Raw genomic sequence first — 127,134 nt, forward strand, 5'->3', positions numbered from 1 at the left:
GTCAAGAGGTTTGTTAGCAGACATTCCCACCCTTTTTTTTCCTTCATTGTATTTTTCTCTGATGGTGGTTGAAAAAATTTTGTGTATTTATTTGGCCATTTAATAAATTTAGGTTTGCCAGTGTATCCTTTCAACTAGAATTTTTCTCATTGATTTCACACTGAATCTTTCTTCCTTTCTTTTCAGAGCTCTGGTTGGAGTTGGAAGGTGAAAGAAAATGAATTCTTTTTCCAATATACCTGCCAAGAACTTAACCCTTGCAGTCAATATGACCAAGACTTTGTCCTCACCAGTTACACATGGATTTAATTCCACTAATGACCCACCTTCAATGTCAATAACAAGGCTTTTTCCAGCCTTACTAGAATGCTTTGGCATAGTCCTTTGTGGCTACATAGCAGGAAGGGCCAATGTTATAACATCAACACAAGCGAAAGGACTGGGAAATTTTGTCTCCAGATTTGCACTTCCAGCTTTACTATTCAAAAACATGGTTGTACTTAATTTTTCTAATGTGGATTGGTCTTTTCTATGTAGTATCTTAATTGCCAAAGCTTCTGTATTTTTCGTTGTATGTGTATTAACATTATTGGTTGCCAGTCCCGATAGTCGATTTAGCAAAGCTGGACTATTTCCTATTTTTGCTACACAAAGTAATGACTTTGCATTGGGATATCCTATAGGTAAGTTTTTTTTATTTTTTAAGTTTTAAAAAATTTCAGGTGTTTTAGGAGATAATAATGATTTATACCTTATTCTTGTATCTAAGAAATCTTTTGTGTTTTTTCTTAAATATATCTTAAATTAGTTGGATTATATATTTTTTCAGAATTTGAGGCACCTTCAAACATCTACTTAAATGGTCGTATCCAAATAAACTTTGAGTCCTCTTTCTAACAGTATTCTTTTTCTTCTTCACAGTCACATATGAAAGAAGTTTAATTTCCAGAAGAGATCAGATTTTGATTTAAATTATGTAAAAAGCATAGGCATACACCTGTTTAAAAACAGTCATTATTAAGTGTTAGCAGTGGAAATTTATGAGGGACTTTTTCCCTTCCTTATTTTTCTTACCATTTAGAGTGTATGTTACTTTACATCAATGCCTGTTATTGAATTTGTTATTCAAAATATCAGTGTACTTTTGTTGAAGTTAATTTCTTGTTTAAGAACAAAATGATCTGGGTGTGTTTTTTTTGTTTTTTTTTTAACCTTTCCAACTTTTCCTTCTTTAAATTTCCAGCTCTTTAAACAGCCTAATTTTATGTTTCCATGTGTATGTTTCCTAATGAAATAGTAAACATACCAACTGGGAATGTTTAGATATCTTAGAAACATATTCTGTTTTCCAAACTGCCACCAAGAAAATATGTACTTAATAACTAGTCTTTAATATTCTTTATGTTAAAGTTTATGTTGTGCTTTGATCATTTATCATAATGTAGGGATCTGAATATTATGAATATAGTCATTCATTTTTTCCTTCATTCATTGATAGGAGGGTGTTAGCACCAATGACTATGCTAGCTGCTGGGAATACCCTTGTGAACAAAGTTCTTGTACACATTGAATTTACATTTTAATGGGAAAATAAAAATAATATCAGGTAATTACAAGGACCATAAAAATAAAGTAGTGTTATTTTATAAGGAGCTGCTATTTGAGATGGGAGGTAGGGTCAGTGAGGCCTCTCTGGTGAGAAACTAAATGAAACTTAATGAAATGAACAATTGAAATTTGCCATTAACTTTCAAATTTCTTACTTTTTAACTATCCCCCCTCCAGAAAAGTTATTTCACTTCTGGCACTGAAAGGATTCTGGAGGACTATACTATTTATCATTTTCCTCCATCTCACACTCACCAGAAATAGAGATTTACCTAAGAAATTAAATCAATCTGAGTAAAGCCAGAGATTATGAAAGAGAAAAAACTAGGCTGTTAGATAACTGAGCTGTAAATAGTCAAAAACGAGATAGGTGTTCCTTGAAGGTTAATGAATTTTAAAATCAAGGCTGAACCAAGCATTTAAATAAAGACATTGGAAATAAAAGAGGAGGAAGTTAATGTGCTGTCCATCCCTTCAGGAGCATTAATAAGGTATGTTTGTCAAGGTATTTATGGTGTAAGGAAGGACTTTAGAAATGGCTAAGTATCATAGTGTTACATAATAAATAGTGCTATATCTTAATTTAGACATGAACCATAAGTTTCATGCCGTCATAGAGCAGTAACCCCATAATTAAATAGAAGTAATATTTGTAACTTTCTAAGAGTACTTATATACTTATCTCATTTGCGGTAGGGCAGATGTTATTATCCTCATTTTCAAATAAGGAGGCAGACTTACAGAGATTTAATTGTCTTACCCCAGGTCACACAGCTAACAGGTGACTAGATTTAAATCCTGGGTGTTCTTCTATGCCACACAGTTACATAACATCTGCATCAAATCATTAGAAGGCCCAACTAGCCCTTGTAATACATTATTTTCAGATAGAATCAAAGTTTTTCTTTATCTTTACATTATTCAAAATAATTTATAAAATGAGTAGCAGTTTTAATTTTCATATTAAGGCAGAATCTCCAGACAAAAAATATAGTCAACCATTTTCATTGCTGCTTCTCTCGTGTCCCATACTAAATCAGTGAATCCAGAAGTAATCATGTTTCCATCAGTGTGCGAGCCCAATTTCCCTGATGATTATACTTGCATATTTTGAATTGTAATTTTTGTTTTATTTTGTTGTTGCTGTTTTTAAGTCACAATATAAAAGCTCTTATAACATTAGGTTGTAGACAATAACTTTCCTAGAAATCAACAGTACAGACAGTAAATGTTTTCTCATATATCTGCAGATTGGAAGATGTGGTACAGAACTGTAGGGCCATGTATTTGCTCTGATGAGATTATTTATTATCTCTGTTCATGCCCAGCTGCCTTGTGGCCATGCTTAGGGTGAACAGAGAAAACTGTCTCTAGAGAGAAGACCATTCTTTTGTTTGTTGGGACGGCTCCCAAGAATTCCCACTCTCTTGTTCACAGATAAGCATCACAGCTTAAAGGAAATGTCCTTTTTAAGATTGCATTTGATCTGCAACATTGGTCCAATTTACAGGTTACTCAGAAGAAGAGGGATAAGTTAATGATTAAAGACAAAGGAGAGTCATGTTTCCTTTTTCTCTATGACAATTACAAAGGTCTATAAAACTGCATCAAAATGATTTATCTGTACTCAAGTGACAGAATACTACATTGCATTATTGCAGACTAAAAAAGGAAGCTTGCTATTTTAAGAGAAAATTCTTTTCAAAGGTACTTTAAGAAATCTGAATATGAGAAGAAACCAGGAATCTACTGGGGTGAAATGTTGATCTCAGCAAATCAGAATGGTTCCCTGCCTCTGTCATTAAAAGATACTAATGGGGCATAGTTAAGTCCTATAATTTATTCTTCAAACAATGCTGATAGCATAAGCACCCCGACTAATCATAATTATGCTCTAGTGCTTGAGCTGTAAACAGAAAGGAAATGAAGCATTTAACTATAAGCCATTAAATAATAGAATGATCTTGTCTGGGTCTTTGTGTTATTTGCTAGGGACTGAAAACCTGCAGGAATCAAAATGGGAGGCCCAGTGGGTGGCTAATTTTGTCTCTTAGTTCTTCAAGGCTATATAATAATTCCTCATAGTGGGATTCTCCCCTCCCCCAAGAGCCTTATTTTTAAGTATTAATTAGCACTTAATAGTTGATATAATGATTATAAATCTAATTTGTTAACGTGGGTCACTGAATTTCATTTTTTTCAGATTTGAAAAACTATTCAGATTGGTAATGAATAGAGCTGCCTATTTATAGAGGAAGATGAAATGTTAAGTCATTATGTAAAGGAATGGCAGAATGGACTGAAATTCCCATATTGAACCGTATTCTAGTAATTTAACAGGGATTTATTCCCAGTTTTTGCTTTCCCACTAGACTGTATTTCTTCTGCCTTCGTATACCTGTTCAACTGACTTAAAATATCCCAATAGTAACCTGCTTTATAAATATTCAGAATATGAAAAAAGAAAAACATTGGATATAAAAAGAAATGGGTTCATGGATAACAATTAGGTATAAATTGCTATGTTACAAAATACATTTATAGTCTGTCTGAAACCTTTGACATTCACTGATATGTTAATTCCATTCAGTAAGTATCTTCAGATTTGCTCAGCACTCTGCTGGGACTGGGGATTATAAAATGATGCTTTCAAGGAATTCAGAATTTGTTGAGGTGGCACTGATATGAAACAAGGTACCAGAGCCATCCAGGGAAGGGGATATCCATGATATAGACTGAAGACTTGGTGGAAGAAATGTTGCCTGAGACAGGCCTTAAATAGTAGGCAAGATTTGGGTAAGAAAGAAGAGACTTCAAGATGTTGGGGGATATTGATCAGCATATAGAACTAGTAATTATGAACCTGGTGTTTATCCAGTATAACAATGATATAGATTGGCTGATGGAGGATTTGCACTAAGGTATAGTGAAAGATAAGCTGGATAAATAAGGAACCAACTGTGCCGACTGGACAATGAATGTCAAAAGAAAGATTTTATATATGGTCTTGTGGGTGGGGAGAGCTGTGGGGAAATCTTAATTTTTGAAATTTAAGATTTACGTTACGTTGTCAATAGCAAATAAAATGGATGAAGGGGATGGTCAAGAAAAGCCAGAGGAATATAGGTTGGTAAACAGTAGGTAACTCAATTTTGAGATTTTCTTTTTCGATGTGGATCATTTTTAAAGACTTTGTTCAATTTGTTACAGTATTGCTTCAGCTTTATGTTTTGTTTTTTAGCCAGGAGGCATGTGGGATCTTGGCTCCCTGACCAGGAGTTGAACCCACACTCCCTGCATTGGAAGGTGAAGTCTTAACCACTGGACTTCCATGGAAGTCCAGTTTTGAGATTTTTAACCAGTGGGAGTAGTAGAAATCAAGATTCCATGTAGGAATCAAATACAAAAGATAATGCAAAAGAAGAAAGTATTTGGTGATTGGCTAGACCTAGATTATAGACTGTGCTCATACTTGCTTTGAACTTTTAAAACAACCTGAAGTCCATTATATGATGGTGATTAAGTGCTACTGTACCAGGAAAGTACATTTCTGTGTTTTTTTTTTTTTTAAGCATTAACTTAAGGGACCTTGTGTGCTTTTACATTCTCAAAGGAAAGCCCTTATGAATTTTATTTTGGCTACTTGGGGAAATTCTTAAGCTCAGATCGAAAACACAAGCCTTTTCTAAAATATACTCTATTTTAAAAATTGGGGTGGGGTGGGGTGGGAAGGTTTCTCTTTGAGTTAGACTATCTAATCAAAACTATAGCTAACTAAAAATAGTTATCAGAAGTACTGCTTTTATTTTTTTTTAAAACTTAAAAGGTGAAACTTTAGAAACATGAAGGAAAACCGCTGAGTTATAGAGCTAGTATATCTAATTTGGAAATCAGTGGAAAGAATTTGTGAAATTTTAGGTAATCAAATGTGTTTTGTTTAAACACTGCATTTCAGAGATATTAGAGACCTCTGTATGTGCTTCACTGAGAAAAGGAATTGAATCTTATAAAAAGTAGGTTTTAGCTAATGAGAACAGGATCTTCTAAAGGTTATATAATCCAGTTACATAACTAATGGGACATGTACTTGACATTAACTGAACTTACGTATCCTGAGTAAGTAAGCAAATATATTTTCCTACCTTGTCACTTTATCTTAATGTAAATTGAGAAGCCTAATCTTTTACATGTTTTCACATGATGCCTCTCTTATGAAGCAAGTGATTGTGAGTAATTGTGGCTGTTCTCTTTTTTATCTCTCTCAACTTGAAAATCATTTATGAATCAACCTTTTTATATATTAGGTTGAATAATTTCAGAACTCATTGCCAAAAATGTGCCTGGAGATCAGTTTGCTAGCTGCAAGGCTTTAAGTTGTGCTGATCAAGCCAAGACCAGGCCACCAACCCTCACATGAATCAAGGAGACTCATCTTATACAGTGGTTAGATTCTAAAGTCATCATGTACAATTGAACCCCTGAGAAATCCCTCAAATCACCCACAAAATACAGCACACATATTCCATGTATATTGTACCATTTTTCTTAAGTCTAAAAGCCAGATTCTTTCTCAAGTGTTGTTCTTCAGTGAATAAGTAATTAGTTTGTACTTGAGGACATGCTGTATGAAAAAGGAAATTGAAGCTTTTGTTTTCCTAAGAAAGCGCAGTTGAATTTGCATTAGTTAAATGTACATTGACATGACTTTACTGTATCCCCCTTTGAAACGTTTCTTGGGTCCACTTGACCATCTATAATTCTTCAGCACCTTCACTGGGCTTCCTTCCTGAAGGTGTTCACTCCTCTCCAGTGTAGGCTGTTCATTTCCTCACCACCTTCATACCACATGCGCAGTGGGTAGGCAGGACTGGCATCCTCAGCCACTGTGTAGACATTATTCTCTGCTCTTCAGTACACACTGCTTCTTTGAGGTCCCTGCTGCCTGCTAGACCACTCATCCTCATGTTGTCACTCCTCATTCACTGAATATCTGGCTCTCTGTCATCATCTCTACTCCCAGGTTTTGCCATTATCTGGTTTGACATTAGTATCCATGTGAGCTACCCACCAAGTTCTCTGCTCTCTCAGTTCCTTGACCTTCTCACCTTCAATGATGTTTTCCTCTACTCCATTTTAGCCGCCAACTCCCCTAGCCACATCCTGGACCTAGCCGTCGGGGAAACACTAAATTCAGTAGTTCACTATCCGACTTGCTGTGATCTCCTAAATTTCCAAGTACACCTACTTGCGGATTTCACAGGAACCTCCAGTCTCTGGCCCCTCTGCTTTTTATCTGTTAGCCATGTCCTGTCTTCACTGCTTTTCCTGTATAGCTTGGACTCCATCACATCAGTCCTCATTTTTCAGTCCGTTTTCTCTTCCTCTCCTCCATTTCTCCATTTGTCTCCTCTGTCCTCTGATTTCTGCCTCATCACTTCAATGAAACTTCCCTCTGAAGAGAACCAACAACCACCTTGGTGCTATGACTACTTAAACATTTGGTTAGTAGATTTTAACTTTAAATTGTTTTAAGACCTGTACAATTCTGCCCCTTTCTTGAGACTAGTCTTAGTCTCTACATAGTAAAAATTAGTGAATTTAACTAAAAATTTTTAAAAGTTGATTATCGTCTTATAAACTATGTCATTTAATATAGTGTATTTTTCTTCCTTTTCAGCTTTACTAAAATATATTTTTCCAAAACTAAGCTAACGAAGTCATTCTACACTATTTAGGTTAATGTACAATATGTTATAATTAAACAAGGAATATATTATATACATAATTTATTAATATATTTCTGTGGTCATCATTTTTAAATCAATTTTAATTTGTATTTTGCAGTTGAAGCTTTATATCAAACAACATACCCAGAATATCTCCAGTACATTTACTTAGTGGCACCAATATCTCTGATGATGTTAAACCCTATAGGATTTATCTTCTGTGAAATTCAGAAATGGAAAGACACTCAGAATGCTTCTCAAAACAAAGTGAAAATTTTGGGCCTTGGACTTTTGCGTGTGTTACAGAACCCAATCGTATTTATGGTCTTCATTGGCATTGCCTTCAATTTTATTCTTGATCAAAAGGTGCCTGAATATATGGAAAATTTTCTTGATGGACTCGCAAATTCTTTTTCTGGATCAGCTCTATTTTATCTTGGTCTTACAATGGTAGGAAAAATAAAGAAACTAAAGAAGTCAGCATTTGTTGTACTGATTCTTCTCATCACAGCTAAACTGTAAGTTTCACTTATTTACTTGGGGATTATACTCTGTGAAAGCCTTACTTTATTTAGCCAATTTGTTGGGATTGTCTCCTTTAAATAGTTAGATAGTAGTAATCCCTCCTAATTGAATGGTTTTAAAGGAAAATGTGAGATTGGTGATTGTGGAAAGTCATTTCCATGCAGGTTGTTTTTTCCATTTTACTGTTAAAGGATAAAGACTATGGTTTCCCTTCAGCTTTTATGTAATTTTACCTAATACCTTCCAAGGTCCTATTTGATCATAGTTTTAAGGGAATTTTGCAGGATTTCTGAGTATTCTAAATCTATTAAAATCCTATTGGCTATGAAAGTGAAGTCACTCAGCCATATCTGACTCTTTGTGACCCCATGGACTGTAGCCTACCAGGTTCCTCTATCCACAGGATTTTCCAGGCAAGAGTACTGGAGTGGGTTGCCATTTCCTTCTCCAGAGCAGATGATGAAAAGACCAAATAGCTGAACACAGGGATCAGAACACAGGGATCTGGCTATGAGGAAAGCAATAATTTTGAACTAAAACTTTATTTCATGAAACTAGGGGAAATATTCTAAAATTCTGAAGATGGTTAAATTTTCTAAATATGGTTGTCAGTAGTGTTGATTATTATCAACCATCTGATCCTAACCTGCAAATGAAAAGTTCTTAGTTCCTTAGTTAATAGTTCTTCAGCCTCTTTAGCTCTTTAGCCATGGAGTTATACTTCCTGGTGTAGGTGACATAATTTTACTATGAGATGATCCCAAGGCACTTGGGGCATATTTAACTATTGAATTTAGCTCCTCTGGAGACAAATTCATGAGAACTGTGCAATATGAAATAGTATCTATATTTTAAATATAATAACAATGAATATAAATTCTGAAGATTATTTATAGTGGTTTTATGCTCTTGGAAATAAAGTAATATTTAGTTTTGCCACAATAGTAAATACAGTTCTGACAATGACAGTGATTACCAGCCATTACTTATAAATATTTAAATGTTCTCATTATATATTTTTTTCTGGTTCTATGATTCCTATTACATAATTTCTTCTTCTTTTAATTATAAAAATACATAAAAGTGGTTCTTGACTCCATCCGAGAGCATCTCTGTAGGTGCTGCTGTGACAATATTAACCTTGGTTTTGTTCTTTTTAAAGGAAAGCTCCTTTAATTCACTACTTTTGATATGCTCTTTCTATGAAATCCTGGAGGATTTGTTTCATAATTGACTCTTCACCAGATTTGAATTTAACTAGCTTCTGCTCTACCTCAGTTATTACAGTTTCCTTTGCTGAACCGTTTTTCCTTACAAAGATAAAAAATTAATTGTAAGACACCTATTTCTCTACTGCCTTTTAGAATCTACTTAGTAGCATTGTTATTACCTGAACCATTTAAAACCCTGATCATAATAAGAGTCAGCTGTTTTTTTCCCCCAAAAAAATGTTTAGTAATTTTCTTTTAAACAAGTTTGCTCAGATTGTGAGTCTTTTTTTTTTAACATTGCAATGAACTAATATGGAAAGCAAGTACCAGCAGTATAATTGCAACGTTTTACAAATTTTCTGCAAGAAAATTATTCATAGAACACAAAAAAATCTGAGTTTCTTTTCCTCCTAATTCCTGCTGTTTAAAGAATATTGTTTTACTTTAAGTAGCTCCAAGTTGAATATTTGATTCTTTCAATAAAATGATACCTTCTGGGCAGAAGAAGAATAACCTAATGCCAAATTCACTAGAGCAATTTATTACTTGGGGACCAGCATGCTTTGATATCAAACAATGATGCATTTCTTGTTTCTTCAGCCTGGTGCTGCCACTTCTGTGCAGAGAAATGGTGGAACTCTTGGACAAGGACGACAGTGTAGTAAACCACACAAGTTTGTCAAATTACGCGTTTTTGTATGGTGTCTTTCCTGTAGCACCAGGAGTGGCTATCTTTGCAACACAGTTCAATATGGAAGTAGAGATTGTATGTATATATTACTTGCTAAGTTTGATTGTTTGGTTAGTAGAAAAATGAATTTTTGAAACACAGAAATCTACATTCTTGTATGAGAATTTGATATCTGGAAACTGCCTCATTGTAAATAAAGAGGCATCATGTAACAATAGAGTTATTTAATCTGGGATCTTTATTCAGCCATGAATTTTTTCATTCATCTTTTTAGTTTCAAGTATTTTAATGCTATAATTATAGTTAAGCCTGAAGGTTATTTATAGAAGGGCAATTTTTGAAGTTTGAGGGAGAAAAATCTGTTTTATTCATTGATAATCCAGCCACCAGATGCAAAAAACCACATAATCAACTGCAATAAATGGTTAAACTGGTTAACACTAACTAGTGTCCAAGCACACTGGATGTGTTATCCACAGCATTAGAGTGGATGTTTTTGAAAACAACATGAAGGAACTAGATTGTTCACTGAAGTTCCATTAGTTCCATCATTTAATTGGTAGAATGTTTGCATGGTCATTTTTCTCTTTTTGAAATTGCTTTTATTGCCCTATAGTTTATCAAATAGTATGGAAAGAAACTGGTCATCAGTTTAAGTAGATCATGTGATTTACTTTCCAGAACCTAGAAGATAAGCATCAGCTGTGGGATTTCTAGCATTTGTTTATATGCAGATATAAATTGAGCATGGATTAAAACTGGAGCCAAAGGAACTTAACTGTGTTTCTCTAAGAACGCTCAGAAAAGGGGAATATGCTATTAGATAACATGCTGAATTCTATGATGTCTTTTTACTGACTCATGCTTTTATTTTAGAATGCCTTGGTGTGCTGTGGCTAAAGTTTATGTGAATTGTTTGAGTCTGTGACTCTTCCTCAGTTTGATTTCATTCTGGCAGATAACCTCAGGGATGGTAATAAGCACGTTTGTGTCTGCACCGATCATGTACGTTTCTGCCTGGTTACTGACTTTTCCTACCATGGACCCTAAGCCATTGGCATATGCCATCCAGAATGTTAGTTTTGATATAAGTATTATCAGCCTGGTCTCCTTGGTAAGTATGATTCAGTATAAAAGTGAATGAAAATCACAGAATGAATCTGAAAATAGCTTGGTAATAGAAAGTTAGGGAATAAAAACCTAATTTCTTGTACAATAGAGAAAACTGAAGCCTGTCCATAAAATGTAACATCAGCCTTCTGAGTTTTGCCTGTCCATTTGAGAGGTAAAATTGTATAACAGACAAGGCATGAGATTTAGTCAGACTTGGATTTGACTCCCGGTCCTGTCACAAACTGGGGTTTCCTGGGTGGCTCAGTGGTAAAGACCCACCTGCCAATGCAGAAGACAGAAGAGACACGAGTTCGATCCCTGGGTCGGGAAGATCCCCTGGTGGAGGGCATGGCAACCCACTCCAGTATTCCTGCCTGGAGAATGCCCATGGACAGAGGAGCCTGGTGGGCTACAGTCCATAGGGTCACACAGAGTCAGAGACTATTGAAGTAACTTAGCATGCTGCATGCACCTATCACAAACTAGCTGTATTTCTCTGTGGAGTAACCTTAACTGCGCTAAGGTTAAGTTTTATCATCTATAAAATAGAGATAATAATTTCACCTATTTCCATGGTTTGTTTTAAGGATTACATGAGACAATATATATAAAAAGCATTCTGCAAATGGTGAATCACGATACAGATACTAGCTATTGTAGAACTGTGTTTTTGTCAGGGACCTTTGGGATTAAGACCAAACACCCATTTAATGTTAATGAAACTTTTGAATATATCTAGCCCATATTAAATACTTATACACTTTGCAGCTAGAGTATCTTGTAGATTGAGTGCCTACTGAATTCAGATAGTATTCTGGCTTTAAAGAAAAGACAATATTTGCTGTCAAAGGAGATAAGGATGAATATATACATTGGCAACAAATACATGTGTGATTAATATACTTTTTAAGAAATTTTGCTTCTGTTACATATTCTTAAAATCTATGCCTATTGATAAGAGGGCAGTTTGGTGGAGGAGGGAGAGACAACATAACTTTGATTGACAATGAAGTGAGAAGAAAGAAGGAAATCAAATAGCATATTTTAGGTAACTATTATGTATCCTTCTAAATGTAAAGAATGCAGGAAAATTCATCTTAAGGAGGGTGACATGTATTGTTGGAAGTAAGATAGCCTGGAATTTAGATACCTCATGAGCCAATATGGTGGAATCGAAAAGGGAAAATTTACAGTAGTGCATTATAACTGCATCTCCCACGCATCTCTTTTTCTGAATAGTTGGCTGTGAACCTATGTCCCACCCCAGCCACCAAAGGTAGGGAAAGTTGGAACATGGCCCTGGTCAAGGCATTCTTCCCATGCTTTTTATTTTACTTTGGATATTAGTTTACCTTAATACCCTTTTGGAAACTAAGGTTAAAATAAGTAAAATATTGCAGTTCCTTTTCGAACCAGGATAAAAGAATTCTTTAAAGAGTCTAATAAGTAACTAGTAATTAAAAATAAAAATTAGTAATTAATAAGTAGTTACTAAGAAACCTGAATAACTTTTGAAACTCTGTCTTTAAGATCTGGTCTTTGGCTATTCTTCTTTTGAGCAAGAAATATAAACAGCTTCCTCATATGCTTACAACTAATTTACTCATCGCTCAGGTTAGTAAACCTACAAATAATTAAAGCTATGTTTTTTTCATTGATTATATGCGAAGAGCGGACTCATTGGAAAAGACCCTGATGCTGGGAAGGATTGAGGGCAGGAGGAGAAGGGGACAACAGAGGATGAGATGGCTGGATGGCATCACCGGCTCGATGGACATGGGTTTGGGTGGACTCCAGGAGTTGGTGAAGGACAGGGAGGCCTAGCATGCTGCGGTTCATGGGGCTGCAAAGAGTTGGACACAACTGAGCAACTGAACTGATATTTCTGTAGAGGAGAAAATTTCTTCATTGGGTTTTTCCAGTTATAAAATCAAAGTGTTTTTTACCAAATGCAATCAGTTGTTGCAGTTTGATTATAATTAATTTATTCCTAATTTATTAAATATTGGATTGGATCTTGCACTATATAAAGTTGGCCCTCCATATCCATAGGTTTCACATGCTCAGATTCAACCAATCACAGATTGAAAATATTCAGAAAAAAAATTTCCAGAAAGTTCCAAAAAAGCAAAACTTGAATTTACCATATGCCAACTATTTACATAGCATTAACATTGTATTTGGTATTATAAGTAATCTGTAGATGATTTAAAGTATACAGAAACTCATGGAACTCAAACAGGGGCTATGAAACAACCTAGAGAGGTGGGATGGGGAGGGAGTTGGGAGGGAGGTTCAAGAGGGAGGGGACATATGTATACCTATGGCTGATTCATGTTGATATTTGGCAGAAAACAACAAAATTCTATAAAGCAATTATCCTTCAATTAAAAAAATATTTTTTTAAGTATACAGGAAGATGTACATAGGTTGTATGCAAATACTGTAGAATTTTGTATAAGGAACTTGAGTATCCTTATCTGTCAGGGGATAAGGAGGGGTCCTAGAACCAATCCTCCGTGGATACTAAAAGACAAATGACAGTTGGTGATAACTTTGCATTTTTTATAGAAGTAATTGAATTATTAAAAATTGACCTTTCTTATTACTTTTCTAGCTAAATCTTTGCATGTCTCAAATTATACTGGAAAGAAGTTTAAGCATTTTCTATGTAAACCTTTACTAGATATAAGCTTAGGATTTAGAATGTTGTCATTATCTGTTTCAATTAAATATGTACATTGTTAAAGGTGCTGTATAAAAAGGTTTTTAATCATAAAACTTACTGTTTTAGTATAACTAAGATGCAATAGTTAATTGCTCAGCATAATTTTAAATGAATAATTATAGTTGCTATGAATAAAACACATAAGTATGAGTCATGTGAGTATGACTGATTTCATTTTTTTTAATCATTTTTTTCTTCAGTCTATCGTCTGTGCTGGAATGATGATATGGAATTTTGTTAAAGAGAAAAATTTTGTTGGACAAATTCTGGTGTTTGTCTTATTGTACAGCTCCCTCTATAGCACCTACCTGTGGACAGGTAAGTTGGATCATGAAGAGAAATTCAGGGTCCCCCTCCCCTTCATCGCTTGAGGTTCCAGCTTCTAGTGATCTATTTTAAGTCTAGCAGTACAGGATGAGGGAATCTGCTCAGGCAGTTGTACTCACTAACTAGGCAGTCTGCAAAGCTGAGTTCTGTTTCCTGATCACTCCGTTTCTACCTGGGCTCAGATGGTTTCCAGTCGCATGTCCTTGTCCTCAGGGCCTTGGGTTCTAGGCCACAGTCAGCAGAGCTCCCCTTTGAGCCATCGTGGGTGCAAGCACTGGAAGCAGGCAGGGAGAGAAGGAATGGGCAGAGGGGGATGAGGATGTGAGCTGTGTACCAGAGTGCACTTAGAGCCCAGCTGAACTGAATGAACAATAATTATCATTCTGCCCTAAGCAAATAACTTGACTTGCGGTCTCAGTTCCTTATGTGTAAGCACCTTACAGGGTTATTTTAAGAACTAAATTAAATATGGATGTTTATGCCTGGTGCTTGGTAGGCGCTCAACAAATTTAACTGTATTATTAAGTAGAGGGAAGAGCAGTAATATAAGAACAAGAAAAACAAGTGATTAAAAGGATATGGAAATAGAAGAATAGTCAGTAAGAAAAAACTATTTTTCCTTTCAACTGGCTCCAAAAAGGATATTCAGAATATTTTAGCACATTGCTCATTTGAAGGAAAACATTAATTGGGGTGCACGCATTCTGGTATGTTTGTGAATAGTTAGTCAGTCTGGCTGATTTGTAGTCATACCACAAATGCAAACCTGTAAAATGGCACATAAAAGGAAATTGTAGAATTGTTGCACTAGTTATAGCCACTGTTAGGAGGCAGGTGTCGGGAAGTGGCTGGTGGGAATAGGCCTTTGATTTCATGCCTTCAGGATCAAAAGCAGGACCCATCTAAGTCAACAGCTTTTTTAAGTGAAGCAACAATGCGGTGAGGAATTACAAAATGAATTCAGTGCAAAGAGGAGATTTGTACTTTTTTAAAGGCAAGTACACCTTGCATGGTATAAGAGTTTTCATGAGCTGTCAAATTAAAAGAGCCTAGAGATTATTTCCAAATACAGAAGAAACAACTTGATCTCTAATACTTAGGTTTATTAAGGTTAAATTTTTCATGAGAATAAGAGAGCAGTAAAGAGCTCAGTTTATCAAAAAGCCCCAAGTTTCTCTAAAATCCTCTTCAAGCATGAAGAGGATTCTTCTCCAAAGAAGCTGTTCTGAATTTCTTGACCCTAATGAAGGTGCCCTTTAACCTTAAGATTATTATAACAGAATTTTGGATCTAAAAGGTCATTTAAAATCATTTTGTTCAGCCATTTTCAGTTTTACTCATTTGCAAACCACCCTCATTAATTTTGCCATATTTGCATACCACTTGTCCTTTCTTTCCCTCTTAAAATTAACTTATTTTTTTAACTTTAATATTACAAATTTAGCCTTATCTTGGTAAAATCCCAGGTTTTATGTGCTAGTTAAAATTTTTTCAAGCATGTGTTAAACACATAATTATTAAAAAAAAAAAATAGTTCATCTTTGTGCCACCTATAGTCGTCTTGCTTTTGGGAACACCAGTCTAGTTGAAACCTTTCATTTTGCAAATGAGGAAAATAAGGCCCGAAGAGTTTAGCTGATTCAGGCAAGAGCTCTCACGGCTTCATCAGTGAGACATCCAGGCCTAGCCCGAGCCTTTTTTTCATTTGTCAATATTTTCACAAGGCAGGAATAAAATGATAAACATTAGAATTTTCAAGAGTCCCTTCACTATTGTAACACAGTTGGCACTCCTTTGATTGGTTGCTTGTTTCCATGGCACCTTAAACCTGAAACAATAGAGAGTGCAAATGCATTGGGAGGAGCACTGGTATGATAGGATCTCTTGAACTTGAGAACTGAGTGGGTCCCGTATAAAGAAAAACAATTCTCAAGGAGCTCAGTGTTGATTTGTATTATTGCTAGCACAGTGTTACTTAATCTGTATAATCTTAAATCTAGGTATAAATTCCTTGTTGTTCGGTTGCTAAGTCGTGTCTGACTCTGTTACCCCATGAACGCCAGACTTCCCTGTCCTTCACTATCTCCCAGAGTTTGCTCAAACTCATGTCCATTGAGTCAGTGATGCCATCCAACCATTTTATCCTCTGTCACCCCCTTCTCCTCCTGCCCTCAATCTTTCCCAACATCAGGGTGTTTTCCATTGAGTCAGCTCTTTGCATCAGCTGGTTGGACATTATATACAGCTAATATACAATTTTAAAACCAAAGCAGATTCATTAGATTTAAACAAAAATACAAGCTCAGTAAGTGTTGGAGCAGACTCTTGAGAGTCCCTTGGACTGCAAGGAGATCCAACCAGTCCATCCTAACGGAGATCACTCCTGGGTGTTCTTTGGAAGGAACAATGCTAAAGCTGAAACTCCAGTACTTTGGCCACCTCATGCGAAGAGTTGACTCATGGGAAAAGACTCTGATGCTGGAAGGGATTGGGGGCAGGAGGAGAAGGGGACGACAGAGGATGAGATGGCTGGATGGCATCACCGACTCGATGGACATGAGTTTGAGTGAACTCTGGGAGTTGGTGATGGACAGGGAGGCCTGGCGTGCTGCAATTCATGGGGTCGCAAAGAGTCAGACACGACTGAGTGACTGAACTGAACTGAAGTAGTTAGCAACATTAATTGACATGACAAAGGATCTTATTTTGCTGATCTGAATCACAGCTTGAACTCACTTCTCTGATAGGGTTTTTTGGTTGTTTGTTTGGGTTTTTTTTGGCCTACCTTTACTTCGATGTGTGGGTTTATGACCTGGTTATCTCACTGCTTTTCCCTCTTTAGACTACCATAGAACGTTAATTTGAACTGTGTTGTGGTATCATTTGGCCTTCACTTGGCTCAAACTTAATATAAAACCAGATGTAAACCCTGAAATAATAAGAGTGTGCTTCGGTTATAAGATGGTCACCACTGCAAATAAACCAAAAAGACAACATTTCTCATAGAAATTCCCAGATCCCTATGGGTCAACAGACGAGTTTTAGGAACACTGAACAGAGCTGAAGGACGTAACCCTCTGTCAGAAGACTGGGTTTCTAGTCTTGCTCTGCCCTCTGCTGGCTGTGTGGCTTGGGCAAACCCTTGTTTACACAGCTATAATTGAAGGCATTAATTTAAGACAGTGGTCCCTTCCAACCCTAAAGTTCTAAGCTTCTATAGCTGTGTAAAATTTATTAAATAAGATGTTACTTCTAAATAATTGGGTATAGAGTATAAGGAAAGCTCATGAAATATTTTTAAAACATCTGTCCAAATGTTTAAAACATTTGTTTCTGTTTTAAGTTTATATTAAGGCCCATCATTTAGACTTGGTCAGTTTTCCAAAAACAAACTTTTGTGAGAATTGCCTATACTTTCTTAGCAACAGCAGAAAGGGGGTGTTATTATTTTTAGAATTGTTCTGTATCCAGTTAAAATTTTTTTCCTTTTTTTCCACAAATATACTTCGATTCCAAACACATGAGTCAAAAGAACAAAATGATTTGGGCTTTTTGAAAAAATCCTCATGTATAAAACAAGAAGATTTTAGTAAAGAAGCAGTATAGGAGGGAAAACAAATGATTTTGAATTAAGAAAACTTGCTTCAAAATATTGGGAAAAGCATTTATTTAGAAGGAGTAAATTCTAGGGCAAGAACTACAGACTATTATTGAAATAAGCTTGGTTAAAGTTCCATGAAGTTTGATCAACATCGAGAATAATCACCTATCTTTTAATCTCTATTTCTTATTCTTAGGCCTTCTAGCAATTTCTTTGTTTCTTTTGAAAAAGAGAGAAAGGGTACAAATTCCTGTTGGAATCATCATCATATCTGGCTGGGGGTAAGTTGGTAGCTTTCTGTTTGCTTACCTGTGCCCACACACAGTGACTATTCATTCTCTCTCTCTCTCTTTTTCTCTCTAAACTCTCATTATTATAGGATTCCTGCTCTCCTTGTTGGTGTTCTTTTGATAACTGGAAAACATAATGGAGAAAGCATTGACTCAGCCTTCTTTTATGGAAAAGAGCAGGTGAGAAGAGTTTATTGACAGTTCTGTTCTTGAGAATGTCTCTTTTTAGCTGCTTAACGTGTTTTGCTATACTTACATTGAAATTAATTTTGAAAATTTGTTCCAACTTATTGCTTATCACACTCGTGATCCTATGTTACTTTGTTAACTTACACCTCAAAATATGATAAATATTTTTAGATGTCTATAAAAAAGAAAATGAAATTAAAAAAAACAAAAAAAATGATTTTACATACCTAAGCCTGTTTGGGGGCTTCACTGGTGGCTCAGATAGTAAAGAATCTCCCTGCAATGCAGGAGACCCAGCTTCGATCCCTGGGTCAGAAAGATTCCCCTGGAGTAGGGAATGGTAACCCACTCCAGTATTCTTGCCTGGAGAATTCCATTTGAACCTAGTGGGCTACAGTCAGACTCAAAGAATCAGACACGACTGAGCAACTAACACATATGTCTTTTTTACCTGAAGATTATAAGTATTAGCTGCAATTACTTACCTTTAGTATTATCACCATATACAGTCTCTAGTTAAAGTACACTTGAGCTATGTATTAAAGCAAACAAAAACTCTGATGTGAAGAAAAAGTCTATAAGTGCGCAGACAGTAAAGAATCTCCGTGTAGTGCGGGAGACCCAGGTTTGATCCCTAGGTCTGGAAAATCCCCTGGAGAAGAGAATGGCTACCCACTCTAGTATTCTTGCTGGAAGAATTTCACAGACAGAGGAGCCTGGCAGGCTACAGTTCGTGGGATCATAAAGAGTCGAACACAATTGAGCAACTATCACTTTCACTTACTTTAGATTACTTGTAGCGTAAACCAAGGACATGATACATAATGAAAAGAACATCTAGACATCGCAGTTGATTAGAGACAGACCCTAATTTCTCTGTAAGTACTTCACATCCCTTCCATACTCTTCCTCTTTTTAAGAACCACTGTTATAGAGCATTTATAGCTATTGAGATAATGCATTTTCCACCAAAAAAGTGCCCTTAAGTCATCTACTAAGATTATCAAGCTGGGATGGTGAAAAGTGGCCTAATGTCTCTCTGCAACGTTGACAGATGATCATCACGGCAGTTACCCTGTTCTGCAGCATCGTGATAGCTGGCATATCACTCATGTGTATGAACCGCACCTCCCAAGCAGGACGCTATGAAGGTTTTGACCAGTCTCAGGACCGCAAAGCAGCGGAGCCGGCGAACACTGCTTTCGAGGACAGTCCAGCGCCAGTAAATGAACCTGAATCTTTTGCGAGTTCTGTCCCAGAAACAAGTATGATCCTTAAATATAAAGAAACTTTTATATGCCTATATAGCATGTACTCTAAATGTTTTAAGGGAACTTCCTTGAATTATCTTCAATATCACAGGTATTTGTAAAATGGGGAACTTGAATCATAGTCAATAATAGAAAGAGCTTACAAGTTCATTTATTAGATTCTTGTTTATAAATCTTTTATGAGGATAATCTTTTGTGAGAATAAGTCTAATCCTCAGACTTCTTTAGGCCTGAGAGTTTAGAGAAGAGAAACAACTGCGGGAAGGCTCTTTCTAGGAAACTAAACATCTATGTTTGTTAACTTAACAACAGTGCATCAAGCAAGCACCATCAATAAAATGAACTAAAGAGGCTTAATTGAAGCAGGGTTAACGGTAGAAGTTAGGAGTTGACAAACTGCAGTCTGCCACCTGTTTATGGCCCCGAACCTAAGAATAGCTTTTATATTTTTAAAAGGTTGAAGAAAAAATTTTAAAAGACAATTATTTTATGACACTTGAAAGTTATATGAAATTTAAATTTGTGTCCATCACATGTTATTGAAACACAGACGTGCTCATTTACTTTTGTATTGTCTGTGGATTCTTTCCTGCTATATTGGCAGAATTGAGACATTCAACAGACACCCAGTGGACTGCAAAGCCTAAAATGTTTATTTATAGTGAACCTATATCCCTATGTGAAAGTATGACCCTAATCAGTGATTTTTTAATGTGTTAACAGTTGTTATGGGGTTTGCCTCAATTCCCTGGTGGCTCAGACGATAAAGCATCTGCCTGCAATGTGGGAGATCCGGGTTCAATTCCTGGGTCAGGAAGATCCCCTGGAGAAGGAAATGGCAACCCACTCCAGTATTCTTGCCTGGAAAATCCCATGGACGGAGGAGCCTGATAGGTTACACAGTCCATGGGGTCGCAGAGTCAGACACGACTGAGCGAGTTCACTTTCACTTTCTTTCTTTGCCTCAATTCATGAGGAGAATTCAGCAAGAGTTTGCATTTTGGATTCATTGGTGCATGCAGAGATTTCATAGACATCGACCGTTGTGCTGGGAAGTGTAAACGATGGCTTCTATTTTGTGTAGAGAGTTTGTAGAGTAGAGAGATGCCTCATCTTAAAACTATTAGTTGTAAATAGCGATAAGTAGAGAAGAAAGAGAAAAGGTTTAAAAATCATTTTAACTGTCTTAAAAGGAAGAAGATCCCACAAATCTCACTGCTTATATTGCCTGCCTGCCTCCCTCCCGTCCTTCATCATCCCAAACTGGAAGGAGATAGGATGGAGGGTAGAAACAGGGATATGAACCAGTCTGCCTAGGTTCAAGTCTGACTCTAGAACTTTATTATTTGGTCTTAGGCAAGTTTCCTGTGCCTTGGTTTCTATATCTGATGCTGATAACACCTGCTACACAGGACTGTGGGGTCCCACTACATAGGGCTGTATTTGGGCAACTAGTGATTTACATTAACCCTGCTTCAATCAGGCCTCCTTTAGTTCATTTTATTGGTGGTGGTCACTAATTTCTTTGTTAGTTCCTTTGTGATTATAGCATCAGAATTTCATTCTCTTGAGTCCTCTTGACTATTCTCCCTTTGAAAATGGAAATTTAAGGATTATGTGTATTGTGTTCACTAAAATTTTAAAAGCCACTTTTCTGACATCTAGACCACTTTTCTGACATCTAGACTACTTTTCTGATCATGCCCAGCATCCTTTCCTTCCTTGCCTTCTTTGTGGACTCTTAACATTTATCCTATAAATCAGTCTACTGTATGTTTTCAGATAGGTTGTAAAGACCATTCACCACTCTCTAAGTCTTCTTCTCCTGCGAGTGTTTTAGAAGTGTCCACCAAAGTCCTGCGAACGTGTGCAGAGAGTCCTAAACTAAGTGTCTTAAGCCCAGAGACTTTTGCTGCTGTCTTTACTGTCCTTTAAAAATAGCAAATAAACAGTATCATAGATATTCTTTAAACCCTGTCATCATCATCTCCAGCAGGATAACTAGCTGGGACCTTTTGTATGAATAAATAGAGAATCAGAAGACAGTCATAGAAAACCTGTAATGTTTATACTTCTCCTCTTACCTCACTGCTTTATAATTGCTTTTTAAATTATCAGTATAACCCACTAGACTATAAATGCTGTGACTGACTTGCCCACTATTGTAGTCTCAGCACCTAGCATGTATCAGGTCTCCTATATTTGTTAGATGAATGGATAGATGGATGGGTTGATAAGATATGATGTGATTTCTGAAGCTGCCTGAAAACTGCTAAGGCAAAGTTCTTGTTTCTTTGCCTATTTACCCATGTTCCTAGGAAAAAGGTTTTTAAACCTGTCTGGTTATTTTCCTTCCCTACAGTCTGCTCTTTTCTGCTTTGCTAATAGTATTAATACACAGCACATTAGATGTCCAGCCTGACCTCCCCAAATCTCAGTAATCCAAAATAGTTCACTCCCCTCTGCCCCTCGCCACACATTTGTCAGAGACACATGACTTGCTTATAAGTGTGGAATTATAATTGAAAGGAAAATTAACCTACTTTAATATGAGATCAAAGGTTCAGTTAATGAAAGAGAAGGCCATATCATCTCTCTTATATGTGGAATCTTTGGGGGGAAAAAAGGCTCATAGATACCGAGAACAAGGTTGATAGTTGCCAGAGGTAGGGCGTAGAGCATAGGAGAAATGGGTGAAGGAGGTCAAAGGGTAGAATGAAAAGATAATAAATAAGCATGATGTATTATTGAGCAACAAACAAAACACACACACAAATAAGAAGGCTCATATTTGAAGGGAAAAACTGCTATATATGTGTGTTCCCTACACATATGTCCTTGGAATGGGCTGGCTTTTTATCTGTTTTCTTAACAGTTTATCTTAGTGGATTTGAGCCTTCAAGTTTCTGAAGATAACGGGCAGAGTCAGATGATTTCTGTGTTTTCTTTTCAATTTTTCTGTGGCATCATTATCTTAAATTTAGAAAGACAGTTGTAATAGTTTTATTATAAATCATAGTTTTTATACTTTGAAATCTTTTTTTAATTTTTAATGACAGTACTGAAAAATTAGAGCATATTATCAATGAACATTTCAGCCTATGAATTATGCCTTTTTAGTATGTTAAGTTCTAATACAGTTTATCACTGAAGTTATTCTATTATAATCCGTATCAAGGAGCACCGTGTCCATGTATGAGTGTGATGTTTTAAAGGACACTTTGCAGTTCTCTGAATATACAGAGTAAAATTACATCTCTATAGCAGGTGTCTCAGTGTGACTTCTGTAAACCTATCTACCTAAAAACCAGCAAGAGAGTTTCAGCAGTATATATCTAAAAATAAAAAAGAATACAATTGCTTTTACTGCATCATCTAAACTGGTAGAAGACATGTTCTTGAAAGAAGTGAGTTTTGAGCTAAACTTAGAAGAGAAAAGGGTTTGGATGAATTCTGTGTCAAACTAGAATTCATCCAAGGAGTAGTGAAATCAAAGCTGTATTTTAGGAAAGTAGTCAAATTCTTATTTCCCAAAACACACTGGAAACTAATAGCATAGCATGGGTAAAAACATTTTCCTTAAAAAAAATTTTAATTAATTATGGGAATTCCCTGGTGTTCCAAAAAAGATACCAGCTGGAGAACAAACAAAAATATTTTCTTTGTCTTATACAAAGAAGAGGCATATGTAAAGGGGCTGATCTTTTGTCTGACACTCCTTAAATGTTAATTTCTATATAAGCACATTTAAATACTTTTTGATAGCTACCCATACATTGAGGCTGTATGGAAACTCTCTGTGTGTATATAAATGAATTTGGGGATTTGTTGGTTTTTTTGAGGGGGTGTTTTGTTTTATTTGGCATCTCTTTACATTGTCCATTTTTTTGTGATTGGACTCTCCTGTAACAACCTATATTTTATCTATATAGGTTGCTGCTCCTGCTCTATGGGAAACGGTGAATTATGCTGCCCATCCACGGAGCCAGTAGCAGATATAACCACCAGTGGGTCGGTGACTCCTTCATTTGAGAAAAGTAAGTGCCTCTCGGCTATGAGGATGAGCCTAAGGAACAAAAGATTTTTTAATCTTATGCCTTAAAAGAACTCTACATAGATTTTCTATAGAAGCTACACTGTTTGAAAATATTCTCATAAGATGGAAGAAAGTGCAAATAATACAATAATTGTGCACAGATAGGGTATTCATTATTTTTTTTTAATTTGCATGGAAATTCTCCAGTAAATTTAACCTGAGTAGTAATTCCAAGGAGTTTGCCCTAAGGATCATTATTTTCTCTTTGGCATCTCATTTTAGAAGCTGAGACTTTTCCCCACTCCATTCCCCGAGGGCCAGGACTAATTAGTCAGTGGTTAATTACATTTTGAATCCATATGCTTTAAAATATGCCCTTTCTTATAAAATAATAAAAATCTTTAAAAATAATAACCTTTTGACATATAGACTAACAGACTGAATCACATTTATGGTCTGAATTTCAAATTATTTAAAACAACTGAATATATGTAAATTGCAATGTACCTTCAGTCAATTATGCCTGTTTTTAAAAATCAGAGAGAGAAACCCCAAAAAGTCCTCTTTATGATGGAGCATGTCAGCTGTTTTGCTGCCAAATGTTTTTATATTTTAAAAATGTTGTGAATATTATAAGAAATGATGCATGCTAATCACTTAGCACAGTGAGTAATGTACAAACCAAATGTTTATTAAACATGGAAGCAGGGACTTCCCTGGTGACCTAGTGGTTAGAATTCTGGCCATTCACTATGGTGGCCCAGGCTCAAGCCCTGGTCAGGGAAGATCCTACAAGCTGTGCAGTGTGGCCAAAATAAATAAATAACAAATTAAAAATAAGCATAGTAGCAGCAGCAAATGTTGTAGTTATTGTTTGGGCAGATATTGGGCCTTCACTTACATTCAGCAGGAAACCTCTCTTGGTATCCAGTTACAGTTGTTTCAAGTCATTTGTGTGCTCCTTTTCTAAAGCCAATATTCCTTTACATCAGAATTCCCAAGGCTTTACTCCTTACTTTTTCCTTCCTACACAATATACCTAATAGTAAAGTCCACTGACAAATTCAACATGTGATTTGATTCATCATCCCCAGGTGGAGTTTTTTTTTTTGCCCCCAGAATCCCATTACAATTTGCTTATGTCATTTCTCCACTAATATGCTGATTCCTAAAAAAAACTTTTTAACATAGGAGCTTCTTAGATTTTCTGATCATATTTTATGAAAACAAATATTGTAATATGTAAAAATGCAGATAAAAGTAAAATGGATTTCATGCATTTTTATAATATTTGTATGTGATATTTTAAGACCAAGTTTATTATATACACGGCTAGAATTTTTCAACATCAAGATATACACAAATAATTGTTATAAAACAGGATCATACTACATAAACAGTTCCGCAGCCTGCTTTCTTTTTGCTGTTAACCTTTTTTGTGTGTGAAGTTTCATCCATGTGGTTAGCTCTTACGTCATACCGTGTTTAATGCTTGTGTGTGTTCTTTTCTAAAAAGAGGCTTTAGGAAATACAGTTTTTGTAAGCTTGAAGGTAAGAGCTGTAAAATTGTGTTTTTTAAGCCCTGACTTTTTGTAATAAGACTGTCTGTTAGACTAGCATCTCTTTTGTAAAAATGTTTTCTCCTACTTTTGATGCCATTGATATAGTGGAGCTGAGGTAAGAGAATAAAGGTTTCTTATGAAAGGCTTCTCACTTCTCTTTTCGGCCAAAGAAAAGTCATGCTTATGATTTGGACTTGCTTCCATATGCAAACAGAACAAAGTGTATAATATTTTTTTATTTGGTTCCTTAAAGGTCTTTTCTAAGCAAATTCTAAACTCTTTAATGAAAGGCAAGTGGTAAATTTGCTTTGCTGTTAGCCAATATAGGATATTCATACCAAGAGGTAGATTTATATAACAGGAGAAACTTGTTATTAAATTAGCCTTAAAAATTTGTGTGCGCATGTGTGTGTGTATAACACTGTTGAATAATGTAGAAGGGAACTATTCCATATATTTGTGTTTTTTTGGATAAAAACACTCTACAAGTAGAACTATCCTAAAACAACATGAAGGAGCCTTCTTTAGATTTCATCTAAAATAATATACTGATTCTGAACTGAGAATGTGCATATGTAGTGGTTTGCTTAGGAAGTCATTATGAATTTAAAATGCATTCAAATAAAAAGCTCTGATTACAAATTGTTGTGCTTACTGTTTTATAGAGGAACATTGTGTGAGTCGCTGTAACTCCCAGAGCTGCATATTAGCCCAGGAAGAGGAGCAGTATCTACACAGTGGAGACCAGCAACTGACTCGACATGTGTTGCTGTGTTTACTTCTCATTATTGGCCTGTTTGCTGTAAATGTTTCTTCTGATTTTGTTTGGGAGCCATTTCTTTAAATGTTTGACAAAGGTTTTTTCCAGGCATCTGGGAGAAACTTCGTTGCTCCTTCCCAGGGGAGTCGCAGCACTAGCATCTCCTAATCGTGAGCTAATGTTTTGGGAGGAAGAAGAATGAGTAATTCACATTACTCTGTTGCTTAAGTGCTTCAGTAACTCATTTTGCTTTGAATACTTACTCATCCTATGCTCTGAACCTAGAATTTGGGGTAAAACCAGTTATGTCTGTGATGTATACAGGGCTACTTCGTCCTAAGTTATTCCTTGACTGTCTTCAGTAGATAAATGTCTACATGGTCTCTCGGAAGACAGTCCTCAGATAAATAAACTTTTAAAAATAATTTTACATGATGAAAACAATACAAGCACTTCATACAATGGATACCATAAAGAAAAGAGGAAAAATATCCATCATACTACTACCTTCTCTTTTTTAATATAGTTTTCATGGTTCTAATAACACATACAGATTTATGTCCTGCTTTGCGACTTATGTCAAGCATTTTCATGTTGCTGCAAAAGTGTTCTAATTTTTACTTTAAATAGCTCCTTAATAAACTATAGAGGATATGTATTACAATTCACTCAATCATTTTCTTATGGATTGTTCCTAGTTTTTTAGAATTCACTAATAAACATCTCCATGCAGTATATTTCCTTATCGTAGATTCTCAAAAGTTGGAAAACCTGGATTAAATAGCATAAATATTTTTGTGTCTTTGGATGCATTCTACTAAATTGTTTTCCAAAGGAGTAGTATAGGTTTGTAAACTACTCTCACCAACATTGACTATTATAAATTTTTTACTTGATAATTTTATAAGTGAAATATAGCACTTCACTTTTAAATGTATTTCTTTGATTATCAAAGCATTTTTAAAAATTAGTTCTAAGTCTTCTTTTGTGAATTACTAGTTATTATATAATTCTTTGTGATAGTTCAAGGATAACTAGCCTAGTGATAGGCAATGGACCATATAACCTATGAAGAAATTCTCTTACACTTTTCACACTGCAATGCTTGTTACATAGAATCATATCAGCCAGCACCATTTTAGCTGCTGTTTAAGAACAAAAATCAAAAATTAAGAAATGATGCCAAGAATTGCTGCTTGGTGATGTGATTGTTTTCACTGTGTAAAACTAATTTTAAAATCAGACCTGTCTTAGGCTAGTTGAAGTCCTGATGTATTATGTAAGCTTCTGTATTATGGCTCATGTCTTCTTTCTTCAAATCTGATCAGAATAGATGTTGTTTGAATGACACCTGTCAAGAAGAGAGGTTTAAACCTCTTGTTTGAAAGACAGAGCTTCTGTATTCTCTTGGTGTTTTTCCCTTTAGTCCTTTTTCTTCCTAATTATTAAGTAGATAAATTATCGTACTATGTTCTAGATAGAAATGATCAGCTTGCTTCATTTTAAAGTCCTATTTTCTCCTTCCTTTACAGAATCTTTCCAGTTGTTTATGGTGGCTATTCAACCAAGAGCCTGGGAGACTATATGTTGAGTTACAGTTTTTCTGTGCTGTGTTTAACTTTGGCCAGGTATTTATTTACTGCGAACTTTGAGGAGTTTCTGTTTTCCTGGATGGTTTGATTGGGAGGTGGTGGTACGGATGTTGTTGTTTTCTTCTAAATCAAAAGGGTTTGGTTTGTTTGCCAGCTGCTGGTATGCGTGACAGCTGACAGCTGCTGCCTATCTCCTAGTAGAGATGAATTATTATATTGGTTAAAGTCATCAGAATGCACACTGAGTGTTTCAGTCAGAAATACCAAATAGTTTTGAGATAAAGGATGGTAATTTAAGCAGGGACAAGATGTTCCAAGTTCTTTTTAAACTTCATTGTGGCCTTAATAAGTTACTTTGGGAAAATGACTTTACTTCTCTGAGCCTTTAGTTTAGTCACTTATTTAAATGCACAACATTTCATTTATATTTTGTTTTTTCTTGAACTATAGGTACTTATATCTTTTAAAAAAAATCATGTGGCATATAAATAGAATTTGACCAAGGATAGTAGACACAATTCCCTCAAAGTGTACCATATGCCAAACATTTTAAGCATTTTACATTAATTATTTCATTTAAACATCACAATAATATCTGCGAAGTAGACTTTTACCCCCCAGTTTAAAAATTAGAAATTAAAATTCCATTGAAGATTTAAAAATAAATGAAGGTGTCCTTGGTGGTGAAGTGGTTGAGAATATGCCTGCCATTGTAGGGGACACAGGTTTGATCCCTGGTCCGGGAAGATCCCACATACATCAGGGCAGCTAAGCCCACATGCCCTAGAGCTTGGGCTCTGCAAGAAGAAAAACCACTGCAATGAGAAGCCCTAGAACCACAACTACAGAGTAGCCCCCACTCACCACAATTAGAGAAAGCCTCTGCGTAGCAAAGACCCAGAGCAGCCAAATATAAATAAATAAGTAAATATTTTAAAAAGAATAAACGATATTTTGCATACTGGGAAATTATCTTTATGTGAAGATTAGAAAATTTTATTCCACTTCAATCCCTTGCTTTTTAATTAAAGAATATTAGTCCCCAGATTAAGTATCAGGTTGAAAAAATACAGTACTTGAAATCACTGGGTTTACTTATTAAACCTTAAATAATTGGCCATATGACTTAGTTAACATGTATTAGTATATAACATGTATATTTAGACAGACCAGTGACCTATCCATTTATTACAGTCAGACATGAGCATGCCAAGGACTCCTTGATGTCCACCTCACTTTGTGATACTGTTTACGACCTGAACTATAAAATACTAGGTTGAAAAATCAGTCTTACTCAGTATCTTGCATTCAGAAAGCCCACTCCAAGCTGAGCCATTCCAGGACTGGGACTCACAGAGCTTCACAAATGGAAGCTAATGCCAGGAATGTTGCGTTTGAAATACAGCCCCCACAGCTTATGGCTGAAGTGCTTCAAAGAAGGGAGAGAGATACAAAACCTGCTCCCATTCCATTTTCCTCCTGGGGAGGTGTGGTAGTAAGATCATTCCTTTCTGGTAGTTTATAATATGAAGTCAAGACAGATAGATTCTTCATGTCACTGCATTCTTCATCTCACCCACGCCAACCTGCACGAAGATTCTTAGCCTGCTGTGCCTGACAGATGGCAGTTCCCAGCCTCCCATCTTCCCAGGCAGTCCTGATCGTCTTGCTGTGTGGCTAATATCTGGTGCTAGTTTGCCTCATTATGCCCAAATTCTTCAAACTCTTTCCCTAAGCAGTAGCCAATTTAATTTCACATAAATTTTGTTCAGTTACATTTTAATCAGACACTATAGCACTTGTTAATTCTATTGTCTCTGAAGTTTTAACAGAAAAATAATAAAGAAGTACTTAAGCATAATGGGAGATATTTTATTTTTCTTTTCAGAAAGGGGGCAAAAAGATACATAGCCCTTAAATGTTTTCATTTTTCTCCAGTAAGCTAGCTTGCTAATGTGGTTGCTCAGCACTCGTATCACCCATCATAATTAGCAGGAAAGATGATGGGGAAGAAGCAGCCAAATACCATAAAACCATCCCTCAGTATCCAAGGGGGATTGGCACCAGGACACACCCTTAGTTACCAAAATCCATGGATGCACAAATCCCTTATATAAAATGGCATAGTATTTGCATATAACCTATGTACATCCTCCCGTTTACTTTAAATCATCTCTAAGTTACTTATAACACCTAATACAATGTAATTGCTATGTAAATCGCTCAGTCATGTCTGACTGTAGCCTGCCAGGCTCCTCCAATCGTGGGATTCTCCAGGCAAGAGTACTGGAGTGGGTTGCCGTTTCCTTCTCCAAAATAGCTGTCAGTACACAGCAAATTCAACTTTTGCTCTCTTGAACTTTATGGAACTTTTTCCCCAAATATTTTTGACCCACAGTAGGTTGAATCCATAGATGCAGAATCTGTGGATACAGAGGGTCAACTGTACCTGCCATCAGGCACTGAACTTTGAGTCTGCCTGTGTGTTCTATTTAAAATGTTGCCCTAATCACCAGAGGTTTACTTCCCCAAGCACTAAATTTTTTCATTTCTGTCTTAAACTTTTATTGTAGAGCTCATAAAATAAGAACCTTTTTTTTTCTTCCATAGGGGTTTATTTCCTTTGGCATCTTTGGGTTGGACAAACATTTAATCATCCTACCTTTCAAAAGAAGGTAATTTTAGTTTTGAAATAAAGCTATAACTGTAAAGGTAATGACAAAGCCATTCTATTAAGATACTTATATTTTTAAGCCTTTAGAAACTGCTAGGAGACTACAGAATGGTTAACCTAAGCACCACAGAAAGGTTTTCTGTTGATTCACGTATTTGTTATATATAACTGCACGGAAAATGTCAGCAGAGCTGTCAATAATCCAGTATTATAATTTGCACATTAATAGGAATCGATGAAAACTGACTTGTCTATGCCATTAACTATATAAAATAAAATGAAACTTGAAAATGTATTTGCAAATGGAAATAAGAAGCAGTATGCCCCCAAAGGTCTATATTTGGTTGTCTTTTTCCTTTGACAACAGGATTTTTCTATCACACTGACAATTTATAGAAAACTCAAGTTTTCTTAAGTTTCTTTGAATTCAGGTCAGGAATTTCTTTGTGAAAAATAATGAAGTGGGAACACTTCACTTTGGTGGTAGGAGGAAGTGGGGATGGGGGGAGAATTCTTGTACTTCGTTGTTTGTTTTCAAAGTCAAAATTAGTAGAAACTAGGAGTGCTAGTGGAATTTATCTTATAGGATATATAAAAGTGCCCAGTAAATGGTTCCTGTTCTTTCTTCTCCTTTTTTCCATCATCATTATTGAAATGTAGTTGCTAGGGTTGGTCACAATCCTTTGAAGAAGGAAGAAAGGCGTAATAAGAAAGTCACTGCACTTAGTTATTAGCTTCATAATGTTGATCATTTAAACGAGTCAACAGATCTGCTGTCTGGTTTGGCAAAAGAGAATTGTTCTTTACTCTATATCCCAGTATTTGTCTCTCTGGTACTGATACTGGGTAATTAAAATGCTTGATTGCTGTATATTATTTTTGCATTTTAAAACTACAGAATGTAGACTAAGGAACTTCATTTTTTGGTAGATCCTGAAATAGTTCAAACATGTCTAGAGGGTTTATAAAATGTTCAAGTCTTCTGCCCAAGCCTGCTCTGAACAGGAAACTAAATGCAGGTTAAATATATTTCTGCTTCAGAGACTAGGGATGTCTGGGTGTTGTAAATGACAGCTGTGGTGAATGATAGCTTTGGAACAGCCATATTGACGGGGTGATAAGTAAGAAGGAGCTCTCTCAGGGCTTGCCTTTCCTAAAAAATTTCATCCTAAAATTTTTGGTTTTCAGACTTGAATTCCTATGGAACAGCAAAGAAACAGCAGAAAACAAGGATTCTTCTGTTCCTGAGGAAATAAAAATGACCTGTCAACAATTTATCCATTATCACCGTGACCTCTGTATCCAAAACATTGTGAAGGAAAGAAGGTAAGTACAGGTTCTAGATAATTATATTTTAGAGGATTAATTTTGGTTTGTGATAGGCTAACTAACATGCTTGTAACTAACTTTGTTATTTTTCAATAACACATATACACATAAAAGTTAAAATAGCCACAGGTCAGTTTATAGTTTTAATTTTTACATTTTTAAATGCCATTTAACTTATGATTTCCACATAAAATATGAAAACTTTAGAATGAACCAAAATATAGCAGAATATTAACATTCAGTTCATGCTGGTCATTAATATCTCTCATGAAACTTTGAGATACATTGTATTTAGAAGTGATTTTATATTCCCTATCTCCTAAGGATATGCTAGTAATATGCTATTTCATATTACTAATGATATTATCAAGAAAGCAAAGTGAAATTTCTGTCTTTTAATTAACTCTGCTGCTTATTTTTTCACCTCAAGTCCTAATCCTTAGTCTTTGACATCATATTTATTCTTCTAATCCTCAGGCATGGAGTATACAGCAGGAGAGAATAAACAAATGTTCTAGTACCAATATATTTGGTTGTCGAAAAACAGAAAAAGAACAGAACATGATATAAAGAAGCAAATACTTTTATGTCTGTAACTGAAAAATTGAAAATCTACGAAAATTACCATTCAGGATAATTTATTTACATATATTATGCCACTATATTTCATTATAACCAGAAGGTATCCTGATTCAGCTAGTAGAAAGGGGATTCACTGGGTGGAGACCAACTCTAGAACTCAATCTCTGGGTCTGTCACTTTGTGGGAGATTACTAGCTGTGTGACATTGGGCAAGTTCAATTCTCCAAACCTTAATTCTCCTCTTCTTTAAAATATCTAGCTCTTGGAGGTTGTTTGCATTAGCTAACAAAATCTATGTAATGGGCCTAGCCTAGTTTCTGGGAATGGTAAGCTATGAAGAAAAATTAGTTTCCCACCCTTAAAGGACCAAACACAATGATTTCAAAGTGCGATCTATGGATAGTTTCAACAATTTAAAATTGCTTTTTCAAATTAAGAGAGGGAACTCTGTGTTAGCTCCACCAGGCCCACTCTGACTGCTGACTGTTAGGAAGCATAGCTCTTGCCATTTGCAGGGCTGCCAGGCTGCCTCCACCCCAGATGGTGAACGGGCACAGGCTGGCTCCAGTCCTGCATAGCAGCTGATCTTCTGTCACTCTGCACAGCTTCCTAGACTAGTTGTAGCTGCCTGATCAGCCCATCAGAAGCAACTATGAATCAGTTGGTGTCCAGATTAGAAGGTGTAGGGCTATACATTCAAAATCAACAACCAGGAAGAAGGCTCAGACTTGGGATGTAACATTCAGGCTTTTGTTCAAAGTGATGTTTGTCGTTGCAAAGCATAAATTAAGTTATCCTATTACTAAGTAAAATACTGATGTTACAATAATATTTTATGTACTTGAGAAATTTTTTCATGTGTATTAACTTTTAATTTTTATATGAAATACTAATTTATATTCGTGATTAAATGTTTTAAAATTTTTTGTCACCTGTTTCTCGTTTCATCTTGATTTTCAGCCACTGTTTCCTATTGTCAAGCACTTTAGGTTTTACAGCTTGACTAATGCTTGTGGACAGATTCATGTTGTCTATCACATATTTGTATAAAAATGAACAGAATTCACTTAATTAGTTTTCTTACATTTCTTTTCCCCTTGTTTATTTTTTCATACCTGAGACACCCCTGTATTTATATTAGGAAGACAAATTTTAAATAATTAAGAAGTGGGTTTATAATTAAAAAATTAAAAATATCTGTGGAATCTTATGGAAATTCCTCCAAAAATTAAAAATAGAACTGCCGTATGATCCAGCAATTCCACTTCTGTGTATTTACCCCCCAAAAATTAAAAACACTAATTAGAAAAGGAATGTGCACTCCTTTGTCCACTGCTGTATTATTTACAATAGCCAAGATATTAAAAAAACAACAACAACAAACAAACCTGTGTCCCTCAGTAGAACTGATAAAGAAGACATTGTGTGTGTGTGGGAATATATATAGTGTATACATATATACACAATAGAATATAACCCAGCCACAGAAGAATGAAATCTTGCCATTGTGACAACATGGATGAACAATATGGAGGGCATTATGCAAAGTGAAATAAGTCAGACAGAGAAAGATAAATACTGTTTGATTTCACTTATACGTGGAAACTAAAAAAACAAATGAGCAAACATTACAAAACAACAGAGTCATAGATGCAGACAACAAACAAGTGGCTGCCAGAGGGGAGAAGGGTGAGGGGAAGAAAGAAGTAGGTGAGGGAGATTGAGAAGTACAGACTCCCAGTTGCAAAATAAATGAATCACAGGGATGAAATGTACAGTGTGGGAACAGACTCAACAACTATGAAAAAAATCTTATAGCAAGACAGATGTCACTTATCCTTTCCTTGCTTCATAAGGCAACAAATTCCTATCATATCAATAAGATTATCTTGCTCAGGACATGAAGAAAGGCTATTTGTGGGCACTGTGATAAGCAGAAAATATTAAGGTTTGATTTGAATAACTTAGTAAAAATTGTCACTTCTTAAGAGCTTGCAAAAATATTAATGTTCCTGAAACAATTATGTATTTTAACTGAGTATAACTTATAAAATATGTAATAGGTGTCTACAGAACTCATCTGATCATAAAAGACCATCTACTATAAAAAGAATATTTCTCTGCTGATGCAGTTACATTATCTAAGTCATTATTTTAAATGTTTCTGTTTCACAAGCATTATTGGCATATTTTGTTTTTCTCCAGTAGATCTTTCTAGGGTTAGGTGATTTAACAAAACCCTTTATATTCAGCATAGTTTCATTCCTGTCACCTCTTAACTATCATGCTGTCTTTCCCTGTCTCCTGTTTTTCCTTGCTTGTCTTCCATCATGCAGTTCTGATACCAGATTTACAGAACACATGGGTGAATCATTCCTTTGACATACAGGTGTGGTGCAAAGACTTCTGCCGGGACCTTCTGTGGCTGTGACTTGGTGAACTGGCTCATTGAAGTTGGCCTTGCCTCTGACCGTGGTGAAGCTGTGATATATGGAGATAGACTGGTGCAAGGGGGAGTCATCCAACATATCACCAATGAATATGAATTTCGGGATGAGTACTTGTTTTATAGATTTCTTCAAAAGAGTCCTAAACAGAGTCCTCCCACTATTAATGCAGACATTCCCCAGCAGGAAAGATAGAAAGAAATTGAGCATTCATCCCCATCCCCTAAGACCTAAGTTATCAAGGAGACAAGCTTACACGGAGTCATATTCTAGCCTCAGATCTGTTACTTATTAGCTGTGGGACCTTTGGCAAATCACCATGTTTCTGAGCCTCAGTTGCCTCTTCTGTAAAACTTGACATGTTCCCACTCCATGCTAATATTCTGTGATTTTATGTGTATGTGTAGCACACAGAAAACTGACTTAGAAAAAAGAGAACCAAATCAAAATTTAAAGTTCTGATAATGAATATAGTAATTACTATAATTATATCAACATTTTAAAACATTGTTTCCTCCAACTGTGTGCTGTAATTTCAAAATCAACAACCAATTTACTATTCTTTTACATTGCCAAATTTGGCAGGTGTGCTGCTGCGGGGATATGATCCTTAAATTATGACCACTTTGCACTTATTGATAACATTTCCTAAAAAAAGAAGTTTAATGATTGTAATGAGAGGCCTTCTTCTATTTTTCCCCTTTCCTCGACAAACAGTACTCATTAAAAACTAGAAGCACTTTTTTTTAAGGTTCATCTTCTCTTGCTTTGCTATCCAAAATAGTAATCTGTGCCATTAGGAGGGGAATAAAAACCTCCATAAATATTATTATCTCTAAAATCCATAAACAGAAGTATAGTCTAATCTTTAACTTTTGTACTAAAAATAATAATTTGAGCAGATGCATTTAAATTTGCCAACAAAATTATTGCCATGTGATATGTCATTTCTGGTGTTTGCGCAAAACGTCTCAGAGCAGAAGGATAACCCTATACCTTTCCCCTGCAGTTAAAAAAAAGAGAAACTATGTAATTCAAGTCAAAATTTTAGAATTCTTTACCTAACATCCTACTGTTACATATACAATTTAGTTTTAAATATCCATGTATAAAAATTTATACATTTGAAAATTATTAAATGTTGCCCTCAGATAAGCTTTACCTTCAGTCAATTAAAGAGACATCTATTTGCATGACCTTTGAACCTCTACTTGTTAGGTGTCAGTACTGGTTTAACTTATTGAAAACTGTTTCAAATATTTATTTGTCTCATACTTTTTAGTGTCATATGTAAAGGCCATTTAGAAAATAATTTATAGGGTTAAATCACTGCCCTTTTAATGCAACAAAATGTAACAACAACAACAAAAAAACCCTGCATGGAAGCCTAGGGTATTTAATAAGTAAATTACACATTAATGTGTAGTATTAATCTATACCAATTTTAAGTTTAATAAGGGAATGGGGTTTTCAGCAGAACTGTCTTGCTACATAACTTTTTTTTTTAATGACCACATAATAACTCTCAGAATGCTCAGGAGTAAGCATAATGCCTCATTGCTGTACCAGGAGACTTATAGTTATAGCAATAAAGATACTAATTCATATGCATGCAAGCAACACAAACTCAAGTGGGGAATTTGTTTTGCTTGTGAACAAGTCATATTACACATGTTATTTGCATGAAGGGAATTGGAAGCGTCTTTTTCCATGGAAGCACTGAAAGAAAACCCTGACTCAGAAAGATCTGCAGTTTCAGATAATGGAAGTTTTTAAGAGATGTTTTTAGAATTAAGGATTGGCTAGTTTTATTAAATAAAAATGTTTGTAACTTTTACTTGCTCACTGACAGAGCAAGTTTCTCAATAAAATACCTATTTTAACTTGCATTGCCAGTGTCTTTTCTTTGAGTAATCCAAATAATGCAGAAGCCATCAGAGAGGTCTTTTCTATAGATTCTCAATGTTTCCTTAAGTGGATCTCCTGAGACTGACTATCCTTCATGACCCTATGGGACCTGTGCACATGACCTTGCCCAAGTATGCACTCGGTGAAGTGAAGTCGTTCAGTCATGTCTGACTCTTTGCGACCCCGTAGACTGCAGCCTGCCAGGCTCCTCTGTCCATGGAATTTTCCAGGCAATAGTACTGGAGTGGATTGCCATTTATTCATGAGTCAGTATGACATTAACATCCTCACATATTTCATAATTTTTAATATGTAGGGTCACAGCTGAAAAAATTATCCAATACAATTTTGATTAAAAGCTGCCACTTTTATACTAATCTTCAGCATGATCAGTTGTTCTTTTCTTTGTTATCAATGTGTAATTCCATGCCTAACTTGTGTTTAAATTTCAGTATTTTTTAGAATAAGGTTAAATGCGCTTGGCATTTTAAGAATAATAATTAACGATCAGTAAATTTCTAAAAGCACAAAATGTAAAAGTATTATGTCATATTTGCTATGCAGCAGAATACAGCTTAGTTTTGCCCCATCATACCTCATATCATGTATAATATTAAATTACTTTAGATCACTAAACTAGATGGTCAAGTGATTGAGTTACGGTTGGAAACAGGATCAGAAATATCACCGTTTTTCAGAAAAAGACAGGATGATAAATTTCTCCAATTATTATGATAAAAGCCTAAAATCAATCAAAAAGAGAAAACATTCACTCCATAAAACCTGTTTTAAAGCAAAATTATAAAAGGAACTAGATTTCCAAAATTCTAGGTGGCATAATTATTTCTAGGGTAAATATTTTCATTAAAAATTAATATACAAATTGATGTTTTCATCGAAGATCAAACTAGCTTGCTCTAAAATACTCAGTTTATTAGATTATTCCCTTGCTTTATTATGTAATGGTAAATAATAAACCACATCATTTAAGGACTAACCAAAAAAGTACTTAATTTGAGCTACTATATTTTTTACTCTTAAGAAACCCATGAAATTTAAGAAAACCTTAAATTTTCTAAAATATACCACAAAGCATTACTTACCCACTCAAGGATCAAAGCCCAAATACCATTTCAGATTTATAAAGTCTCCCAAAATGTTTTATAAATTAATTGGCTATTTTATAAACATTAATGTAATAATTCTTATCTTTGTTTGGGGAGTTACTCCTATTTTGATTATGGAAAAAGGGAACAGATTGACATCAACCTTAATAAAAGGCTATCTTATCTTCCAAGTTATACAGATAGATTGTCTAGCTAACATTCTCAACTTTACAAGCAGAGAAGAGGACTGTGTAAATTTTTTCCATCAGTCCTCAAATGTTAATTTAACAGATGTTTATTGAGCATGTACCTTGTGCCAGACATAATGTTGAATACTAAGTACACAACAGTGGGGGAAAATGTGGTTCCTAGCCTCATAAAGCTTCTATTCTGCTGTGAGAGAGAGAGGTGTTAAACATTTAATTACACTTGCAATGAGGCTCTCATGTGGCTCTGAAAGTCTGTATCAAGAGACCCAACCTTGTGTGGGGAAAACTTCCCTAAAGAAGTCATGTTTCAGTAGAACTCTCTTAAAGAGCACATGAAATGAATGATGCAGGCAGAGGGTATAGTCATGATGAGGGAACTGAGCACATTCAAGGAACTGAAAGAGCAGAATAGAAACTTAAAAAAAAAAAAAAACATGACAAAAGCATAAATAAGATAGACAGGAGCAGAATCTTGTTGATAGCTGGTAAGGATTGGGACTTGTCTCAGTGACTGTTTTAAAAGAGTTTTAGATTCAGTAAGAAAATTAACAACTTGATTTCTAAAAATGAGCAGAAGATCTGAACAGATATCTCACCAAAGATGATACAGAGATGGCAAATAAGCATATTAAAAGGTGCTTTGCATCATATGCCATTAGGGAAATACAAATTAAAACAATGAGATACTACTACATACCTATTCAGTTCAGTTCAGTTCAGTGGCTCAGTCGTGTCCGACTCTTTGCAACCCCATGAATCGCAGCACGCCAGGCCTCCCTGTCCATCACCAACTCCGAGGTCACTCAGACTCACCTATTAGAATGGCCCAAATCCAGAACACTGACATCATCAAATGTTGGCAAGGATGTGGAACAATAGGAACTCTTATTCATTGCCAGTAGGAAAGCAAAGTGGTACAGTAATCACTTTAGAAGACAGTTTGGCAGTTTCTTATACAACTAAACATGCTCTTACCATGATATCCAACACTCATGTTCCTGGGTACTTACTCCAATGAGTTGAAAACATGTCTACACAAAAACCTGCACACAGATGTTTATAGCAGCTCTATTTATAATTGCCAAAACATAGAAGCAACCAAGATGCCCTTCAGTAGTGGATGTCAGCAACCAGGATAACCAGACAATGGAATATTATTCCTCACTAAAGAGAAAAGAGCTATCAAGCCATGAAAAGACATAGAGGAAACTTATGTTACTAAGTTATAGAGACAATCTGAAAAGGCTATATACTGTAGAATTTCACTTATATAATACTCTGGAAAAGCCAAAACTGTGGAGACAATAAAAAGTGAGTGGCTGCCAGGGGTTAGAGGAAGAGAGGGATGAATAGGTGAAGCACAGAGGATAGAGCGATGCAACTGTTCTGTATGATAGTATAATTGTAGATACATGTCATTATACATTTGTCCAAACCCACAGGATGTACAATGAGTGAACCCTAATGTAAACTCTGGATTTGGGGTGATAATGATGTGTCAACGAAGGTTCATCAATTATAACAAACGTAGCACTCTGGTGTGACATGTTGATGGTGGAGGGGAGGAATAGGGGTACATGACAACTCTGTACCTTCTGCTCAATTTTGCTTTAAACCAAAACTGCTCTAAAAATAATCTATTTTTTTTTAATTTGGGGGGAAATTCATGATCAGATTTAAAATTTTAATAGGTCATTTTGGCTGCAGTGACCCACATGGCTAAAGATAAAGAGCACAAATGGGTGCAGAAGAACTTAACTGCAGTGGTCCAGATAAGAGCCTGGTGTTAGTCTGGTCTAGCATGGTTTAAAGGAGAAAGTGAAAACATGCAGGCCCTAGAGAGAGAAATAAGACTCACATTTCTGTGCCTCAATAAATCACTGAACTGCTTACCCTTAGATTCCTCATATATTAAAGGAGAGGGGGCACATGGGGTTGGCTAAGGCGCTTCATGATTTAAGAACCTATCCCTGAACTATATGTAAGACAAACCAGAATTAACTGAGTACTTGATACAAGTTTTCTTTTGTAATGGAAGCCCTGTGTTAGACAAAAGCTGTCAGATGATTTTTAAGAGAAAATTTAAAACAATTTCTGAGCACTCTTTAGCAATAATAGTAACCCAGTATTTTACTAACAATCCTAATTGCAATGATGTGTGTGCATGCTAAGTTGCTTCATTCATATCCGACTCTTTGCAACCCTATGGACTGTAGACCTCCAGGCTCATCTGTCCATGGAATACTCCAGGCAAGAATACTGCAGTGGGTAGCCATTCACTCCCTTCTCCAGGGGATCCTCCCAACCCAGGGGTTGAACCCAGGTCTTCCACATTGCAGGCAGATTCTTTACATCTGAGCTAGTGACCAATAAATATGACAGTGTAATCAAATACCTAAAATAGAAATTTCTAGAAACCAATAAATACCATGTCATTTTGAGCTGGATTTTTCTTTTGTTTATATTTGCAACTTTGAGTCTTTCTTGGTAATCTCTGTGTAACTTTAACAAAGTTTTATAATTTGGGGGCAGATACTATTACTCATATATAATGCTCATAATACATTATACATTATAGGATTTCAATGTTTATAATATGCTAATATTTCTATTTCATCACCACTATCCCACTCCTTGGAAGGAAAGTTATGACCAACCTAGACAGCATATTAAAAAGCAGAGATATATTACTTTGTCAACAAAGGTCCGTCTAGTCAAGGCTATGGTTTGTCCAGTGGTCATGTATGGATGTGAGAGCTGGACTATAAAGAGGGCTGAACGCAGAAGAATTGATGCTTTTGAACTGTGGTGTTGGAGAAGACTCTTGCAAGTCCCTTGAACTGCAAGGAGATCCAACCAGTCCATCCTAAGGGAAATTGGTCCTGGGTGTTCATTGGAAGGACTGATGTTAAAGCTGAAACTTCAGTATTTTGGCCACCAGATGCAAAGAGCTGACTCATTTGAAAAGACCCTGATGTTGGGAAAGATTGAAGGCAGGAGGAAAAGGGGACGACAGAGGATGAGATTGTTAGATGGCATCACTGACTCAATGGACATGAGTTTGGGTAAACTCCGGGAGTTGGTGATAGACAGGGAGGCCTGGCATGCTGTGGCTCATGGGGTCGCAAAGAGTCGGACACAACTGAGCCACTAAACTGAACTGAACTGATCCCATTCCTGTTTTCCTTGAATGAACAGAAGTAAAGGATGAGAGATTTGAGACACCAAAACAGTATCTCCTAGGGTCTTGGCTTATTTCATGTCCTGATCTCCCAGAAAAGCTCTAAGTAAGGAGCATGGGTGAAAGAATGCCAGATAATTAGAGCTAAAAGCTCACTGGTCAGCTAAGTCTTAACAAAGACCACATTTGAGTTTAATAAAAAATTTGCATAATTAAAACACTAATAAAACAATGTGTAAATCTAGAAAATTTTGCTAGAGCTGGCTAATACTTGCCTAAAGCACAAAAAATTTATTAGTTGAGACAATATTTTCCATTAAAAAGAAAAATTTGCTTTCTTACTGTAACTGAGAAAATTGAGGACAATATATAATTATAATAAATAAAGGCATACATTATTTTAATGTTTCATGCTTTATGCAGAATTGGACATTTCATTATTGTGATTTTTTTAAAGATATCATGGCTAACAAAATGTATACGTCAATACCTGAAGCAACACCTGACTATCCATGATCTATATGTCTAATTCCAATCTTATTTCCTTTCTCAATATTTCGTCAAAGCTATATATAGTTTTAACAGCCATACTATCACTTGAATGCTATTAAAGAATAGTCAGATCTGCTCAAACTAAGTTTATATTATTTACCAAAGCAATGGATTCTAACTTTGAGGATGATTGCTGACCATTTATGTGATCACTAAGAACTAACATTTGACTTATAAATTCTAATTTCATCTTCTGTACACTGATGAAAAGGATTAACAATTTTATCCACATGAAGATGCTTGTTTTGAAGGATTGATTCCATCTCTTTGAACAGTTCTTTCTCCAGTTTGCTCATGTTGTCCAACATTGTTTTGGCTTTTTCCTGAACAATTGAAAAATAAAAATAAGTAAATACACAGACACATATGTGCATGTGAATGCACACGCACACACACACGTCTAACCAAATTCCAAATCACCTCTACAGACAAGGTTTGTTCATTCTGGTTTCAATTTCTGGTTCAGTTCCCCTTCTATTCTTTAAACAAAGAAGGAATGAAATTCTTTGGGAAAAATCATTGTTCTAGTTTGAGTTAATCTATTAACCACAAACTATTAGTTATTCTTAGTAGAAAAGACAATAACAAATATGTAGTATTAGTCCATAAGCAAGAAATATAAAAGACAAATTATGGGTCAATTGAAATTTTTATATTAATTGTGAATGGGGAAGACTGCTGAAAATAGGCTGAGCTATTTTTGTGAATTTGGATCTTCTATTTTTAAGACCAGTACTATCAGATTAAACAAAGGAATAGAATAGTAACATTCAAGGGAAAAAATAACTAAAAGAAAAGACAGTTTCTCTATGATTCCTTGTTTCAACAGGGGTTAAAAAGGTCATGATTCTTACTGAAAGGAGCAATTTCAAGTTATTAATGAATTACCATCATCAGTTACAGGGTAGGTACTGGTAGAAAAAGTATATAGGATGAGAGTTATAAAAAGTGAGCATAATTTTAAAAATTTGAACCATTATAGAGCAGAACTCCATCATGACTCTTAACTTTGAGCTGTACTTCAATATGAAATTGTATGCAATTTTTTCCCCTGAAGAAACTCTGCATTCTATATCTGAACAATGTGTTTTGTTTATAAATGGTATTGGAATAATTGGTCACCTCTTTGAAAAAGTTAGAACCCTACTTCATAACACCTGCAAAAATAAATTCCATATAAAGAACTTTTTCTTTTTCCAAATATACACATACATGCTGCTGCTGCTGCTGCTAAGTTGCTTCAGTCGTGCAACCCCATAGATGGCAGCCCACCAGGTACCCCCATCCCTGGGATTCTCCAGGCAAGAACACTGGAGTGGGCTGCCATTTCCTTCTCCAATATACATACATACTAGAAGAAAATGCAGAGGTTATATTTATTTTCAGGTGAGGCAGACATTTTGAAGCATGAAATCAAAATGTCTTACAGTAACAAATATACTTGACTAAATTTTAAACTTTTGTCTGACAAAAAAGTTAAATAAACAGATTAAAAATTTGCTACATAACAAAGTTATTCACATTTTTTGCCTCTTTGGGGCAAAGAGCTAAACAATTAAGAATCACTTGAAAAACAGTCTAAGGAAAATAACAGGCAAATCATTTAAGAAGAAATACCAAAGGCCAATAAGCATATGAGATTTTCAACTTAGTAATCAAGAAATGGTAACAAACTACCAGTAGAACAGACTCTCCCTAAAACACAAAAGTAGTTATTTACACAGCCAGGAACACATGTAAGAATTAAAGATTTTAAAATTAAATAAAAAAATTAATTAAAAAATAGAACCAAACTCTTTGACACTTCTTCCCTCAAATTCTACTGTCTTTCCACTACTTTGTTGTCAATCAATATTTAATACCAGCTAGTTTTAGAAAAGGCAGAGGAACCAGAGATCAAATTGCCAACATCCACTGCATCATCGAAAAAGCAAGACAGTTCCAGAAAAACATCTATTTCTGCTTTATTAACTATGCCAAAGCCTTTGACTGTGTGGATCACAATAAACTGTGGAAAATTTTTCAAGAGATGGGAATACCAGACCATCTGACCTGCTTCTTGAGAAACCTATATGCAGGTCTGAAAGCAACAGTTAGAACTGGACATGGAACAACAGACCGGTTCCAAATAGGAAAAGGAGTATGTCAAGGCTGTATATTGTCACCCTGCTTATTTAACTTATATGCAGAGTACATCATGAGAAATGCTAGGCTGGAGGAAGCACAAGCTGCAACAAGATTGCCAGGAGAAATATCAATAACCCCAGATATGCAAATGACACCACCCTTATGGCAGAAAGTGAAGAGGAACTAAAAAGCCTCTTGATAAAAGTGAAAGAGGAGAGTGAAAAAGTTGGCTTAAAGCTCAAGATTCAGAAAACTAAGATCATGGCCTCTGGTCCCATCACTTCATGGGAAATAGATGGGGAAACAGTGGCTGACTTTATTTTTTTTTTGGCTCCAAAATCACTGCAGATGGTGACTGCAGCCATGAAATTAAAAGATGCTTACTCCTTGGAAGGAAAGTTATGACCAACCTAGACAGCATATTAAAAAGCAGAGATATTAATTTTCCAACAAAGGTCCAACAAAAGTCAAGGCTATGGTTTTTCCTGTGGTCATGTATGGATGTGAGAGTTGGACTGTGAAGAAAGCTGAGCACCGAAGAATTGATGCTTTTGAACTGTGGTGTTGGAGAAGACTCTTGCAAGTCCCTTGGACTGCAAGGAGATCCAACCAGTCCATTCTAAAGGAGATCAGTCCTGGGTGTTCATTGGGAAGACTGATGCTGAGGCTGAAACTCCAATACTTTGGCCACCTCATGCAGAGAGTTGACTCACTGGAAAAGACCCTGATGCTGGGAGGGATTGGGGGCAGGAGGAGAAGGGGACGACAGAGGATGAGATGGGTGGATGGCATCACCGACTCGATGCACATGAGTTTGGGTGAACTCCAGGAGTTGGTGATGGACAGGGAGGCCTGGCGTGCTGCGATTCATGGGGTCGCAAAGAGTCAGACACGACTGAGCGACTGAACTGAACTGAACTGAAATAAACTCTAAAATAGTAACTTCTTTTAAATTTTATTTCAATGTTACTTGCAGAAATGTCAAAAAGCAATTTTATTTAGTTTAATGGGCATTTAGTAGTAATTCTACAAAACTCACTCCCAAAACAGAAAAAAAAAAAACACCTCACTCCCACAAGCAGTATTTAAGGGGAAAAGGGCGCTGACAATTCTTGAGAACTATTGTGAGAAATTAGAGCAGTGCAGAGGCTGCTCAGGGAGGAGTGAAGGAAAATCCCTCCAGAGCAGACGTTCATGAAACACATCACTGAGAAACTTGAGCAAAGGCAAGAAGAACCAGAGGGTCATCATTTTTCACAGCACTGTGCTCAGTCAGGATGAGCCAAGCCCATGGAGGGAATGACACTTCTGACCCAGGGAACTGGGCCTGAGTCAGTGCACTTAATGGGCTCCTAGAACAAAACACTTGCCTCTCACTCCATACCACTTGGCTACAAAGAAAGTGTTTACACTGTAGGTCAGAGGTCAAACAAATTGGTCCTAGAAAAAACAGAAGTAGTGTCAAGCGTGCGTGCATGCTAAGTCGTTTCAATCACGTATGACGCTTTGTAACACTATAGATGGTAGCCTGCCAGGCTTCTCTGTCCATGAGATTCTCCAGGCAAGAATACTGGAGTGGGTTGCCATGTCCTCCTCCAGGGCAGTGTCAAGAACATATAACAAATAGAGGATCTAGACAAAGCTCTCTGCTTTAAGCATAAGTTGGCGGGAGGGGAGAGCAGACAGAAAAGCATGACAACTATATAAACATACTACAGAAAAAGGAAAAAAAAAAATTACCTGGGAGGAAAATGCACTTAATGTAGAAAGAATATAAATATATACACCTTGACAAAGTAAAAGTAATTAAAGACAATAAAAATCAGAAGCTAGTAGAAACAGGTGAGAAAAGGTATAAGATGGCCAACTTTTTTCTTCATTGCAAGGAATCAGCTGATAGTTTTATGAAAAGCCTTTAGGTAAGCCTTCCATTTCCTTCTAATCTATTTTTTTTATCTCTGGGGCAGAGAGGGAAGAGGGCAGGAAGGCTGAAGACGTATGGATATAATAGAATTGTCTCCCCATCTATCTATCTCCCCCTCAAAATATATTTATCTACTTATTTTTGGGGATGAGATTTTGTGTGATATATTTAATCTTTTATAATACTTATATTTAAAAGTATTATATAAGCATTTATCATTTTGTAAAAAACTCAACTCATTATAATTATTATTTTAAGTCTATGGAGTGTCCAGTCACTTTCATTCAGTTAAAATTAATCTGAGGGTACATGATCAAGAACATTATTTTAGAGACCAGGTTAACTCCCCTCCAGTAGTCTTATAATTTTTGGTGTGAGATACACTAAGCAAGCTACTTAAACTCTCCAAGTTTCAGATTTATTAGAAATCAGTGAACAAAAATGGACGGAAATGGATGAACTTAATTCACATGACCATTATATCTACTGCTGGGGCAAGAATCCCATAGAAGAAATGCAATAGCCCTCATAATCAACAAGAGTCTGAAATGCAGTACTTAGCTGCAACCTTGAAAAAAGCAGAAAGATCTCTGTTCGTTTCCAAGGCAAACTATTTAACATAATTCAAGTCTATGCCCCAGCCACTGATGCTGAAGAAGCTGATCAGCTCTATAAAGACCTAGAAGACCTCCTAGAACTAACACCAAAAAAAAGATGTCCTATTCATCATACGGGATTGGAATTTAAAAGTGGGAAGTCAGGAGATACCTGGAGTAACAGACAAGTTTGTGTACAAAACAAAGGCAAAGCCTAACAGAATTCTGCCAAGAGTATACATTGGTCATAGCAAATACCCTTTTTCAACAACCTAAGATAACAACTTTACACATGGACATCACCAAATGTCAATACCAAAATCAGACTGATTACATTCTTCGTAGCCAAAGATGGAGAAGCTGTATACAGTCAGCAAAAACAACACCTGGAGCTGACTGTGGCTCAGATCATCAGCTTCTCTTGGCAAAATTCAGGCTTAAACTAAAGAAAGTGGGGAAAACCACTAGGCCAGCCATGTATGACTTAAATCAAATCCCCTGTGAATATACAGTGGAGATGAAAAATAGATTCAGGGGATTAGATCTAGTAAATAAAGTCCCTGAAGAACTAGGGACAGAGGTCCATAATATTGTACAGGAAGCAGTAGAGAAAACCATCCCAAAGAAAAAGAAAAGCAAGAAGGCAAAACGGTTGTCTGAGGAGGTTTTACAAATAGCCGAGGAAAGAAGAGAAGTGAAAGGAAAGGGAGAAAGGGAAAGATACAGCCAACTGAATGCAGAATACCAGAGAATAGCAAGGAGAGACAAGAAGGCCTTCTTGAATGAACAATGCAAAGAAACAGAGGGGAACAACAGAAGCGGAAAGACTAGAGATCTCTTCAAGAAAATTGGAAATATCAAAGGAACATTTCATCCAAAGATGGGTACAACAAAGGACAGAAACGGTAAAGACCTAATAGAAGCAGAAGAGACCAAGAAGAGATGGAAAGAATACACAGAGGAATTGTACAAAAAAGATCTTAATGACCCGGATAACCACGATGGTGTGGTCACTCACCCAGAGCCAGACATTCTGGAGTGTGAAGTTAAGTGGGCCTTAGGAAGCACTGCTGTCAATAAATCTAGTGGAGGTGATAGAATTCCAGCAGAACTATTTAAAATCCTAAAAAATAATGCTATCAAAATGCTACCCTTAATCAGTCAGTCAGTCAGTTGCTCAGTCATGTCCAACTCTTTGTGACCCCATGGACTGCAGCACGCCAGGCCTCCCTGTCCATCACCAACTCCCAGAGTTTACTCAAACTCATGTTCATTGACTCGGTGATGCCATCCAACCATCTCATCCAACCATCTCATCCTCTGTCGTCCTTTTCTCCTCCTGCCTTTAATCTTTCTCAGCATCAGGATCTTTTCAAATGAGTCAGTTCTTCACATCAGGTGGCCAAAGTATTGGAGTCTCAGCTGCAGCATCAGTCCTTCCAATGAATATTCAGGACTGATTTCCTTTAGGATGGACTGGTTGGATCTCCTTGCTGTCCAAGGGACTCTCAAGAGTCTTCTCCAACACCACAGTTCAAAAGCATCAGTTCTTTGGCACTCAGCTTTCTTTATAGTCCAATTCTCACTCAATATGTCAGCAAATTTGGAAAACCCAGCCATGGCCACAGGACTAGAAAAGGTCAATCCTCATCCCAAGTCCCAAGGAAGGGCAGTACTAAAGAATGTTCAAACCACCATCTCCTGTGCTACTAAGGTTATGGTCAAAATCCTGCATGCTAGGCTTCAGTATTATGTGAACCAAGAACTTCCAGATGTGCAAGCTGGGTTTAGAAAAGGCAGGGGAATCAGAGATCAAATTGCCAACATCTGCTGGAACATAGAGAAAGCAAGGGAATTCCAGAAAAAACATCTACCTCTGTTTCACTGACTATGTTAAAGCCTTTGACTGTGTGGATCATAGCAAATTGTGGAAAACTCTTAAAGAGATAGGAATACCAGACCATCTTAACTGTCTACTGAGAAACCTGTATGCCGGTCAGGAAGCAACAGTTAGAACCTTGTATGGAACAACTAACTGGTTCAGGATTGAGAAAGGAGTATAAGACTGTTCACTGTCACCCTGTTTATTTAGCTTACACGAAGAGCACATCATGAGAAATGCCGTTCTGGATGAGTTACAAGCTGGAATCAAGATTGCCAGGAGAAATATCAACAACCTCAGATATGTAGATGATAGCACACTAATGGTAGAAAGTGAAGAGAATAAGGGTGAAGGAGAAGAGTAAAAAAGCTGACTTAAAACTAAATATTAAAAAAAACTATGATCATGGTATCTGGCCCCATCACTTCATAGATGGGGAAAAGGGGGAAGCAGGGAGAGATGCCTCTTCCTAGGCTTTAAAATCACTGCGGATGGTGAGTGCAACCAGGAAACTAGAACGATTGCTTCTGGCAGGAAAGCTATGACAACCTAGACAGTGTATTAAAAAGCAAAGACATCACTTTGTCAACAAAGGTCTGTATAGTCAAGGCTATAGTCTTTCCAGTAGTCACGTGTGGTTGTGAGAGCTGGACCATAAAGAAGGCAGAGTGCTGAAGAATTGATGCTATCAAACTGTGGTGATGTAGAAGACTTTTGAGAATCCCTTAGACAACAAGAAATTAAACCAGTCAATCTTAAAGGAAATCAACCCTGAATAATCAATGGAAGGACTAATGCTGAAGCCGAAGTTCCAATCCTTTGGCCACCTGATGCAAACAGCCAACTGACGGGAAAAGACCCTGATGCTGGGAAAGACTGAAGGCAGAAGAAGAGGGCAACAGTGATGAGATGGTTGGATGGCATCACCGATGCAATGGACATAAACCTGGGCAAACTGCAGGAGATGGTGAGGGACAGGGAAGCCTGGTGTGCTGCAGTCCATGGGGTCGCGAAGAGTCAGACAAGACATGGCGACTCAACAACAATAATAACAACAATGGGGCTATTAATAGTACCTACCTGATAAAGTGGTTGTGAAGATTAAATGAAATATCCAATTTAACAGTACCATGGTGTTTGGTGTATAAGTGTTCAATAAATCTTAGCTATTGTTATTATGCTTAATATAATAAATTGCTGTAAAAAATTCAAACTACATTCTTAACCATTATTTTTAACCAAAGGTCAAAAATAATATAAGGGCTTCCCAGGTGGCTCAGTGGTAGAGAACTGGCCTGCCAGTGCAGGAGACACAGGAGACGTGAGTTCGATCCTTGGTTCGAAAGATCCCATGGAGGGGGAAATGGCAACCCTCTGCAGTATCCTTGCCTGGAAAATTCCATGGAGAGAGGAGCCCAGTGGGCTACTGTCCATGAGGTCAAAAAGACTTGGTCATGACTGAGCAACTGAGCACACATACAAAAATAATATAGCCCTATTATAGTCTAAGATCTAAACTATTTTTAGACCGATTTTATATAAAGGAAAGAAGGCTGACATTCCAAAGCTCAGAATATGAATTGAATCATACTTTAAGTTATTCTTCATGATAAACAGAAAAGATAATCTAATCATACCGTCTTATTATCTAGTATTTCCAAGGCCTGTTGATGTTTTTGGTAGAGTGGATGTCTTCTGTCAGGCTTAATGTTAAATTGTAGCTTCTTTTCAACTGAATCTTCAGGTTCAAATGTAGGTGAGCTGGTGTTCAATAGTTGTGAAATATTCGGCACAAATATGAAAGGCTTAAAAACAGATCTAGAAGAAAAAGTATTAAGTTGGTATGTGCGATATAAAAATATTCAGCATTATTCTTCATCTTCTATGATTCCCTGTGGTTTCTACTCATTTATAACACACTGATTGTTCCTGTCATACTAGTTTTACCTGTGCCTATCTTCCTTGGTTTCCTAGGATCTTCTTCTGGGACAAGGGACATGCTTTATTTAGCCTTGAATTCCCATGAACCTGACAAAGGGCCTGGCATATAACAGTGTCAAGTTAAATTATGACTCATTTTTTACTGCAAACTCCACAGTTGGAGGGTAAGAACAATCCTCAGTGCAATATATTGAGGATTAGGATATGGGATGAAAATAAACAGAAGTATTAATAAAGGGTTCACAAGTTTCACTCCATTTGCTTGAAGATATCTTTAGTAAGATGAAAGATAAAAGACAGCAAACATAAGATCATTTCTAAATGTAATGTGCATTATGTTTTATGAGAGATACCAACAATTTAAATCAAGATAGCCTGTATAATCTACTTGATAAAGCTTGAACTATTGATATTTTAAGTTTTACATGTATTTTCTAGATTATTAAACCATTTTACTCTTACTAATCCTCTAATATTTAATATGGAAATCTGCATAAGAAAACCTACTTTCTTTTCTTGACAATTTTAAATATATTTGGGGAAAGAGGGGATAGGAATAACTATGTACCAGAAACAATAAACATTTTCATCCCGTAAGAATGAGAACAGTTATATAATACATATGCAAATGGCAGACTAAAACTTGAATAAAACATTCAGTAGAAAATTTTTGTCATATTGGTGCAACAAAAATATAGCCTGACAAAATCATGACCAGACTAATGACTCTACCCTACTCCCTGCCTGGTTTATAGTATTTGTGACTTTACCTCTCAGGATCAGGAGTCCCTGTAAAGAAGTGAATGCAAGGAAGGTTGGAATCTTGAGGCAAAATAGAAACCATGCTTGCAGTGGTCAGGAATTCTCCCTCCATATTAATGCCACTTGGTTTATCTCGGAGAATTTCCACCATTGTTTCAAAAGTTATGTTTCCTAGGGAAATAAATTTTAAGACCATCAAATACATATGCATTTGCAAACTGGTATCCTGCAATTATGAACTGCTTTCTCTATTGATAATATATAACATGAGATACTGGTTTAGGTATTAGTAAGATAGACTATAAGCAAATCTCGTATCATAACTGTTAGACTCACTGGGCTGTCACAAGGAAGATATTTTTTTAATATAAAATAAAATCTCCAAACATTGTAACAGGATAAATCTGTTATCTCTTAAGAAGAAGAAATCAATAATACAAAATACACTCAACCTCATTGCCCTTCTAAAATTTTTTAAGGGGTATGTAGTTAGCAATTAGCTAACAATGTCAATAATTATTATCTGAGTCTATCCATCCTAGGAACAAAATATTAAGAGAATAGTGTGTTTAGTTTCTAATATTACAAAAGATGTTCTTTACAAAATAACAAATTATTTTTCCTGTAATAATTTCTATGTCTGACATTAATACTCTTTTACGAAAACCTGACTGGGAATCAAGGAGATGAAAGACATTATTGGCTAGTGGAACTTGTATGTACACAGTTCTGTCAGACTACTTCAAAAATCTAAATGTCCATTGTGCATGATAAACATAAATGCATTATATTCTGTTTTCTGCTTTCATAGGTAAAGTTTGGTATTTTAAGATTTTTTTGAGAAAAACAGAAAAAAAATCTGTTTTATCTTTTTACCAAACACAACATGTTCATGGTTACAGAGAGCCTCAGAATCCCATATTTGGAAGGCATTTCCACCAAAAAGTTTAAAAAGGCCAGCAGCATGCCTTCAGACAGCTCTGCTCCATTCTACACGTTTATGTGGCTTAGGATCTCTCACGACAGGATGGAGAACCTTACCCCTTGACAATGTAGCCCTCCAAGAGTAGCCAAAATATCTTCTTCTCACATGATAATGATTCTCGTCCCCAAAATTAATGACTCTCAATTCTCCCTGAATCACATTAAAACTCCTTCAAATTAAAACTTCTACCAAACTTAACTGAAATAACATTTTCCTATCTTTCATCCGCATTGGTCCTATCTTTTGTCTGTCTCTGCCATTAGACTATAAATTCCTGATCTTTTGTCTGTATTGTTCCTATCTCTGCATTTAGATTACAAATTCTCTAAAGACAAAAATGGGATTTTCTCTCTTTAGTTCTCATTCATTCAGCAAATTTATTGAACACCTATTAAATGCCAGGCATTGTCCTAGGCTATGGATAAATACAGTAATCTAATTTATACTTGGGTTTACTTAGGAATTTAATATTTGATAAAATTGGTTGGCACTTCAAATCAGTAGACAAAACATAATTCATTTAAAAAGTGGGGCTGACAGAAAACTCTACTCAATACTGTATAATGGCCAATATGGGGAAAGAATCTTAAAAAAAAGTATGTGTGTATATACACACACATATACATATAACTGATTCACTTTGCTGTACACATGAAACTAATACATTATAACTATACTCCAATAAAAAATTTTAAAAAAACAAGTGGAGCTAAGATTATTGGGTAATCATTTGAGAAGTGATTAAAAAAAAAAGAAGCTGGAATCCTAATTCATATGTTATTTTAGAATAATTCCAGAAGAATTATAATATAAATGTTAAAAATAAAACTATAAGATGTAGATAACCATTTCTGGTACAGTGTAAATGGCCTTTCTAAAAGCATAACATCAAAGATAAAAACCATATAAGAACAATTCTGCATGGGACATTTTATTACTAGCTTTCTATTTATGCCAGCTATTCTTTTTCTCCTTTTTTTGCCTTCTTTAATTTTTTCAGGTATTTATTATTTTATTTCCACCATGTTCGCTTATTTGTACATTTCTTCTTTTTATTTTCTCTTGACTTTATATATTACAGTCTTAAATTAGTTCTTCATCACTTAGTTAATACAAGGACCTTGTAACACTTTTACTCCAATTACTGCCTCCTGTCTTTTGTACTATTTCTCATATATGTAATTCTACTGTATTCATCCAAGTCTTTGAAAAGCAGATGCCAATTCTATGTACAAAGCTTTTGAGAGAGAGAACCAAATTTCAGTCTGGCTTCAATGAACTTGGCTTGATGATTTATATAATTTTTCTAAATACACAAAGGTTTTTTAAAAACTTTATTTCATATTGGACTATAGCTACTTATTTAACTTATATGCAGAGTACATCATGTGAAATGCCAGGCTGGATGAAGCACAAGCTGGAATCAAGATTGCCAGGAGAAATATCAATAACATCAGATATGCAGATGACACCACCCTTATGGCAGAAAGCAAAGAGGAACTAAAGTCTCTTGCTGATAGTGAAAGAGGAGAGTGAAAAAGTTGGCTTAAAACTCAACATTCAAAAAACAAAGATAATGGCATCCAGTCCCATCACTTCATGGCAAATAGATGAAACAATGGAAACAGTGGCAGACTTTATTTTTTGGGGCTCCAAAATCACTGCAGACGGTGACTGCAGCAAGGAATGCTATGACCAACCTAGACAGCATACTAAAAAGCAGAGACATTACTTTGCTGACAAAGGTCCCTCTAGTCAAGGCTATGGTGTTTCCAGCAGTCATGTATGGATGTGAGAGCTAGACTATAAAGAAAGCTGAGCACCAAACAATTGATGCTTTTGAACTGTAATGTTGAAGACTCTTGAGAGTCCCTTGAACAGCAAGAAGATCAAACCAGTCAATCCTAAAGGATATCAGTCCTGAATATTCATTGGAAGGACTGATGCTGAAGCTGAAACTCCAATACTCTGGCTACCTGATGTGAAGAACTGAGTCACTGGGAAAGACCCTGATGCTAGAAAAGATTGAAGGCAGAAGGAGAAGGGGATGACAGAAGATGAGATGGTTGGATGGCATCACCAACTCGATGAACATGAGTTTGAACAAGCTCCGGGAGTTGGTGATAGACAGGGAAGCCTGGCATGCTGCAGTTGCAAAGAGTTAGACATGACTGAGTGACTGAACTGACTGAACTGATAGCCGATTAACAATGTTGTGATAGTTTCAAACAGACAGCAAAGAACTCAGCCATACATATACATGTATCCATTCTCCTCCAAACTCCCCTCCTATTCAGGATGCCACATAACTGCACAGAGTTCCCTATTCAATACAGTAGGTCCTTGTTGATTATCCATTTTAAATATAGCAGTGTGTAAATGTATAAAGATTTTATGAGGGAAAATGCCTATGAGAGAAATTGACAAGTAATCCAGACTGCAACTGAAGTCTGAACCTGGGTTTAATAGAGAAGGAAGAAAGGTTGAGTGAAAGTGACCTAGATTAACATGCCATCTAAGGAAAGTTTGCAAGGCTCTCAGGAAGTCCTTGACCCAAAGTCAACCATCAGAAGAGTTCAATGACCCCCAGCATGGGCCTGCCTTAGTCTCCCTGATGCTTTCAGTCATTGACCAGGAGCAGCCTTCAGGAATTGTAATACACAACAGAACTTGAGCACAGCAGCTATGGTCATTGGTTATAAAATTATTATTATTTTCAGTTCAGTTCAGTTCAGTCGCTCAGTCATGTCTGACTCTTTGTGACCCCATGAACTGCAGCACACCAGGCCTCCCTGTCCATCACCAACTCCTGGAGTCCACCCAAACCCATGTTCATTGTGTCAGTGATGCCATCCAACCATCTCATCCTCCATTGTCCCCTTCTCCTCCTGCCCTCAATCTTTCCCAGCATCAGGGTCTTTCCAAATGAGTCAGCTCTACGCATCAGGTGGCCAAAGTATTGGAGTTTCAGCTTCAACATCAGTCCCTCCAATGAACACCCAGGACTGATCTCCTTTAGGATGGATTGGTTGGATGTCCTTGCAGTCCAAGGGACTCTCAAGAGTGTTCTCCAACACCACAGTTCAAAAGCATCAATTCTTTGGTGCTCAGTTTTCTTTATAGTCCAACTCTCACATCCATACATGACTACTGGAAAAACCATAGCCTTGACTAGACGGACCTTTGTTGGCAAAGTAATGTCTCTGCTTTTGAATATGCTCTCTAGGTTGGTGATAACTTTCCTTCCAAGGAGTAAGCATCTTTTAATCTCATGGCTGCAATCACCATCCGCAGTGATTTTGGAGCCCAGAAAAACAGTCAGCCACTGTTTCCACTGTTTCCCCACCTATTTGCCATGAAGTGATGGGACCAGGACCATGATCTTAGTTTTCCGAATGTTGAGCTTTAAGCCAACTTTTTCACTCTCCTCTTTCAGACAATATTTATTTTTTACCCACACATTTACTGTTTCTTTTACTCTTCACTCACTCTCGCCCACTTTGCTTCTAAGATCATTTTTCCTGAAGAATAACTCAGTATTTCTTTTAGTACCAATTGATTTGTTGTTGTCATTGTCATTCAGTTGCTAACTTGTGTCCAACTCTTTGCAACTCCATAGACTGCAGCACACCAGGCTTCCCTGTCCTTCACTATCTCCTGGAGTTTGCTCAGACTCACGTCCATTGAGTTGGTGATGCCATATAATCATCTCATGCTCTGTAGTCCCCTTCTCTTCCTGCCCTCAATCTTTCCCAGCATCAGGGTCTTTTCCAATGAGTCAGCTCTTCACGTCCGATGGCCAAAACATTGGAGCTTCAGCCTCAGCATCAGTTCTTCCAATGAATATTCAGGACTGATTTCCTTTAGGATTAACTGGTTTGATCTCCTTTCTGTCTAGGGGACTCTCAAGAGTCTTCACCAGCATCATAATTAGAAGACATCAGTTCTTCAGCACTCAGCCTTTTTTATGGTCCAACTCTAACATGATTACTGAAAAAAAACATAGCTTTGACTATATGGACCTTTGTCAGCAAAGTGACGTCTTTGCTTTTTAACACACTGTCTAGGTTTGTCATAGCTTTTCTTCCAAAGAGCAAATGTCTTTTCATTTCATGGTTATGGTCTCTGTCTGCAATGATTTAGGAGCTCAAGAAAATAAAATCCGTCACTGTTTCCACTCTTCCCCATCTATTTGCCATGAAGTGATGAAACTGGATGCCATGATCTTAGTTTTTTGAATGTTGAGTTTTAAGTCAGCTTTTTCACTCTTCTCTTTCACATTCATCAAGAAGCTCTTTAGTTTCTCTTTGCTTTCTGCCACTAGAACACTATGATCTGCATATCTGAGATTGTTGATATCTCTCCTGCCAATCTTGATTCCAGCCAGTTGGTTAGTGATGAACTCTCTCAAAGTTTAGTCCAACTTCACTTCTGGAGTATATTTTCACTGGATATGGAATTCTAAATTGGTAGCAATTGTTTTTCTCTATCACCTTAAAGGTGTCATTTTACAGTCTTCTGGATTCTTTCCCTTCTGTTGAATGAAGGCAAAGGTTTTCCGCCAGTCATATTTGATGCTTTGAAGGTAATATATATTTTTTCTCTGACTGGTTTTAGGATTTTCTGTTTATTTCCCTCTTCAACAATCTTATTACAATAGGCCCAGGTATGGTGTCCTTTTATTTATCCTTGGGATTTGTAGAGCTTCATTAAACTGTGACTTGCCGACTTTCTTAATTCGGGAAAATTCTTAGCCAGTATCTCTTCAAATCTTGCTTTTTGCCCATCCATATTCTCTCTCACCTTTCCTATTGGGACTCCAACTACATACATGTTAGACCTTTTCAATGAGTCCTATATGGCTTTCACACTCTTGCCTGTATTTTCCAAAGCTTTATCTCTGTTTCAAGCAGAAATTTTCTACTGATATTCCAATTCACTAATTTTTTTCTTCTGCTATGTCTAATAGGTTATTATACTGAAGTCTCAGTTATTATAAATTTACAGTTCTAAAAACTAACATCAAGACATCCAGTCCCATCACTTCATGGCAAGTTGAAGGGGAAAAAAATGGAAGCAGTGACAGATTTTATTTTCTTGGGCTCCAAAATCACTGCAGATGGTGATCACAGCCATGAAATTAAGACACTCCTTGGAAGGAAAGCTATGACAAACCTAGACAGCATATTAAAAAGCCAAGACATCAGCTTGCCAACAAAAGTTCGTCTAGTCAAAGCTCTGGTTTTTGCAGTAGTCATATATGGATGTGAGAGTTGAACCATAAAGAAGGCTGAGTGCTGAAGAATTGATGCCTTTGAATTTGGTGCTGGAGAAGACACTTGACAGTCCCTTGGACAGCAAGGAGATGAAACCAGTCAATCCTAGAGGAAATCAACCCTGAATATTCACTGAAAGGACTGATGCTGAACCTGAAGCTCCAATACTCTGGTCACCTGATGCAAAGAGCCGACTCACTGGAAAAGATCCTGATGCTGGGAAAGACTGAAGGCAAAAGGAGAAGTGGGAGGCAGAGGATGAGATGGTTAGATAGCATCACCAACTCAGTGGACATGATTCTGAGCAAACTCCAGGAGATAGTGGAAAACAGGGAAACCCAGCATGCTGCAGTCCATGGGGTCACAGTCAAACACGACTTAGTGACTAAACAACAACAACAGTTCTTTTATTTCCATTTGGTTTTCTTTCCTAGATTTCAGTTCTCTGATGAAATTCTCCATCTTCTCATCTAGTTTTTTTAAACATATAAAACATGTTAATTTTAAAGTCTGTATCCAATCAAACTAATTGCAAATAACCAGTGGGTCAGTTTCTACTGTCTTTCTCTTGATTTTCAGTCATTTGGTCCATTTTTTGCCATGTCTGATAAATTTTTAATTAAATGTTGGACACTATAGATGAAAATTTGTAGAGGTTCTGCATGATATTTTCCGATTTAATTTTCTTCTGGCAAACAGATGGAATATACATAGATTAACTATTGATCCAGCTGAGACTGGTCTATTCTCTGTCCATTTTTATTCCTAAGGTACAGCCTTTCTGGGGTTTTAGCTGAAAGCCTAGGGTATTTCTCAGGCCCCTTCTTCTTGGTTGTTCATCAAATCCAATTTTGTCCCTAAGATTTGTAAGATTACCAAGATCTCTACTTAACTTTGTAAGGTCTTAGCAACTACTCATCCTACAGTGCCTCATCCTACATACACACTGCATAGAAGTCAGCAGCTGCTATAAGGAGAAATTGTGACACAGAAGGTCAGACTCTTCTCAGAGTGCAGATGGTCTTTTTCCAATCTCCTGGATCTAGGCCCCTCATGTCCTAACTGTTTTGGGTATTCACCATGCCTTCAAACTGGTTTTATTCTTCCAGCTTTTATAGTTATTCTTGGGAAGAGAGTAGTCCAGTACTAGCTACCCCTTGTTAACCAGAAGCAGATGTTTAGCTTTGTGCTTTTAACCAACTCAAATTTTATGCCTTTCATTTATTAAATATGTCTCTTTTCACCCTCAAGTAGTATCAATTTTTTAATAACAGTAAAGAATATGGTAGATCCATATTGTAACAAGTATATTTTTAAAAAACACAAAACATAGAGTACCTGCCATCACATAAAATATTTTCAGACACTTATATGTAAATGTTTAATTACTGCATTAAAATTAGTCCTAAAGAAAAAAATAACTTTCACTTAACACAGTTGGTTGACCACAGGTATTTGTTTCTTCTCTTTCCAAATCCTACTACAATGACAACAAAGGAATAAACAAATGAAATTACTTACAAGGACAAATAAAGCATGAAACACAAGAATTCCCCTCATTCCCATGATATATGGGAATAATCAAAAGAAAAAAGTTTACATCAAGTCTGTACCCAAATTGTAATTCTGTGACATTTCAAATTAAAATAAAATTGATTTCCATATAAAACAATCTAGTGTTCCATCCTCAGTTAATCACTCAAACTACCAACTGCTTTATGTTAATAGCAAATTTTCACTTTCTCCATAACATAGCTACAACTTCAAATTCAAGAAAAATAATGTGTAGATAATTTGTTACAGGAGCAATACCTTTCTGGAAATTTAGGGAAATGCAGGGAGAAACAAAAAAAGTATATATCTGAAAACAATCCTTAATAATAAAACTAGACAATAAAGCAAAAGCCATCCACACCTATCAGACACATAGCTTCTGCACCCAGTGAGATATTAGAATGACTCAAACATAAATTCCTATAAGTAGCAAGTTTTGATGAAAACAGTGTCAGAACCATAACACTGAGATAAGACAGGTATTATGAAAATGTTTTCTGCATTCAAAACCTACAATTCTCAAAATGAAAGAAGGATTTACATGATCACTTGAGTAGGACAGCTATAAGTAATCCACTAGCAAACATTGAATAAGTACTGAGACTGCAGTGGTAGGGTTCACTAAAATGAATGCAAAACACAGGGTACAATCTCATTGCAATTTAAACTAGTCATTTAAAATACATGAGTGAATATAGATAAAATTTGGACATACGTGCAGCACAGTTAATAGCTATCAGGTAGGAAGAGCTGGAAAGAAGAGAAATAGGCTCTTCCATCTAGAAAAATCATAGGAAAAATTAGCTATAATATTCTAGTAGACAATTTTCTATAAAAGTACTGGAAAGACATTTATTCCTTTGGCAAAGCACAGAAAGCTGGATGAACTGTACTTCATACTTGGAGGAAAAAGAAGTTTCATGTCAGATGCATCTATTACTATAATCATGTATGCATTTCAAATCTATAATTCAGTCATTTTGTAGTTAAATATAATGAATTATTATACTGCAGTAGATAATTGATTTATAATTTTTTCTACCTATTTTTTATTCCTTTTATCCAATCACCCTAAACCTTACAATTCTTGACATTTTTCTCTCTGGCTTAGTTATATGTTGATATGCTTCATTTTTTCAGAATATCTGCTAATTTTATGTCCTAACCCTTTAGGTTTATTGCCATATAAAAAGGACACAATAATGATCATTGTTAAACTATCTGCAAGTTAGACAGTTCAATTCAATTTACAAGCCTTTGTTAACAACAACAAAAAAACTTACTAAGCACACATATACACTAGTGCAGACACTGAACTAGGTGCTGAGAAAAATGTAAGGACAAATAAGAGTCTTTTTTTTTTTTTAATTTCAGTTTCATACAGGAGATAAGTGAAGGGCACAAACAGTTTCCTCATTTGTAAAATGAAGATAATACCTACTTACCATGTTTGCGTAAAGAAAATAATGTAATCACTTAGCACAGTGTCTAGCCTTTGACATACTTTTTAAATAAATAGGAGTAGATACTGTTGCAACCATTACTCCATCTCTACTTTTACAATAATAGTCACTGTAAAATCAAAATCCTTAGAGTAACATATTTTAGTGTTTTCTACATATCTATCCACATGGAAAAAAAGACACTTCAAATAACCTACTTATAAAATGACAAACTAACATTAAGAAACTTAGAGGAAAAGTTTTCAAATGATAAGACGTTCTGGAAATTAAAAGTAAGGTATTAAATACTTGGAAAATAATGACATTAAGGCATTCTAAAAACATTCTGTCACAAACTTTTTTCTGCTGTATGTGTGCATATTTGTGTGCTTAGTCACTCCATGTGTCCGACTCTTTGCGACCCTAGGGACTATAGTCAGTAGGCTCCCCTGTCCAGGGGATTCTCTAGGCAAGAATACTGGAGTGGGTTGCCATCTCCTCCTCCAGGGGATCTTTCTGACCCAGGGAGCGAACGTGGATCTCCTTCATCTCCTGCACCGGCAGGCAGATTCTTTTACCACTGAGCCACCTGGGAAGCCGCGCTTTTCTGCTATACATATAATTAATTTGTTTAATGAATACCTGAGAAGCAAGTATTAATCACTGACTGATCTTATCTCTCAGAAGTTGCTTTCTGACTGATTTATAGGACCACTTTACCTTTCAAGTGAAAGAGTACACATCAGTCACATATTTTTAGTAGTGAAAAGAGCCTCTTAGCATTTATCTGCCACCCAGTAATCTTCTAAATAATCTTCATAATTATTGGGTGGCAGATAGAGAACTTTTGCGTGGCAGATAAAGAATTTTTCTGGAATTATTTGGAGGCAAATAGACAAGACAAAGAGCCCTTGTGACTCAGACAGTAAACAGTATGCCTGCAATGCAAGAGACTCAGGTTCAATCCCTGGGTTGGGAAGATCCTCTGGAGAAGGAAATGGCAACCCACTCCAGTATTCTTGCCTGGAGAATCCCTTGAACAGAGGAGCCTGGCAGGCTACAGTCCCGGGGTCACAGAGTCAGACACAACTGAGAGACTTCACTTTCACACAACATAAAAGTAGCACAACACATGCACGTGCTTTGACCCCACATTCTACTCTGAGGAAATTATTCTAGGAAAATGGTCATGGATGTGAAAGTAAATAAGCTATAAGCATGTTGTATAATTTTCAGTACTGAAAAACTAAAAACAACCTAAGTAACTGGGAATTTGTTAACTAAAGTATAATTCATACAATCAATCTTTATAATGATAAAATACAGTCATATGGAAATAAAAATATACAAAAATAATAGAATACCATGTGCCTGTTGAAAAATGAAAAAGTTTAGTACATATTAAAATAGAATGATCTACCTTACCACTAACTGGTGAAAAGTTATGTGCAGACAAGTATGTGTGGAATGCAACCATTTTGTAAAACAGAGAATCAAGAATACCTATATATAATTTCATTAAGCATACAACATCTCTGAAAGAATACACAAGGAACTGCCTATAGGAAAAATAACTTAATAGGGGCCTGTTAGAAGGGCAACTGGAGTAGGAAATGGCAACCCACTCTAGTGTTCTTACCTGAAGAATTCCACGGACAGAGAATCCTGGTGGGCTAAAGTCCATGGAGTCACAAAGAGCTGGACACAACTAGTGAATAACCCTTAGAAGGGAGACACTTCACTTGGGTACCTCTGAATTTTGAATCACGTGAATATATTTATTTTTATAAGTAAAACAATGCTGAAGAATTTATGCTTTTGAACTGTGGTGTTGGAGAAGATAAATTACCTTTATGCTTATTCAGAAGTTTGTAGCCTTCACAGTATCTGCCTGGTGAAATCATCATCTTGGCTGTGTCAAGATAAGAGTATGTTGCAGCAAAATCGAATTCCTTTCTCCCATCCCACCAACCTCTCTGCTTGGCATAGTTTCTCATGTCTGGGTGTTCCCAATCAATTTTGGTTGTTATAGAAAGCTGATTAGAAATATTGCGAACTCCCTCTATTTTGAAAGAAGAGAGGAAGGGAGAAGAAAAGTCACATTTAATGTAATGTATCTATCTCTGTACCTTATGATCCTTAATTACTATTTCAATGTAAATACAGGCTTCTAAATGTTGTACCATGCATATCTATTTATTACACACTCAAATGCATAAATAACTTTTCTAAATTAAAGTTTTTATTTTGAGGTAACTATGGATTCACATGCAATTATAAGAATTAAAGAACAAACTATGCACCTTTATACTGTCTCCCCAAATGGTAACACCTTGTATGATATCACAACCAAAGTATTAATATTCATACTGTCAAGATGATATCACAGTGATCACTCATGTTGCCCTTTCATAGCCACCCCCACTCATCTCCTACACCCACCCTTTCATTAACCCCAGGCAACCATCTGTTATTCATTTCTATAACTGTCATTTCAAGAAAAACCATATAAATGGAATCATACAATATATAATCTTTAGGCTTTTTTTCCCCTCAGTTTAACTTCCTAAAGATTATTCCAGGTAATTATATATATCAACAGTTCATTCCTTTTTATTGCTGAGTAGTATTCCATGGTATAAGCATACTACAGTTCATTTAAATATTCACAAGTTAAAGGACTGCTTGGTTCTTTCCAGTTTCTTCCCATCATGGGAAAAGCTGCCATGCAAATTCATGTACAGGTTTTTGCGTGCATTTAAGTTTTATTTCTCAGGGATAAATGCACAAGATTGTACGTGTTACACTGTATAATAGTTACATATTAGTTACACTGTATAATAGCTACATATTAGTTACACCGTATAATAGTTACATATTAAGATCCTTTTTTTAACTGCCAAACTGTTTTCCTGAGTGTACATTCTTACTAGCAATGTAGCAGTGACCCATTCTCCACATTCTCACTAGCATTTGGTAGAGTCATTTAAAAAGTTTTAGCCATTCCAGTAAAATAGATAGCCAGTGGGAATTTGCTGTAAGATGCTGGGAGCTCAAACCGATGCTCTGTGACAACCTAGAGGGGTGGGATAGAGTGGCAGGTGGGAGGAAGGTTCAAGAGGGAGGTTCCAGACATATGTATGCCTATGGCTGATTCATGTTGATGCTTGGCAGAAAACAACACAACATTGTAAAGCAAATATCTTCCAATTAAAATAAATAAATTTGAAAATTTCTCGGCCATTCTGATAGAGGTATAATATCTCCTTGTGATTTTAGTTTGCATTTCCCTAATGGGTAATGATCTTAAACATCATTTCCTGTGCTTTTGTGTATCTGTATATCCCCTTCAGCAAAATGTCTCTTCAGGTCTTCTTGTTCATTTTTCTAGTTGGATTGTCTTTTTACTGTTGAATTTTGACAGTTATTTATATATTTTAGATATTCATCTTTTATATGAATTACTGTTTAAAAAATAGCCATAAGTAAGTTTAGAACAGAAATAGAAGGCTTCTAAAAATATCATAACAAAATTTTCAATTAAAATACAAAACAGAAGAAACAATAAAACCCTATTCTAAACAAATCATAATAAATGAAATAGATATGATAAATAAAAATTAAGAACATTTTAACACAGTTTAGAATGACAGTTGGCCAAGGAGAAATCAGTTAAATTACTCTAATGAAGTCATATTTGGGATGGTCTCACTATAATAGACCTAAGTCATGATAGAATCAAAGTCAGAGAAGAAGAATTTTCTATCTAGTAAAATAATTCCCTACAGTTAAGCTATTTAGTTCTTGGACTCATTTACTATTAGGAAGAGAAACAAGTTGGCAAAGTTAATCTGCAACTGAATAATCAGACTCAATGAAGGTGTTCATTTTGGATGGCTCGGAGGGGCTAACTTTTTCAACAGAAAACACTTACTCATTTTTCTCTTGCGTGTAGCATACTTGACAAAATAAAAAGTAATTAATGGTATGATCAGGCCAATTATCATAATAAGAAAAACAGTCTCAATTCAGTTTTATGTATTAATAAACATGCATGCAATATATAAAATAAAATGTCCATCAAAACAACTGTCAATGACCTGTTGTGAAAAATAGCATCCAAATCCTGCAAAGCTCAAAGCTACCTTCATGAAGATTTTCTAAACTTCTCCAGTTCACAATGACTTTTCCTTTCTTTAAATATTCATGGCATATATATGTATGTATTATTCATGTACCATTTAATATTTTCACATGTGTTTCTGTAAAACTATGAGATCCAGAGTTAAGTACACAAAAGGTATGTGAACATGCCTTAGCACAAGACTATACTCAAGTGAAGGAATGCTGAACAAAGAGTCAGGATGGAAATATTTAAATTCTAAGGCTAAAACAACAAATAAATAAAATTTTAAAACAATAAATTCTATCACTCACTGCCCTGAGTACATAATTTCATATCTCTGGATTTCCTCACTGGAAAATGAGTATATATGATCACAAAGAAATCAAGAAAAAAGAAAAGAAAAGCATTCTAAAACAATCAACTGTTTTATTTACTCAATGACATTAAATGTTTCACTTTACTACTGTTACTACTAACATATTCTTTCTAACCACTAACTCACAATCACCAATCCCCAGTAACACTCCCTAGTCCTCACCTCCATATCCACACATGATGAAATTTTGGAGTTCAGTCCAAAGCTTAAAAGATGAAAAAATAATAAAGTAATGGTTTTATCACATTAAAAGGTAAAAAACTACTATAAAGCAGGCAAGAGTTACTTCACAGAAAATGTACACAAGTTATATGAAATTAGTATCATATTTATGAAAAAGAGATGATAGCACCTTTTCCTCTTTTTCAAGAAAGCTCTTTATAGAGTTCTTTTACTATCTTGCCTGGAAAATCCCATGGATGGAGGAGCCTGATAGGCTACCGTCCATGGGGTCGCAAAGAGTCGACACGGCGGAGCAACTTCACTTTCACTTTCACTTTCATTTCACTGTATGTTCTTTCACATTTTTTCATTTCCCCTGCAGTTTTCCCCTTCATTGCACTGGAGTATAAATCTTGAAAAACAACTAAATGAAATGTCCGCAATTAGGAGGTATTTTATTAACTGTAAAACAAATTAAATCATGAAAAGCTGTCCATACCTTCTACTTTTTCTGCTGCCCAGTACTTTCCTGCAGTTTCCAGAATCCAGGCTTCATTTCTATCCGCTATCAGGAAACTGTTGTGATAGCTAAATACCATCCTGCCCTCTGAACAATTTCCACCCTGGCCATATTTTTCTAATAAATCAACAATGACATTGAGGGCTTTTTCAGCTGTATCACCTCTTTCAAGGCCAAGTCTAAAATAAAAATATTAAAGTTCTCAGATTAAAAGAAATTTCCATTTTTTTTTCTTAAATAATTTCATGCACATGAGATTTTGTGTTTATGTTCAAAGAAAAACCTCTTCAAGTTAATAGATCCAGTGAAATCCAACTTCTAACCTATTCCTTCTGAAGTTAGTTTGGGATGATAAAAACAAAGATCAGTGTTCAAATTCCAACTTGGTAATTTATTTGCAAGTTGATTTATCTCTAAACCTCCAGATTTCTCATCTGTAAAATCAGGATAATTATAATACCCCATAAGGTAACTGTGAGAATTAGTTATGGTCTAATAAAGCATGTTAAGTAGTTCCAATGAATCATAATTTTCAATTCTCCTGACTTCCTTGGTGGCTCAGACGGTAAAGCATCTGTCTACAATGTGGGAGACCTCGGTTCAATCCCTGGGTCGGGAAGTTCCCTGGAGAAGGAAATGGCAACCCACTCCAGTACTCTTGCCTAGAAAAATCCCATGGATGGAGGAGCCTGGTGTCCATGGGGTCGCAAAGAGTCGGACACGACTGAGCGACTTCTCACTCACTCCCTCCCTCCCTTCTCCTAATTAATGACATTTGAACTGATTCTGAAGCATTTTTAATACAAACTATAAAGTATCAAAGTCCACAATGAAAAAAAAAGAGGAAGCTAAAACATGTTAAAAGTTACACCAAAATTTTAAACTTAGACAAGTTCTATAGTGTAAAAATGTAACAAAAATATAACCTGACAAGGTCCATGCCCAGCAGTGCCTCTTCATCACAAACTTTTTCTCTTCCCCATACGGCTTCATTCCCAATGCAAACTCCGTGCTCATTGGCTCCCATTTCTGCTCCCCATAACCAAGCTGGGCGACTAAGGACAACAGCATATGTTTCAGGAACTTGATCAATTTCTATATAAGTACACTGTAAAGAAAGTCATAGTGACAACAATAAAACTGAAAAAGAAAAGTTATCAAAGTCTAGAATCTTAAAATCGATCAAAGACCTGAATATTATGAAAGAGATTATAACTAAATTGAAAATTTCAATTATAAGGCATTACCCTTAAAAAATATTCAGAATTGTCCCTAAAAGCATTTATTCATTCAGATATGTGCTAAGCATCTCTGGTCTGCTAAGAGATATATTAGTTATAATGATGAATCAGATATAGATCTTGCTTTCAAGAAACTAAGACCTGTACATTACTAAGACACAAGGAAATACAAACTATAAGGACTATGAAGAAAAGTGAAGATGGGGCGCTAATAGAAGCTCAGGAAAAAGAGAGTTTCTAGTTGTGAAATCTTGAAACATATTGTAAAGGAAGATGTATGTGAGTTGAAATGTAAAGAAAGAGATCTCAGACTCAACGTCCAGGGTCTGTTGATTAATGATACACATTCCATATGGCAGCCCTTAAATACAAGTGACTGCCATAGAAGCCCATGTCACATGTGGGACTCACCCATCAGGTACATCCACAACTGTGAGAAGAACAAGAACTTACAGGATAGGTGAGACAAACATGAAGAGATAAAACAGAAATGGATCCACGATGAGTAAATAGTCTCATCAAAAGAAAACACTGGCCTAGTACAATTAGCCCTCCATATCCACAGATCTCACATCCACACAGTCAACTAAACACTGATCAAAAATATTCAGCAAAAAAATAGTCCAAAAAGTTCCAAAAAGCAAAATAAATTTGCCACTTGCTAGAAACTATTTACATAGCATTTATATTGTATTTACAACTATTTATATGTCATACATATTTTACTACCTATTGGAGAAGGAAATGGCAACCCACTCCAGTGTTCTTGCCTGGAGAATCCCAGGGACGGGGGAGCCTGGTGGGCTGCCGTCTGTGGGGTCGCACAGAGTCGGACATGACTGAAGTGACTTAGCAGCAGCAGCAGCAGAGATAATGTAAAGTTTATGAGAGGATGTGTATAGGTTATATACATGTATGTATCATTTTATAATAAGGGACTTGAGCATCAGATGATTTTGATATCCTAGGGGGTCCTGGAACCAATCCCCCAAGGATGTGGAGGAACAATTGATACATAAAACATCTAATATTTAATATATCTTGGTACTAGAATATCAGTAAAAGTGGAATCTAAAAATAAATAATTTAGCAATAAAAGCATAGTGTGAAATTTGTCCTTTAAATTCCATGCTAAATGGATTTTTTAAATAAAAAATTTTTAAAGGATCCTTTAATTGATGTGTATACTATCAAATGACTAGTGCATAGTATTGACAGTTATCACTGGATCAAAAAACCTCTTCTGATGATAAAACTGTTATTTCCAGAGCGTGGAATGACTGTTCCTATTCTACACCAATCAGAATCCTTTTTGCCCATCAAATTCCAGCTGAAACCCCAACTTCGGTGAAGCCTTCTTTGATTCCTAGTCTGAATTAATTGCTTCTTCCCCACTGCTGTCACAATCTGCTGCTCTTAAATTTGGTGTTGAAACTTCATCCTTCTTTACAAGGTGGTTAGTTACATACACATCTTATTCCTCTACTAGACTCTAAGCTCCTGAAAGACAAAACTAGTCTTTTTTATGATAGAAACTAAATGTTATAATTTATTCCATCTTCATGATTATAGGCATTACAGGGCAGGGTGGGTAAACAAGGCAAATAAAATCTTTTCTCCCCTCATTTAGCCAGATGCAACATGCTGGCATTTTTATGACTGGTTGACATTAACAACTAATTGACTTAAGTTGAAAGCTGGCAACAACAAATCTTTGCAATTTAGGATCTTCCTCCATAGCCACTCCAAGGATCTTAATTCCATGAGCTCTAAAATGGTGTTTACCACAGCATTCTTGAAGCTTTCAGATATTTTATTATTTTTGGCTGAGCTGGGTCTTTGTTGATGCACGCACGCTTTCTCGAGTTGTGGCCAGCAGGAGCTACTCTAGCTGTGCTGTGCAGGCTTCTCATTGAGGTGGCTTCTCTTGCTGTGGTGTTTAATAGCTGTGGCACAAGGGTGCAGCTGACCCGCAGCAGGTGGAATCTTCCTGGGCCCAGGGATTTGAATCCATGTCCCCTGCATTGGCAGGCGGATTCTTAATAACTGGACCACCAAGGAAGTCCACACTCGCACATCTTAATATGAGATCTCACACCTCTTGTTAAGAGTAGTTGTTGTTTAGTTTCTAAGTCCCGCCTGACTCTTTTGCGACCCCACAGACTATAGCCCATCAGTCTCCTCTGTCCATGGGATTTTCCAGGCAAGATACTAGAATGGGTTACCATTTCCCTCTCCAAGGGATCTTCCTGTCCCAGGAAATTCAGCCCGTTTCCTATTTAGCAGGCGGATTCTTTACCATCCAGCCACCTGGGAAGCCTGTTGTTAAGGCAGGGAACTGTTAAAAGCAAGACAGAACCAGTCTTGACAGCAAGCTTTAACTCTCTTTCTCCTATTCAACATACTTGCATATGGTAAGCATTCAAATATTTGCTCAAAGAACTAATAATTATTTCAGCGTTCTCCAAATTGCTAAAATAAAAGACCAGAATTCTGGTTCTGATTCAAATTATTTATGAAATTTAAATTCTTTAATTTTTTAACGTCTATAGCCTCTGCCAGATAGCTAGCTAGTGATTTTTAAACACTGTTTTTGACATTTTTAAAGAAAAATATTGTTAACAAAACATGCATTTCACCTACCTTAAGATGTTCCTTCAAGTTGTCATGAACTGCAGCAGGAAAATAAACTACTTCCTGTACTTCATCACAGGGTCTATCTGAATTTTTTCCAAAAATAATCCTGTTATCAATTGTTGCTGGAGGTAATGCCACAAAAGTGTCACAGGAACAAGGTTCCATTTTTTTTTAAACTAAAAATCATATGGAAGTTTGAAAATAAAAAGAGAAAAATATTTTTATTTAGTACATACAAAACAGAGTTTACTTGATGACTAGGGGATATTACTGTCATATCTGACAAAGGATGTTCACTAAAGTGTTAAATTTCATATACTGTACTACAGAAATCAGTAAGAAAACAGGCATGAATCTAGTATTACAAGAATAAGTAAGAAAACAGGAATAATAAGTACCTTCTTCTAGTCTACTGCTCAGATTTACCCTCCAAGCTCTTTCTCAAGTCTTCCCTGAATCTTTCATTATTTCCATATTTGGAAACACCTGCACCTATACTATAAAGACTGTATTTGTGTACATATCTAACAAAGGATGTTCATTCAGTTCAGTTCAGTTGAGTTCAGTTGCTCAGTTGTGTCTGACTCTTCATGACCCTATGGACCACAGCATTCCAGGCCTCCCTGTCCATCACCAACTTTGAGTTTTTTACTCAAACTCATCTCCATTGAGTCGGTGATGCCATCCAACCATTTCATCCTCTGTTGTCCCCTTCTCCTCTCGCCTTCAATCTTTCCCAGCATCAGGGTCTTTTCCAATGAGTCAGTTCTTCTCATCAGGTGGCCAAAGTATTGGAATTTCAGCTTCAACATTAGTCCTTCCAATGAACACCCAGGACTGATCTCCTTTAGGATTGACTGGTTTGATCTTCTTGCAGTGCAAGGGACTCTCAAGAGTCTTCTCCAACACCACAGTTCAAAAGCATCAATTCTTCCGTGCTCAGCTTTCTTTATAGTCCAACTCTCATATCCATACATGACTACTGGAAAAACCATTGCCTTGACAAGACAAACCTTTGTTGGCAAAGTAATGTCTCTGCTTTTTAATATGCTGTCTAGGTTGGTATTCTTGTCTGGAAAATCCCAGGGATGGGGGAGCCTGGTGGGCTGCCGTCTATGGGATCGCACAGAGTTGGACACGACTGAAGCGACTTAGCAGCAGCAGCAGCAGCAGCAGCAGCTTGGTGATAACTTTCCTTCCAGGGAGTAAGTGTCTTTTAATTTCATGGCTGCAATCACCATCTGCAGTGATTTTAGAGCCCAAAAAAATAAAGTCAACCACTGTTTCCCCATCTATTTGCCATGAAATGATGGGACCAGATGCCATGATCTTAGTTTTCTGAATGTTGAGCTTTAAGCCAACTTTTTCACTTTCCTCTTTCACTTTCATCAAGAGGCTCTTTAGTTCTTCTTCACTTTCTGCCATAAGGGTGGTGTTCATTAAAACATTTTAATTTTGAAACAGATTCACTAAATTAGACAAAAGCAAAAACATGCCAATAAAATTCCAAATTATTATTTCCCATTGTTGAATTGTTATGTTCACATTCAACTTGCACGTTCTGATTGTATAATATCAAGATCATATCTTCATTTGTAATTTGGGAAAATCTTAAATCCTCAATTTTAGTAGAGCTTATTGGCTCAGTGGTAAAGAATCCACTTGCCAAACAGGAGATGCCTGCCAAGCAGGAGACACAGGTTTGATCCCTGGCTCAGGAAGATCCCCTAGAGAAGGAAATGGCAACTCACTCCAGTATTCTTGTCCGGGAAATCCCAGGGACAGAGCAGCCTGGTGGGCTACAGACCATGGGGTGCAAAGAGTCAGAAACCTAGCAACTAAATATCAACAGCAACAAAATTTGCTTCTAGAATGGCAAATTGTTTTGTTTCCTTCTTTCCTGTTTTACTACCCAAACCTTAGAATGGCTTTACACGAACAGATTTAAATGTAATCAATATTTCATTGAAAAGAAAACAAAATGACTCAAGTAAGAAAGAAACAAATTCAGCCTGAAATGCCTAAGGGTTTTTCTCTTTTTTTCAGTGATGGAGAAAGGTCACCAATGCTTCTGTTCCTTTCTGTGTGATTTTCCTTTCTCTAAAAAATTTTTTTAATTTATTATTTTTGGCCACACTGGGTCTTCCTTGCTGTGTGCAGGCTTTCTCTAGTTGTGGGGAGCCAGGGCTACTCTTGCTTGCAGAGCACAGGTTCTAGGAGCCTGGGCTTGAGTAGTTGTGCACTGCAGGCTCAGATGCAGCGCAGTATGGGGGAATCTTCCTGGACTAGGGACAGAAGCAGTGTCCCCTAGATTGGCAGGCGGATTCTTAACCAATGGACCACCAGGGAAGTCCTTCGTGTGATTTTCAACTAATGTCCTAAATCGCCTTCTATGTGTTCCAAAGTTAATTCTACCACTGCCTAACTTTGGCAGGCTATTTAATCTCTACCTAAGCCTCCTGCCTCATCTGTAAATCTCTCAAAGGGCTGTTATGAGAATTTAATAAGACAATGTGTAAAACGTTTTGCACAATGCACAAGAGCATATCAGACACATATAAGCGCTGTTACTATTTGTCAGAAGAGTATATTTCTCACAAAAAGCTTACTCCTGACATCAAACGCCACCTCATCCTGGGAAAGGACTTGGTTGAAGGATCACCTACAGCAGCAGCAGCAGCCACGTACCCTCAATACCCTGGAATCTCAAGAGCCATCAAGGTGCACTAGGTGATCTGACCTAACCGGGGTAATAAGCTAAGAAAACAGGTCACCTGATTAGGAAGACATCTAACCCATTTAGGAGCGGCAGTCTTGAGAGGCTTTACTAACCTCTAGAATATAGTCATCATTTAACAAATGTTTACAGACATCTTTCTGCACCATGCGCCGTACAGTTGGCAACAAACTAGAGTCTTCGCTCTTGTGGAGTTGACATGCTTTATTTCACCAAGAGCTTTCATCGTTTGATCCTCACAAACTTCCTACAGTTAGGGCAAGAATTACTACAGACGAGAAAAATCGGTGCAGGCAAGTTTCTGTAACTCGAAACAACGTTCACAAAATAAACTGCTCGGACTTCAAGAACCTCTTGCAAAAGGGCCGCCGCCCAGCACACACAGCACCGAAGACGGCTGCGGAATGCGCAGCTTTGGCCCGCGCCCCTCCCAGAAGCCTCTCAGTAACCCCTCGCCCCCCCGCCCCCAACTCCGCAGATCCGGGCTTCCTGCTTCCTACAACTACTAGGCTCGCTCGCCCCTCCCTCCCTGCACGCCCCTCACCTGGCCTCCGAGCTACCCAAGTGAAAGGGGAAAGGAGTGAGAAAGGGCGGCAGAAGAGCTAGTTGCCGGAAGTCGACCCCTTTGACCCCGGAAGTTCCCTCTGCTACTGGAGGCGCAGTTCCGGTTAGGCGGCGGAGTTTGTTTACGTTGCTCTCAGACCTAGCTGTTGCATACCCCAACTCAGCCTCCAAAATGGGGAAATCCTTCGCCAATTTCATGTGCAAGAAGGACTTTCATCCTGCTTCCAAATCCAACATCAAAAAAGTGAGTACGATGAGCAGGCCTTTGGCGCCTGGGTTCCTAGGACCTCCTGGAGGTCAGAGTGGTGGTGTGTGTGGGATCCCTGGGACAGCCGCCTTTTCTCCATGCCTAAAGCCCTGGCGTTCTTGTCCCTCGCCGCTGGCCCTCGAGGTTGATTTTACATCAGCCAGGGAAAAGGCTGCTCCGTCCGTTCTTTCGGCTCTGTCAGCCAGAATGTAAAGAGTCGAGATATGAAGGCTGGTACCCTCAGCAGATCCTGATGTTGTCTTTTCGAATCTCAGAGCTCGCGGCTTCTGAGCTCTGCTACCCCATACAAAAAAAGACTGGATAGATCTGAAAAGGAAAGGAAAGTCACACCTTGCTTCCTCTTTTTATCCCACCTTATCTTGTAGCGTCTGGTGACCTCTGAGCTGTGGCTTTTTAAATGACCACTTACAGATCTATTAGATCCAGTACAAAAAAAGTATGCTGAATATTACAGCAGTGGAAAGCAGAATACTGAAGTAGGGTGAGTCTGAGCATTGAAACCTGACCTATATTCTGTTATTCCAGCACAGTCACTTTTAGCCTTGAGACCTTGCATAAAATACTTAATATCCCTCATCTTGAGTCTCCTAATCTGTAAATTAGGAATGATCCATATCAGTTGCCATGACTTGAAATTGTTATGAGGACTAAATAAGATGGTGTAGATAAGACTTTTAAACACAACGTTAATCTCTGCCTACTACATAGAGGGAGTGCACAATAAAATGTTAATTGGCCCCCACACAGTTATCCTTAGACTATTCCTAAAATACAGGTGGCGACCAGAGTTTCATACTGCTTATTCTATATGCTTTCCTGAACAGTCACAGCCAATTTCAAAATTTTAACGACCCCTTTTTTCACTCCTGACTCTCAGCTCTACACTGCCAGATCTTAGGCCCTAACTGAAGGCACCTGAACACAACTATATAGTAGACAATTTCATCTTGATATCCTACAGGCATTTCAAACTCAACATATTTGAAATGGAACTTATCTTTTATTCTAAATCTGCTCTTGTATTTATACCTCCTATTCTCATATCAGTAGGAAATGCAGATAGTAACACAACCCTCATCCAGTCACCCAGGCCAGAAATAAGATTCAGCTTTTTCCATTCAGCTTTATCTGGTTGGCTAATAAATTCTATTGCTGTTACTTCTTAAGTATGTCTTGAATCCATCTCTCCTCCTTGTCACTACTGAGTGCATCTTAGCTTAGACTCTGATCATCTTTCACCTAGATTGTTATATTTCCTAACTGATTTTTTGCTGCCAGTCTTGACCCCTCTCAAATCCATTCTCAACTGATCAGAATAATTATTTTTTTATTTAGCAGTTTTACTGAAGTATAATTTGCATACCATACAATCACTCATAAAATTCAATATTTTTTAGTATATTTATGAATTTTGTCATCACCAAAACAGTTCTAAAATATTTTCATCACCCTCCCGAAACCCATATAAACTAACAGTCACTCCCTATTTGTCCTTAATCCTCCCCTCTGCCCAGCCTTAGCCAACAATTAATCTGCTTTCTATATCTGTGAATTGGCCTATTCTGGACATTTCATATAAACTGAATCATGCCATATGGGTTTTTTTTGTCACTGGCTTCTTTCACTTAGCACAATGTTTTCAGAGTTCATGCTGTATAATATATCAGTATTACATTCCTTTTTATTACTGAATAATTCCATGGTAGAGATATGGCACATTTTATTTATCCATTCATCATTTGATGAGTATTTGGGTTGCTTCCATAGAGTAGTCATTTTAAAGCACAACTTTGATTTCTTCAGCTCCTTATTAAAATACTCCAGAATTAAGTCTAGATAGCCAGGCTCCAGTTTATTTTTCCTTCATCATCCCTTACTGCTATTCTCCCATCTTAGATTTTAAATTTTATTCATTTTTTAAATTTTGGCCCCACAGCATGCTGGATCTTAGTTCCTTCTCCAAGGATCGCACCCATGCCCCCTGCAGTGCAAACAGAGTCTTAACCACTAGCCTAGCTGGAAAGTCTCCAACCTTAGACTTTATGCTCTAGTAAAATCAAACTACTCAATTCCTGTTTTCATCTTTGGATCTTTATCTGAGAGTTGTTCCCTCTGCCAGTGATATCTTACCCTATTTTTCTCTTGGCAAAATTTTAATGCGCTTCAAAATTCTGTTTAACACGTTGAAGCTACTTGTGTAACAGGGTTACTTATTGCAGCTGCCTTTGTAATAACAGAAGGTTGGAAATTTCTTAATATCCACCAGTACAGCAGGAGATTGGTTAAATAAATGATGGTGTAGCTCCACAAAGAAATGATACTCTTCACCACCGTACGCTCCTGGAAAATAAAGCATTTTGTTTATTAATCTGGGAGTGATCTCCATGGTATAGAATTTTATTTGATACATTTTCTCTGTTTATGTATGCTGTATTATATGTGCATACATACATATATGCACGCTGTATATGTTCAGTTCAGTTCAGTCACTCAGCTGTGTCCGACTCTTTGTGACTCCATGAACCGCAGCACGCCAGGCCTCCCTGTCCGTCACCAACTCTCTGAGTTTACCCAAACTCATGTCACTTGAGTCGGTGATGCCATCCAACCATCTCATCCTCCATTGTCCCCTTCTCCTCCTGCCCTCAATCTTTCCCAGCATCAGGGTCTTTCCAAATCAGTCAACTCTGTGCATCAGGTGGCCAGAGTATTGGAGTTTCAGCTTCAACATCAGTCCCTCCAATGAACACCCAGGACTGATCTCCTTTAGGATGGATTGGTTGGATCTCCTTGCAGTCCAAGGGATTCTTAAGAGTCTTCTCCAACACCACAGTTCAAAAGCATCAATTCTTCGGCGCTCAGTTTTCTTTATAGTCCCTCTCTCACATCCATACATGACTATTGGAAAAACCATAGTCTTGACTAGATGGACCTTTGTTGACAAAGTAATGTCTCTGCTTTTTAATATGCTCTCTAGGTTGGTGATAACTTTCCTTCCAAGGAGTAAGTGTCTTTTAATTTCATGGCATCACCATCTGTATATGTTACCATTCATGAAAAGAGGGACCAAAAATGCATGTGTATGTGTTTGTTTATATTATGTTATGTATATTACGTGTGTGTCTATGTGAACATCCTTGGAAGGATATACAAGACAGGAATAATATTGGCTATGTGTGAGTATAGTTCATGGGGTTCTCAAGGCAAGAATGCTGAAGTGATTTGCCATTCCCTTCTCCAGTGGACCACATTTTGTCATAATGTGAGTATAGTTATGTCATTTAAAAAATAAAGAACTAAAAACCAAAACTTGGCTATAAAGTATTCTATTATATCAGCCTCCTTCTCTGCCCCCTAGAGTTAATCACTGTCTCGTTCTGTTTCCTTACATTGAATGTATTCTGTTACCCATTTTTATTGTTACTATTTTTCCCTAGATGAGGATTTATTGGCGTAAATGCAACCATATAAAAACATAAGCTATGAAAACCACAATCACGATGTGCCCCCTTCCTGCGCTGCCCAGACCCAAACATTGTTACTATTTATTTACACAGTTCATATCTTTTTTATTATAAAATATCTTAAACATACAGAAAGGTTAGTATGGTTTTCTATTAGCAGATTCTGAGCATTTTGTAGGTGAGAATATATTTCACTACTTTTTATTTTAATCCGTCATAAATATTCATGTATGTCAGCCTTAGAGCAAATGAGACTTGTAAAATAACTTTGTAAATCTAAAGCTTTAAATAAATGGTAGTTATTGTTGGAAGTAGCATCTTAATCATTAGGAGGCTATTATTAATGTATTATTTGATCAGGCAATGACATCTTGCATTTCTCTATTTCAGCTGTTTGCATTTTGAGCTATAGTGAAAATTCCAAAGGTGGCTTTTACTGCCTATACCAAGTGTAGACTTTTCTTCTACTGTAACATTACATTGGTAATGTTGTATTGGTTATGACATATATATTATGTTAGTTATGAAGACAGTAGAAGAAATTTTAGGAACTTATACAAAAGAAATTTCCAGGATAGTCTCTCCCTGAAGGATTCTCTTTTCATTTCTGTTTTTGCTTTTAATCTCCATATTAATCCTTGTTGTCCACATCTCAGATTGTGGTCCCCATAAAACCTACCTGAGTACTATTAAATACTAATAACTACTCCTGTTTTGTGTCTAAAATTGAATAATGGCAGTCTTGTCCCAAGTCCTTCTCCCCACACTTATCTGGCCCATTATAATTATTAATTATTTAATCAATTTAAGTATTAAATATTTATCAATGTAAGTGTTAAATATTTTTCCTCAAATTTACCTTCCTAAAACAGCTTGTTGGGAGAGACAGTTTTGCCTTGCTATTTATGTTGAGTGGTTATCAAATACTTTATCCTTTACTTTAAAGAAGGTGGGAAGACACTGATATCTTTTAAACCTGGAGGTAACATGATTAAATATCCTTGCATAAGCTGTGTGGGCTTTTTACCTTCAGCACTTTTATGATTCTGAGAATATCACATAGGGACGCACTCAGCCTGTGGTGGTGGTGCCCTTGAGCAACTGCAGGGTATCAGATGCATCTCTTGTTTCATCTGTTTCCTCTCTTGGTGGTTTAGTCGCTAAGTCATATCCAACTCTCGTGACCCCATAGGCTGTAGCCTGCCAGGCTCCTCTGTCCAGGCAAGAATACTGGAGTGGGTTGCCATTTCTTTCTCCAGTTTTCTCTCTTGTTCCTTCCCTTTTTTCTACAACTATCTTTCATCTCCTTTCCTTTTTTCCTCCTCCTTGTCTTCTATTTTTCCTCTCTTGGGGTATCAGTGACACTCACTGGCATCCAATGATGTGCCCTGTGTGTTTTCTGGACTAGACATATTCCATGTAGAGAGATGGTCTTTCTTGTCTCTGCAACATCTGAGGGACTGAGGGCAAGAAGCTGTTGTACCCTGAGTGTTCAGAGTGGTTTTCAAGTTTGACATCCTTGACTGAAAGTTTAGCTGTTTTGAGTAATTATATTTTAGGACTTGCTTCAAAGCATAAATTGGAATTTTCAACTCTTGTTTTGTGATTGTGACTTTATGACCAAAATAGATATGTTATAAACTATAGAATAGCATTTTATGTTTTATTATAAAAGAGAACAAACTTATTTAAGTTTTTACTTTACTAATTTAGGTTTGGATGGCAGAACAGAAAATATCATATGATAAGAAGAAACAAGAAGAGTTAATGCAACAATATCTAAAAGAACAAGAATCATATGATAATAGGTAAGAAATTCCACTCTGCTGGTATTTTTTAGAGTAATCAGCTGCATGAGAATATCCTTTACTGAATCATATACTAGCTTTTTTTAACTGAATGCCCCCAATGATAGGATTATATTCCCTGTGAACTATCTTTACTCTTACATTCATAGATGGGCACTTTTTCCAACCTTACCCATAATTCACACAAAATATAGATTGATATGAATATACACTCCATATACAGTTTATAGAGATGTTCCAACTTACTCAAAACTTGGAAGAAAAATAAATGTCCATACTTGAACTACTGAGGCCTTGTACGAAGATATTTCTTCAACATAGACTGAAATGAAAAGATACACAAGATAGCTTCAAGAAGTAAAGTGTCTTTACCTGACCTGCATGTCACTGTTCTTTTAATAGGATAAGAGCTAGAGTTCCTCACTGGCTTACTGTATAGTACAGTGTCCACCCCTACCCTTAGCTGTTGTCATTTTATGTTTGTATTTGCAGGTCTAACTCTGAAGCTGATTTCTTTTGGTTAATCAAATAAATAGTGGTCCTTTTGATAAGTCACACTTTCTCTTCCAGTCAGTCCTATATTTCATCAAAACATGGATCTTAAAGTAATACTAAACTATTACCAAATACTCTCTTTGAAATATAGTGTATTGAGAGCAAAATTAGAGAAATAAAACATTTTATTCAATTAAGTACTTTTCTCACTAATTTATTTAATTGGTTGACTTTTATTGAGTACCTACTTCATGCAAGGCAGCAAATGAAATTGTAGTGGCCTATAATATAAAAGTGTGATGCATAGCTTCTGTCTAGCCTCAAGAAAATCTAATAATGGATATGTACATACATATAGTTCAAGGCTGAAAATAATAACTAATTGAAAATGCACTGTTATAAAAACTGTGGCAGGCTAGCATAAGACAAAACTAATTCCATTTGGGATAACAAGGTAAGACGTTATGGAAGAGGTGAGGGAGAAAGGAGTGGCAAGGAGAAAAAGAAAGGTGACCTTTGACATAGTTCAAAGCTGAACTCTGAAGAAGGGTAAGGATTTAGAGGCATGGTTCTCAACTGAGGGCCATTATTGCCCCAGGAGATATGTGGCAACATTTGGACACATTTTTTGATTGTCATAACTCAGGGCTTGGGTGATAACAACATCCAGTGGTGGATTCTAAGGATGCTACAGAACAGCCTACAGTGTACACAAAGAATGGTCAAGTCCAAAATGTCATTAGCACCGCTGTGGGAAAGCTGTGATCTGCATATAGTCAAAGCTTTTAAAGATGAGGATGGTGGGAAGGTGGAGAGTGTATTAGGAAACAGCAGTATAGTTGAATTAGACCAATAAAGAGATTATGGATGCATGAAACAGGGCACTCAAACCCAGTACACTGGGACAACCCAGAGGGATGGGATGGGGAGGGATGTTGGAGGGGGGTTCGGGACAGGGGGACACATGTATACGTGTGGCTGATTCATGTCAATGTATGGCAAAACCACAATATTGTAGGGTAATTTCCTCCGATTAAAATAATTAATTAAAAGAGATCGTGGAGGTGGAAGTGTAAGAACCCATGCAAATATCTTATTTCTCCCTGAATTTTGCCCACTAGTGTTGTTATTCATTGATAGTTCTTGCCTGCATCAGTTGTTACTGTGGTTTTCTAACAGTGGTTTTCTGTTTCTCTAAATTCCTCTACATTTTTAAATTTGAATTTCTCTGGAAAGAGGATCTTTCCCTTGCCCTCACTTATTTATTTAATCATTTATTCCTGTCATTATGGACTCAGATATTTACTTAATTGGTTATAATTCAATACTCGTATACTTTTTTGCTCAAGTTTTGACCTTTGCCCACTTTGTCAGCTTGATTCCTATGTCCACTTAACATGTTCCATCCTTTTAAAAAATAAATAAAACTACTTCATGACACTATAAGATCATCAGAAATTTGTCTTTTATTTTTCCCTGCTCCAGCATTGGAATCAACCTATTCCTTTTATTTGAGAAACATACTTAGAAACCAGGGTCTGGACATTAGGTTTGTTTGTTGCTTCTACGTTTGGTTGTTTGAATTTACGAATATATAAAAGCAGATTTATGAGTATTTGGAGTGATTTCCTCCATTTTTCATTTTTCCTTGTTCAAAAATGTTGTCTTTAATAGTTCTGTTCCTTAGTATTCTATTTTTCCCTTCTAAATTTTTAAATGTCCTAGATATTAGTGTTTGTGGATACTGATCCCTAAACATGACAATCATATTTATTATTCTGAATGGATAAATAAAAGGGTGTTAGAACATCTATACATTTCACTCTACTTAGAGTCAACAGCAAAAAAAAAAAAAGGAAAAAGAAAAAACCTGTATAGGTTTTTAGTTGAAGTTAAAACGTAAATACTAATATAGTAGCTTTTCCTTTTATTTTGTATACCTATTGAGTTTTGCACAAAATGGAATTGATCTTCCAGTTTTGATTTTATATTATTTTTGTTTCAGTGTAAATGAAATGCTTTTTTGAAAGGGAATATATAAAACACAAAATTTATTGTTTTATGTGCGCAGTTCAGTGGCATTAATTACATTCATAGTGCTGTGTACCATCACCACTGTCTATTTCCAGAAATTTTTGTTCTTTACCCCAAGTTGAAACTCTGTACTCATTAAACTCTGTTCCCCCTGCCTCTAGCCCCTGGTAAACACTATTCTTTCTGCCTCTATGAAATTTGTCTTTCCTAAGTACATCATGTGAGTGGAATTATATAATATTTGTCCTTTTGTGTCTGGCATACTTCACTTAGTATAACAAATTCAAGAGTCATCCATATTGTAGTGTGTATCAAGCTTATTTTTTATTATGGCAAATAATATTCCATTGTTTGTACATACCACATTTGGTCTACCCATTCAACCATAATGAACACTTGGACTGCTTCTGTCTTGTGGCTATTCTGAATAATGGCATACCAGTATCTGTTCAGCCCCCAACTTTCAGTTCCTTTGGGTATATACCTAGGAGCAGAGCTGCTGGATCATCTGGTAGTTCTGTGTTTGACTTTGAAGAACCAGAAAACTGTTTTCCATAGGACCTGCACCATTTTACATTCCCACCAGTAATGCATAAGGGTTCCAATTTATCTACATCCTTGCCAACGTTTGTTATTTTCCTTTTTTTTTTTTAATAACCATTCTTATGAATGCAGCATGGTATCTCATGGTTTTGATTTACATTTCCCTATAACTAGTGATATTGAGCTTTTCATGTGCTTCATGTTAATTTTTTAAATAGTGTTAATATAATTTATGAACTTTAAAGTATATGTTGGTTTTTAGTATATTTAAAGTTTGGAGCCATCACCATAACTCATTTCAGAACATTTTCACCATCTGAAGAAGAAATCTTGTACCCGGTAGCGGTCACTTCCCATTCCCACAGCCTGGACTCCCAATTCCTCTCAGACCTAAGCAACCACTGACTGACTTTGTCTCTGTAGATTTACCTATCCTGGAAATGTCATATGAATGGAATCATACAATACGTGGCTTTTTGTGACTGGCTTCTTTCATTTAGTACAATGTTTTTGAAGTTCATCCATGTTGTAGCAGGTGTCATTGGTTCATTCCCTTTTATTGCTGAATCATATCCCACGGTATGGAGGTAGATTCTGTTGTGCTTTTGCCCTTTTCTTTCTTCTTTTACAGTTATTTGTCAACTCCAGTGGAAATAAGAGAGAGAGGACTTACAATCATGTAGGCTATACTTTGTGATAGCCTTTTCCAAATATAAGAGGAAATTCTGTTTACTCTTTAGGTTTCTTTTCTTTAATCAATACTTTACATAGATCTATGAATTAAAAGGTTTAACTTGATTATTCATTCAGTTTGTCGCAGAGCTATTTTTTTCTAAAAAGCACAGAGTATCTCTAAACAGAACAACATTCTCTAAACATATATCTCTAAACAGAACAATGGAACAACAATGTTCTCCAAACAGGGAACATTCGGTGTTGAAAAAGAAATTATTAAAAAATGATTTTTAAGATGCAGTAGTTAGTGAATCCATCATAGTAATTAACTTGTTGTAGATTTTCTTTAAACTGTTCTCTCTTCATTGGCCTTGCTAAAGAACTTTATTTATTCTGTTACTGAATTTGACTTCTGTAAGCTTTAATTGGATTTGACTTCCTAAAGAGATCCAGGGAGACTTATTTTTCTAAACTGATTCCTCACAATTAAGAAAAAATGTTATTTAACTTAATTCCAAATATGTGTTGGCATATAGGATTTCAAGACAACATTTCAAAGTTTAAGAAAAGCATGTGAGGGAAAGCATGGCATTTTCCCCTCATTTCAGTTGGGAAGGCTGGGTTCTTTCAAGTATTGAGAAGGTCTCAGAACCAGTTATTAAAGGGGCAGCACTGCTGGAATTTTCATTCATAAATTTCAGATGTCATTTAGTCAGAGGAGTAGTTTTGAAATTTTATCGCTAATAAAAACATTTTATCCTAATTCCCTTAGAATTTAGGGGTATGGAGGGACAGTTAGTCTGTAGTATTTTTCCTCCTACAAAAAAATTTGAAAATTTATCTCTTGTTTGATTTAGATTGCTAATGGGAGATGAACGTGTAAAGAATGGCCTTAATTTCATGTATGAGGCTCCACCAGGGGCTAAAAAAGGTACTTGCTTCAATTTCCTTTTTTTAAGTCTTTGATGTGTTTGTGACTAAAGATTGAGAACTGCTATGACAGACATTTTTAGAAGTTGCTCTTCATCTTTTAAAATTAATACTATTCTATAAAATAATGTTAAAATACTATAATCAATATAGTAGGATAAATACTAACAGTAATTCTCTAGCATAATAATAATTTCATGATGTGTTCTTCGGGGAGGAAAATCTCAACATCACCAGAAGTATATTTATTCTTTTATAATTTGTGTCTTTAGTCCTTCTTGTTGAGTATATTTGTAAATAGAAGGCATAATATTCAATGTCAATGGAAAGTATAGAAGTTTAAAGATTAGAAATTAATCTTTTATTAAGATTAATAAAGTACTGCCTCTTATTCAGTACTGTTTTTTACCCTACAGTGATTTGAATTTTATCTTGTGAAAGAAGAAAAAAGTCAAAGCAATACATTCTTACAAGTTAGAATTAAATACCATGATATCATAGTGTAGTATATAATAGCAGACTTTCATGTTGAAGTTTTTAACTTGACCTACCTTTTTTTCCTCCCATATTTTTGATATGCAATCAAGAAAACAAAGAGGTAAAGTACTGTTTTCTATGTTTCGATTTATTTGCAATAGTTTGAAATTTTATGGAAATACTGAAAGACTTTAATGAATGTTTTTAGAAAGAAGAAACAGAAGGAGAGACCGAATACAAATTTGAATGGCAGAAAGGGGCCCCACGAGAAAAGTAAGAACTGGTTTTTTTTTTTTAAAGATAAAATATGTATCATTAACTTTATCTGGGATGTGTGTGTGTAAGTTGCTTAGTTGTGTCCGACTCTTTGCAACCCCATAGACCACAGCCCACCAGGCCCTTCTGTCCATGGTATTCTCCAGGCACGAACACTGGAGTGGGTTGCCATTTCTTCTCCAAAAGGAACTATAGAAAGAAAGTTAAGTTGCTCAGTCATGTCCGACTCTTTGCGACCCCATGGACGGTAGCCTACCAGGCTCCTCCATCCATGGAATTTTCCAGGCAAGAGTACGGGAGTGGGGTGCCATGGCCTTCTCCAGTTTTATCTGATATCCCATCCTATGTTGCTTTTTATTCACCAGAGAAAGCAACTAATGTGAAAAGTTATTTTTAATGGTTTGTCTTATGTAGCTAATTTGTTTGATCATAGTCTTTAGCTTTATTTTGGTCATTTTTTAAAAATCATGGATTATCAGACTGGATACTTGATAATAAAGTGGTGTTTGGAAATACTAAATAGATTTTATGGTTCTGTTTACTTACTAAACTTGTATGTTTCATAATTTACTTAGAACTGTAAGACTGTTTTTAGTTTAATTATTATTATTCTTACTATTGTTTGTACATTTTCTCTCCTTAATAGATATGCCAAAGATGACATGAACATCAGAGATCAGCCCTTTGGTATTCAGGCAAGTGACGCATTTATTCTGTAAGAATAATTTTTTCAAAATAAACACTTGTTTATATTATTGTCCAAAGGTATTTAAGCTGAAAAGGGTTTCTATGGTTTCTGAAAAGCTCTATGGTTTCTGTTTGTATCAGATAGTAGAAGGACTTGGAGAGGAAACATGAAATGTAGCAAAGATACAAATCCAAATATCAAATCATGATAAAAGATAGGAGTCAAAATTTTATAGTGAGGGCTATAATGAAAATGGTCTCTGCAGTTTTCAAGGAATTTGGAGAATAGCTCATGGTCAAAAAATAAAACTGTTTGAATACTGCCATACTTACTCATTTACATATTGTTTGTGGGTGCTTTCCTGCTGCATTGGCAGAGTTGAGTGGTCGAAACAGAGACCTTTGGCCCATACAACCTAAAATATTTACTGTCTGGCTTTTTACAGGAAAAGTTTGCTAGCCCTTGGTTTAGGAAATTGAAACCTCAAAGATTAACTTTTTTTTAATTAGAGAATTCCAGATTGAGACAGGACATCATTCTTTTTTGGTGTTTTACTATTTCTTTTTGGATTACATTGTTTTATTGCCACCAGGTAACACTCAAAAAGAAATAGGATTCAGCTGAACTTTTAGACACAATTTATAGTAAAAGATTTTAGTGTTTGAATTACTTTTACCAAATATATGTGTGGAATGTCTTTCCTTGGAGATCTTTTAGAAACAAGACTAATTTCACTTAAACTCTACAAGGAGTAAGGAGTTGAACAGTGGTTAGGTTCTTAGTATTTTAATAACCAAAATAATTAATGTTTACTATTTCTCAGGTTCGAAATGTGAGATGCATTAAATGTCACAAATGGGGTCATGTCAACACAGATCGAGAATGTCCTTTGTTTGGTCTTTCTGGAATTAATGCAAGTTCAGTTCCCACTGATGGCTCAGGTAGGCACTAGACATGATTTGTTTGTTTTAGAATTTATATAGAGGACAAACAAAACTAAAGTAAACTTTTTTTTTAAGTCTCTCTCAGTATTGGTTTGATTTGGTTTGGTTTTGGTTTCTGGGGTTAGGTCACATTCCCAAAATGGTCAATGGAAAACTCTGATTATATGTTTTGAATATGAAATTTTGTGTATTAGGATTTAATTTTTCTAGCCAAGGGCCCTATGAAATTTATATTAAAAGTAACAGGTATATTAAGCATCATTTATTAGGTTGGTAACCTAAAAATAGAAGGAAGAAATGGTGGTTTCTCATATTTATGTCCTCCTGAGTTTTAGGACTAAGCTAAACTAGAAGCCACAATTGCAATTTTTATTTTAAAGAGAAAATTGAGTTTTAAAAGATGTTAAATATATTAAAATTCATTTTTACTTGAAAGTTATTTACCTTCCTGTCTGTTATTGTCTATTTAAGAAAAATTGGTTGAATTTGGTTTAAATCATTTGAGTACTTCTTGTAAGAAGATATTAAAACTGAGAAGTTTTAACTTAAATTTCTCAGTGCCTTGTTAGTATGTTGTTCAAACAGCCACACTAATCCAACAGTAATTCTTAATGAATCATAATAGCAATAACCTGCTTAACCCTGTAACCTTAAGTCATTTTACGTTTTATGAGTTTCAATTCTTCATTTTAAAATAAAGGATGATAATATAACTCAAGAGCTTTTCTACATTTTTTAAACAGCTGTAGAACCTTTAAAAATTTTTTTAAAATCCTACATGTAATCCAAAGTAAGCCTCTTGATTAGGGTGAAAGAGAAGAGTGAAAAAGTGGGCTTAACACTCAGTATTTAAAAAAAACTAAGATCAAGGCATCTGGTCTCATCACTTCATGGCAAATAGAAGGGGAAAAGGTGAAAGCAGTGACAGATTTCCTCTTCTTGGGCTCTAAAATCACTGTGGGTGGTCACCACAGCCATGAAATTGAGACAGTTACTTCTTGGCAGGAAAGCTATGACAAACCTAGACAGTGTTTTAAAAAGCAGAGACATCACTTTGCCAACAAAGGTCCATATAAGTCAAGAGTATGGTCTTTCCAGTAGTGTACAGATGTGAGAGCTGGACAGTGAAAAAGGCAGAGTGCTGAAAAATTGATACCTTCAATTTGTGGTGCTGGAGAAGACTCTTGAGAGTCCCTTGGAAAGCAAGGAGACCAAACCAGTCAGTCTTAAAGGAAATCAACCCTGAATACTCTTTGGAAGAACTGATGCTGAAGCTCCAATACTTTGGCCACCTGATGAGGACAGTTGACTCATTGGAAAAGACCCTGATGCTGGGAAAGACTGAAGGCAGATGGAGAAGAGGGCAGCAGAGGATAAGATAGGTTGGATGGCGTCACTGATTCAATGGACGTGTACTTGGCCAAACTCTGGGAGATGGTGAGGGACAGGAAAGCCTGGTGTGCTACAGTCCATGGGTATCACAGAATCAGACATGACCTGGCAACTAAACAACAGTCCCAGATGTAGAAAATACAAAGGCAGAGCTGCTGTACTGAAGCAAATGCTCTAGGCATGAAGCGCCACCCTCTCAGCTAATCTCGGGCTCTGATGCACCTCTTCGGACTCGCTGAGGCTTCCACTGTCACCTCTGAGCTCAAGGTTCACCCTCAGTCAGCAGGTGATATTCAGGCTCTCTTCTGTAGCTAGAGATCAGGCTTGCCTCCAGCAGGCCAGATGCAGGCTGCTGGACTCAAGATGCTAGTTCTCGTATTAGGAGTTTAGGAATCCGACCCATTGTCAAGTTTGACACTGTTTCATTGGTGGTGTTATGAATGTCAGGATGGGTAGAGGAAGTACACACAAAATATTACACATGAATTTTTAAACATCCTTACCTCTCTTTAAAACATTTTTTAAAACCACATCTTAAGGACCTCCCTGGGTCCAGTAGTTAAGAATCTGCCTGTCTGTGCAGGGGACGTAGGTTCTATCCCTGGTCCATGGGGCAGCTAAGCCACGTGCCGCAGCTACTGAAGCCCATGCACCCTAGAGCCTGTGCTCTGCATCAGGAAGCCCCAGCACTGCAGCTGGAGGGTAGCTCCTGCTCCCAAACTGCAGAAAAGAGCCTGAGTACATCACCAGCAACCCAGCACAGTCAAAAAGACACACATTTTAAATAGAGGGAAAATTGCTCAGTGGTGAGGAATATGGATACAGACTCCTTGGTGTGACAGTCTCTGACAAAAGAACCTCCTGCTGATGCCACGGTGCAGGTGCTCTTAAGCAAAGGAAGGTGGAGTAGGGTGAAGAACCCATTAGCACAGATATCTCTGAGCTCTACTTTTGGTAGTCACAGGGGTCTGTTGCTGTGTTTGAAAGGCATATTCTGTTTCCTGGAAGGGGTTACGTCTTTCTCATCTTGCCCTTCGCTCCATCCTTATGGTGCCCTTCCAGCTGAGTGACTTCCGTGTCGGCTGTGGAGGGGCAGTGTCAGTGCTGTCTTTGTTCTTCAGCCTTGTCTCACTCTCATCTGCTTGGAGAGCATGAGTAGGATGGACCCTGGGACACTAGGAGACTAGGATGTAGACTGTAGACTAGGATAGCCCTTTATCTGGTATTTGATACACCTACTTTCTCTTGAATCTATTTAGAAAGTCTGCTAACAACAACCAAAAGAACTTACACTAAAGGTGTAAAAGCATGACACAGCCTGTGTTAGAGCAAGTATGATAAAATGAACATTTTAATCTACCATTGATAAAGTGGAGATAAATTGATAAATCTGAAGAGTCATTTGATGTATCAAAAACCTATCAAAAACCTTAAGAACATACATATCATTTTACTGGAAATTCAACATCTAGGAATTTATAGGAAGAAAGTGATAAGGTAGATACCCAAAGGTTTATAGTAGTGAAAGATTAGAAATAACCCTAAACAAACCTAATCAGTAAAGGGTCGGTAAAATAAACTCACTCATTTTTTCAGCAATTAAGTGTGGAGTAGTTACTCTGTGTCAGGCATTTTTCTAGGTTCTCAGAATATACCCCCAAGACGGAAATTCTTTCATAATTCTATTGGGAATGACAGAAAATAAACTAATAAGGAAGTGCTACGCATTTATAAATTCTGTGATGAAAACTACATTGGATACTGTGGTAAGAACTAATTGGGGAATAACTAGGTGAGGTGGTCAGGAAGGGCCCCCTCTGAGGAAGTGATATTAGGCTGAGACCTAGAGGACAGGACAATGCAACCGTGTATTTGATGTCTCAGGCAAAAGGAACAACCTTCCACACAGAAGGAACTGCAAATTCAGACTGTGAAGGTGTGGAGGTACGTAGATGCCTGATTTGGAACCCCTGCTCTCTACTTAGTAGCCATGTGACTTCAAGCAAGCCGTTAACTCCTCTGTGCCTCAGTTTGCAGTGTCTGTAAAATAGATATTATACTAGTACCTACCTCATAAGGTTGTTATGAGAACTAAATGAGTTAATACATGTGTAGTGCTTAGAATAGTACCTAGCACATAGTAAGCACTTTATTAGTATATTTTTAAAAAATTAATTATGGGACTTCCCTGGTGGATCAGTGACTCCATGCTTCCACTAAGACTGCATGCTTCCACTGCAGGGGACATGGGTTTAATCCCTAATCAGGGATCCAACGTGATGCACGGCATGGCCAAAAAAACATATATTAAAAAATAAATTAATTATGGAATTTATTGGAATACCAGTGTAGCCAAAATGGAATACCATATAGCCATTAGATAAGATATATGAACTGAGCTGTTGATCTGTATTGACACATTAGGATGTACCAGGATATATCAACTAAAAAGAAGAAGAAGCAGTATTTCAAATTTCTTAAATCCTGTCTTACTTTTCTAAGAATACCTCAAAGCACTGAACTTTATGAAAGATTATGGTAAAAATAGATCAGTAACTTTCACTATCTATGATATCACATAAGATGAAAGTTACTGATCTATTTCTGATGTACTGTCAGTTGAAAACCATCAGCTTCAACTGTATGTAAGAACAACTGAAGGTTTGGGAAATAGGTCCTTGTTCATTTAAATTATGTTTTACTAATAATACACAGTCAGGAAATTGTCCCACGGGAATAGTCATGGATATGTCCCAAGGTTTTGTTGTAAAGCGTGTTAAGAGAACCTAAATGTCTAATAAAAGAATATTAAGTGAATAATTATGGGATATTGTCACAAGGGAATACTGTACTATGCAACCATTAAAAAATGATAAGAACATTTCTTAATGAATGGATATTGTTTATAACATTTGGTCAAATAAAGCATATTATAAAACGAGGTAGCTACATGGATTCCATTCATTTTTCTCTTTACATCTTTAAGTAGACATATGGAGAGAGAACTTTTAGAAAAATAAAAATGCCTGGAAGGAGATAGACTAAAATATTAACAACGATTATACATTTATAATTTTTAAATGAACAGTTCAGTTCAGTCGCTCAGTTGTGTCCGACTCTTTGCTACCCCATGAATTGCAGCACACCAGGCCTCCCTGTCCCTCACCAACTCCCAGAGTTCACTCAGACTCATGTTCATCGAGTCACTGATGCCATCCAGCCATCTCATCCTCTGTCGTCCCCTTCTCCTCCTGCATCCCCAATCCCTCCCAGTGTCAGAGTCCTTTCCAATGAGTCAGCTCTTCTCATGAGGTAGCCAAAGTACTGGAGTTTCAGCTTTAGCATCATTCCTTCCCAAGGCTGATCTCCTTTAGAATGGACTGGTTGGATCTCCTTGCAGTCCAAGGGACTCTCAAGAGTCTTCTCCAACACCACAGTTCAAAAGCATCAATTCTTCAGCGCTCAGCCTTCTTCACAGTCTAACTGTCACATCCATACATGAATATTAGAGGAATTAAAACTTACACATAGAAATAAATTATTTTAAATGGTATTGTTCACTTAATACCTTTTAAAGTTTGACCTGAATTTAGCAGTACCACTTAACTAACATTAATAGAAACTCCTAAAGGGTTTCTCAAAAACAAAATAAAAAGTACTCTGCTGTATCAAATAGGAAAGCAAATAATGATGTTATATTCTGAATTGGAATGTAATGAAAAATAAACTGGCCAATTTCCTAATCCACTTGCTGATTCAAGCTAAAAAATCTTTTCATTTAAAAAAAAATCACCTATTGAATAATGTCTCACCAGTGAATAGAGATTATTTTTGCAATAAGGCAATTTCAGTGGATGTGGTTATCATGGGATAATCACACCCCTGGGGTACAGCCTTGTGCCTGTAATCTCCCAGGAGTGTAATTATTTCATGATAACTGCACCCCCTGGTGTTACATTATTTCTATTATGAAATTCTTAGTTTAGTATATAAAGTAACTTACTTTGATCACTGGAAACTGCAAGGTGCTGTTAGAACATTCCAGCTGTGAGGTTTACAGAGACCAGCTATAAGATTTACTTCTCCTTTACAAAGTTAAATTAGGCAATCAAAATGCTTCTCTGGCTAAGCTGGTTTAGAATATCTTTTCTACTGATAAGATCATCTTAACTTTGTAAGTTTTTGTATACTCTAGATATATCAAAATTATATATAAAACTTATAAGCTTCAGTGGTGACTGAATATTTGTAAAATATTTTTACAGTACAACATAACTAAATGCCTAGCCCACTGGCCTTTTGTTTACACTCTGTAGTGCTTATTCCTATCATTGCCTCTTACCTTCTGTTACTTACTCATATTTTTTAATGTAAATTGAAACTAGCATTTTTTTAAATACACAGTGGTGCTTTTCAACAAAGCAAGTGGGGTTTTTTTCTGGTTTATTTTGGCTTTAATAGAGTGAATGGTCACATATATCTGTATGTCTCTTACTTAATCTTTTTGTTTGTTTTGTTTCAGTCTTGCTTGTGTTTTTTCTTAATAGACTTTATTTTTTAGAGCCGTTTTAGGGTCGTAGCAAAATTGAGAGAAAAGCACAGAGTTCCCATATGCCACCTGCCCCCGCAGATACATAACCTCTCCCATTGTCAACATCCCCCAGCAGAGTGGGGCATTTGCTGTAGTTGATGAACCTACAATGACACATCATCATTATCCAAAGTCCATAGTTTACCATAGGTCTCACTCTTGGTGTTGTGCCTTCCATGGGTTTGGACAAATGTATGATGGCATGTATCTGCCAGTACAGTCTCAAAGTAGTTTCACTGTCCTAAAAAACCATTTGTGCTCTGAGCCTTCGTCCCTCCCTCCCCTCTAATCCCTGACAACCACTGATCTTTTTACTCTCTCCATAATTTCACCTTTTTCTGAAGGTCATATTGTTGGAAGCATACTGTATGTGGCCTTTTAAGATCGGCTTCTTTCATTTGTGTATGTTGCTGCTGCTGCTAAGTCACTTCAGTCGTGTCTGACTCTGTGCGACCCCATAGACAGCAATCCACCAGGCTCCCCCGTCCCTGAGATTCTCCAGGCAAGAACACTGCAGTAGGATGCCATTTCCTTCTCCAGTGCATCAGAGTGAAAAGTGGAAGTGAAGTCACTCAGTCATGTCCAACCCTCAGCGACCCCATGGACTGCAGCCTTCCAGGCTCCTCCATCCATGGGATTTTCCAGGCAAGAGTACTGGAGTGGGGTGCCATTGCCTTCTCCGCTTGTATATGTTAAGGCGTTTCAATTGTGTCCGACCCTTTGCGACACTGAACTGTAGTCCCCCAGGCTTCTTTATCCATGGATTTTTCCTTCCAGGCAAGAATACTGGAGTGGGTTGCCATTTCCTTCTCCAGGGGATCTTCCCAACCCAGGGATTAAACCCATGTCTCTTATGTCTCCTACATTGGCTGGTGGATTCTTACAACTAGCACCACCTGGGAAGCCCTTCTTTAACTTAGTAATATGCATTTAAGGTTCCTCTATGTCTTTTCATGGCGTATTAGCTCATTTCTTTTTATTTTTTAATTTTTTTTTTTTTAGCTCATATCTTTATAGTGCTGAATAACAACCCATTGTCTGGATGTACCACAGTTTATTGATCCGTTCACCTGCTAAAGCACATCTTGGTTGCTACCATGTTTTGACAGTTACAAATAAAGCTGCGATATTAACATCTACATGCAGGTTTTTATGTGGTTATAGTTTTCAACTTGTTTAAGTAAATATGAAGGAACATAATTGCTGGATCATGTGGTAAGAATATATTTAGTTTTGTAAAAAGCTCCCAAACTGCCTTCCAAAGTAGGGCACCATTTTGCATTCCCACCAACAATGAATGAGAGCTCCCATTGCTCCACATCCTCATCAGCATTTGGCATTGTCAGTGTTAGGAATTTTGGTCATTCTGGTTGGTGTAGAGTGGTACCTTGTTTTATTTTGCACTTCCCTGATGACATATTATTCAGCACATCTTTTTATATGCTTATTTGCCATCTGTATATCTTCTTGGTGAGGTGTCTGTTAAGGCCTTTGGCCCATTTTTTAACACTGAGTTATTTTCTCGGAGAAGGCAATGGCACCCAACTCCAGTACTCTTGCCTGGAAAATTCCATGGACAGAGGAGCCTGGTAGGCTGCAGTCCATGGGGTCACTAGGAGTCAGACACGACTGAGCGTCTTCACTTTCCCTTTTCACTTTCATGCACTGGAGGAGGAAATGGCAACCCACTCCAGTGTTCTTGCATGGAGAATCCCAGGGACAGGGGAGCCTGGTGGGCTGCAGTCTATGGGGTCACACAGAGTCAGACACGACTGAAGTGACTTAGCAGCAGCAGAGTTATTTTCTTATTGTTGAGTTTTAAGAATTCTTTATATAACTGGGGTATCAATCCTTTATCAGATTTGTCTTCTGCAAATATTTTCTCCAGGTTTGTGGCTTGTCTTTTCATTTCTTTGAAAAATGTTTTTATAACAGCTTTATTGAGTTATAATTTACACACCATACAGTTCACACATTTGAAGTATACAGTTCAATGGCTTTGAATTTGTATATTCACAGAGTTGTCCGTCCATTATGATGGTTAATTTGAAAACATTTTCATTTCCTCAAAATGAAACCCCTCATTCCTCAGTTCTTATCCCCAGTCTTCCCCAGTCCTAGGCAACCATTAGTCTACTTTCTGCTTTTTTTTTTTTTTTTTGCCTATTCTGGAAATTTCATATAAATGGAATCACACAATATGTAGAAAAGAAAAATTTCACACTTTAACACAAAATTGCCTTGCTTTTGTCTACCCTAGTCACGTAGCTTCCAGTGTCCTCTCTCCACAGAGTCTTCCGGGGTCATCTTCCTTACATGTTGATATGCACCAGTATGCATAGAGCACTGTTACCCAGGGAAGCTCATCCATGCCATATGGAGCTTCTATTAGGGTTTAATTACATAGGCATGGTTTACTGAATCAGTGGCCATGTGGTTGAACTCAATCTCTTGTCCCTGTTCCTTCCCCTGGAGATCAGGCTGACATGTGGCTCAAAGCTCCAACCCTCTAATCACATGGTTGGCCTTTCTCCTGTGGCTGGCCCCATCCTGACTCATCTCCTTGGCATAAGCGTTCTAGGGGCTCACCGTGACGCTATCACTCAGGAAATCTCCGATATTTAGAGGCTCCCTTCCACAAACTGGGGACAGAGGCTCCCAAGTTCTTTATTATACAGCAGTTGTATTTTCATTTAGTTCAAAATACTAAGTTTCTCTTGAGATTTCTTCTGTGTGTTATTTATAACTGTGTTTATTTAGTCTCCAAATATTTTGCGATTTTCTGGTGCTCATTCTGTATTGGTTTCTAGTTTAATTCCATTTTGGTCTCAGAGCACTCTTTATATGATTTACGTTCTTTTATAAATGTTAAGGTGTACGTTAAGGTTATGGCTCAGGATGTAGTCTTGGTGACTCTTCCATACGAGCTTGAGAAGAGTGTATATTCTGCTTTGATTGGATGGAGTGCTCAATAAATAACAACTAGATCCAGTTGATGGGAATGGTGCTGTTCAACTACGTCCTGCTGACTTTTTGCCTGGTAGATCTGTCAACTTCTGATAGAGGAGTCCTGAAGTTCACTGCAACTATAACAGAGGATTTGTCTATTTCTGAAAACATTTATATCAGTTTTGGCCTCACATATTTTAATACTGTCTTACTAGGTGCATACACAGTTGGGATTGTTATGTGTTAGAGAGTGTGCCCTGTTTTCATTATGTAATTGTCTCTGTTTATCTTTCATAAAGGATTGTTCTGAAAGCATATTCCTTGGTCTGAAATATGCTTTATCTGAAAATAATGTGATGCTCCAGCTGTATTTTATTAGTGTTAGCATGGTATATCTTTCTCTGTATCTTTACTTTTAATCTGTCTTTTTTTCCCCTCAGTGTCTTTAAACTGGGTTTCCTTTTTTTTTTTAAGACTGAAAATTTTTATTGAAAAGTCACATAATCAAGACAGTCAAAACTAAAAGTTTAACTTTAGGTAGCATAAACATTACAGAAACAAAAATGAAAACAATCTCTATAGTTTTTGTGTCTACCTAAGAGTTTTGATTCTGATCTTTTGTTGAGATCAACGTGAGATTTCATGTAAATAATTGTCTAGCAATTAATAAATCAATTTTAATAAAACCGAGAGATCAAAAGATACCTTCAGCAAGTACTAAACCATACTGCTGATGTAATGCTTTATTACTTTATTTATTATTTATTAGTTTATTTTAATCTTAAGTGGAACAATAAGCAATTAAGGATAAAATCCAATTTTAAAAGATGCTTTAAATTCTGTAAAACATTCCATATATGCACTGAATTTGGTCAAGTGGTCTCACAGAAGGACTGACGGATGATGGAGTCAAGAGCCGTGACTCCCTCAGTGGAAGGGGCCCAGTGCTTGGAGAGGGAACCAGCAGGAGGTGTGGATAGGTCTGCAGATGAAGGAAGGCAAGGAAGGGTGGAGGAGTTCTTTCTCACAGCTTCCTCACGGTGTAGGAGGTGAGATTATTGACCAAGAAAGAGGGATTAGAAAGAGGTGGGGCTTAGTGATTTAAGGGCAATGCAACCTGATGGAGGGTTGAGAGCCGACTAGGAAAAGAGAGCACAGTAGCCTGGGGCAGGACTACACACCACTTTTTAAGACACCCTAAACTGGGTTTCTTGTAGGCAGCATACAGTTGGATGTTTTTTAAATCTATTGTGGATACAGTTGGATTAAGATCCACCATATTGATAATTGTTTTCTATGTGTTGCCCTTGTTCTTTGTTTTTGTCTTCCACTCTTTGCTTTCTCTGGTTTTAATTGAGTATTTTATGTGATTCCATTTTCTGTCCTCTCGTAGCATATCATTTATGCTTAATATTCTTAAAATTTTAGTTGCTGTCCTAGAATTTCCCGTATACATTTAGAACTAACCTAAGTCCACTTACAAATAACTCTCTACCACGTAACACGTAGGACCAGTGTCTTACAACAGAGTAAACCAGTTGGGTGCAATTCCTTCCTCCTGTCTCTTGCAGCATTGCTGCATAGTATTCATTGATCCATAGTTATTAATATAATGCATCCAATCTGTTATTGCAGTTATCATTTCGAATAAGGTGTTATCTGTTAGATCAGTTAAAAATAAGAAGAATAAAATATTTATCTTACTTGTATTTCTTCTTTTGAAGGATAATTTACTGGATACTGGATAATTTCTATACTAGTGGGTTTTTCCTTTCAACCTTTAAATATTTCAGTCTACTCTCCTTACTTGCATGGTTTCTTAAGAGAAGTCTCATAGGATTCTTATCCTTGTCCCTCTCTTGATTAAGTTTTTATCCCCCTCTGACATCTTTCATCTTTCTCTGTATCTTTACTCTTAATCTGTCCTTTTTTTCCCTCAGTGTCTTTAAACTGGGTTGCTTTATTTTCTTTCTCTGCATCTTTGATTTTCTGCAATTTGAATATCATATACCTGGATATGGATTGTTTTGTATTTATACTGCTTGGTGTTCTCTGAACTTTCTGGATTTGTGTTTTGGTGTCTATCATTAGTGTTGAAAAATCTTGGCCATTATTATTGCAGATTTTTTTTTTCCATTCTTTTCTCTCTTTCTGGTATTCCTATTGTACATATGTTACACCTTTTGTAATTGTCCTACAGTTTTTGGATATTCTGACTCCCTCACGTAAGGCCCAGTTTTTTCTGTTCAGTTTGAGAAGCTTCTGTTGACCTATCTTAAAAGCTTACTGATTCTTTCCTCAGTTATGCCTAATCTGATGATGAGCTCATCAAAGGCATTCTTTATTTCTGTGTTTTTTTCCCTTATCCTTTCCATTAGGTTATTCCTCAGAGTTTCCATCTCTTTGCTCACATTACCCATCTGTTCTGCATACTGTCCACTTTTTCTGTTAGAGCCCTACCATATGAATCTTGTTATGTTAGATTCCCAACCTGATAATCCCAGAATCTTCATTATAGCTGAGTTTGATTCTGTAGCTTGCTTTGTCTCTCAAGCTATGGTTTTTGCCTCCTAGCACACTTACAATTTTTGGTTGCAAGCCAGACATACTGTATCAGGTAGACAGACCCAAGGTAAACAGGCCTTTAGAGTGAGGTTTTGCGTTTATCTGGCTAGGAGTTAGATTCTATTTACTCTTTGTTGTAGCTGTAAATTTTAAAGGATAAGTTTCCTCTGGTGTCCTTTTGTCTCCTCTGTTATCTTTGGGTTTTCCTACAGATTCTGTTAATAGAGGCTGAGCCTGGCTTCAGTTATAATCTGTTATTTTACAGGAACCCTACTGATGCTGTGGTAAGGTTTGAGGGAAGGAAGGGGAAACATTCAATATAATTCTGTGACTGAGTTTCACTCTTTTAGTGAGCCTCTGCCCCTGGGCTGTAACCATCACGAGTGCTTCTCAGCTTTTTTCCCTTCACTTCGTACAGCTTCTTTCTTCCCTCACATAGGTTATTGTGGTTGTTGCTTGGTCAGTAAGTTCGACTCATTGCGACTCCATGGATGGTAGCCCACTAGGCTCCTCTGTCCATGGGTTTTCCAGGCAAGAATACTGGAGTGGGTTGCCGTTTCCTTCTCCAGGGAATCTTCCCAACCCAAGGCTCTAACTCTGCATTGGTAGGTGGATTCTTTACCTCTGAGCCGTAGCTTCCTTTGAGGTTAAGCACTTGTTCAAGGCAACAAAATGCTCTGGGTATATTTCACTATAGTTACTTCTCCCTTCCCGCTATTGGAAGGGAAGTACCAGGGGCTTGTTCTTTGCTGTTGACAGTGAGAACTTGATGGGGTTTCTGGAAGTAAAACTCACAAAAGTGTCAGGGCCCCTTTAAGGTTGGGCACCAGGAATTTTCATCTCTTAAGCTAGTCCTTGCCCAGTCTCTGGCAGTAGTTGGTTATCGTCTAGGTATATCTCCCAGTTGCTGGCTGTTGGTTTCTGATCCAGATAAATTGAGTCTCTGTTTTGCTTTTAAGTCTGAGTTGCCATATATTTAAAGTTACTTTGCCATTTTTTAAAACTTAGCTATAATTTAAGAGTATTTGGAACTGACTATATGATACCATTGGAGAAGGAAATGGCAATCCACTCCAGTATTCTTGCCTGGAGAATCCCACGGATGGAGAAGGCTAGTAGGTTACAGTCCATGATACCATGGTAAGTCTCACATTTCTAATAAAACTAAATTTTAAGTTCAAAATGGTGTCACTGGATATTGTTGACATACACAAAATTTCTTTCTCTGTATTAATGCCTAAATAAGAGGTCCAGCCGTACCTCTAACAGCCAAAATGATGTTTGATACTTAATGTTTCAAGTGTCTCTATCCATTCTTGTTTATGCCAAAGGCTTTTAGTGTGTTTAAACAATATGAAAATTAACAAGTAGCTTAAATTGAGGTATCATACTTGTTGCAAACATTTCTTTGCATGTCAGTACTCTTTTCCTTGCCTTATTTCCCCTAAGATTTGATTGGGTTTTTCTTGAAAGTTACACTAAGCTGTGGCACTGATAGCATTTTCTGCAGCAGAGCTCCCACACGCTGCTCCTCCATCTTTCCATCACCTTTCGTGTGGGAGGAAGTTTTGTTGCTTGAGAACATGTTTGGGAAATTTAACAAAATAATTGTCTGATCATAAGCTTGTACTAGAAAGACACCTAGGAGCATGCTGAAGTGATTTTCTTTAGAAAGATGATAAACTCAGTTGACCATCTGGCCTATCCCACTGTATCTGTTACTGAATTCTTTTGTGTAATGCTGTGAAGAAGTTGAATCCTCCCATCATAGCCACTGAGACAGCATTACATCTGATGGCAGAACTTTTTCTTAAATCCTTCAACATAATTCTACTGCAGGAAAAGTATTACCAGAATCTCTTTAAAGCTAAGCTCCTCAAGTAGGCAGATACTGAAACTAATAAATAAAGGGTTGACCTCAAAATAAAGAAGGAAGGTTAGACACCATTTCTTCTCTTCTTTAATATGTAGTTGTGTGGGTTTTTTTGTTATTGAGTTGTGTGAACCCTTTGTATATTTTGAAAATTAAGCCCTTGTTGGTCATTATTCAGCCATAAAAAAGAATAAAATAATGCTCTTTGCAGCATATGGATGGACACAGATTATACTAAGGGAAGTAAACACAGGGAGACAAATATGATATCATCTATGTGAAATCTACAAAAATAGCATGAACTTATTTACAAAACAGAAATAGACTCACAGACATAGGAAACAAAACTGTATGGTTACCAAAGGGCAACCAGTAAAACTTGTCAGTTCCTAGTATTTAAAAGGTCAGATTAATGCTCTTGACCAATGAGTAATTTTGAACTGTCTATAAGCACTGGTATAATTCAGTGATTAAATTTGTTGTTAGAGCGGCTGTGCCTTAAAATTCCATTGATATTAACAAATTAATTGCAGTCCAGTTCTGTCAGTAAATGGCTCAGCTCTGTGTTAAAAGGCATGTGTGAGGCTAGTGGAGGCTACACCTCCCATCTCAAAGGGGTGTTAATGATTCTCAGATTGCAGTCATAACTCTTTTACATGACTCTTCCCGTTAATATCATTCCATCTACTCAAGGTCTGTCGACGTCAAGTAAAGGAAATTCGTGATTACCTGGGAAAAGGAGAATGAATGATATGTAGTCTACCTGGTCTAGGTAGTCTGCCTACCTAGAAATAATTCTACCCAAACATGAATCTTCATCACATTCCATTTATTTAAAATGCCTATGTTTTACCTTTTCCTAAATCTTATATTAAGAGTTTGAAAGTCAAACTCACTTTCTAATTCTTTCCTAGGAAGTATTGCTTTTCTGAAATAGGTACTGTATCTCATTTATCTGTGTATTCCCAATGCTTTGCACAATGTACATGCTTAGTAAATAATAGTTTAGTTAGTGACTAATTAGTTAGGCTTTGTTAACTATACTAAACATTATCTTATTTATCATCTTATTCTCTGAATGTATAGCACAAATTTACGATTTATATATTTCCTATTCTTTTGTATGAACTAACTTTCCCAAAAAGATTGAAAGCAAAAACCAAGTTCTCTGTTCTTTATTTCTCAAGTACCTAGTGAGATAAAATAATAAGCCCTCAGTAATACTTAATATTGACTTGCAAAATCACTTTCTATGTAAAATTACAATTCCTTATGCAGGGGTCTCTCCATAGTTTTAGAGAGACCTCGTTTAGAAATGTAGTGAAAGTATATGGTAACTTAGTCATTCAGTAATTACTTTTGAATGTTGTTGTTCGTGGTTGTTAGTCACTAAGTTGTATCCAACTCTTTGCAACACCTTGGACTGTAGCCCACCAGGCTGCTCTGTCCATGGGATTTCCAGGCAAAAATACTGGAGTGGCTTGCTGTTTTCTTCTCCAGGGGATTTTCCCCACCCAGGGATCAAACTGGTGTCTCCTGCATTGGCAGGCAGTTTCTTTACTGCTGAGCCACCAGGAAAGCTCCACTGTTGACTGACTTGATTTATTTTTAAGTAAAATTCACTGGTCTTAAATTTAGTTTGAATTTGACAAATGTATGCATCCATGTAATGAATTTCTCCAACAAGATATAGAGCATAGAGCATTGTCATCACCTAGTAAATACCCTTCAGTCCCCTTTCCAGTCGGCCTCTTCCACTTACAACTACCACTCTAATTTCTAATCCCATGTTACTTTTACCTGTTCATGATCTTCATATAGATGGACTCATCCGATATGTGTTCTTCTGTGTCTGGCTTCTTTGACTCAACATAATGTTTTTGAAGTTCATGGATGCATTTCTTTTCAAGAGTGTTCATACTCTCATAACTTCTTTAGAACTTAGTGCTGACTTCTAATACTTCATATTCATCACAACACAAATGATTTTTCTTTGTTCTCTAGGACTGTGAATTCACTTTATTATCTTTATCACTTTATTATAATGTTTAGTGATAGATGTATCATCACTGAAATACCTGCATGTAAATTCAGTTGAAAATGTAAAGATATAATCAAATGAAACTCAAATATCTTTAACATTATTGATTCTGTAAGGCAAGGTTGTTTTTAATACAGTGTTTTTCACTAGCATACAATAAGAGCAGTTTCACTTTCCTTGCTTTTGTGTATTTTCCAGACACACAGACAAAAATGAAATGTTTAATTTTTCCTTTGTATTGTATGTCTTAATAGAGATCAGATTAGCTTTCTTCAGTATGAACTTGGATAAGGGCAGTAAAAAACCCTATTGTTTCTAACCTCCACTAAGATGAACTGGCAATGTGTCAGGAAAATTCCCAGTATGGAGCAGTTTTATTACAATTCAGTACAATTGGTTCTTGCATAACCTTTAGAAAATCATACATAAAACATTCTCATCTGTATAAATAAAAATCACCCACACACTTTATTAATAGCTTTGTTCACTTTTTCCCTGGGACGTGTGCTGCACGCTCCTACTGTGCCCCCCTTTTCAGTCTTTTTTAAAGATAACTTTCTATAAGCTTTCTTTAAAGCAAAAAGGTTAGGTAATATTAGGAATAAAATACAAGTATAAGATAATTTTGATAATTCTCCCTCTTGATCACATACATAACTAGTGTTTCTAAGTGTCCTTTTTACATTTAGTGACAGGGAGTGTGGATTTTTCACAATATATAGTCAGTTTAACTTCAAGAAAGAAAGAAGAAATAAATGTCGTACTTTACATGGAAATAAGAATCATAATTTATTTGTGATGTGTTTGGGGGTTTATTTTCAAACATATACATTTTTAAGGTTTATGTCACTGTTAGTAAATAAACCACAGTAAATAACATGGTGAAACCAAGACCATACCAAGTTGAAGTCTCAGCCTTTTTTCCTTAGTCTAGTTCGTTAGCAAAAATGTGTTTGTTTTCAGGTGTCATCTTCCTGAATCCAAACTTTAGAAAACCTTCCATTATTCCCCTAAAGTATGTGTTATAAAATACCCAGATAGTTGAATAATAAGCCTTTAGATCTAACTGCTAATTTACAGGAAATACAAAGGTCAAAAGAACATATTAAATGACATCATTGCCCAGAATGGGGGAAATTCTGCAGGAAAAATGACCCAGTTTCTTGAACAAATGAATAGCAATAAAGGGAGCATAAGGAGGAAAAATGGCTACTTTTTTTAGATTAAAAGAGATTGAAGATGGGTCATTTATACCTCAAAAAGAGAGAAGGTGAGGGAGAAAAATACTTGGAGGTAGTAAATAAAACAAGAATGGTAAAATATTGATAATTGTTGAGGCTGTGTGAGTATATAGAGCTCTTTACATTATTCTCTCTAGGTTTGAGATTTTTTTCATTATATAAAGTTAAAATACACAGAACAAGAAGGAAAAAAATTGATCACCCTTGTCATTGCAAACAAAATTATATTCACTCTAGGAATAGCGTTTTAGTCCCAGCAAACAGTTGGTGGTGTTCAGTGCCCCAGTAAACAGTAGCATCCTATAAATTAAATTAGTGTATTTGAGGGAAGGAGGGCAAAGTATTTCTAATACAGCTATTCTTAACCTAGAACTCAGTGTCCTCTCTTTTCCCACTGGATGCCGTAAAATAGTAGAAGAAATGCTTTGTTTGAAAGGAATGATGAATTTTGAAAGGAAGATGCCTCTGTCTTAGGAAAAGCAGATGGACCTAGGTTAACAGTGAAACACAGGAAGTATCTCTGCCTTTAGCATTAGTGTTCCTCCTGTGCAGTGTGTGGCATTCACCTGGGACTACCGTCCTCTAGTTGTGAAGTCACCAATAGGGCCTTTCTCACAGCCAGCCCTTTTGATTCCTGTATTATTCTCTGATAAAATACCTATTTTACTACAGAAGATTTTTTACCTTCTGTTGCTTTTGTTAGTTCTATAAAAATGAATGCTCTTAATGAACAAATTAAACCCTTCACAAACATGATTTTAATACAATATAATTTGCCTTCAGAATTTTTTTCTGTGACATTGACTTCATGGTATTTTTCTAGTAGAATAAAGTCTGGGTCTAATCAGGACATAGAACTGCATACTATAGTCACAATCAGTATTTTGATATTTACCCACATATCATAGCAAAGCAAGTTTGCAAAATTAATGAATGCTGAAAACAGTTTCTTCCACGGACCTGCTTTTCTAATTTGGAACACTGGTTTTCAGGCTACGGAGGCTTAACCCAGCCTGGCTGAAGTGATCTAGAAAGGATCTCTCACAAATCTACATTTTAAAACAAATGCCCTTTTTTCTTGGAGAAGGAAATGACAATCCGCTCCAATATTCTTGCTTAGAGCGTCCTGTGGACAGAGGAGCCTGGTGGGCTGCCGTCTATGGGGTCGCACATAGTCGGGCGTGACTGAAGTGACTTAGCATGCACGCATGCATTGGAGAAGAAAATGGCAACCCACTCCAGAATTCTTGCCTGGAGAATCCCAGGGACAGAGGAGTCTGGTGGGCTGCCGTCTATGGGGTCACACAGAGTCAGACACAACTGAAGCGACTTAGCAGCAGCAGCAGAAGCCCTTTTTTCTGAGTTCTCTAGAATCATTCTGCCATGGCAAATTTAAGAGCAAACCACACATTCCTAAAGCCCAGCTACATGTGTAATTTAAATTATTAAGATATCCAAAAAAAGTAATCATTTTGCATTTGAACATATTTGTAAAATCTGTCTTTTAAACGTATCTGTATAATCTATCATATCAATTAAAGTTTGAGCTCTCAGCTGGAGTCGTGTCCGTCAGTTTAGCTCTACCCAGCCACTATCACAAAAACATGAAAGTATAAAGATATCTTGCTAAATATATCTTAGTTAAACTTGATATGTCAACATCTTTTAAACCTAGAACTTGTGATGATAGAAGGAGAAAGTTTAAGTACCAAATGAAGGGAATAAGTCTGGATTTTGAAAAATGTTACTATCAAGAGCATTTTTTATAAAAAAAAAAATATATATATATATATATATAAAATCCTAAATGGTTATAGCTACTGAAAAAAAAATAGTTATTTTATTTATTGAGTACTGTTAGATTCTTCACTAATCACTGTATTTAGAGTCTTACAGTGTGGAAGTACGCACTGGGCATATGTACTATAAAATCTCAGTTAAGACTTTAGAGAAATATAAGTGATGGAAGAGTAATTTTTGTTTCATAGTCTGTATAATCTCTGTCAGCCTGGGGAAAAAGAGATCATTTTCTTGAAGTGGTTGGAAGTACTATAATGAAAAAATTTTAAGCATGTTTTCTAATACATTTTATTAAAATTACCCATCTTTTGATGAAAACTGATGAAATCAGTACCCTCTCATCATAATGGCCAAAACTCTTTAGCCCTTCACTGGAGTGCTTTTTATCCTAATTCTTAACATGTTTGCTTTCTGAATTCATTTAACATCTAAAAAGTTGTTGACAAAGAAATGTAGTTTTGACACTTCAGGAAAGACATTTTCTACTTTATAAAATTATGTTTCTACATGTGAAATTTGAGAAGGCACCAAAAAGTGAACACTCTATAATTAATTTAAAGCTATTGTATTAGCACTTCAGTGCCATTTAGAGGCAATCCATACTAATATTTAAAATTCAGTTTTTTACTTACCATCTTATTATCGATATTATCAACCAAACTGAATAATTTTTCTCAAAGTCATTAAAGTAATCCACAGGAACTAATTGTATAAAAGAAAAAACAAAAAATCATGTTGTTTTAAAATGAAATATATCAGTCAAAGGCACTGCTTTGTGATGTTTTTGTTTTCAATAAATAAGGCTTTTTCCCCCAATAAATTAAAGCATCACATTATTAATACTTCCCATACTCCAATAATAGGCAGTTTTTCTAATTATCTCCCTAATACCTATAGGCAACTTTCAATTGTTTTTACTAATATGGATAGAATGGTAAAGCCCAGAGTCCAATAAGAGTTATTGACCTACACCTGAACTTGTCTGACCAAACTTTTTACCAAAGATGCTACTGACAAGAGAACAGATTTAAATTGTATTGCCTATTTCCTTTTGCGTTTTATGGTAACATGTGAGCTTGCAAATAAGTATCAGTAGTTAAAAGACCAAGAGAGCAGTTAAAAGAGTAAAGAAATTAGATGACATACTCAATCAGCAAACTAGAATGTCAGTTTCTGAGTGTTTCTCCATCTTCCCAACTTCCCATATGAATTCCTTGTTGGCAGGAACTGTCCTATTCTTCCCTGTATTCCAGATACATTGTCCAGTGTAGTTCATTGGAGCCAATGTAATGATTTAGGCCAGAAACTTCTAAAACCTTCCATGAAATGTCATTATTTGCTGCCGGAAGGGAAAACAAAGTGAAACTGGAATATGCAAAAGAAGGAGGAAAGAGTCTCTCTTATCTTACATAAATATAATAATGTTTGAGGGAAGAGTACAGATGTTTAAAATTTTTTTATTTTTAATTATATCTGTGTTTAGCCCATATTATTTGTCTTTAGAGCATATTATGTTACCAAAACAAGCTCACTTTTCAAAAAGTTCGGGGATTTTGCTAAAGTGCAAACAACAGCTTGTAGAAAATATAACACATACACACATATAACCAGCCTAAAACTGCTTGTCACCAACCCCAAACTAATGACTAGAAGCTTCAAACTCTGGGTATGTATATGTGCAAGATTATAACTAAAGTATTTGATGGTTACTGATAGCATATATGTGTGTGTGTGTGTGTGTGTGTGTGTGAGTTAGCAACCACGTGGCAATGTATTCAGTATTGGTATTTGATAGATAAGGGTTAGAAATTTTGAATTGGAAACTAGAATATTAAATTGCTCATGTACCTTTAAAAGTATCTCTTTTTAAATTCTTACTGAGAGAATAACTATTAAAAATTTAATTGCAGTCTTTTTTATCATTTTGCTTTGATTTTATACTAAAAACTACCAAGAAGATAACATTTAAGTGTATCTTTTTCAATATGACAAAGTTACATAAGAAGAGAGTCCCCTAGCACGTAAAGAAAAATGCAATTATTTTCTATTCTGAATCTCCAGACTGCTGTTTTAGAAAATCATATCTGATTATTTGCTCAGCAGAAGATTATTGAGTTGATTTAGCTGTGATTTTATTTAACAAAGCTTCAACTACATTCCTACTGTGGAGTCCGAAAAAGGTAGAGAGATATAAATGATACATTCAAACTGTGATTTTTGTGAACAGGGCCATCGATGCACCCCTCGGAGCTAATAGCGGAGATGAGAAACAGTGGGTTTGCACTGAAACGAAATGTACTGGGGAGAAACTTGACCGCAAATGATCCATCACAGGTAATGATCTTTTTATCAGTAAGCTGAAAATGTCTATAAATCTAAATGTGATTGCTTGTGAATTGCTACTTAATGTTTTCCAATATGCATATATCCATAGGAAGGCAAGATAGAGCAAAGAAAATGCCTCAAATACATCTTGATTTTGCTTCTTTATTATTTTAGCCTAAACGAGAAGTTGTTTTTAAACCTATATTTTAATAAAGGAAACTGCTTCTCTGGGTTTTTGTGGATAAAATACCTAACTGATCTGGTGATAAGGCTGTTACTTTTTCCTTCCTGCTAACTTAGCCTGAAGTGATATTAAACAGAACCAATGAGAAGAAGTGTATAAAAGCAAACCCCTCAAAATAATGGAGAGTATTTTAAACAGTTACTTGATTAAACTGTACATAGATCCAGAAATAGTTGAGTTTAAAGGGTTGTAGATGTTCTAATATAAATCATTTATTTCATTTAATGAGGAAACTGGAGCCCACAGAAGTTAAGTGATTTCCCTAAGATCATGTGGCTATTGAGAGACAGAGCTGAGACTAAATCCCAGACTCCCACTGGCATAAACTTGTGCTGCTCTGAGAGAGTCACATTCCATCCCAGACATTGCTAGGGATTGTACGTGTAACCTGTCTACTATGTATAAAGTGGAGTGAAGTGTTAGTCGCAGCCGTGTCCTAATCTTTGCAAGTCCATGAACTGTAGCCCGCCAGTCTCCTCTAACAGTGGGATTCTCCAGGCAAAAATACTGGAGTGGGTTGCTGTTCCCCTCTCCAGGAGATCTTTCCCACCCAGGGATCAAACCCGTGTCTTCCGCATTACAGGCAGATTCTTTACCTAGAATACCAGAGAGCTCTAAGCCACCAGAGAAGCCCATTTATTATGTATGTGTACTGTTTAATATGTTTAATAATGTACTGTTGGAATTATAAAGGCAAAAAGTGTGGGTGTTTTGACCTTCCTGTAGAGCTCGTGTTCTTCCTGGGTTTTATGTTTCATTAAATTAAACAGAAAATATTTAAACTCACAAGTGTTTAAATTCAAACTTAAGAGAGAATTGTAAAGCCATTATCCTCCAATTAAAAATAAATAAGTTTAAAAAAAAATAAAAGTGGAGAAAGGTTAAAAAAAAAAAATGAGAGAGAGTGGAAGCCATGCGTTAAATATTTTGTCTGTGTTTCTCTATCGTCCTCTCCTGATAAAGCAGTCATCTTAATCTCTTAGGCCGTTATGATCCTCCTTGGCAGGTAGACTACAAAAGTTTTTGAATTCCACCTTCCAGTCTAAAATGTCATACTCATCAACAGTGTGTCCCTAATATAATACTTATTTGTAAATGTTTCCTGACAACTAACTTGTTTTCTAGTCTAGCAATTTAATGATGTTTTTGTTGACTTAGGAATATGTTGCAAGCGAGGGTGAAGAAGATCCAGAAGTTGAATTTTTAAAGTCACTGACAACCAAACAAAAACAGAAACTCCTCAGGTGATTAAAAAGTGTCTGTGTAATTAATTCAACTACATTTTTTCTTATGTTTCATTTTAGGGTCATATTCATCTCTGATCCTAAGTTTAAGGTACTTAAACCATGTATCACATTGATGTATTGATTATTCTTCAGCCTCAGTGATATAGTTTTGTCTTTCAGGAATATGAAAATGGATGTAAGATTATATACTCAGCTTATACCACAAAGTCACTGAACTTTACAGAAAATTTAGTTTGGAAATAGATTTATTTGTAGGTTTTACTTTTCATAGTAGATTTGTATATCTTTATATACAGTTTGTTCTTAGAAGATATTGTGGGCCATGTATTACTCTCTTTAATTTTGTATGATTTTATGAAGAATGCTGAAAATGCTAAAATTTAAAGTAAGTATGAATCATGTTAAACAGTCTACCTCAGGATTAAAGAATCTAAGAAATGTCTGGTGAGTCCAATAGAGGGAGCTCATGTTGTTTCAATATGTGGAGTTTTGAGGATGGCTGGACAGAATCCAGTGAGGACATTTTTATTTCAGAGTAACTCAAATATATCTTATAAATAAACAGTTACTCTTCTGAGAATGTGAATTACTCTTTAGAAATGCATAATGCCATAGTAGAATTGTCCTAATTATTTATTTAATAAGTCTAAACAATTGTTGAAAACTAATATGTGATCTTTTATGTAACTAAAATAGAGTATTATAAAATGTAAAAATATATTGTTATTCTGAATTTCTGGAGAATATGCCTTTGAATTTTGACAGTGTAATGTTTCATATTTCCATATTTTAAAATAGTACATACATAAAATTAATGTTTCATTGATTAGAGCTTTATATTTGAGTTTGCAGTTGGTCCAGCTAATGTTACAGACCTTTCTTTATGCCATGGTGACGATTATGTAGAATACTATATAATTTCAAATTCTGATTCAGTAAAAAAAAAAAATGTAATAGTCATTACTATAGAGGACAGTATACTGAGACAGTTAATGTATTTTTAAATTTAAATTTATTGTGTATGTGCCTTGAGTAATTTAAAAGGAAGAAAACAATTTGTTGTTTAATAAAAGTAAAGAATGTGTTTGTATTTGAATACCACTTTTAATGTTTCTAAGAAACTGTATTGTCTATTCAGAATTTTATATTTGTCAGTGAAAGTACAGACTATTTTTACATAGCCTATTACTGTTTTTTTCCTAATAACAGGAAATTAGATCGACTTGAGAAGAAAAAAAAGAAAAAGAAAAAAGATAGAAAAAAGAAAAAGCTTCAGAAGAGCAGAAGTAAACACAAAAAACATAAAAACAAGCCCTCCTCCTCCTCCTCCTCCTCCTCCTCCTCCTCCTCCTCCTCCCCGTCCCCACTGTCCTCCTCCTCCTCCTCTAGTGACAGTTCAGAAAGCAGCAGTGAGAGTGACAGCAAAGGGACAAAAATGCAGGAGAAGAGAAGAAAGAAAATCAAGCGTTCAGGGAATCACAACAGTGATCCTGAAGCGACGGGTAAGTCTCAGCAGAGAAAACGGGATGAGGAACATTCTTGCAGTCACAGTCACAAGGAAAAGCCTAAGTTTTTAAAACAAGAGAGTTCTGGGGAGAACAGCAAACGGAGCCATCCTGATTCTGACAGAAATCCCAGAAGCCATGACCAGAGTCCAGGGAAGAGAGGATCTGGGAGAGAGGAGAGGAGCCGGAGAAGCCGAAGCAGAAGCCACGGCAGTTACCAGCCGAGAGAAGGAAGGAAGCGGCCGCGGCGCAGTCCAGGTGAAGGGCGGGACAGAAGCAGCGACCCCAGACGCCGTGGCACGGATGCATACAGAGGAGGGCAGGTGCATAGAGAGCATTATCGGGAGATAAGCATACTAGAGTGACACCAGAAGAATGGAGCAGAAGTAGAGAACAAAGAGAGACTTACCTGCGACAGTAAACTGCAAATAAAAATATCTCCACTTTTTTCTTGAATACCTGTAGCAAGGGCTAAATTATATACTGTTGTCTTTCTAATAAGAAGCTCTATTTTAATTTTTCATCTCTGTAAACTGTTACATCAAGTACAAAACTACATGAATCCCATAAGAATAAACTTTGCAAATATTTGTAAGTAATCTATTTGGAGGCTGTAAAAATATATTCAGTTGACAAATGTTTCTTGTACCCTATACTGAAATAAAAACCCCTTATTACTCTGTGACATTTTCATCATTAAAAGAATGACAGTACATTGAATGGATATAGTTTAATTATTTTTTCAATTCACATTTATTACTTTTAAGGTTTGAATTTACTTGAAGCCAAGTGTAAGCGCTATAGAAATTCCCTGGTGTGAACTAAGTAATGGATTGATCCGTATTACTTTAAGACTTTAAACTTCTTTCCGTTGTTTTGCTCTAGGGTAAAAAGCTAGCTACATTTGGATGATGTGTTAATTTTCTCTGCTGCCTTAACAAATTACCTCAGTCTTAATGCAAATACAGTTCTGGAGATCAGAAGTCTGAAATGGGTCTCACTAGGCTAAAATCAAGGTGTCAGCAGAGTTGGTTCGCTCTGGAGGCTCTGGGAAAAATCTGCTTGACTATTCCAGCTTCTAGAGGCCACCTGCATTCCTTGGCTCCTGTCCCCTTTCTTCCATCTTCAAAACTAACAAAGTCAAGTCAAATTCTCGTACCTAATTGCTCTGACACTTTGACATTCTGCACTGTTTTCAACTTTGGGGGACCCTTGTAGATTACATTGGGCCTGTCAGGAGACTGGAATAATCACTGTATTTCAAAATCAGCTGATTAGCAACCTTCATTCTGTCAGGAAATTTAATTCCTCTTTGCCCTGTAACCTAGCATCTTCATAGGCTCTGGGTTGGGACTGCTGTGTCATTAAGGGACCATTATTCTACCTAGAACAGATGGCCTTTCAACCACTGACATTTCTGCGATCGCACAGTTTACTTCTAAAGGTTAAGCATTTATTGTCATGAACGAGTAAACTGTTTAGATATATTTCATAAGTATAGGTATGTGTGGCATACATAAATTTAGCTATAAATTTCCCCTTGTGTTTCAAAGTGTATGGTAAAGGAAAATTATAGAAAAAATCATTTAGTTCAAATTACAAGTAACATGCAATTCAAAAAAATACATACTAACCATCACATACGCAAGTATTATCATGGTTCCACATTTTAAAAACACCTCTTTAATACAGTACAAATATTCTTTCAGATGGTTTTTGAGAATTGGCAGTCCTAGTTTCATAGATTAGAAAGTAATTTAGAAGAATTAAGACCTGTGTATCTGGTGTGTGTGTGTGTATATAGATATATCTTTCTCTTGTATATGCACACACAGATGTCCTCTGATTCACAAGCAGCTCACTGAAGGCATAAAGCAACTCTGATTATTTACATTTTTAAGAGAGTTGTGAGAGGAGAACTTGAATTCCTCCTCCTGTACTCTTCAGTAACTTACTGTGCACCTTAAAGATCCCCTTCCTTCGTTTAAAAAAAGAAAGCATGCATTTGAGATTGATAAAGACTGCTAATTTACACCTTGAGTTCATCAGTGTTCCACTGATTATTTCCTATGTTATGCCTTTTTAGACTTTATAATTTTGATAATGTCAAAACCTATGCAATACTTACTGCCTTAAAGGATTTCTGAACCTGTAGTGTTCATGAAGGGAAATGTTGAAATGCATCCTGTAATTAAAATGAACTAAATACATTACCATTTAACACTTCCACAAAAGTGTGGTGCCTTTTTAACTTGAAGGTGGCCGCAAGAATTTTTAAATCTCTGGTTAACTTATCCTTCACTGTTTGAGAAACTATAAAGCAGTACCAGTACCCCCCCCCCAATATTCTTATCAACCCAACAGTGAGAAAAATTCACATGTAATTATAGAAAATGTTGGTTTGCTGTTTGGCTTTCAGACTTGGTCACCCAAGGGTGCTAGACAGCCCCAAGGGGTTAGCATTCCAGCTTGGCAAACTTAAAAACTGAAGGGAGGCATTTTCACATATAATCATAACATGGTAACAGTTTTAAAGAGGCTTATCTGACTTGTTCTGCATATTCTAATGTAAAGGCAAAAGCAATTGAAAGTGATTTTTTAAATGTTAAGCATCTTATCCTTTTGCTTTTGAGGTACAAGGTAAAAACCAGAGATAAGGCTCATAATAGAAAGTATGTCTAGTTGTATGTGTAGAGGTTTCCCTAAGTACTAACTCCAAAAAAGAATCCTCCAAGTTTAATGTGTATGATTCAAGAACAAAAGTCCTCAACAGTAACTTTTTATTTTTTTAGAAAACCACAGGAAAAGTCTGGTGATAAGTCATTCTTCTGACCCTTAATAGAGAAATTCTTTTCAAGAAATCTGGGTGTACCTAGTGACATTTCTTATTTGTCCAATGGCCTGACATAGCACTGGCTAACTTCGGAGACTTTATTGGGTTCCCTTCCTCTCCTTTCCCTGGCTTAACATTTAAGGTAATTTAACACTAGCAAATTAATTCCTGCAGGAGGTGCTGTCGATTTACAAATGGTCAGGCATGATCAGGTTACTAGGTTAGGACTTGTTTATCTGAATGTCTGTGGTAAGGTAGTCATCATTTAATAAATGTGCCAGAATAGGCAAGGTTGCTGCAGCATAGCAGCAGGTTTCTGCTTACCTTGCAGTGGAAAATGGAGATCTTGCTTTGTATCATACGATTTTAATCTGAAGAAAGCTTTTTATCTGAAAGGCTTGAAGAGACCTTCCTTGCTGTTCTTCCAGGAGATGGCTTGCTGACAGTGAATCACGGTGCTGTTGGGAGCTCGGTGTTTCCCGTTTTTAATCACCAAATATTTACGATGCTTCAGCGTTGACTCTCAAAGATTTTAAAATCCACCTAAGCCATTTCACTTTCCTCCTCAGGAAACGACCACTGGACTAAGGTGCGCTGGAGGAGGCCATTCTGCAAGGCCGCACCCTCCACACCCTGTGCTTAATAAGATCTGGGAGAAAGCTGCGATTTAGCTTCAGTAGCTGAGGAGTATTAAGAAATCTTTATTTCTATTTTCTGAAAGGAAAACCTAGATAGTTACCATTTCTTGAAAAGAGAGAAAGGCATGCAATAGCTGCTGGTCTTGGGAGCGGGTTTTTCAGATCAAAAAGGAGAAATGCTTTTTAAAGGTTGTGAGCAAAAACTAAGACGGAGGGAACTATAAGATTTGGGAGATGCGATGGCAACCCAGTACTGATGAATCTCCTCAAACCCGGTTCCTGCTGACAGAAGCGGAAACAGATCCTCGTCCTCTTCCCCCTTTCTCCCCTCTTCACGCCACACTTAACACCCTCAGAATATAACTAATAATGAAGCGGGGTGAAACGCAGGAAACGTAACGCAAAGAAATGCACATTCTGGCCCAAACTGCCCGTGAGTCGCCTCTTCCTGACTCGTAGACACGGAAAACCCCAGTCCTTTCGGTCTGAATGTCCTCCAGATGGAGTGGGTAGAAGCGGAGGTCCGGAGGCTTGGGTGCTGACCAGATCGTGGCTTCCAAGCACCTCGCCTGAGACTGAAAGGAGGCCAGCTGGGGGCTGGCTTGCTCTTCACATCCCCAGAGGCGACACCACCCCTGCGCGCTGTGATGCCTTCCTAGACACGCGTCTGGCAACCTTCTGAACGTACCTCAAACCCAGATGAAAGCCTGATTGTTAGGGGGCCCGTCTCCCTCCTAGAATAAGCGAGGAGGCCGCTGGACTACCCACCGACGAAGTGTAAACAGGAAAGGATGCGGGCTAAACTCGCAGCACCCGTCCTCCTCCCCATCCCCGACCCCACCGGTGGCCCACTCAGAAGAAATTCCAGGCTGTGGGCCAGGGGAGCTGCGCCCTGGGGACCAGCGCGCCAGGGCCGCCACGCGCCCTCTCCTGCCAGTTCCTGCCTAAGCTCGCCCGGCCTCCCGCGCGTTTCTCCTCTGCAGGTTGGAGGGTGGACTTCGCTAGTTAGGAAAGCCAGCGAGTATCTCTTGTCTCTGGGGCTCCACAGGTGAAGAGGGCGCTTTAGGACGCTGATGCTAATCTCTCGCTCCCGGGGCAAAAATGAAAATGTTGACTCTCGCCAGCAAACTGCAAGCAGAAAACAGATCAGGGTTGCGGGGCGGGGGGTGGGCGGTGGAGCGGGGGGTGGGGGTGGAGAGGGGATTTATCAGTCTGCATTTTTAAAATAAATAGATCACCCAGAAATGGTTGGATGTTTGCAAAACAATGTAAAATCCCCAGTATGAATTCTAAAGGAAGAGAGTGTAAGGATCTTGGAAAATCTATAGCCTTGCTTTGCTTTCCGGGATCCCTGAGAACAGGCCCTGGAGGAACATGTTTCCACGGACTTGCTGAAACCTTCCCTTAACTGGAGTTGCAAACACACTGTATATATTTATATCAATAACATATAGGGTAGGCATGTCTGTATGTATTTACCTCATACATATTTCTATAAACTCCAGCGTCTGGAAAGGGTGGGGGTAAATAACACTGAACGGTTAAAATTATGGAGAAGGGATAATAACTGATTACTAATTTGAAAGTAAATAAACAGGTGACTTTTTCAGATCAAATTCCTCCTTGGATCGTTACAATAAATATCTCTGAAGGAAGCTCTCTATTTATGTTGTCATTGATTAATTCTTCACTACCTCATTTGATTTCGATTTAGAACGATTTGATTCTAATTTAATTAGCATGTAATTTGGATGTACATAATTACTGTAATTATGACATTCAGGTAAGGCAGCTTTAGGCTGAAAGGCAATTTCAAATTTTCTAGCAACCTACTTTGTACTTGGAAATGGACAAGGACTTTGCGCCCTGCTATCCAAGTAGTAATTAGCACATCTTTGAAATAGGCAGTGCGGCGGGATTTGTATTAAAACAGCAAATACAAACTCAGCCGAGTTACCCGCTGCAAAGGTGGCTGAGAGTTCCGGGAAACGCACGGCGTTTCCCTGGCGCGAGATCAGGGAGCCCGGCGCCCCGGCGCCTCAGCCGGCTTTATCTGCTGCGGGCTCCGGCGCCTCTGCGGCCTTGGGTGCGGGATTTGGAGGTGTAGCTTTTAAGACTAAAATACAATAAACGTGCGGGGAGGGTGGGGGACAAGGAAGGAGGGGAAGAAGCCATTGCACGACGTCTGAAGACGAGGGGTGGGGTAGTGGACTAGGAAGAGGAGGGAAAGGGGCGGCGGGGGGACCGCGAGACGCAGAGTGAAGAGAAGATTGGTCAACGCCCCCAAGTGTTATCCGATTTTAGATTTGGGTTTCCAAGAGAAAAGGCGGGGGCAAAGGGGATCAGTTCGCGCCGGCGGGCAGTGCAGACCCTTCGCAAGGAGCTGGGAGGAGGGGTTTCGGGACTTCTGGCAGCCCTCGGAGACGCTGCCCGCCCCGCCCAGTCCCGGCCTACCCAGTAGCCCCCAGCACTCGACTCCGGCGGGACGGCGCCGGGAAGACAGCGGAGAGGCAGGAGACTGCTTCGGCCATCCCCGGGTCCGGGCTGGAGAAGGTGCGGGTCCCTCGCTTCTCTCCCCTTCACAGGGGGTCTCGGGACACGGGACGATCTGTTTGAGTGCTTTAATCAGCTTGGTTTGGTCGGTCCAAGCCAGGGTCGTTGGGCGAAGAGCGCGGGGGCGCTGCGCCCACGGCCGGGTCCCCATGCCGGCTCCAAACCGCCGCCGACAGCGCCCAGCGTGCTCAACTCCAACTTGGAAGACCCTGAAATTGCCTTGAAAGAAATTTTAAATACGCCAATTCTAAGACTAGGGCCAAGCAGGGCGTTATTTTATTTGTTTGGATTTTCAGTTAGCACATCTCAGAAAAACCTTCCTTGCCTGGGAGCAATAATACCTGCCGTTACTAAGCAGTGCTCCCGAGTAGTGGGGTTTGTCTTCCCCGGAAGACAAAAACTCGCTTTTCTTTGCTGGATTCGCTCGGTTGTTGCCGCTTGCTGCAAACGCAGACTCCTGGCTCTCGAAGCGGCGAGCGAGGGCGGATAGTGCGGCCTTCCCGAACCCGAGCTCTAGATGGCGCCAGAGAGCCGCACTCGCCTAGCTCCTCTTAAAGGAATCAAGAGCGACTGTCAAACATAAAAGCAAATCAGAGTTTTCAGTTTTTTTAATGTGTTAAGAATGTTATTCCTTAAGAAAATTTGTAGCTAAATTATTCTCACTTAAAATAAACACTTAGTATACCAATTACACAAATGGGCGGGATTTATGTAAGATTTACTTCATCTGCATTTTTGTAGCGAGTGAGAGCCTTGGCGAATACAGATAATAGATGCAAATAAGATTAGAGTTAAAATAAATAAAGTCTCCATCTGAATAAAAAGAAATTCAATTTTACACGACTTATAACGATTTGACGGAATGTCCAGACAAGCCGCTCAGGTGCACCATCTAATCGCGTCAAAATAATGTTTTCCCTCCTGAAGGAAAGAAAAATCTTTCTCTTTTCTTTTTTTTTCGTTCTTTCTCCACACCCCCTCCCCCACATCAGGTAGAATTCGATTCAATCCAAGAGTTTTTTAAAAATGTAAATAAAGCCAGAAAAGGCAGAACGCGGCGAGGAGGGTGTGGATTGTGGCTGGCTGAGAGAGAGAAGGGCCGAGGAAAACTTGGTCTTCGTTCCTCTCCTGCGCAGGAAAAGAAAGCTACAGCGCAGGAAATACTTGGAGACACCGGCTGAAACGAAATCAAATTTCCTCTCACCCGGGACTGAGAGAACTCAGGGCCCATGCCTGCTCCCTCAACCCCACACCAGCCTCCGAGCAGCGGCCCTCGCCTGCACCCGAACCAGAGCGGGCCGGGCCCAGGAGCCCCGAGGTGGCCCTGGGGAGACGCGGCCCCACCTCGGGTGGAGACCGAACTCTTCTCGGGGTTCCTGGGCTCTCTCCTCCCACGCACGCCTTCCCCAATTTGCTGGGGCCCAGCGGGTTGCCGCCTGCTCTGGTCAAGGTATCCCCGCGCCCCCAGGGCCCCTGGGGCTGGAGGTTGCGGAAGACGGCGGGAGTCTCCGTTGCCTGCTAGTTTCGGCTGGGGGCAGGGGCCCTCTCCCTCCGCGTGCAGGTTCCGCGAGCTCTGCTCTCCCGGCTGGACGCTCACGCCCGACCGCCGCCCGCCGTTCTGGGAAGCCGCGGTGATGGACATACGCTGACCCGCGGGGCACAGGCAGCGCGCAGAGGCCTTGATCACTGGGCTGCGGAGGGAGCCGCGAGGCGAGCGGGACCTGCACGGCCAGGCCCTTTGATCTGCCTTTATTATCCACGAGAAACAAAGCTGCCTGGGGCAGACGCCCGGGCGCCCTTATTCCCCGGGAGACCCCACCACACCCTCACCTCCGCGCCGCCTACCCTCAGCCCCCCAAACACGCCAGGCACGCTCTCGACCTCCAGCGCCTCGGCCCCAAGCCCCTAGAGTGAACGTAGCCCTGGCCAGCTTCTCTAGGCCAGGCCTGGACGAGAGGGCGGGCGGAGTGTAGGCTGGGGGGCCCGGTGATAAACTGAGCCAGAAGAGAAAATGGCCAAAGAAAAGAAACACTTGCGGAAGAGCCGGCCAGCCGAGGTTCGGGGACGCAAGAAGGGGGAGCGGGAAGCCACCCAGCCCCAGACTCTGCAGACGCCCGGATGGAGACCTTCTCTGTACGTTTTATCTCTACTTTGCTATTTGGCTTTTCACTGCAGTTTGAGAGAAAATTTTTGTTGACTTAATAACAAGTTTATTTTTTTTTCTCCTCTATAAAAATCAAAACATTCATTCAAGTTCCCAAGACAATAATTTTTTTAAATCCCCACACTGCCCCGCACACTGAGGCTGACTTTGCTTGTATTTTCTATTGTGAGGGGAGCCTTTTAGATATACTTTTATTCTGTAAATATGTACTTCATTTTCTAAATTAACATTTTTTCGAATTGCGAAATTATTTCATTTACCAATTTTCTTTTTCGTTTCCCCCTCTCTTTTAAACCGGGGCTGTTAAGTTGGTGGTCAGAAGACAAAGAGAATGAAAATAATTTTCATTTCAATAATTGCCTTCTGGTCAATTTAACTGTGCCTTATTTTGAAAGAGACTGTCTAAATGAGATTCCTGTCCCAAATGTGTTCCCAGGCCTGATCCCAGCCTTTAATTATTCCTGAGTTTTTTTTTCTTCAGAATAAGACGCCGCACTGAGTAATCACAAAGAAGTCAGAGAGCATCCTTGAACCTTTTCAGAAGCAGCGCCACTGATATTCAAATAACCTGCGAGGGCCATTTGACGGCGCGGGGACCTAGGCATTTCCAATTCACTATTTGCATAGATCAGCCGTCTTTGAAAAGGAAAGGAGCAGTTGTCTTCCATAACATTAAAAAGCCTAGTTATCAAATCAAGTGCTTAGTTTGGGGGCTTTTAAAACGTTTACATTTTATCTCAGGTTGCCCTTTACCGTTTGACATGCAAATTTGGTGCAGTTAATTTAGACAATTAAAAAGATCTTCAAGGGAGCTTTGTCACGGAGAATATTTGGAGTTTTCCCCGTGGACCAGCTGAGATAAAGTTGGCCAGAACAAATGATGTCTAGGAGATTAATTAGATATTTGATAAGACATGAATCCCTAATAAGGGAATACAAGGCACAGGGGGCTGCTGTGTGCTCTAAGTCAAAATTAATAACATTTAACAAGATTTTCATTTAGGCATGAAATGTCTTTTCCGGGGTATTGACTCTAGCGATTTATTCCCTTGAGTCACCTCCCAACCGTAGAGGGTCTTGGGAGGTAAAAGACTTCTTTTTAAAAGCTTTTTCCTTTCACTCATTGTTTCTAAATAGCTTTTTAAAAACAAACAAACCCACTGGAGTTTTGTCTGACCTCTCTGGCAGGGGTAGGCACCTCCTCAGTTAAAACTGCCAAGGACCTCTGCTTTTTCGAAAGGGTTCCAGAGTTTTAAAATGTCACCTTTTGAGAGCTCTCTCCTTAAGTAATACAACTACACCTTATAACCCCATTTAATTTATGCTGTTAATATACAAATAAATAATTCTGACTTTGCAAAAATGTATCTATTATGGCTTTTTATAACTCACATAAACCTTACATTACCTAAGACTAACATTAAGGGAATTTTTCCCAACAAAAAAAGTCGACCCATGTAAAGGTTACTGGTGGGGGGCTGGGGTGTGTGTGTGATAGGATTTTAAAAAAAAAAAAGAAAGTGTATTGTTCAGAGTCCTTTAATAATACCAAAATGAAAATATGGTGTCAAGATTTTCTTCATACAGATAAACGCATTTAATTTCTTTAGATGACCTTAACTTACGTGTTTGTGAGTGAAATGATAACTCAACATTTTAAATATCTTTTACATATATACTGACTCTCACAAAGTGCATCAGAAAATAAAAATAAAAAAAACTCCCTGAATTTCAGGAATTCACCAAAAAAAAACCTCTATTCGAATGAACACTTACAAGAAAATAAAAGAGAACACAATCTTTTGAACCCTATTTTTACAGATGTTATGAAATACAGAGAAACTGTCACTAGACTTCCAGTTTAATTTCTCACCTTCAGCCTTTTTGATGCTTCCTTTTATAGGAAAAAAAAAGTTTCACTGTAAGTAGATATCAAGCAGGACTTGGAGCATTTTATATATAATATAATCCACGCAAAGGGTCTGTGTTTATAGGTCCCGTTTGTTCTCAAATGTTCTGACAGTCCTTTGCAGGGTGGTGACTTGTTTTTGGAGAAAAGGAAAGAAGGGTGGAGGAACCGGGTGGGCGGTGGGGGTAGGAGGGAACGTTTCTATGTATTGCTCTTCGCTCAAGAAGTTTGTGCGAGTGGTGTGTTTGTGTGTGCACGCTTGGGTGTGCGTGCTTGTGGTTGTAGGTCTCCGGCGTGTGTGTGTGTGTGTGTGTGTGCAGTTTTTTAAAGTGTTTGTGTCGCAAGTTGGTTCGCTTTTGTTCCTGGAACACGCGTTCGATTCTCGTCTGGGCTCGGGCAGCAGAGGGGAGCTCCTGGCTTGGCCGGCGAGCGGCGGTCCGCGAGCCGAATGCCGCATCACCTCGCGCCGGCCCGGGGGCGGCCCTGGAGCCCTCGCCCGTCCATCCCCCGGTCGTTTGCCCTCCGAACCTCTCGCTTGCTTTCGTTGTCTACTCTTTCGCTCGCTTCCTCGCGCCTCTCTCCGGATCTCTAAGAGTCGTTGGGGCCAGACGCGGCTTCCTTGCCTCCCGCCGAGGCTGCCGCCGCAGCCGCAGCCGCCGCAGCCGCAGCCGCCCGGGCCGCACTGACGCCGGAGTCGTGCAGGATGAGGTCAGGGGACTCGGAGCGGGGCGTCTCCAGGTTGCTGGCGTCCGTGTCACTGTCGCTGCCCTTTTTGCCCCCGCCGCCCCCGTTGTGCGTCTTAATGTGTTTGCTCAGGTGGTCGCTGCGCATGAAGCGCTTGTTGCACACTGGACAGGCGAAGCGCTTCTCGCCCGTGTGAGTCCGCAGGTGCCGCTGCAGCTCGTCCGAGCGCGTGAAGCGCTTGCCGCAGAAGAGCCAGTTGCACACGAAGGGCCGCTCTCCCGTGTGCCAGCGCAGGTGCGCCTTCAGGTGCGACGTCTTGCCGTACACTTTGCCGCAGCCCGGGATATGGCAGCTGTGCAGGCCCTTGCGCCGCAGGCTCGCCCCGGCCGGGCCCAGCCGCTCCGCCTCCTGGCAGTTGGGGCAGTCGCAGGTGGCGCGGCCGGAGTAGCGGCGGGCCGAGCGCGCCGAGCTCCCCCCGGCGGCGGCGGCCGCGGCGCCCGAGATCATAGCGCTGGCTGCCGCGGCCGCCACTGCGGCGCTGGAGTCCGAGTAGGAGGGCAGCACCGGCTTGAAGCCGTCCTGGGCCAGCAGGTGCTGGCTGGTGGAGAGCAAGTGCGAGGCGGCGGCGGCCGAGGAGCCGAGGCCCGTGGAGCTGAAGGCCGAGTGCGTGAGCGAGCTGAAGTCGGGGTTGTAGGTGCCGAGCTGCGAGTGCAGCGAGGCTTGGGGGGCGCCCGAGTGCAGCGAGCTCTGGAGCCCCCCAGCGGGGTTCTGCACCTCCAGCCACGAGCCCGGGCTGCTGTGCACGTCCCACCACGACGACGCAGCGCCGTTGGTCACCTCGCCCGCCGCCAGCGTCGAGTGGAAGCCTGACTTGTACCACGACTCGTACGGGTGCGCCATGCCCACGCGCGGGTACAGGCCGTCGGCCGCCGTCGTGTGCACCTTGGAGATGAAGGCCGATTGGCCGCCCGCCTCCTGCGGGGACACCCCGGCCGCCGCCGCCGCGGCCGCCGCTGAGTTGGAGAAGAGGCCGCCGTAGTCGCTGCTGAAAGCGGACGAAGTAGGGGACGTGGAGGCCAAGCAGAAGGCGCTGTTGGCTGCGCCCGAGCCTCCCGCCAGGCCGCCTGAGCCGCGGCCGCCGGTGGCCACTGCGAAGCCAGAGAGGCTGGACCCGAGGTTGCAGCTGGACGAGGAGCGCTTCCAGGGATGGAAGCCGCCCTTGGCAAAGGCGCTCGACTCCGGCAGCGTCGTCAGCGGGCTCGTGTTGCCGATCTTGTTACAGGTCGCCGCCAGCATGGCCAACGGGGTCGTTCCGAAGCGCGGCTCTTCCTACAGTGGGTGGGGTGGGGGAGGGAGCAGGAGGAGGAGGGCAGGAACAAGTGGGAGGAAGACACAAAGTGCACCCGTGAGCAGCCCCGTCCCCCAGCCACTGGTCCCGAGGCGGGGGGGGGGGGTGTCGTGGCCCCCCAACTCGCGCCTCCTCCCGGTGAGCTCGCGGAGGATGCGCCGCGCCCCGCGCGGGGCAGAGGTGATCCCAAGAGAGAGGGTCCCGGAGCTGTAAAGTTGTTCTTCGGTGGGGCTACAAATCAAAGATGTGTCGGTTCTCAGTCGCTGCATATCCTGCCCCAAACTGGACTCAAGTCGTTCGCCTTCCGCTCGCCATAAGCCCGCTCCTCTCAAAGAAGCCCCCAAGTCGCCCTTCGGGATGAAGCGCGAAGGTAAACACATCGACAACAAACACCAGGTGAGGGCAGAGGCGGCCGAAACAGCGACCGGGGGTGGGGGAAACTTGGGGCACTCCTCCCAAGGGTGACTACGACTTGATTCTTCTTAATAGAAAACGTTTTAAATGTTTACATACACACATACACACGAAGACAAGAATCCGAGCAGAAGCGACCCCCGCGATGGATTTCAGTCATAGACGAACTAGGGAGCCGCAGAAGTGTAAATGTTAACGTGACTACATGGTCTGCAAAACGATTAAGACTGTTTTCTGGAAACACCGCTGTCGCGTAATTGCAACAATCCCCTAAGCAAGGGGTGGGGGGATGGGATATAAATCACGCGAGGAAGAAAAGGAACCTCTAAAACAGAGTATTGAAAGGACTTGCTTAACAAATCCTTTTCTTTCAAAGGCACCTCCTGGGTTCCAATAATTTGGAAAGAATCTATCTCAGAAATGTGGAAAGTGCTCAAAGAAGCTGAAGCTGCAGTCGGGCAGCAACAGTTCCTACAGAGCCGCCGACCTGGAGAAGCCATAATGAAAAATTACTCCTGTTAAAACAAGCAAATACCGCACTTTCGACTTACCCCAAGTATAGACGTGGCCATAGCAGGTCCCTGGGTGGCGTGGCGGGGACTGGAGCGAGGCTGAGCCTGGCGGCTGCTCGGAAAAACTATTCGGGTTCCGCGCGGCTCCGGCGTCCCCGCGCTCGCGCCGAGCGGACTCCGGGCTCCCGCCGGCTAAACTCAGCCTAAGTGCGAGGAGCACCCGCTTTGAAGTGCCGCTGGCTGCGCTTCTTACCCAATGAGGGCGCAGGCAGAGCAGACGGGAGCTGCCCAGCAGCCAATCAGACGCGCCGAGGGGCCCAAGCCCGGGCTCCCGGCGCGTGCCAGTCACTGCGGCTAACCGGGTTGGGGGCGGGGGCGGTCGCCGGCTAGGGACTGAAGAAATTACAGCGCAATTAAAAATTTACACACACTCACCAAGCAAGGTTTAAGTATCGTTGAGACCGAGTCACAAGCTTCCCCACCTCCACCCCCGCCCCCCGCGACCTCCCTGAGAAGATGCAAGTTAGGACTGACAGTCCTCGACTCTCCACTTGTGGGAAAGGAGACAGGAGGGGAGGGGGCGTCGAGGCGGAGGCCACACGAGCAAGGCCCAAGTAGAGATGAAAATGTCAACGCTCACTTTGTGTATCCAGGCTCTCGCCTACGGAGCACAACTTCAGCAGGATTCCATCATTTTCGCTCGCGATTGTATCATTGTCACTTGTCTACCTGGTTCCAGATTCCCACTGGATTCAGTTTTACTCACAGTCACATTGAGGAGAAGGGGTGTAGGGACGGCTCCTCCGAAAGGAGAGAAATAGGCCTCTTCGTCCAGGTCTACACCCACAGACTTGTTGGGAGGGCCTGGAGCTTGCCGCATCCCGCCATTTCCCCTAGCGGTCTATGTGACTTCCTAATTGTCGCTCTGGCCTCTGACCCAGTGGGTAATACAAGTGCCACTCACACCCGAAGCTTCAAGTGGTAATTGAGGGCACCCTTTGTACCGTTTGCCAGCGCCTAGATACCAGGTTAACCCAGTTGTCAAATATGACTAAACAGTGGGACGTGCTGATTATCTGCCGGGTTTCGCTGGGGGCTGGCGTGGGGGTGGGAGATATCAGCCCATAAAACACGCTGCACGAAGCCGCTTATTTTCACAATGCAACGACTTTGGAAACAGAGATCGGCGGGAGCCGCGTCCGCCCCCACCGCCACCCCCGCTGAAGCTGCAGCTTGCTCCGCTGTTTGTTTAACCCGGTGAAGATTTGCATGTCACATTTCAGCCCGGAATCGAGTTTCTTGCCCCAGCTCCAACCCACTCACACTCCAGGCTGCCTGGGCCTAGAGACTCCTCTGATGGGCAAGGACGCCAGTTTGAGGGGTGGGCTCGCCCCTAGCTCCCTGCTTTCCTGGTCGTGCTCAGGGAGCTTCTCCCGCGGATCTCCGTCCGTGAGTACCAGGGACGAGGCCACACGTGGGCGCATCCACATTTTGCAAGCTGGAAGCATCTTAAAGTCCTCTTCGGATCCTGTCGCGTGAGAAGACACGTTCTCAGACAGACAACTAACTATGCTCCTGGAACCCCTTAGTCGCTGAGGTGTTTTTCTTCTTTCTGGGTCTCCCCTTCTTTTTCTTCAGGGTAGCCAGGAGCTTTTGAATCAGAAATATCAGTGCCCTCGACAGACGTGGGTACTGGTTTTAGTGTACCACATTTCCCTCTGAAAACCCACATCCTGCTCTAAAAGACGTTTTTTAACCAGGAACCTCAACAGCTTGGGTGCAAAAGACGAGTTGTTGCGGAGGGGGAGCATACAGTACCTCTTGACCCAAAAAGTGCGACCACCGTGGCTCATCTCTTGGCCCTGAGACGGAGCCTGCGTGCATCCTGGTGCACTCCGTAGGTGGAGAAGACTATATGGGTTGCTTTCTTTGCTTTTCGTTAGAATATCTTGGCTCAAATGCTCCCCGCCCCCCCCCCCTTTGGTCTAAGGTGGCGAAAAGGCTGAGGAAAGTACGACAGAGAAAAAGGAGAGAAGGGAGAGAGAGTGAGAAGACCCGCGCGGCTCTAATGAAGCTTTGTGTCCTGGGGATTCTAGTAGAAATTGGCAGGGGGAGAGGAGGAAGGGGGAGCGTGAAAAGCCCCGGGGACTCGGCGTGGAGGGGTGAGGCGGCATCCTAGCAGCCTGGAAGAACCGGAAAGCCCGGCAGGGGGACCCGGGAGCCCTTCCCAACAGGTGACTTCTGCCCTGGGAGAGCAGACTGGTGTTCGGCTTCCCGTAGAGTCTTCGCGTCGATTTACTAATAGAGGGATTGTTAAGTGGCAGCGAGGCGTTGCCGACTCACCCAGTGCAGCCCGGGGAGGAGTAGCGCGGAGGTTCCCCCCAGCCACCTCCTCCCCCAACATACCCTCTCTTTAAGGAAACCTGACAAAGTAATAAGACAATCCAGAAAACCACTTAGCACTGGTGACATTTTCAAGTCAACCATTTAAAACAATTCCCGCTGGCACCTCGGGCTCCCGGCGCCCGGGTTGCCTTCCCGTCTCCTCTTCCTCTTCCTCTTCCTCCCTTGTTCTCCCCTCCCCCTCCCTCCGTTTTCAGCGCAGTTCCAGCTGTCAGACTCTCCGTGGGCACTCGGATATTTCTTTAGATACACATCACCGGATCACAATAAAAGTTAGAAAATCTTCCAGATGATCGCAGGCAGACGCCCTGGGCACTTCAACTTTAAGGTGGGGTGCCCAAGGAAATCTTTCAGAAGTCCAGGTTGTTTTTTTTTTTTTTTTCCGTGTGACATTTTTTTCTTCCCCTAAAAAATCTAGTTTTTAAACAAAGATCAATGTGTTATGCTGAAGTGTTGAGCTGACTGTTAAAACATTTGGGGAAATAATGACAATGTAACAAAGGCCTGGTTTGGAGTGAATCATCACCCTTTTAAAAGTTAAAGCAATTTTCAGGAGAATAGCTTTCAGCAAACGCTTTACATTATTCAAAACGGCCAAATAATGCTCTATTATAGCGCCTGAATGCTGCCAGTCAGCCCCTAAGTGCAATTTGTGCAAAGGCCCCGGTGCCTTATCTCCACTTCTTTATAAAGAGGTGAATATAAAACAATTTCTTCCAAACCCAGACAGAGAGCACGAAAATTGCTTCCCTTTCTGCAATCAGGGCAATTTAACTGGAGTGCAATTAGCACTATTAAATGTCGATTCTGCATAAACAAATCTGACTGAGCAGCGAAAGTGGGGTGAGAACCTCATATACACTGAAACTGATTTTTTAAAATTATGTATCCGGGTCCTTCACAATTGATCCGTGACGTTTTCATCTTGGAATATATTTACATCGTAAATACACTATGGTTAAATCAACATAATTTTTTTTTTGCAAAATAAAATTTCAATGGGAATCCTAATAAAGAAGAATAGGGTAATTAAAGGGACGAGTTCACTTCCTTTGAACAAATATTGTTTCCCCCATCTTGCCTCTCCCGAGAGCTTCGATCTGAGCAACTGCGCAAGTTGCTGCGTTGAGGAGGCAAAGCCGGGGAAACAATTCCGTCATTAGCGCGGATCCGAAGGATTGGAGCTGCTACGCCACAGGGGAAAAAAAAAGATTCTTCTCCCTGATGCAACGGGAGACAGGAGAGGACCAGTTATCTTCTGAATAACTCGAAATATTAGGTGACTGCCCAAGAGCTTTGGCCAGTCGCAGAGTTGAGCTGCGAATATATGGCACGGGGATGGTGTGGGGTGAGGTGAGGTGGAGTTGGGGAGACTTGAGGATGTGGGCGGGAGCGGAGGCGTCGGGGGAGGAGGAACAGAAGGTTCTCGCCCGGGCCCTGCTGGCTGCTGTCAAAGCCTCAGCTACCCGGACCAGGATGGCCAGGGGCGAGGAGAGGGCCAGAAGAGGAGACCTAAAAAGAGCATTTATCTGACCTGTCCTCCTCTCTCATCCCTTTATTTATTTGCTTAGCCACCAGGCTCCCTTTCTGAATAATCCGAGCAATTAATTATGCTTTTCATTTGCATGATCTACACTACAGCAGTGATTATCAGGTCAGCACGGTGTGGGAGTTGGGGAGATACATTAATAACGAGTTAAAAACAAAACAAACAACAACAAAAAAAACCCCACACACGGAAAGCTGCCCTTGTGTACCACAGTTACCTGCCATGAACAGGGGCTGAAGACGCCAGTACAGAGGTAAGGTTGTTGAGTCCACTGAAGCTTTTCCTCAGTTGGAGTTTGTCAATAGTGGGTGACAATTAAATGCAGCTTTTAATTAGAAGGGAATCTTTTATCATGGACACATAGCTATATTTTTAAAAGCACTAGCCTTGAGATCAACTGGATGGAGAAAATTAATTGAAAATTGAGAAACTCTACCACAACTTCCATTGAGTTTTCACTTAATATTTGTTCTATAACACCATCATTCCATCCCAACCCTTGCAAATAAAAGAGGCAGAAAGGCTCAAGAGGACACTGGAACTTTCATCTTTCCTCTACCTCGGAAGTGTTACTGCTCTTTAGAGATGGGAGGAGATGCAAATCCTTTTTGTCTCTAAGGTCTACTGAATAGACCTTAGTCTATTAAGGACACTCCGCACCTTTGCCACACAACTAATTTTCTGCTGCTAGATGTATCTGGGCCATATATTTTAAGCCTGCCTTGATCTGTTTATCTGAGCCAAAAATGCATGAACAATTAAATGAAATACTCTGGTGTGTCAAAGAAAGGAAGGTGTCTGTAGACTGTGATGATTTTAATGACTGCAATTATTGGAAGATTATTCGACAAGCATCATAGATTTGTTTACTGCCTTACTTGGAAACTATGGGGGGCCTATTCTCCTTGGGGTTTTACCTTCCCCCCCACCCTCCGTCACCAACTACTATAGAGGGGTCTTAGACCTAAGTAAATGTTGGCTTCCTTCTTTTTTAGGGCATTTCTACCAAAATTGGACTTCCCTGGTGGCTCAGACAGTAAAGCATCTGCCTTACAATGTCGGAGACCCGGGTTTGATCCCTGGGTCAGGAAGATCCCCTCAAGAAGGAAATGGCAACCCACTCCAGTACTCTTGCCTGGAAAATCCCATGTACAAGGAGCCTGGTGGGCTACAGTCCATGGGGTGTCAAAGAATCAGACATGACTGAGCAACTTCGCTTTTCTACCAAAATGGAACACATTTGTTGTCTCAGCCAACTCTGATGGAACCATCTTTGGAGACACTAAAGCAATCTTTTCACACAGACCCTAAGTTAATATTTTTTAAAAACCCAAAGGCCAAGGAATTCTGGTCATTCATCAGCTTCTTGCCAGCATATTAGTTTCCTCAGTTTTACGCTTTCATAGGCAGCCTTTGAGGAGACTTCCAACTCTCCTTCCTCCATCCAGGCTTTAGAGGAGGTACAACTGCAAGTTATGAAACAGGACTTTAGGCATACCTAATATGCCTATTGGAGAAAGTTTGACTTTTCTTCCATACTGGAGAAAGTTTGGCTTTTCTTCTACAAGTGTTCCCTACCCCTACCCACCCCCCCCCCAGCCCTATGATTTACTATCACAGTTCCTAATGTTGCCCTGTTAGAAATGAGTAAATAAAAAGAAGTATGACGGAGAGCAGTTTGT

The 127,134-nt window shown here is 38.2% G+C and overlaps 4 protein-coding genes across 5 annotated transcripts; 2 read left to right on the forward strand and 2 right to left on the reverse strand.

The window, feature by feature from the left end:
- Positions 1-217: 217 nt before the first annotated feature.
- On the forward strand, positions 218-34,791 carry GPR155 (G protein-coupled receptor 155). Of its 2 annotated transcripts, XM_068968118.1 has the most exons (15): positions 218-683; positions 7,453-7,852; positions 9,671-9,836; positions 10,720-10,875; positions 12,405-12,488; positions 13,803-13,920; positions 17,727-17,811; positions 17,910-18,000; positions 19,064-19,274; positions 23,213-23,317; positions 25,544-25,680; positions 27,171-27,266; positions 29,841-29,905; positions 31,093-31,230; positions 34,205-34,791. In XM_068968118.1, the coding sequence occupies exons 1-15, from the start codon at positions 218-220 to the stop codon at positions 34,455-34,457; spliced, it is 2,571 nt and encodes an 856-aa protein (XP_068824219.1). In that variant the 3' UTR covers positions 34,458-34,791. The 2 variants fall into 2 exon arrangements, with proteins under 2 accessions (XP_068824219.1, XP_068824220.1); XM_068968119.1 differs by lacking the exon at positions 12,405-12,488.
- A 6,356-nt stretch (positions 34,792-41,147) lies between these two features.
- Positions 41,148-72,097, reverse strand: SCRN3 (secernin 3). The gene is made up of 8 exons (XM_068968576.1): positions 72,051-72,097; positions 68,776-68,945; positions 65,818-65,999; positions 64,871-65,070; positions 61,557-61,769; positions 50,459-50,621; positions 49,385-49,565; positions 41,148-41,541 (listed from the first exon to the last, which is right to left on the reverse strand). The coding sequence occupies exons 2-8, from the start codon at positions 68,932-68,934 to the stop codon at positions 41,371-41,373; spliced, it is 1,269 nt and encodes a 422-aa protein (XP_068824677.1). The 5' UTR covers positions 68,935-68,945; positions 72,051-72,097; the 3' UTR covers positions 41,148-41,370.
- Positions 72,098-72,193: 96 nt separating this feature from the next.
- Positions 72,194-109,098, forward strand: CIR1 (corepressor interacting with RBPJ, CIR1). The gene is made up of 10 exons (XM_068968572.1): positions 72,194-72,314; positions 77,516-77,610; positions 82,215-82,288; positions 82,875-82,885; positions 82,973-83,037; positions 83,687-83,735; positions 84,552-84,669; positions 105,352-105,458; positions 106,852-106,937; positions 108,150-109,098. The coding sequence occupies exons 1-10, from the start codon at positions 72,243-72,245 to the stop codon at positions 108,808-108,810; spliced, it is 1,338 nt and encodes a 445-aa protein (XP_068824673.1). The 5' UTR covers positions 72,194-72,242; the 3' UTR covers positions 108,811-109,098.
- Positions 109,099-119,130: 10,032 nt separating this feature from the next.
- On the reverse strand, positions 119,131-121,560 carry SP9 (Sp9 transcription factor). The gene is made up of 2 exons (XM_068969301.1): positions 121,540-121,560; positions 119,131-120,555 (listed from the first exon to the last, which is right to left on the reverse strand). The coding sequence occupies exons 1-2, from the start codon at positions 121,558-121,560 to the stop codon at positions 119,131-119,133; spliced, it is 1,446 nt and encodes a 481-aa protein (XP_068825402.1).
- Between the last annotated feature and the right edge of the window lie 5,574 nt (positions 121,561-127,134).

This window comes from Capricornis sumatraensis, chromosome 3 (assembly GCF_032405125.1).
Source record: "Capricornis sumatraensis isolate serow.1 chromosome 3, serow.2, whole genome shotgun sequence".
Classification (NCBI taxonomy): Eukaryota; Metazoa; Chordata; class Mammalia; order Artiodactyla; family Bovidae; genus Capricornis; species Capricornis sumatraensis.

Bases quoted from the DNA above. Each gene is read 5' to 3' on its own strand.
- CIR1 (XM_068968572.1), top strand. From the start codon at position 72,243: ATGGGGAAATCCTTCGCCAATTTCATGTGCAAGAAGGACTTTCATCCT. The intron at 105,459-106,851 runs GTAATGATCTTT...TTGTTGACTTAG, and splicing joins CCGCAAATGATCCATCACAG to GAATATGTTGCAAGCGAGGG. The intron at 106,938-108,149 runs GTGATTAAAAAG...TCCTAATAACAG, and splicing joins CAAAAACAGAAACTCCTCAG to GAAATTAGATCGACTTGAGA.
- GPR155 (XM_068968118.1), top strand. From the start codon at position 218: ATGAATTCTTTTTCCAATATACCTGCCAAGAACTTAACCCTTGCAGTC. The intron at 12,489-13,802 runs GTTAGTAAACCT...TTTTTTCTTCAG, and splicing joins CTAATTTACTCATCGCTCAG to TCTATCGTCTGTGCTGGAAT. The intron at 25,681-27,170 runs GTAAATGTTTCT...CTTCCTTTACAG, and splicing joins TCATTATTGGCCTGTTTGCT to AATCTTTCCAGTTGTTTATG.
- SP9 (XM_068969301.1), bottom strand. From the start codon at position 121,560: ATGGCCACGTCTATACTTGGG. The intron at 120,556-121,539 runs GTAAGTCGAAAG...CACCCACTGTAG, and splicing joins TGGCCACGTCTATACTTGGG to GAAGAGCCGCGCTTCGGAAC.
- SCRN3 (XM_068968576.1), bottom strand. From the start codon at position 68,934: ATGGAACCTTGTTCCTGTGACACTTTTGTGGCATTACCTCCAGCAACA. The intron at 66,000-68,775 runs GTAGGTGAAATG...CTTTCTTTACAG, and splicing joins ACTTGAAGGAACATCTTAAG to TGTACTTATATAGAAATTGA. The intron at 61,770-64,870 runs GTATGGACAGCT...CTTTCAAAATAG, and splicing joins GGCAGCAGAAAAAGTAGAAG to AGGGAGTTCGCAATATTTCT.